Source organism: Centroberyx gerrardi, chromosome 8, assembly GCF_048128805.1.
Source record: "Centroberyx gerrardi isolate f3 chromosome 8, fCenGer3.hap1.cur.20231027, whole genome shotgun sequence".
Taxonomy (NCBI): domain Eukaryota; kingdom Metazoa; phylum Chordata; class Actinopteri; order Beryciformes; family Berycidae; genus Centroberyx; species Centroberyx gerrardi.
In genome coordinates, this window is record NC_136004.1 from 11,622,432 (window position 1) to 11,736,971 (window position 114,540).

At 42.1% G+C, this 114,540-nt stretch overlaps 8 protein-coding genes across 20 annotated transcripts; 3 read left to right on the forward strand and 5 right to left on the reverse strand.

The window, feature by feature from the left end:
* Window positions 1-626: 626 nt before the first annotated feature.
* On the reverse strand, window positions 627-10,924 carry kansl3 (KAT8 regulatory NSL complex subunit 3). 4 transcript variants are annotated; one of them, XM_078285235.1, is made up of 20 exons: window positions 10,752-10,924; window positions 10,037-10,311; window positions 9,629-9,799; window positions 9,361-9,451; window positions 8,124-8,309; window positions 7,856-7,987; window positions 7,612-7,728; window positions 7,416-7,514; window positions 6,714-6,785; window positions 6,490-6,564; window positions 6,189-6,346; window positions 5,981-6,044; window positions 5,573-5,761; window positions 4,716-4,872; window positions 4,250-4,327; window positions 3,701-3,880; window positions 2,950-3,037; window positions 2,593-2,720; window positions 2,065-2,171; window positions 627-1,595 (listed from the first exon to the last, which is right to left on the reverse strand). In XM_078285235.1, exons 2-20 carry the CDS (start codon window positions 10,252-10,254, stop codon window positions 1,359-1,361), a joined length of 2,547 nt encoding a protein of 848 aa, XP_078141361.1. In that variant the 5' UTR covers window positions 10,255-10,311; window positions 10,752-10,924; the 3' UTR covers window positions 627-1,358. The 4 variants fall into 4 exon arrangements, with proteins under 4 accessions (XP_078141361.1, XP_071779875.2, XP_071779884.1 ...); XM_071923774.2 differs by having other exon boundaries at window positions 10,037-10,341; XM_071923783.2 differs by lacking the exon at window positions 4,250-4,327 and having other exon boundaries at window positions 10,037-10,341.
* Window positions 10,925-10,988: 64 nt separating this feature from the next.
* LOC139931191 (beta-microseminoprotein) lies at window positions 10,989-12,665 on the forward strand. Its single transcript, XM_071924633.2, has 4 exons — window positions 10,989-11,081; window positions 12,080-12,161; window positions 12,328-12,433; window positions 12,536-12,665. Exons 1-4 carry the CDS (start codon window positions 10,989-10,991, stop codon window positions 12,663-12,665), a joined length of 411 nt encoding a protein of 136 aa, XP_071780734.2.
* A 6,942-nt stretch (window positions 12,666-19,607) lies between these two features.
* On the forward strand, window positions 19,608-39,082 carry antxr1a (ANTXR cell adhesion molecule 1a). Its single transcript, XM_071923867.2, has 18 exons — window positions 19,608-19,789; window positions 22,651-22,722; window positions 22,897-22,968; window positions 23,528-23,609; window positions 23,785-23,818; window positions 24,332-24,411; window positions 25,237-25,305; window positions 26,074-26,154; window positions 27,049-27,109; window positions 27,649-27,747; window positions 30,650-30,719; window positions 30,828-30,906; window positions 31,388-31,483; window positions 33,428-33,469; window positions 34,619-34,714; window positions 35,004-35,171; window positions 36,095-36,175; window positions 38,648-39,082. The coding sequence occupies exons 1-18, from the start codon at window positions 19,608-19,610 to the stop codon at window positions 39,080-39,082; spliced, it is 1,899 nt and encodes a 632-aa protein (XP_071779968.1).
* A 4,712-nt stretch (window positions 39,083-43,794) lies between these two features.
* On the reverse strand, window positions 43,795-61,442 carry gfpt1 (glutamine--fructose-6-phosphate transaminase 1). 2 transcript variants are annotated; one of them, XM_071923880.2, is made up of 19 exons: window positions 61,418-61,442; window positions 58,512-58,619; window positions 57,605-57,712; window positions 57,298-57,423; window positions 56,811-56,869; window positions 56,581-56,715; window positions 56,433-56,494; window positions 55,766-55,845; window positions 55,561-55,669; window positions 55,214-55,377; window positions 54,070-54,165; window positions 53,426-53,523; window positions 53,074-53,194; window positions 52,567-52,724; window positions 50,061-50,175; window positions 49,355-49,482; window positions 48,744-48,911; window positions 47,208-47,369; window positions 43,795-45,945 (listed from the first exon to the last, which is right to left on the reverse strand). In XM_071923880.2, exons 1-19 carry the CDS (start codon window positions 61,422-61,424, stop codon window positions 45,901-45,903), a joined length of 2,049 nt encoding a protein of 682 aa, XP_071779981.1. In that variant the 5' UTR covers window positions 61,425-61,442; the 3' UTR covers window positions 43,795-45,900. The 2 variants fall into 2 exon arrangements, with proteins under 2 accessions (XP_071779981.1, XP_078141228.1); XM_078285102.1 differs by having other exon boundaries at window positions 55,561-55,845.
* Window positions 61,443-62,183: 741 nt separating this feature from the next.
* Window positions 62,184-66,244, reverse strand: nfu1 (NFU1 iron-sulfur cluster scaffold homolog (S. cerevisiae)). The gene is made up of 8 exons (XM_071924354.2): window positions 66,160-66,244; window positions 64,609-64,709; window positions 64,373-64,508; window positions 63,504-63,570; window positions 63,282-63,399; window positions 63,121-63,184; window positions 62,807-62,981; window positions 62,184-62,603 (listed from the first exon to the last, which is right to left on the reverse strand). Exons 1-8 carry the CDS (start codon window positions 66,216-66,218, stop codon window positions 62,568-62,570), a joined length of 756 nt encoding a protein of 251 aa, XP_071780455.1. The 5' UTR covers window positions 66,219-66,244; the 3' UTR covers window positions 62,184-62,567.
* Window positions 66,245-66,335: 91 nt separating this feature from the next.
* Window positions 66,336-69,487, forward strand: LOC139930680 (splicing factor C9orf78 homolog). The gene is made up of 9 exons (XM_071923923.2): window positions 66,336-66,475; window positions 66,580-66,639; window positions 66,748-66,799; window positions 66,964-67,034; window positions 67,192-67,269; window positions 68,002-68,199; window positions 68,351-68,487; window positions 68,614-68,718; window positions 68,962-69,487. Exons 1-9 carry the CDS (start codon window positions 66,399-66,401, stop codon window positions 69,057-69,059), a joined length of 876 nt encoding a protein of 291 aa, XP_071780024.1. The 5' UTR covers window positions 66,336-66,398; the 3' UTR covers window positions 69,060-69,487.
* Window positions 69,488-69,594: 107 nt separating this feature from the next.
* Window positions 69,595-74,133, reverse strand: med22 (mediator complex subunit 22). 3 transcript variants are annotated; one of them, XM_071923944.2, is made up of 5 exons: window positions 74,039-74,133; window positions 73,662-73,818; window positions 73,298-73,378; window positions 72,779-72,987; window positions 69,595-70,785 (listed from the first exon to the last, which is right to left on the reverse strand). In XM_071923944.2, the coding sequence occupies exons 2-5, from the start codon at window positions 73,782-73,784 to the stop codon at window positions 70,599-70,601; spliced, it is 600 nt and encodes a 199-aa protein (XP_071780045.1). In that variant the 5' UTR covers window positions 73,785-73,818; window positions 74,039-74,133; the 3' UTR covers window positions 69,595-70,598. The 3 variants fall into 3 exon arrangements, with proteins under 3 accessions (XP_071780045.1, XP_071780039.1, XP_071780052.1); XM_071923938.2 differs by having other exon boundaries at window positions 69,595-70,791; XM_071923951.2 differs by lacking the exon at window positions 69,595-70,785 and having other exon boundaries at window positions 71,342-72,987.
* Window positions 74,134-74,984: 851 nt separating this feature from the next.
* On the reverse strand, window positions 74,985-101,377 carry aak1a (AP2 associated kinase 1a). Of its 7 annotated transcripts, none has more exons than XM_078285150.1 (19): window positions 101,040-101,377; window positions 95,753-95,871; window positions 94,871-94,979; window positions 93,600-93,742; window positions 93,267-93,388; window positions 93,092-93,173; window positions 92,816-92,948; window positions 92,569-92,672; window positions 92,015-92,094; window positions 91,765-91,928; window positions 90,590-90,786; window positions 89,526-89,750; window positions 88,703-88,890; window positions 88,181-88,374; window positions 88,016-88,084; window positions 87,508-87,603; window positions 85,372-85,476; window positions 85,021-85,125; window positions 74,985-77,861 (listed from the first exon to the last, which is right to left on the reverse strand). In XM_078285150.1, exons 1-19 carry the CDS (start codon window positions 101,110-101,112, stop codon window positions 77,002-77,004), a joined length of 3,168 nt encoding a protein of 1,055 aa, XP_078141276.1. In that variant the 5' UTR covers window positions 101,113-101,377; the 3' UTR covers window positions 74,985-77,001. The 7 variants fall into 7 exon arrangements, with proteins under 7 accessions (XP_078141276.1, XP_078141275.1, XP_078141273.1 ...); XM_078285149.1 differs by having other exon boundaries at window positions 88,016-88,081; window positions 100,456-101,377; XM_078285147.1 differs by having other exon boundaries at window positions 100,456-101,377.
* Window positions 101,378-114,540: the final 13,163 nt, after the last annotated feature.

A 114,540-nucleotide genomic window follows, 5' to 3' on the forward strand; every position in this document is an offset into this window, starting at 1 on the left:
AAAATCGCCTTTGGTTGTATGGATAACAATGTGGGCAGTGTGAAAACAGAGAACACAAAAGGCCCACGTTGCATGAATCAACAAGATAACTAGAAAACAACACGTGGCATCGCTAGTGATATCAATTACCACCCAAATGAAAAACTGCAAGTAAGACCTCTAAAAGGTCAGTGTGCCTTTTGATGCTTAAATGAGACACACCTTGGGATCAGGGGTCCGAGCCGGCGCCAAAGCCTCGCCAGCTTGGCTTAGTGATCCCACTCTACTCGGCTGTCCTCCTCGAAGGGTCACCGTTATAGAAGTGGGGGCTTTCTGCCCTAATGACAACACACAAACAAAACTGCTCAGGACTAACAGCTTAACACGCTGATCTATAGCCTTACCCCCAAAACACATTAAAATAGACTAATACTCATTAATTATTTGACTTGCGACAAATGGTGTCAAATATTTAAGAATGGAAGTCACCTTTTTCCTCACCAGGTTAGCAAATCAAACTGATAGCAGGGTGTTAGACAGACAATGGAAATAATGACTAGTAAAAGCAAATATTTGGAGGTTCAAGGGTGAAGGGGAGCAATACAACACCTGTTTCACACTCAAAAAAAGAGAAATGAAAACATGAGTTTGATTCCAGTCTTTATTGCAATGATAGGAACAGCTGGGGTAATACCATATGCTAATGTTATTGCTTTTCAACACATCTCCCTAAGGGGTCAGCGACTATTTGTATATAGATATTGTATGTGCTTGCTGCAGGTGATTTAATGAAAAGGTTTACAAAATGTTATTACATGAAGAGGCAAACAAAATGAACACAAACATAAAACGACAGCTCTATCAGGTTGACAGATCTGGCATATAAAAACTGTTTGGATTGGGCCATTGAAAAGGCTTTTTGTTAAATTTGGTCAATCTTGCCAACAATGGATTTGTCACTGATTTGTTTTCCTTTTGCCTGACTTAATTCACAATTCTTCTGTATCAAATGGTTTCATGCAATCACATTTTAGCATTTTTTAAACATTTGCATCCATTTCTACATGAACATTATGTGTCGAACAGTTGGGAACTTAAAATTTTGACTTAACATCAACTTAGACGTTTCCCATATGGCTCTTTCTGAACATGAACAATGGTACAAAACACGTCTTAGGCCGCTGATTTGCCCTCAGATGCTACATAGCTGCATATCTGAATTTCACAAAACCTTACAACAGCGAGGTTCCTCTGGGAAAACTATCTGCATACACGGCGACAGTGCTGTCCTCTACGGTCCTCTAGCGCGGCAATCCTCCCTGGCTACAGAGCTCCTGATCTAGTGTTTCCAAAATAAAGGATGAACGGACCCTGGCCATTCAACGCGGCCGGCGTGTTTTGGCAGTTCGAGACATACCAGCGCTCTGGTTGGTGATGTGCGCCAAGCCGGGCAAGCTGCTGGCAAGCTTTGCCAGCCCGCCGTTGGTGAGTAGCTGGTGGATGGCAGTGGTTTTAGCCACTCCTCCCGTGGAGACCAGAGGCACTGCCCGGAGCAGAGTGCTGCTGCTGGTACCGATGGAGCTCAGGACCTGACCCTGGGGCTTGCCACCAACCGCCTGAGGGTGGAGGAGTGGTAGGTGAGGTAATCAGTAAAAGGTCCTCATACATGTACACAACAAAAGAGTGTGACTGGAGAGCGGGTGTTCATCTCTATATACAGTATATTATGTGCATCTGTAAAGTTTACCGCTTATAAAATTAACAGCCAAAAATGAACATCTACACACACACACTGCACATTTTTCTGTTACATAAGTTACCTCCATTTGTAACTTGGTAGTGTGAATAGCTTACAATTCATATCTGCACATCTGGACACAATTCTGTATATATGTTTGTCCATCTACACCTGATAAGGTGAATAGCTAGAAATGTACATATCCGTTTCAACCTGGAAATCTGTCAATGAAGACGCCATTTATTTATTTATCCATCTATATCCTATTCTCTGCTGCTGCAATGACCCAATTTCTCCATAGGGACGATTAAAGTTTAATCTAATCTAATCTAATGGCCAGGAGGTACCTGGGTGCTGCCTGCGTTAGCTGTTGTGGAGGGCAGGCTAGGAGCTTTGGTGACGATCTCCTGAAGACTGAAGCTTAGGCCTTGTAGTAGACTGCTGGCGGAAGGTGCTACACACAAACACAAAGGCAATGAATCAGTGGAACTCAAATTTGGGCGCAGGCAATGCCAAAGGAATATTAACACAACAACTCCTGCTGTTAGAAACAAACTCCCACTCCCTGATTAGGTTGACATACACACACACACACACTCTCTGATTGACATGTCCAAAGGGTAAGGTTCGGGACAGTGACAGACAGCGATGGCGCAAGAGGCAATCAATGATGATGTTTGCTTGGATATGTTGTTCTCCTCACACAATGTTCTAATCGAGTGCTCAACATTGGGACACAAAATTGAATCTCCCCACTTTAATCTCACCCAACAAAGCGGTCAGAATTGCATTGTGCGTAGAGGCCACTGGGCTGAGATTAGCTGCACAGTTGAGAGTACAAACAGGCGTGCAAGGCAGGACATGACAAGAGATACCTTGGGCAGTAGCAGGAGCTTGCGCCTGGACTGGTGTGGAGGACCCTGACACCATGCAAGGCTGCACGCTGTTGAATGAGCTGGAGCCCGGGGACAGGGCACTAGACACCTCTGAGAGACTACCAGACCTGCAGTGACACACATAACCACCAGTCTACTCAGGAGCTACCCCACCAAGTGCTGTTTGGCCATCAATCAGCTCCCAACCACTGAGTCTACCACTCATCAATCCCTCTGCACCAGACACACTTTTGTCCAATTGGGTGGGGTTGGGGGGTAGCCACGGTTAGGGGGTTTAGAGCTCAATACTGTGTGTGTGTGTGTGTGTGCGGGCGGGAGTAGGGCGGTCTGGCTTACCGTTGGCCTGTAAGGAGTCCAGACAGTTCCTTGGCTCCAGCCACAGTCTGTCCCATTGTCACAGACAGGGGCTTCCCCGACGCTCCCACTATATGGAGAGAGGGGGAAATCAGGTGAGTCAGCTGTTAGCCACAAAGAAGAGAGACTCTTCTTTCTCTTCTTGGCTCTTTGAAAGTACAACTGAATTCCAGCTACTCTCACCAAGCATAATTGGGTAGTAACACAGTAATATTCGTTTTTCCAGAAACAAGTACTGTAACAAATTACTATTTCAATTTTAGTAATATTGGGTATTTGTTATTTTTCTTAGCGCTCCCTCTAAAAATCATAATGAAGGTGAACTGTCCAAAATCTATGACTATCCCCGTCCTACAATTTGTTTTTGTCATAATTAGTCATCTTCTTTCAGTTGATGCAGGTATTCCCTCTATGAGCTAGCCGAAATGAAAAAATAAAAGTCAGTTTCTCCAGGTGAACGTATGGCCACTACTACGATTCTTATCAAGCAACAAGATGACAAGAACATTGAATATCAACACTATTTGGTTATGCTGATCATTCATACCGAAAGGTAATCACCAATGTTCAGGATGTAACAGAAAAGTAATATAACGGGTATGTAACACATTACTGCTCTCAGGGAGTAATAAGTAATATTATTTTTGAAATCAGTAAAAAACTGAAGAGTAATAAATGTATATCTTTTTTGCAGCAAAGAGCCCAACATGGTTAACAAGATACAGGATTCTACCTTCGTGTGCAGCAGGGCTGATGGCGCCCCCTGTTGACTCGCCTTGGGCAACAATGGTGACCTTGATCTTGGCTCTCTTGGAGGCTTTGCTCGGCGTGGGGCTGGGCGTCTGCCTCCTCTTGCCATGGGGCCTCAGCTCGTCTCTGTCCAGGCCCTCCATCTGATCACTGGACACTGGCACTGCAACACACACAGACACAGCTATTTACTGCACTGCTGAGGCGAACAGAGCGTGGGGTGTCTGTATTTGCTTGTTTTATTCTTCTGTAACCCTGCCTTCAATTCATATCTGGCATTTTCACCGTTTATCTTATTGACTTAATGTCTGTATAGCACGGTGGTAACCCTTTGAAAAGTGCTGTACAAATAAAATGTACTATTCTTATTATGTAAGTGTACAGTTCAATGCACGAAAATGGGCGTTTGGTGAGAATCTGCACAGTAATGAAGTATATGACAACCATACTGTAGTAGGGCAATGGAAACAAGGAAAGGGGTGAAAGGAGAGCGAGAAAAGAGAAAGAGAAAGGAGAAGGGATAGATACTTACCAAAGACACAGGGAGGGGTGCCAGGAGGAAGATTTTTCCTCACAAGCATGTTTTGTTTCATAAAAGCAGCAAACTGAGCTGGAATGAATTGGAAACAAAGACGGAAAGGAAAGTCGTAGGTAGAGAAGAGACAGAGGATGAGAGGAAAGTATTTCAGTCACGTCCCATCTTGCCCCATCAGATGTCGTGATGTGATAATCTCACAACAAACATTTTATTTACAACCGTTTCACCCATTTCAGCCTGTTCTCAAATACCGCTGCCCTCAGCTCACCCAGCTTTTCGCAAAACCTCAGTAGCAGTTGGGGTGAATGACTCATTGTAACGGGCTTACACAAACAAGCGGGGCGAATGTGAGAGCCGTGTATGTGCAGGTACGAGGGATCACTGGGCACATGTAGGTGCACGTGAATGCTCACTGTGTGTTTTCAATGTATCCAGAGTCGTGTTGTCCAGGCAAACCAACCTTGAGCCTGCTTGTGTGTGAGCACTGTGCCGGAGCGCTGCATGTGTGTCTTGAGGAGCTGCGTGGCTGTGATCAGACTGGACTTCTGTGCTGGAGACAAGCCAGACGTCTTTGGTTTGGGACTTGAAGTTGGACTGCTGCAGACACTGGACAGATCCTGAGGACACAGAGAAGAGGAGGAACACCGGATGAGCGATGGCCAAAGAAGTTCTTGGCTTTTCATCTCCTTTTACTCAAAATGAGAAAGGAGTTGTTGCAATGCCATGATTTAAAGGGCTGCAAGGATTCGTCAATGTCATCAATTACGTAGACAATGTAAATGTTTTCTAATGATTTCTAATAATGCATCATTTGCTTTGAACATGGTAGTGGCAAGCCCAAACTTAAGTGTAGGTATTCGAATTCCTCACATCCACAGCGTACAAAGTATTAGAATACTGTGGTGGAAATCCAAAAATATGTTGCTTTGTTCACTGTGCAAAGACGCAACGGCACACCATATCAGAAACTCCCGTGCACAAACAGCTGAAAACAAAGAATCTCGATATGCCAGTCCACCACAGAAGTCAGCTCTTTGGCTATTAAAGCTATGTTATAATAGTTGGATATTACTGAAAAGTAATGAAAAAGGATGTAACAACAGCTGTAACGCAATATCCTGTGCTCCAGAAAGACAATATATGTCAAATAATCCGCAGATTATTCTGTAACAAAATAACCGTCAGCTGCAGCCATGATGGTTTATCTGAATGTTTAAATTAAAAAAAATAAACACTTCTACATGTAGCTCCACGAAAAAAGGCAAGATTTTAGTAATTTGAGCCGCTGCGTGTATATGGAAAGACCACGAGACTGACCTCTGACCCTGAGGGGGAGATGGGGACTCTAAGTGCAGGGGAGGAGGGCCGTCCTCTCTCCATGTCAAAGGGAAGCTCCCGTCGAGGCCTCTTCTTCTTCTCTGTGTCCAGGTCCCTCATCTCCCCTGAGCCATGGCCGTGGCCCTCTGCCCGTGTCAGGACCCCGGACAGGAAGTCAGCTATCTCATCCTGCAGACCAGCAAAGGAGGAGGAACAGAGCTTTTGTCATCAGCCTCATAGCTTATATATCTGATTTTTTCCCATTTCTAGTTATTTCCAGTTCATGCACCTTGGTTTAAAGACAAAGTTGCGACAGTTCTTCTTCTTGTACTTTTTAATATAACTAAAAAGGTGCTGAAAAGGACACAAAACACTAATTTGCCTGTACTGCTAGCTGCATGGACTAACCTGAATGCAGCGGTCGACCATGGTCTGTGTCAGTCCCTCTGCTTTCATCTTTGTTGAGTTGATTCTGTGGAGAGAGACCATTTATGGTGACATCAATATTATTTTTAGTTATTACTACTGCTACTAGTACTATTACTGAAGAATACAAAAGTTTTTATAAAAAATAATTTCTTCTTTCTTAAACCACTAATTACGACTTGTGACGGACCTGAGGTTGTCGTCAGCGCCTCCCACCACCACCATGCTGTTGTCCGCCCTCAGCTTCTCTCTGAACTCCTCCATGGCCTCCATGCCGCACTGCAGAGCATTATGGCCGACCACAAACAACACTGGGGTCTTCATGTCCAACAGCGGGTCATCCACATCCTGCCAACCAGTAACACATCAATCATCTGTTACAATCCACTGACCAGCGATCAAGCGTTGCTCCTCTTAAATTACTTTATAAAGTAGTATTAACATGAAAAAACAAAACACATGACATTGTCAGATGTTGCCTTATGACTTACCCCTCTTGGTCCGTTGACAGTTATAAGGGGGAATCCGAGACACACCACAGCAGTCAGATACTCCATAAGAGATACCTATGCAATTGAATAGGTTCAATCAATCAATGTAATGCTTTGCAAAAAAAGCACATTTTCATAATTCACGGGAGAGAATGAAAGTTTTAGCTTCACATTAGACCATTATGAGACAGTGTAATCAAAGAGAGGCAGTAGAGCAGCCTTACGTGACAAGCGATGAGAGCTCCAACATTCCAGCCAACCAGGATAATGGGTTTGTGGGGGAAGTGACTGTGAACCTGGTGTTTGAATGCATAACATAGTCAATACAGCTGCACTAACTTCACTTTCAAAATAAATATCTTAGAGATCTGTACATTTGGCCCCTATGTTTACCATTTTGCCGTCACGGACATGGTCACAGTCACAGAATCTGTGTTTAAAAATTGAGTTCAGACACAAACGTGGAGTGTCACAAAATTGTTAGGTTTGGGGAAAATTGTTGTTGAAATAGTATTGATTTTTTGATTAATTAATACCATGTACAGATGACGAAAAACATTTTAAGACAATATAAATCAGACCGCAGCTGTGTTTGTAGCACTCTGTGTTTGTATGCATGTCTGCCTACATGTGTCTTGTCAGAAAATCCATATGGGTTTGCTATGAGATGAAGTTAACATAGCAAAGCAACAGTCATAAACAAAACAAAGCAAACAAGAAAACAAACTACAAAGGCTAAGAAACTCAGAACAGACAGAGGTATGATATAGAGCAATACCAAATCAGTGTTCAAAGTTATCCTGGGCCTAACCTGAGAACAAGCGTGACCCACAGAGGTGAAAGGCCATGAATATTCATGAAAAACATCAGTATCACACTATAACTACAGCCACATAGGAATACAATAAAAAAAAAAAAAGTCCTACCTCCATGACCTTGGCCCTGACGGTACCCAACATGTGCTCCAGACACTGAGTGATGCCAACATTGGCTCCGCTGTTCACATGGGTGTTCACTGGGATGACCTGACAGAGGAACAGCTGTTATGGGCGCTTTTCTGAGAGGAATAAAAACCTGGATTCTTGGTAACACATGTGGATTTATTTGAGTGGGACTTCAAACCTTTCCTAAACAGGAGAGCTGAGATTGCCAGAATCTCATTCGCCGTGAGGTAGAGAGGGCAGGATTAGTCGGGCCTGATGGCGCAATCAGGATGAGCGGGGAGCCAGGAAGCTTGCTCTGAAACGTAAATGAAAACAGACAGGCATCTGGTCTTAACCACTACCTCATTATGAACCAAATAAACAGAGTGGAGAAAAAAAGAATTATTCTTTTAGAAAAGAGAGTGAATGGCTGAGAGTTGTACCGGTTTGTTGTGAGACAGAACTCCTACAGCTGGGTCCCAAGGACGTTTCAGTAACAGCGACAGGGCCTCTGCGCCGGGCGCTCCAGTCTTGGCTGATGACGTCAGCAGCATTCTGTCAATCAACGAGGGCAACTACCCAGACACAGACATAGGCAGTAATGAATCAAGACTACCCAGGCCTTGCTACTGGTGCACACTGCAAAGTACCTCTTCCCTGACAGGAAATGTGTACCAGTTCTCACTCTTCATTCAATTACAAACAAGGTACCTTGCTTTTGAGAGTCTGCAGCACATCCAGGTAAGCAGCCAGCATGGCAAGACTCAGGGATTCAATCATGGTGGTGTGTAACCACTGGGTCAGTTTGCTGTCCCAGTTCACACTGGCTAGTGCATGGCGCACCTTCCTAGCACACTTGTCCACAGCAATCCTGCGCAAGACTGGCTCATTGGAGGCCTGAGAGAGAAGATGACACAGGAGAGACAGGTAATTCAAAATTATTCACAGCCATGCCGTTATTTAGGCTATAAAACACCAAAATGACTAGGCCTTCACACTTCTGTATGGTTGATTCATCCTAGTGGCTCAGTCTTCAAGCACCACCACAGAATTATTGGCCACAATGAGCTGTCCTGTGTTGAATACATTTCCATTCATTTTGTTCACTAGGGCAATTAAGAATCAGTCCCCAGATGCAGTTGTATTGTGGAACTGATTCCAAATGACAAAATGTCCTACACCAATAATAACAACAAAAATCAATTCCCATCGACGCAGGAGTTTGAGTGACTACGCTCTTTGTCACAAACTGAAACAAAACATGCTTTAGTAGGCACAGCAGCCAAGATGATTTATCCCCCCCCTTCATTATGTACTGCAGCCTAGACATATTCCCCAGCCTTCTGATGCAATGTGTGCATAAACAACTGGAGTGAGAGATAGAAACCTGAATTGGCTCCACTAAAAACCTCTACAGAAAATGCCCCTGCTGAGGTTTCGTAGAGGTTTTGCAGTGAAAATGCAAACCATTTATTTGTGACCGAATAGGTCTGAACCCTGGCTGAAGTTATGCTGTCGCAGCACTTCATACTCGCATTCCTATTCTACTCTTATCCATCTTCACTATAACTGGGTGCTTCCTTAAAGGGACCTGAGAAATGGCCTGTCTGACCAAAGAAGAATGGTAAAAGTGGAGAGCAGTGTGTTGAACAGCTATTGAAGCAAAAACAGAAGTAATGAATTATGACCCATTGTCTATGTAATTAAATAGGGGGGAAAAAAGCAAAGACTGTGACAAAAAAATCAAGTCTCAGCATTGCAGGTGTTTCTCATTGTTTATGCTTTGAGCCGTGACTTGTGATTTCATACAGAATGCTGAACTGGTTCCACCTGGCTCTCCCAAGTGGGGTTGAAATACACACCAAATAACTGAAAACTCAAAACACCTGAGAGAGGTCATTGTCATGAAAAAAATAAGAAGAAGAAGGAGAAAAAGATCAAAACTTACATGTTCATTGGCCAGCCGGGCTAGTCTTTCAGCTTGCAGGGCTTTAAGCACTTTATTGAACAATTTGTTCTGAGCCACTGACCATCCAGTTCTGAAACAGAATAATGTGGATTACTGCAAAACTTGTCAACAGGGATAATCTATAAAGCATTAGGTGGCATGTCAAAAACAGTGTATTGTAACTGAGAAATACTTGAAGTTACAACATCTAAATGGATACAAATGTCAATGTCTCAGCTGTGGACTGCTGCTCCATGTGTTTAATTACTTGTTGATGTGTTCCTCCCAGTCATCGGGGGGTGGGGGGCTATCAGCAATAGTGCGAGCAAACAGGACGTGCCGCTCACACTCCTTCATCACACTAAGAGCTTTGTGGTTGTCATAGAGTGGAACAGGTGTGGGTGTGACCGTTTCCACATCAATTAAAGGATCAGACTCTCTGCAGACAAAGATGAAAATGATACAAGTCAGTTTGGGGCAAAACAACAGTTCAACAATCAAACTCATAACTGTGAGATTTATTTTAGGTTATTAGGTCTCAGAAATGTAGAGACATGCTGATGACAATTCTAAGCTGCAGTGTAATATCTGAGCTATTTTATGTCTAGCTTTATGTCAAGGACAAATTTCCCCTTGTGGACAATAAAGGTCATCTTATCGCATCTGTTTTACTCACGATGAGGCATCAGGTTGGCGGCGGGGGGTGACAAACAGCGTCCTTGTGGGCCGGGCACTGCTGGCATCCGGGTGGGCATTCCATGGCTTGGCGTAGCTGTGGTCTAGGAAGACCAAGTCCAGCTCTCGTTCATGAGCTGACAACTGAAATAGCAAGGATGTGCCCATCTTCCGTGCTGATGTCTGAAAGTCTTTATCCCCACCACGGTGCATCCTCATCTGGGGCCCCAAAGGGCCCTAGAAAGGGCCCAGCAACTTGTGAGGACTCAGACCGACCTGGAGGGAGAGGGTGCCAAATTTCATTATCTGAAACAAAAAACAACAGAATTTTCTACATTTGACTTCCAACAAGGAACTTCACATCCAAGATAATGTGACACAGCTACAAAGCAACATCTAATGTGATGTCGACCATAGTTAACATTGCAGACATCTGTGTCTGCAATGCTTTGTCACCAGTGTGCACGACCCACCCACTGCCATGTACTGGATATCGTTAGCTTTAACACCATTGTTTTACTTGTATCAAGGTTCGATAGCACCACTGAAACAAAAACAAAACAAAACAGGAAACCCGATGTGCGTAGTCTAAATGTTCAACCTTAATGTTAACTTAACGTTGGTTAAAGAGCTTGACGGCTCTGGGCTGGCCTAACAGGCTAGCTAACGTTAGCAAGCTTAAAGCTAGCTAACTCTCGCTGGTCACTGCTGCTCACCGTTTGGCTCTATTCTGCCATGCTCATCGTGATGTTAACGGGTTTAAAATCTTCTTTAGAGCCAACGAATACAAAAGGAGGAAGTATTTCCCTTTAGCCACTGAGGCTTATATAATACACAGAAATTTAATGCGCGTAAAGGCTCACTTCCTTTGTTATGTGACTGGTTGCCATGTTTTTGCTCCACATCCCCCTTTTCTAACAACTAAAACGGGTTGCAAAGCCGACGTCAAGAAGATGCATTTCAACCAACCTGGCAACTCACAGTGTGGCGCGTCAGGAGGTAAATTATGCAAAACCTGGACTGGATTCCAGCAGACCCTGGACCAGGTATTTTCCTCGTCTCACAAAAATACAGTATGTCAGTCACATTAACACATTTTGGTATTCCCATCCGTGAGGGCATTGCTATTTTTAATATATTTAAATGCTCTAATCTCAAGTATATTCTCCAAAAGTCTAAAATCAAATCTAAAATGTTTTGTTTGTTTGTTTGTTTTTTATAACAGCTTTGTTTTCTAATACACTTAGAAAATCAAGAAAGTGTAAATTGATAATATATTCAGCCTTTGGATGACTCATCTGATTGTTTCTATTAAGACAAAATGCATTTCCCCCTTAAATTTCTGGAAGTTACAGGCTGCAGCTGGTGTGATCACCAGTAGACAGGAGGGACCAGCCCCCTCCCCCTTATTTAATTCCAAAGGTCCCAGTAGATTCACTGGTTGAAAGAGAATCCCCCATCGAAAATACAGTCCCTTTACTTTATACTTACCTGACCACCATTCAAATCTTGTCTGACAGCCACCATGGTGAGTTTTTATTCTCATTACTTAAATAAATTGAAATTACAATTGTTTCTAGCTGTTTAACTGTGAGGTTTTGGGCAAGCTAACTGTTGAGTGCTAAAGTTTTGTATTGTATAAACAAAATAATGGAATTGGAAATTGAAGAGTTTTGTTGACAAAATGAGATATTTTCCATTACAACAAGATTAATTACACAAAATGAAAACAAATTCTGACACTTTTTAAAGGATAGCACAACCTAAGGCCATGTATGTCAAAATTATAACATTTTATAGACTGGCTCCTCTATATTGTAGAGATATTTGTTCTCACAGTGTCATTGGTCTAAATAAGCTACATTCACAGAGTGTATCGCATACACAGTATAATTTGAATCTTCCAATAGCATGTCCAAGGAGACATTGTTTCAGAATATCAAAAGATGATAAATGTGTCTAAATGTATAATGTATATGGATTCAATATATTCAGAGATCAAATGATAAACCTATGACTTTTTTTTTCCCTTTTTCCTGTGAAGAAATACTTGGCTCTAGCTTTATTATGTGCTCTGCCTTCAGTGTTACATGCTGCCTGTTTCGTGAAACCAGATATGATACCAGGTAAAAGCAAGCAAGCAAACAAACAAACAAACAAACAAATAAATAAACAAACAAATAAATAAATAAACACTACCAACACGAGCACACCTCATTACAAAAATATCGAAAACTCTACAAAGACATAACACCATACAGACATCAATCATCATCTACTTTCTACCCATAGGTATGACCCACTGCCAGGATGATGTAGATAAGACATGGCATCCTGTAGGAGCATCATGGAGGAACAGTGCATGTATGGACTGTGATTGCGGCGGATGCTGCCAAGCGTAAGTACACAGTTCACAGCTTTTCAATAATTCATGGGAAGAAAATCCATTCTCCTCTCTCGTGCATCGTAACATTTTCTAATGTTAACTGTGTGATTGCAGGTATTCTACTCCCACAGGATTTCCTGATGACTGTGTGTCAGTGTTTGACTCAAAAGCATGTGAATACAAAGTGCACAAGAAGAATGATCCCTCCATATCATGCCACATTTTTAGTGCAGTGGGGAAGTGATGTGCATGTTCTGTCATAAGTCTGAAATATTTTCTGGTATGGTACTGAAAAAAATTAATTAATAAACAAAAAAAAACCATTACAAAATTCTTCATTCATTCATTTTTCACTTGTTTGTTATAACTCACAAATCTATGAGCAGGAATAGAGAAAAAACACACTATAAATGTAACAATAAGCTGCACCATAATAGTATTAGTTGGAGAATGCCAACTTGTGATTACTTGTGTAAATAATAGAACCAGGCATCACTGAAATGTTAAATTGAAATAAAAACTTTTGACATAAAGGTATTTTCACTCTTTAATTTAAACATGAAATAAGTAGATAATTTCCAACCATATTTTGCTGAATGCTCAATTTCCTTAAAGTCCATTACATGTCCTCTGTGTCCTCTGTGTGGTTTCATGAGACCAAAGGTGGTAGAATTTTCTCAACACATAGAAGACCATGTAATCCTTCAATTTAAGTTAAAGCATGTAAATCGCCAAAGAGTTAGATGGTTTTCACTGGACAGTGATGATATCTACATGCTGTTGTTGGCAAGTAAATTGGACTAACCATTTTACTGCCAATAAAAAGATAATCTAACATTACCTTTTCTCTTTTTTTTTGTTTTTTCTACATGTGCCAGTTCTGCAAACACAATGTGGATGCAATTTCCTGAAAGTCCATTACATGTCCTCTGTGTTCTGTTTGTTTATTGGCCCATTTTTACAGTCAACAAATGTTTACTCTTGCCACTGACTGTAAGTGCCTCCTGCAGATATAATTCATGGACAGGGGTGGATTACTGCATCAGCCAATAGGACTCTTCCTGTGACATGAAAGTTTTGGGGGCTCTGTAGGGATCCCAATGATGAGGTGAGCCCCAAGGGACCAATAATCTGAAGAACTAAAGACATATAGCTCAAGAATTCACGTATAATGCAAGAGTTTGATCTGACGTAGCTCTTTTTTATCCTGTGTAATATCTCATCTTGACCATGACATTGTGCTCAGTATAATGTAGTGCTTGGTTTGTAAAGAAAGAAAGAATGTAAATATCTCTCCCATGGAAAATTGGCCTTTTTTTTAATGTTTTTTACTTTTCATTATCCAGTGAAAGTCGGCTGAGCATGCTTGCTCTTTTCCAGCGACGTCCTGCTTCACATTCATACAGCTACACACATTCACTTTTGCAAAGAGACTTAGAGTTAGACATCCGGTGATAGATTGCTCTGAGGATCTGTCTGGAATTCATGTGTTTATAATAAACAAAAAGAAGCTAGAGTGCAAAGTTGTATTCTGGTTGTATAGAACCCCTTTTGTTAAGAGTATATATTTATACATGTACATGTACATGTATATGTATGTATATGTATGTATGTAAAACTACACCATCTTTCCTTAATGAGTGTTGCTGAGTTGGACCCAAATGCATGTGAATACAGAGTGTTCAAGCAGTATGAGTCCAAAATTGATTGAAACCTGGGGATGTTTCAAACTACTACCAAATCAAGATAACACTATTTGAGTGTTATCTTTATTGGAGAGAGGAGAGTAGAGATGGAAACAGAAAGGTGGGCAGATGGAGTATGACTCATGGCCTAGATGTAACTTCACAGAATCATTCTTTTGATCAGTTGAGGTCACTTCAGTTTAGATGAGAAGGGACCTTGTCGTTGTTGTTGTTTTTTTTTATTAATAGCTTTGAGTTCTAATATGGTTAACAAATCAAATAAGTGCAAACTGATAATATATTCAGCCTTTAGACGGGTTAGTGACTCATCTGATTGTTTCTATTAAGACAAAATGCATTGTCCTAAATTTCTGGAAGTTACAGGCTGCAGCTGGTGTGATCACCAGTAGACAGGAGGGACCAGCCCCCTCCCCCTTATTTAATTCCAAAGGTCCCAGAATCCCCCATCGAAAATACAGTCCCTTTATTTTATCTTCTTACCTGACCACCATTCAAATCTTGCCTGACAGCCACCATGGTGAGTTTTTATTATCATTACTTAAATAAACTGAGATTACAGCTGTTTGTAGCTGTTTAACAGTGAGGTTTTGGGCAAGCTAACTGTTGAGTGTTAAAGTTATGTACTTTATAAACAAAATTATGGAATTGGAGATTGAAGAGTTTTGTTGCAAAATGTGCTATTTTCCATTACAACATGATTAATTACACAAAATGAAATCAAATTCTGAAACTTTTTAAAGGATAGCATAACTTAAGGCCATGGTTGTCAAAATGATAACATTTTACAGACTGGCTCCTCTATATTTTAGAGATATTAAATATAATCTTGAACTTTTTTTTGTTCTCACAGTGTCATTGGTAAGCAGAGCAGTATAGACTGAATCTTCCAATAGAGTGTCCAATACAGTGTATGGTCTATTTGTCATTGCTTATTAACTACATCATTGTTGCTGTGCGTATCTTCTGATTAGTGCTTTTTTTTAAGGAAACATTGTTTCAGAATATCAAAGGAATATACATGTGTCTAAATGTATAATGTATATGGATTCAATATTCAGAGATCAAATGATAAACCTATGACGTTTTTTTCCCCTTTTCCCTGTGAAGAAATACTTGGCTCTAGCTTTATTATGTGTTCTGCCTTCAGTGTTACATGCTAGCTGCTACTACAAAGCCATGAAACCAGGTAAAAGCAAACAAACAAAGAAACAAAGAAATATAAAAATAAATACTACTGACACAACCACACATTACAAAAATATCGAAAACTCTACAAAGACATAATATCATACAGACATGCATTTGTCATCTATTTTCTAGAAGACTTCTAGACTGATTTATTTCATGTTTCAAATAAAAAATATAGATGGACAAAAACGTTGTATTTCTTATTTGAAACGTGTAAAAATGTATTTTTTTGAGAGTGCGGATTTCCCTTCTTTGGTTCTTGAATTAAGCCTGAACTGAATTGAAAGCCTTATTTTATGCACCAGAGAAGCCTTATTTTATGTCCATTTTCTTACCCAGCATATGGACTTTCTAAGTCATTATCTACTTTCTACCCATAGGTATGACCCACTGCCAGGATGATGTAGATAAGACATGGCATCCTGTAGGAGCATCATGGAGGAACAGTGCATGTATGAACTGTGAATGCGGTGGATGCTGCCAAGCGTAAGTACACAGTTCACAGCTTTTCAATAATTTATGCCAAGGAAATCCATTCTCCTCTCTTGTGCATCGTAATATTTTCTAATGTTAACTGTGTGATTGCAGGTATTCTACTCCCAGAGTATTTCCTGATGACTGTGTGTCAGTGTTTGACTCAAAAGCATGTGAATACAAAGTGCACAAGAGGAATGATCCCTCCATATCATGCCCAATTTTTGGTGGAGTAGGGAAGTGATGTGCATGTTCTGTCATAAGTCTGAAATATTTTCTGGTATGGTACTGAATAAAACGAATAAATAAGCAAAATAAATAAATATATATAAAAAAACATTCTTCATTCATTCATTATTCACTTGTTTCTTGCATAACTCCAGAAATGTATGCACAAATGTTTGTTTGTTTTTTATAACAGCTTTGTTTTCTAATACACTTAGAAAATCAAGTAAGTGTAAATTGATAATATATTCAGCCTTTGGATGACTCATCTGATTGTTTCTATTAGGACAAAATGCATTTCCCCCTTAAATTTCTGGAAGTTACAGGCTGCAGCTGGTGTGATCACCAGTAGACAGGAGGGACCAGCCCCCTCCCCCTTATTTAATTCCAAAGGTCCCAGTAGATTCACTGGTTGAAAGAGAATCCCCCATCGAAAATACAGTCCCTTTACTTTATACTTACCTGACCACCATTCAAATCTTGTCTGACAGCCACCATGGTGAGTTTTTAATCTCATTACTTAAATAAATTGAAATTACAATTGTTTCTAGCTGTTTAACTGTGAGGTTTTGGGCAAGCTAACTGTTGAGTGCTAAAGTTTTGTATTGTATAAACAAAATAATGGAATTGGAAATTGAAGAGTTTTGTTGACAAAATGAGATATTTTCCATTACAACAAGATTAATTACACAAAATGAAAACAAATTCTGACACTTTTTAAAGGATAGCACAACCTAAGGCCATGTATGTCAAAATTATAACATTTTATAGACTGGCTCCTCTATATTGTAGAGATATTTGTTCTCACAGTGTCATTGGTCTAAATAAGCTACATTCACAGAGTGTATCGCATACACAGTATAATTTGAATCTTCCAATAGCATGTCCAAGGAGACATTGTTTCAGAATATCAAAAGATGATAAATGTGTCTAAATGTATAATGTATATGGATTCAATATATTCAGAGATCAAATGATAAACCTATGACTTTTTTTTTCCCTTTTTCCTGTGAAGAAATACTTGGCTCTAGCTTTATTATGTGCTCTGCCTTCAGTGTTACATGCTGCCTGTTTCGTGAAACCAGATATGATACCAGGTAAAAGCAAGCAAGCAAACAAACAAACAAACAAATAAATAAATAAATAAATAAATAAATAAATAAATAAACACTACCAACACAAGCACACCTCATTACAAAAATATCGAAAACTCTACAAAGACATAACACCATACAGACATCAATCATCATCTACTTTCTACCCATAGGTATGACCCACTGCCAGGATGATGTAGATAAGACATGGCATCCTGTAGGAGCATCATGGAGGAACAGTGCATGTATGGACTGTGATTGCGGCGGATGCTGCCAAGCGTAAGTACACAGTTCACAGCTTTTCAATGATTCATGGGAAGAAAATCCATTCTCCTCTCTTGTGCATCGTAACATTTTCTAATGTTAACTGTGTGATTGCAGGTATTCTACTCCCACAGGATTTCCTGATGACTGTGTGTCAGTGTTTGACTCAAAAGCATGTGAATACAAAGTGCACAAGAAGAATGATCCCTCCATATCATGCCACATTTTTAGTGCAGTGGGGAAGTGATGTGCATGTTCTGTCATAAGTCTGAAATATTTTCTGGTGTGGTACTGAATAAAACGAATAAATAAGCAAAATAAATAAATATATATAAAAAAAACATTCTTCATTCATTCATTATTCACTTGTTTCTTGCATAACTCCAGAAATGTATGTGCAGGAATAGAAAACACACACTATAAATGTAACAACGAGCTGCACCATAATAGTATTAGTTGAAGAATGTTGACTTGTGATTACTTGTGTTTGCAAAATAATAGACCCAGGCATCACTGATAGATAATTGTTAAATTAAGATTCAAAACTTTTGACATTAAGGTATTTTCACTCTTTAATTTACACATGAAATAAGTAGATAATTTCCAACCATATTTTGCTGATTTGCTATTTAGTCTACACTAATGTCCACCTGATGTAGAGTTCGTACAATATCTACATGTTGGCAAGTAAATTGGACCAACTATTTTACTGCCAATAAAAACATAATCAAGCATAACATTTTTTTTCTTTTTTTTTCTTTTTTGTACATATGTGCCAGTTCTACAAACACAATGTGGATGCAATTTCCTGAAAGTCCATTACATGTCCTCTGTGTTCTGTTTGTTTATTGGCCCATTTTTACAGTCAACAAATGTTTGCTCTTGCCACTGACTAAGTGCTTCCTGCAGATATAATTCATGGACAGGGGCAGATTACTGCATCAGCCAATAGGACTCTTCCTGTGACTTGAAAGTTTGGGGGGCTCTGTAGGGATCCCAATGATGAGGTGAGCCCCAAGGGACCAATAATCTGAAGAACTAAAGACATATAGCCATAGGTGTCAGTTACACTGGGGACGCTGCATGGGGACATGTCCCCACCACTTTTTGAAATGGCCGATTTTGTCCCCATCACAAAGTCGGCTGAGCGTGCTTGCTCTTTTCCAGCGACGTCCTGCTTCACATTCATACAGTTACACACATTCACACTGGGAGCTTCCCAGTACAACCACAGTCTTCTCCTGTTGGCCAATGAGCAGCTCTGCTGGAACAGATGGGGGCTCAGTGCCTTGCTCAAGGACAACTCAACAGCAGTTGTTGCTGGTTCAGGGAATAAAACCGACAACCATGAGTCCGCTTCTCTAACCTCTAGGCTACTGTTTCCCCCAAATTGTGCACAAACCTTTCCTGTAAACTTGGAAACATTATCTTCAAGTAGGTTTTCAGGGCATGTTTGTCTAATTTCTATAATCAAAGTGTAATTTAGAGTTTATGGCATCGAAATGGTGCAAAATGTAATTGTTATACAATAGGCTGTCCATTACACTTAGATTGTTTAGACAATGAGATAAATACAGAAGGCCCAGTCTGTCTATCTCTCTCTTTCTTTCTCTCTCACACATTCACAGTCAAGTATATTTAGGATGGTCTTGTGGTTTAAAACCAGTCATCAACCACATATCACCACTAGGTGGCAGCACAATCCAAGAGATTCCATTATTTCCACCATAAAGGGATTCAGGTTTCCACTGCATTGTCTTCATCACCCTCTTCTCTTCTCCAGAGAGAGGCAGAGAGAGAGAGAGAGAGAGAGAGAGAGAGAGAGAGAGAGAGAGAGAGGGAGAGAGAGGGAGAGAGAGAGACTTTTGCAAAGAGACAGAGTTAGACATCCAGTGCTCGAAGGATCTGTCTGGAATACTCAACTCTGTTTCATGATCTTATAATAAACAAAGAGAAGTGTGAGGTTGTGGAGCTCTTCACATCTTTGTGCATGCTGTCTCTGATCCAGTGATGAGAGTCTCCTAAGACAGATCGGATCCACAGCATTCATGCATTCTCTTCCCCCTCCACTTCAGCCTCAGAGTTACACTCACTGCACTCCTATGGATTACTGCTCCTTTCAATGCTGAAGAAGCCTGTGGAGGATTGAAGGAACAATCTGCACCGAGGATTATTTTTGGCTACTTTTTAATCTTGTTTTTCACTGAAGGTGGTTGCATTTACCATCTCATCCGAATGAGATTTTCTCAACCTGGAATAATGCCTTTGTGCTGGAGCAGAGGGTCCTGGTTCCCAGTGGTGTTTGGAGCTGTGCTGGTGGTTCTTACTGCTGGAAATGCTGGACCGAACCAAGACAGGAGGCAGGCTGGGGCATCTTCATGCTTTGGAGGCTTTGATCTCTATTTTGTTTTGGACAAGTGAGTCGGTCACTCTCCTCTACCTGACACACTTAGCGGGCAAGGATGAATAGAATGCTTTTTGTTAATAAGTGAAAATTGTACATAATCAAGTTAGGGCTATGAGGAAGATCAGTTCATATGACAGGTAGAATTATATATACTTTTCTTCTGCATTTGTGTTGTCTCTGTGTTGCATTTCTCTCCAATGACTGAGCTTGACTTAAACATTGCACACATCGGTCTCTCCTGTTGAAACCCAAACAAACTGCATATTCATTTCATACTCAATGCATGAACATGGAAGTGATGCTAGCATTTTGCAATGGCCAGTTGCTGCTTATTTTGCATTTTTATCTATCAGTGTAAATGATGGAAGGCTTGCAAAGGTCATCATGATGTCATCATCGTTTTTGTTATCATTAACGCCCCCTGGTGTCATGTCATGTTGGAATAGTATCTTAGTTGAGATGAAAGAAGAGCCAGAGAATAATAAACTGCCTTTCACTCACTTATATGTGCATATCATTCAGTAGAACAGCCTTGTTTTGGCTCAGCATTATTTAAAAGGCAGGTGTGTTTTCTCAGGGGGAGGGAATGGATTGATGATGAGATGCTTTGATAGGCCTACAGAACTACAGAAGTGGAATATTAGGTATTCCCTCATTCTCCAGTCAACTGCAGGCTGTGCGGTCTAAGCACTGTAGTTGAATGTTATGTTTCGTCCTCATTAACATAATATATGCCATGTGGGGGAACCTTTTCTATCCGAAAATGCTTGACAGAAAGCCCATGAGTGCATACATTTTCTGCATGGGTGGCCTTAGTGGGAATTGAACCCTTAACCCTGTGTAACCCAGTGTTAGTTCCAGGATGAATAGGACCTCTACCCTTTGTTGGTGTCATGCTCTACAAATTTAGCTAAACAGGATGTGAGTGATGTCATCGGTGACGTTTTTTTCTCCCAGTTGATGCTCTCACCTGCAGTCAGGCCTCAGAAAGTGAGGTGGCAACAGACTTTGAAAAAGGGTCAGTGACACAAATGATAGAATCAGTAACATTACCCTCTTTAAAACGTATTCCAACAGCTATGTTTACCTGCTCTGTCTTCTGGAGCTTCATAAAAACACCCAAGAATAAATTAGTGTAACATGTGGGGAAAGATCTACGTAGGTAAATACATGCATGGTTCCTTTGGCGTTGACATTATTACTAACCCAGGCTGTTGTCTTTGGACTGAATCAGAGCAATTACCTTAAGACATTTGTGTTTCGCAAACCTGGCTCGAAACTAGTTTTTTTTCCCCACAAGCCAAAGTCTTTGCCAACTGGGTCGACAAATTTGTCATCCAACTGATTATTTTTGTAATGTGGAAGATGAGACTGGAGCGTTTTGCTCTGAGTCTGACATTTACATCTCCCTCTCCGTTCACCCCGCTGTTTCGAAAGTCTCTTACTCACAAGAGATGGTGATGGATTTTCCAGTTGTCCTACATGTGAATGCCAACTCCAACTTCGCTGAGGGGAAGTTAAGCAATTGTGCGTAATAGAGAGTAATTGTTACCGGGAGCTCTGTTTTACAGGCAGAGAATCACACTAAATGTGTGACCTGACAGCATTTCTTGTTGGGCATCAATCTATTTCACAGGGTTGTTTTGCATTTGCTGTTCCTCTGCTTTTGCTTTTGCTGTCTTTTTTCCGGTCAGGATCTCTTAGTTGGACCTGTTTTAGCGGTGATGTCCTCTACCTGCCCTAACTGTCCTCTTGCAAGATTTAACTGTCCTCCTGCAATATCTGCCTGGTCCCTCCTCTCTTCTCTCTGCTCCGTGTCTGCACAACCCTTTCTCCATTAGGTCCAGATGTTCCAACGTTTCAGCCTATTGGCTGGGCTGTTTGTGCTGGGACTTGTGTCATGGTAACAATGGAAAAAGAGGTGTTTTGAGAAATGTTGACGGGAGGCGGGAGGGGGGTTTGTGAAATCAGAATAGAAATGAAAGATATGTTGATAAGAATCCACAGTGATACATACTAGACAAACTGCACTTGGAAAGCATGGAAAGCATGCAAACTATTTCAAAAGATATTCATTATTGACCTACAACGGGTTGCATACAACTGTATATAGTCATCTTCAAGCCAATAGACAGTTGATAAATGCTTTCCTATAGATAACTATGCTGCCCAGTTTCTCCCCTACTAAATCTTTAATCCTTAAACACTGAGGGAACAAGATTCCTGGAGCCATTAGTGAGGTTATAGTTCAAAGATTAAAATCAAATAAGTGAGGAGGTGGCTGATGTACAATCCAATAAAAACTCCATGTAATGATGTGAAAAGCAACACCGCAGTTTTCAGTTTGTTAGCTGACTGTAATTGGGGAGAGAGTGCAAGACACTTGACATCCAGACTGACCTAATTGTGAACACAGAGTTGCTGGAGCGTGAAGGCATAACGAGGGTTAATTTATCTGACTCTAACTCTGACAATAACACTGAGATAATTGCGGGTGCATTATAAAGACATTAACAGTAATCTGAGAAGTATGACATCATTGCTACTCCTCAGCATACGACTGCTGCGCTGTCCAAAGTGTTTCATCATACAGAACTATTCTGCAGGCTCTTCCTGTTCTCCTGACTTGAGGATATAGGAGTGTAAGAGATAAGGTGCGGTATGGGCAATGGATTATGGGTAATGGACATCTATGATACGATCCTAGTTACCTTGCTGTAGTCACTGGATGCACCCACCTCCTTTGAAACTTCACTCTCAATTAAACAGCACTCAGTTCATTAATGCTACTAGTACACAGAAAATGTCATAAAGCCTAGCTGCTGGCACCTGCAGTGGTTCAGAAAAAAAATTCATTTCTCTTTTTTCTAGATCTGGGAGTGTGCAGAATCACTGGACCGAAATCTACCACTTTGTTGAACATCTGGCTCACAAATTCATAAGGTAACAAAATAAGTTGCCCTTTTCAGTCCTGTCACATGACAAATGAAAGAAACCTATCCACAAAAATGAAACACAAACACTACCACGTCATCTAGATTTGCTGTGGTAAAATATGTAACAAAGAAATGATTACTGATAAAAAGGAGCGTATTTTTTCTCTTGTCCTCATCCCAGTCCACAGTTGCGGATGTCCTTCATCGTCTTCTCCACTGAGGGGAGGATTTTAATGACGCTGACGGAGGACAGGTGGGTGGAGATTCCTTCAAAACTGCTTTAAAGCCTTGCATCTCCATTATCCAGCTGTCTTGAAGACAGATGTCTGCCAATGAAGTGAAATAAGATTGGACACAGGTCACACATAGTTAGGATCTCTCCAAATCCATTATTAAAAAGAAGAGAGTCAAGACTGATACTTTCCCACACTGTGATCTGTCCATACTGCCGTCAGTCTGGACAACAACGTCCTCATGTGGTTTTCGACACATTGTGGGCTTTCAGAGCTTCCAGGCAGCCACAAACTGTTTTCACGGTTTATAGCGTTCCTGCTATCTTATTAAACAAAGGGCTTATTTCCTCTCTATCTGCGTGACAGTGTCCCGAGCCAATACTCACCAATATTGTTTCAATTCTTTCATCTGTTACACATGGTCAGTATTTTCTGGAAATGCCGGCCTTGCGTAATAGATCATTCTGTTCGCACGCCTTACAGCGTCTGTTTTTAGTCAAAGGTAAGTTTATGAATGTTTCTTTCTAATTAGACACATCAACAATGTAGAATACCTTGTCTTCTGTATTGTCTGCTTAGGGAGCGCATTCGCAAAGGTCTGGAGGAGCTCCAGAGGGTGCTTCCCGGGGGAGACACCTTCATGCATGAGGGCATCCAGAGGGTGAGCTGCCTGTTGGTCCAACTCTAAGCTGGCATCTACTGTATCTCTGCTCTGGCTCGAGAATAAACATCCCACGCTCCAGAGCCAAAATGGCTGTTGAATCAGACCAGGGAGGAGTTTCTTCATTCACTGCACACTAGTAGATAGTTTCAATCCATCTTCTCTTCTTTTACAGGCCAGTGAGCAGATATACTATGGAAACAATGAAGGTGTGTAGTTCATTGATTTTTTTTTCTTCCCATTGCTGAAGGTCCACTGTAGTATTTTTTTACACACCTTTATAGACTGATCTTTACATTGTTATGACATAAATTGGTAGTATACATCATAGTAAGTAGTATTAAATGTATTAAAAGTTAGGGGATTTAGGAGTTAGGGGAGGATAGGGAAAAAAAATCAAAAAATTTGTGGCAGTTTGGATTTGCTGCTTGACCTGGAACTACCTTTTTGACAGCTCAGTATGTGTGTGTTTATTTCCCAGTGGGAGGCCCAGCACATTCTTCAGTGATATAGCTCATTTGCTTTCTTACCTTTTGCAAGTCGGATAGCATTAAAACATATAGTTATAGTGGATTGAGGATTGTCAGTGAAAACATTGATATTGCATCATATAATTACAATACAGCAATAGTGTTAATAATGTTGTGTGGTTAATTACTTTGTTATTACACAGGATGAGAGCAAAACTGCAGCATGTATGATCAAATTCTCTCTGTCTGCAGGTTACCGCACTGCCAGTGTTATCATAGCTCTCACAGATGGAGAGCTGCATGAGGATCTTTTCTACTATGCTGAGAGAGAGGTGAGAGACGGCTGGTGAGGGAGGGGGGGGGGGGGAGAGAGAGAGAGAGAGAGAGAGAGAGAGAGAGTGGGAGAGGTGAGAAGGAGACAGAGAGACAGAGAGAGTGATGGAGGTTAAATGGGTCACACAAATTGTAACCAGGTGAAATATGTGACTGTGCACGTGACGGCCCAGATCAAACACTGCCACCCTATACATCACCACTTTGATCCGCTCTCTTTAGTGGGGTAAAGGGGGGTCAGAGGGTCTACCAGATTTACACATCCCATCTGCCCCGTGAATGAATCAGGCCCGGTCGTTCTCCACACATCTGCAACGGGAACCCAAAGATTTATTCCCTTAAAGCATTCAGGGAGCGCAGGTGCGGGCGTGCGAAGCTCAGGCTGTTTAATCAGCTTCGGGTTTGCCCTCAGACACATGTGGACAGCGAGGACAGCAGGTCAGATATTGATGAAGTGAGGCTGACATCTCCAGTAGCTTGAAAAGTTATCCCTCGTGGCAACTGTGTGAGGTTAAGTTGTCATTTATTGTCAACACCAGCATCAATTTTCATAGGGGCGATTACCGGGAAATACAAAATTTGGCTTGTGTGTTTTGTTTGGCATTGAAGCACATTTCTGACAATTTAATAGTGACGTGACACTGAAAAGTATTATTCAACAACAATGTGGTGTTGCCCAATGTCTTCCAAAACCCTGTTAGAGCCAGACAAACACAAGCCTATTTAACTGTGTTTTGGTTGATGTTGTGAAATGCAGAGGTGTAATTGAACCCAGGTGTTGAGCGTCTTCCTGTTTTTGCTGTGAATCTGTGAATACCTGACAGGCCAACCGCTCCCGAAGCCTGGGTGCCTCAGTTTACTGCGTGGGGGTGAAGGACTTCAATGAGACACAGGTGTGTTTTTCACCACGCTTTAGCCTGTTCCTTGATTTCACATGACGCCTGCACTTCAGGGAATGACATGGAGGAGAGCACATAGTGAGATTGTAAATTCATAGCTTTGTAAGTCAAATCTTTATTGTGAAAATGGTGAAATATCCCATACCAGTGTTTTTAAGTTGTGTCACAAAGTGCTTTATATTACTTAAAGGGACAGTTCACCCCAAAATGGGAAATTCTGCCATTATCTACTCACCTCCATGTCAGTTGAAACACTATTGAAGTTTGTATGATCACCAAACACACAGCAAGTTTGCCCCCACAGTTCCATCTCAGTCTTCTCCCGTACAGCTGAAGTGAATGGGATTATTTAGAGTTCCAAAAAGGGCATAAAATGTCCATCAAATTTCTCTTAACAATTTGTGCAGTGTTATCCAAGTGTTTTGTAGCCAAAGAATTGCAAAGTGAGTCCAAAAGGCTTATTTACCTCATTGTGTAGCGTTGTTCTAGGTAGATTAAATGCTAACTTTTTCTTTTTTCTTGTGTAGTATGGAAACCAAAACAAGGACATGGGCTAATGCTGTTTACAACCTTTCTTCGTACCAACCAGCTGAAATAAATTTCTGCTTTAAATATACTGCCAGTTTACCTCACTTTATGTCCGGTGGTCATTTGAACTTCAATGGGGTTTTGACTGACATGGGGTTGAGCAGATAGTGACTGAATTTTCATTTTGGGGTGAACTGTTCCTATAACTTGTGATTTTACTGTTGTCTTCTTCAGCTGGCAAAGATTGCGGATAGTAAGGACCATGTCTTCCCTGTAAACGATGGATTTGAGGCTTTGCAAGGGGTCATCGATTCGGTAAGCATTTCAGTTCTGCTCACACACACACTTTCAAACAGCATTCACGTTAAATCTAGTGCGAACCGGCCACAATGAGGATTGCTAAATAGTTGAAAGGTAACATGCCTAGGAGGTCCAAAGGAAATCATTGTGCATATGTGGAATTCATATAATCTCTCCCATCACGGTAACTTCTTCCTCAATCCATCAACACACTGATCAAATAGCGCACAGGAAACAAGACAAAATAGGTTGAGAGGACGATAAACTATTCCATCCATCGAGTCTCGCCAGGGACAGAATTCCAGGAAAACCTGCTGTGACTGTGACTTCCCTGTGTTTGATCTGTGCTGCTGAAGTCTAGCCAAACAAGATCAAAGTGTGTGTACTGTATCTCTTAAGGCCCACCTCAATGGTATTGACTTATATTTTTGTATCCGCTGGATTGAGGAATGAAAAACAGTTTGTCGCGGAGGGGCCGTTGTCGCGTGGAGACGAGGTTTGTTGAGCAGTGTTAAAGGTCAGGCAGCTGACTGTCATCTGGAGCAGATTAACAACACGCTGAAAACCCTTGGCTCTGTCCCAAGTGAGCAGGGCCGAGGGTCATAAATCAGTCCCTTCTTTAGGGTTACAGTGCATAGTTTCCTGGAGAGTGGGAGTTATAGACACACATGCAGAACACAAATGAGGGCAAATAGCAACTTACAGCCCAGATGACAAAATATAGAACACAGTAGCCAAAGGTTAATTAAAAAGCACATAAAAGTCATAATTGTAGCTGAAACTGGCCATTCAGGTAAGAGGAGTATAGAGTGTAACGTCAACAAGGTTACATACCACCATCTGTAAGAGACAGAGAATCATTACCTATAGAAAATTAAACCCATGATCCCTTTCTCCTCACCTCTTCAGATCCTGAAGAAGTCCTGTATTGAGATCCTGGCAGCAGAGCCCTCCAGTATCTGTGCAGGAGGTAAGGAAGGGGATATTTACCTCTAGACTTTCCCATTCATCTTCCTTAGGCCTCTCTGTTCTAAATGAGACATCTTAAGCCAAATTCATTATAGCTAGTACAGACACAAGCTGTCTTGTCGGGGCCAGAGTAAATAATGTCCACACACAGTAGCAACAACTTAATTTGCCCTGAATGACCTCACACCAACATCAGCTACAGCAATTTTGGACACAAATCATTTCCCTTTTTTTCCAATGCATAATGCTAGTCAGTCAGAATACATTGTTTTACACAAGACACAACTTTCCTCATTGTAAAAGCAAGTGTTAGCATGACATGTTTTGGGGTTTGTGGTATTGGCTCCAGAGGAGGCTCAGCATTATACCCATATGTCTACAACTCAACGTCTTTTAACCACAAAATCTTTCTGTCACTGAAGGAATTTGAACTCAGTGACCACTGTGGCAAGGCAATAGTGAATGTCAAATTGAACTGCGAAGCAGGCTCCACTGTAAATTAATTTTGTTGACTGCTGTGTCTCTCCTCTCCTCACCCAGAGTCCTTCCAGGTAGTGGTGAGAGGAAATGGATTCCTCCATGCCCGGAATGTGGATAAGGTCCTGTGCAGCTTCCGGATCAACGACACCCTTACTAAGAGTGAGTGCAACACCAAATAAGTGATGATAAATAGATGCTCACAGCAGCGCCGAAGCATTTATGTTCCTGATTCACTACATCTATGTGTGTATACCTAGTATTACCCAAGTACACGTTGACGCAAATCAAAAGCTGATCACTGAGGTCAGCTAGGACAAAAACAGCAGGAAACAGATGAGTGAGGTGGAGATTGTAAAATTCTGTTTAATTACATTTGAACCTTCCAAAAGTCAAGCACCAAGTCAGCAGCGCAGTTGGAGTTCTCTATGATCAAATAAGTAGTGATGCCATTGTTGCTGTTACTGGTATCACGGCTTTTTGTTTTAAAGGGCAGGTTTTGTAGTTTTACAGCCTGGAAAGGGGCCAGAGACAAGAGATAAAGGGCAAACAGTGCCACACACAAGGCAGAGAGGGGAAAAGGCCTCGAGGGCACAGCTAACTTCCCCATGGTCTTTACAAGTGGCCTACTGTAATGGTTGTTAAACCCACTTCCTACCATGCACGCTGCAATAGCTGCAGGAGGTGCTGGTATAATTACAAAGCAAGAGATTAACCAGCAATGAGGCACAAACAAAAAGTCTGCTCCTCTGAGGCAGAAGGGGTGAATGGGATTTTTTGACCACAGGTGTTTTTGCCCAAAGCAGCTGATGGAACGTCAGTACAGTTAGTGCAACCTCAGCTCTCTATCAATCAAATGGAGTTATTAAAAAAATCCATCACACATTGAATAAAGGATGACTATTTCTCTTCCATATACTTTGATATATGAATATGTTGCTTGACCATCATGAACTTCTTTCCCTGGCAAATGTCCTGCAATCAACTCTCATCCAGATTGTACAGAAGATAATTCAATCTAAGCAATTTGATTAGCTGAATAAGCGTTCCAACATGTTGCATGATGATTAAACATCTTTCTTGCTTTTTTTTTTTCTTGCTTTGTTTCTTTTTTTTAGATTATTGTCATGCATATATGTTGAAGAAAACCTCCAGACAGTATATATGCGTTTCCAACTCCAGCTTTGGTGATGCAGATGGCATTCAGCAGAGGCACCTTGTTCTTGTAATCAAATTACTGTCACACAGTAAATAATGTCCTCTCAGTTGTTATTGCTATGCCAATCAAATGGTTAACAGTGCCTCAGAATTTTAATTGTTTCTGTGTGAGACAACATCCAACTTCCAGCAGACAAACAGAGGACATGGAACCAATTTCGGTAAAATGATCTCCTTATGTCAATACCATTATTCTTGTACGCTCCTCCTTCAGATACATTCACTTCTGCAGAATGCTTACGCTCCATCCTCTGGAAGTTGTTTACTTCACATCAGGAGCAAACTGTAAATGAAAACAATTAGGTCACCGTTAGAAAATAAAATGTGACCTCCGTCTATAAGGTCAACCTTTTCACTTACCTGCTCTACACTGCATCTTTCCTTGCTCTCCCTGACTCTCTGTATTCCACCTCCACTCCACCCCTTTGCATACTCTGCAAATATGGTGAAATGGTGAAAAGGAAAGCAGCAATGTGTAACTACATGTGTTGAGCAGCTGAATAGATGTTTGAGTCTATGTCTCCAGGAAAAGTAGCAGCAAATAGAGTCAGGCGCTCCGGGATTTGGCAGAGGGAGATGTCCTGAGCAATAGATTCTGTTGGTGACAGATGTTGCAGCTATAGCGCAGTGACCAACACTGAGCTACGTGTATAATGGGTAACAAGACATTAATTACTGGATCAGTTGTCTTTTGAAATACTTCTGATTCTAAGTTACATTACTTCTTCAAGTCAAACCAGCTGCTGTTTTCCTAGAATCAATATTGACCTTGTGGACAGTCCGTCCCATTGGACAGTGTCTCAGAGATCGTTGATCTGGTGTTATCTTCAGCAGTAAATCCATAGGACTGATTGAGTATGCTTGAACCTTGGGCGCTTGTCTGCACCTCACAGTAAAATATGACCTCTCTCTGCGCTCGGGGAGTAAACAGTCCAATAAAACAATGTGACATGGAGCGGGGGCGTCTGCCAGCATCTTCATCCCCAGGGGATTAAACAGTGGAAACCTGATGACTGTAGCGAACGAGGCCCGTCAGCTCTTTACTGGACCTCTCTGTAGTTAGCCCTTCATCGCCCCGTAGAAGGCCCTCAACCCTTTTCGTCCTCCTTTTATAGTGCAAGGCCATGTAGAGTGCAAGGTGGGTGCGGAGATGAACCCTGAGTGGGATATCTGGCCCAGTTTATACTGGCGCTGAGTTGTTTTTGGCAATATCGATCCCCTCCCCTCCATCCTGCATGGTGTTTCTAGAGGGGAGCAGCCGCGGCCCATGCGGCTCTTGTGTTGATTTCCTCAGTTCTGGGGTATGCTCTCCCTCCGCCAGGATAAACAGACAGGCTTGGGCGACGACGCTCGTTGGATCTGTTTTCCTAAAAGCCAGCTGGACACGGAGAGAACCTAGATTTGCCTCAAAAACAAAAGCTATGGTCAAAAGGCTTCTGCTGGTGTTTTTGAGACAGATGTAGACAGTAGACAACAAAGCGCTTGTTCTGAAGAGATTCAGTGAATGTCTGTCTTCAGCCAGCGTGTTAATCGAGTTACAGACAAAGATATGATGACATCATTAAACTACTTTCAGTGGTCTCTGCTCTCACATTGTACTTATCATCTAATTAAGTGAGGTCATCTGAAGGTAATCAGTCAATGAACTAATCTCAACCAGGGCTAAACGATGACATAATCTGAGAGGTGTTTTGGGTCGTGACCTCTTGGTATCTGAATGTTTAAAGCTCCTGGTTGGGGAGCTTGCTATGTCAGTGGATACTAGTGAGTGTTGCTGCATGACAAGACTGGAATGTTTGGCTGATGTTTTAGCCATTTTGTGACCCTTTTCCCTCTTCTTCTCTAGTGGTGAAGCCTTTGGTTGTGGAAGATACATATCTTCTCTGCCCTGCACCAATACTTCAAGATGAGGGAATGTAAGTCCCATTCAGAATAAATGTGGGGTTTCACATAACCCCATCGACTCTGTTTTTCTGAGGAACTGCGTAAGTGGCACCTGAGCCATTTTTCTCTGTCTTTTCCAGGGCGGCCAACCTCTATGTCAGTATGAACGAAGGTCTCAGTTTCATCTCCAGCTCAGTCACCATTACCACTGTGGGCTGTGTGAGTACAATACGCCAGCATTTAACTTCAGCTTTATCGTCATTCCACCTTACGCAGTCAAATGGAAAACTATGTCTTTGGGTCACGGTGCATTCCAACAGTAACAAAACAGACACAAACAATACCAAACAAAACACTGCAACCAAACCAAACAGTGCAATGCAATGTTAAGAAGTTGCACAAGCAACTCATGCAAAGTAATTCAAATTTTGCAGCATTAGCAGAATTACAGCACTGGGGTATTAATCAACTGGGATTACACAGTGTGTGGGAGTACAGATGAATGCATGAAGAGACTGGAGCTTAGATTTCAACTATAACAGTAATGTCTCAATTTCACAGGCATGGTTTAATTCTGCATCATCCTTTTATGAGAATACTTCAAAACTGACTTTTCAAGCTATCTGGTGTACATCCATTAGGTGTTCTGTATATTCAGACAGTGTGTTCAGGCTTGTTGACATGCCTGTCTTTGTCACAGTCTGATGGGACCATCCTGGCCATAGCCCTGCTCATCCTGATGCTGCTGCTGGTGTTAGCGCTCCTCTGGTGGTTCTGGCCTCTCTGTTGCACTGTGGTGAGTTCCCTAAAACACCGCCACAATAATAAACACATGCATGCACACTGGTTCACAGTATAAGTCAGGTGGAGGAGGGTTTCAAAGGCCAAAGCGAAAACTCTTGGAATGCAGCGATAGTGCACACAGACAGTAAGATAGGGTGAAATGTCTTTTCCAGGTCTGTTTTGTCTGGCTAACGCCCCCGTAGGGCATCTTGTTAACCCAAACAACATTCCCATGGTGAGAAGGTTAGGGTCTGGGAGTCCGTGTGGGATGAAGGTCCGTGGTCCTGTTGGCTCCCTGCAGATGAATTTAGGCCACAACCAGGAGAGGTCAAGGCCACCTGGTAAAGCTGTGTTTAAGTAATTATGCTGCTGTTGAAATAATTTGCGTTTCTGGAGGTCACAGCTGCTGACCTCTGAGGCCCTACAGGTCTCACCTCTCAATACTCCCTCAGTTTATTCACTGGAAGCCCTACTTTCTATGAACTGGTAATAGTAAGTTTATTGTTCCATCAGTGATGTGATTGGCTAATTTGCATTTGGGCACTTTGCAGCTATTGGTGTGGAAAAAAAACCTCACATTGTGAGTGTTTTGGGTTGATATCTCTGTTACTATGAGACTAGTAGAAGCAAGATAACTCATCAGATATAAACATTTTCATGAAGAGTATTTTGATTGTATGATGATGATCATCTGCTGTTCTGGATTCAATACAAAGAGGAAATGTGAATGGAAAAACATGTTATCTGTGCCATATTTCAGATAACGGTCAAGCTTGCAGCATCACAATTTCCCTGAAAGCTCTTCTGTTACCAGCCCCTCTCTGTCAAAATCTGCATTTCTCGATTCAAATGACGAGTGTAGTGTCTCTTCAAAATCCATTCCAACGTTTCCAACACTGGAAACAGGAGTTGAGAATTGCCAGAGAAAGATGTCAACTTTTACAACATGGCTGTCCTTCTCTTTACTTTTTTTGTGTTCTTGTCAGTTACTTCCAGTGGAAGTCCATGCCCGGCTCTGTTTAGGAAAGTGATGCTAGGTTACCACGGGAAACCACTTGGGCTTCCAGGAACTGGAGAAGCACGGAGGAAAATCAGAAATAAGAATCACAATCACTTAATTTGCCAAACGCATTTAATGTGGAGGAAATTGTCTTCACCATGGTGCAGGAGCATACTGACAACTCATGTAGGGACATAAGTACTGTACATACTGGCACACATGGAAAAGGGACAGCAGGGGTGCAAGGGGATAGTGCAGGACATATAATAGACATATGTACTATATATATACCGTACATATTACTCTACATACAGTATATACAAAAAAGCATGTGCAATCAACCATGCAGTGTGGCAGCAGTAGGTGCACTGGAACAATATACTATGATACAGTAGGGCTGAGCAGCATGGAAATACATACAAATACATGCAATACGTTGTGAGCCTTGTAGAGCATGGACATACCTCCTGGTGTAGTGGCTGGTGTAGTGTAGAACAACTTATACAGACATTTTAAGTAAAGCAAATTTGTACAAACATCACTAAATAGGTTAAAAAATAGTATAAATAGTGTAAATTGGTGTCATCAACAGCAACATAATTCTATACAGAACTTCAGTGCAAACTAGAATACAGTATTCGTGCGCCTGTTACTCTTCCCTTCTCCTCCTAATCAACAACCTCAGGCTGAAAAATCTGGACGGCAGATTTCTAGGTCAGTGCATTGCTCTTGTGAGAAGTAGGGAAAAAAAATTGAGAGGAAAAAAAACAATTCCTCAGCCATGTGTTGTTGTGTAACCATGTTGTTGCACACAACGGACATATTACTATGACATGAAGATTAGAAAAAAATCCATGTGGATGCATGTTTTTGTGACTTCTGGTGTCTTCTGATATGTCACAACACCCCCCCACACCCCCCTCCACTCACGCAAACTCTCTTTTTTCTTTTTTCCAGATCATCCATGAGCCTCCACCACCAGTTGTGGAGGAGAGTTCGGTAAGAGACCCACTTTCAATCCTCTCTAGTTGCTCTTTTTCTTCTAACACAAACATTTTAACATTATGTAAGCTTCAAATAGCTGTCATCTATTGAAATACTGGGATGCTTTGGAGAAAAAGCCATCAAATAAGGCTTTAATGGCGGTGTGTCAGTGCAGTGATTGTCCAGTTTCCTTAACATTTAACTCAATGACCGTTTGGAAAACATTCTACTGTGGCGTCATTCACTCACACTCCCTGGCATAAAACTCTGCTTTTACTCATTCACTAATTCATCAGATGTGTTGTGAGTCAACGCCCTTTCAGACCAATAATGAAATCCTGATTTTATCCATTCTTTCCCTCCAGTTTTAAAGAGGACGATTCTATGTGTTCAAGGTTTTAATTATTGTTTTTAGAGACACGTGTTTTTAAATCACCTCTTTTGGCACACTTTGGGCCTCCCTGGATTATAACCTGTAATTAAATTGAGTAATAAAAATATTTTTCATTGACTTCATCACAACAAACCAATATTACTGAAACACTTTCTCACTGCCCGAAAACACTCGGAGGCAATTATTCTGAATTCTTTTCAGGACAAATGCTTTTTTCCAACTGCTATAGCAAACAATGCAATAACAGCAAGTGAACGTGTCACTATGGGACAGAGCAGGGTGCATTGGGGGATGCTGATTCACCTGTTAGGCAGAATCAAATTGGGAATCCACTTGTGTCTGTCTTTCAGTTGTCTTTGCAGCTTCTTCTGCAGGAAACCCTGGTGGATTAGATTAGTCAGACAGAGCTGAAACATCAGAAGATTGGCCAGTGGGCTTTGTAATTTCCTCTGATCTGACAACCATCGCAGAGGGGACAGTGTGTCTGTGTGTCTGTGTGTGTGTGTGTGTGTGTAGGGTGTGTGTGTAGGATGGGGGGTGGGGGGGAGAGGTGATATACTGGGTACTTTCCAGGTGTGTATGTGTGTGAACGCTGCAACAAATACTCCCCTTGTTGTACTTTGCTATAAATGACAATGTGCTCGTTGTCTACATGTGTAAGGGTTAACCCAACTGTTTTACGGTGCTTGCAGTAGAGCTTATTTAACAAGTCAAATTACATTTTTTAAACTATCACATGATAAAACATACTCCCTCTCACTCCCCCACAGGATGATGAAGACTTTGAAGCCCCTAAGAAGAAGTGGCCCACCGTAGACGCCTCCTACTACGGAGGGAGAGGAGTTGGTGGGATCAAAAGAATGGAGGTGAGATCTGCTAAAGCTCTACATGTGAAGCTCTCATCAAGCAATGCACAGGATCTGATGTTACTGTCCCTTGTGCCAATTAACAAGGGTGAGCGCCTGCATGGAAACCTGGCTTAGACGTTAGAGGAAAGAGTGATTGGTGAAAGTGGGTTCAGGCTGCACTGCTCCGCATGTCACCCACTAATTCTCCGTCTCACTGATTCTATGCTCCCACTCTTCTCCATGCTCGGCTGCGATGTCAATACTGTTTCATTGAAGGTAGCACCTGTCACTGGTTGTTGATTGTCAGGTCCGCTGGGGTGAGAAGGGCTCCACTGAAGAGGGAGCAAAGCTGGAGAAGGCCAAAAATGCCAAAGTGAAGATGCCTGAGCAGGAGTTTGAGGACCCTCCCACGCGGGTTCTCAACAACGGCATGCGCAAACCCCCAGGCCCGCGCAAGTGGTACTCACCCATCAAGGTACGGCCACAGCCAGCGACGAGGAAGCTGTCTGGGGGAAATGTTTGGATAGACCCCTAAAGATGGTCTGCACATTCACTTTCAAGTGGAATTACTGACAACAACTAAAAAAGGCAGTCATATAGAGTTAAAGACTAGCAACTGTTCATGATAAAAACAATAGCTGATGGATTTGTGGGACATTTGTTCAAGTGTCTATTTTCTTACAAGGAGTATATGAATATTTATAGCTCAGCTTACATTTAATTTATAAAGCATTCATAATTTTTCAATAGTTCTGCAAGGACTTGTGTAAAAGAAAGCCTTTGTACCGTATAAAGCACAAGATCTGTTACAAATTAGTGAACATTAAGTTGGCTGTGGATATGTAAGTAATAGCATTATTAAAATGTCACAGTGAGGACAGCGTGAGATGTGTTAAGGTAATAGCACCTAGGTGACTATTGGCACCCGGTCCCTCCTCCGCGGGCCAGAGGCGGGTTAAAGGAGTCGTTCTAAAGTCTTCCCAGTCAGCAGGGGATTGCTAATAGAAAGCAGACTCCTGCTGGACTGACCTCCAGGGAGCAGAGTTGCAGAGCCAGCACTTTTGTGAGGAAAAACAGCTTTATTTTCTGCCCTTATCCTCAAAGTATTTGCTGGGTTTGAAACTATGAAGAGTTCACAGTGAACTAACACCATTTCAGAAATTGGTCATTTGGCTGCAGTTGGATTTGGGCGGACGAGGTGGAGCTATGGAAGAGCTGGAGGTCTTGAATGGGACAGAGATCACCTGACTGGGGCTCAAAAACACACAAAAAATACCGTAGTTTTCCTAGGTTTTTCTTAATGGAATTCAGTTTAGAGAACAAGTGGTTTGTCCTTTGAAGGAATGAAAGGTTCTGTAGTGTTTTCGCAGACTTATTTGTTCTTCTCTGTTTCTGCAGAGCAAGCTGGATGCATTGTGGGTACTTTTAAGAAAAGGCTACGACCGTGTCTCCGTAATGAGGCCACATCCAGGTGACAAGGTAAGAGCTACTCAAAAACTACACAAGCAAAGGCATTCAATGGGCATCTTAACTTGGCCCACATTTCACTCGGTGATGTAAACACTTGGCTTTACCTTAGGATTTGGCAAGGGAGGAGATTATTTAGCAACCAAAAATGTTGTGAAAACGGAGCAGCTGTGAGCAATAAAGTGTGAATAGAAAGAGAGGCTCATGGGAAAACTTGTGGTGAGTTGGCATCCAGACCGCAGCGTCTGGCTACAATACATCGCAATGTAACGAAGTCTGGTGAAGTCATTAAAAAAACGGCAAATGTAACTCCCCCAAAAGGCCAGCTGTACTGGGGGGCAGAGACAACAGTCCACTGACCTCCACTGCTGGCTGCTCACATGAAGTCAGACTGGGGGATTTGGGAGTGTTGAAAAATGAGTCTGAGGGAATTCTGTATAAAATACTCCCTCACCCACAAGAGGCTCTGTAAAAATCAATCTTTTGCAGCACAAGAAATCTTTAACTGGGTTGAGCAGACAGCAGGCATTTCCACCAAAGTTATAAATTATTGTCTGTCAACGTTTGCAAGTTCACCCCAATGTCTTGCCAATGGTTCTTAAAAAGTCTTTGTCAGTATTTTGAAAGCATTATGGTTAATTTACTGCATACAGCTACAGTGGATTATTGAGTAATGTGAGTATCATGTTAAGTCAGCTCCAAGGTGAATGTACATATAACCTCTCCTATTAACCCTAATGAGCCTTTTCATGCAGTCTGGGGATCAAGTGCTCTCTGCTAGCTATTCACAAAGGCATATGATGTGACACACAGCTGTGTAGGTTGAGGAAAGGTAGGACGAAGCAATACTCACAAAGTCAAACAGTGGTACCAACTTTGGAATACCTTTCAGAGGGTTAAACCCTTTGCTTTTCGTGCCATGAATGAGTGCTTTCTTTACAGTAGAGTAAGTGACCAGCTAACACACCACTCCATAATTAACATAACATGAGGAGTAGGAGTGAGTCCTCCTCACTATAAAGCTCTTCATTAGTACACAGGAAGAAAGCGCTGCTGCAGTATCCTTGATGATTTGCAGTAAACAAGCCTGTTCTGGTTGCAATTAGGAATCTCTAGTCAAAGCAGTGCTTTTATAACTTCCCCTAAATGAATGCAGCGGTGGGAGGGAGTGGGGCGGTCCATCCCATTGCCCTTTACCCGCTGCCTTGAGAGCGAACCAAGTCAGGGTCCTGTCCGGTGCCATGTTGCCTCTGAAGACTAGTTTTGTTTTAATTGTTAGTATACATAAAGGAATCCAACACAAAGCACAGTACAAAAGCTCTTACATCAACATCAGACATCTTCGAAACATTTGCTCATCGCTTCTTTGTTTCTGCACTCAACTTTTCTTGTGTACTGATGCATTCTGAGGTTAGCTCTGTATACTTAGAGTCCAAGGCACGTTAAGAAGTCCATGACACTCAACATCCTTCAGGCGCTAAGGGAATAAAAGAATTGGTTTCTGTTTCCAACTCTGCCGTATGACATGCATCATTTTGTATGGTTTTGGTTTTCTCAGAGGGCCACATTGCCCCATGGGTGAAAGTGAAGCGCAGACCTGCCCTGTCATCCCCTATCAGTCCGCTCCAGCTCCCTTATCCCCACAGCCCGGCGGCTCCAGGGGTGTAGCTTGTTTCTGGAATATGATATAGCCTCTGAGCATGACCTCACTTTGGTTTGGAGGAGAGCAGAATGGTGGCAGGTTTACTTATTCAGCTAAATAGAGCATACACACAATATTACTCATAACTAAAGCCATGATTGAAAATCATATGTGGAGGTTTGTTAAAATGATCCAGTCGTACTGTACAGGGCAATATGGAAGTCTGGACAATAGGCAATGCTTCTATAACTGATAGTCACAGGAACATCTGGTGTAACCATCAGTCTGCACGGTTTGTAACAGAAAGCAGCAAGAGACATTTTTATACCTTTAGACTAATTCAGCTGTCAAAGCAATAAAGTCATGTGTGTTTTGTCAATGCATTAATATTTTGAAAAGCAATGATATACAGCAGAATCTCATTTTTCCAAGCACCAGACTTCTGAACTAATCTGTTTAACTAAATGGGCATAATGAACCACAAATGCAGCCATACAAAATCATATTACATTCATTGCATGCAATCATTGGAATATGAATGTCAAGTCAGATGGCATTTCAGAAAGTGTGTGAAAGCATCTTTCGTGTATTGCATCAGCTTTGGTCTGAGATTTCAATTCAATTTAATTCATTCCTGATGGGATTGGATAAACAATGTTCTACTGTATCATCAGTATCACTGCTGCTAACAGGCCTCTCATGACTTGGTGCCAAGCTGTCAGAATGATCTCAGTCTAAACACACTGTGTGATAATCAAGTGAAACAGAAAACGTCTTGATTGTTGCTCAGTATGTCATTTCTTTGCACTTCCTCTAAAGCCTGCTTCCCTGTTGAATTTCAGGGCAGATGCATGAACTTCACCCGCATCAAGTCGAATCCTCCGCCCCGCTACCCGCACTACAACCACCAGCCATCTCCCATCTACACCCCTCCTCCCAGCAGCAGCCCCCCTCCCCCGCAGGGCCTCCTCCCGCCGGTCCCCAACGGCCCCCCCTCCCCCCCCTCTCCCTCCTTCTCCTCCACCCTGCCGCCGCTGCCCCCCACGCCCCCTCCCACCTCCAGCACTCCGTCCCCGCCCGGCACCCCTCCGCCCTACACCCCGCCTCCCAACCGGGCTCTCCCTCCGACCACCCTGCACATACCGGCTCCTCCGGCGTTCCCGCCCACCCCGCCGCCCTCCGCCTCCCCGACCGGCTCCCTGCCCCCTCCCCCGCAGGGACCTCCCCCGGGACGAGCCCCGCCCCCGGCCCGCCCGCCGCCGCGCCCCGGCCTGTAGAGCTCCGGCAGCCAACGGGAGAGAGTCGCACCGGATTGAAAAGGCAACACAGAGTCCCACCGTCCTTGATTTTACCTGCAGGCAAGGATGTGTGAGTGGCTCGTGCCACGGTCAGCGGGCTGTGGCCTTTCTGCTTTGGAGTGGTGAGATGAGGACTTGTTTTCAGCTATTTGTCTACAGTGACTTTTGTACACATCTAGCCCAACAGTGCAATTGTTCTAAAGCTTGAAGTTCATAGACATTCCCCGATGGATAGCTCGTACACATGAGGCCAGGCGTGCTCAAAAACATTTGCCTTGCCGTGGTCCTCAGAGCTGCTTCAGGCCCCACTGTCCCAGAAGAATGGATGAAGCCCTGATGAAATCCTGACCAAACAGAGGCACTGATGCCTCTGTTCAGATATGAGCATCGGCCATCAAGAGAGTAAAGTTGTGTCTATTTGAAAAAATGTAAATGTATCAAAATGATCATACTGCCAAAATGTTCTGTTCTGTCTTCCCTGAGCAGAAAGAAGATGCATAGTGCATATGTTCCACATACAGTAGAAGCAGGATGCTTTAGAGGCATCTGAAAATCCCTATTATTGTATTCCTGAACATCGAGCAATTGCATGTAATGGTGTTTGAGTCAGTATTTTTGTTTATTTTATAGCATTTCTACATTTTTTAATACCATATGGATACATAGTGTACTTGTTCTTTTATCGCCTTCTTACCGCCGAGTATTAGCCCACGTTTGTCGAGTCTTTCGAGGTTAGAAAAAGACTCACTGCCAATAAACACATGTACAGTAAGTGTATTGAAACATGCAGCATAGCTGAAGTAACAATGTGCGTTCCATGCAGCATTGAACTAGGTGTTGCTAATGTAAGTCAATTACCCTATCTTTTGTGCACATTAGAGTACAGAGTCTTACCCAATTACATACAAAATTGACAGTATTACAAAAACTAACCAGACACTGATGACTGAAATCATTGCTATAATTGCAAATGTTCAGTCTATCAAGATGTGGACCAAAAGATTTCATAATCAGGGAAAAAACTTTGCACAATGGCATGCTCATCCACCCATGGCCTTCAGCAGAGTTTTATGTAACTCATTTTTAGAGTGTGTGTTATGTGCGTGTGTGTGTGTGTGTGTGCGTGCGTGTGTGTCTATGTGAGAGAGAGCGAGAGAGAGAGAGAGAGAAAGAGAGAGAGAGAGAGAGAGAGAGAGAGAGACTCAGCCATCACTAGTTAATTATATTGACAGCGTGTGAACAAATCACGAGCAGCAGCACATCCATATTGTCCAGATAAAGCCCCGCAGTACCCAGCGGCTGCAGCAGGCTGACCTGTATCCTCCAGATGAGGCCTAATGTAGTCCAGACTACATCGAGCCATGGAGGAGAGGTTGGAACCCCACTTGTGGAAAGTTGGCCTCCTGCTCTGCCAGTTTCATCAAGTACACATAGACAAAGATGTCTGGTTTTGTGCACAAGATGCTTTCGATTCCTCAGAGCTTGGAACATGCGAGGACAATGATAAAAGCATACTGTTTCATGACGCACATAAAAGTTCAATGTAGATAATGTGAGGTCAATATGAAGCTGTTGTTTGATGCTGAAGGAGGAGTATGCAATGCAGATTGTCTTTAGAAATCAGACAAGGTCTTCATTAAATATTGGGAGAATTGAAAAGGCAGTGCGTACCTTTCCATGCGCACAGTATGTAGACGTCGTTTTGAAATCTGTTTAATTCAAGATGAAAGTAAACAATTTAAGTGTATGAAATTGATGGGAGCCTTTGTCTTTCTGTATCTTTTCTTCGAAGACAATTACTGACCTGTGAACCATTCACCATTTTGATTTACCTCCTGAAGCTTCTGGTGACAAGGTGAAAACAGCCACTGAGCCACAGTTTGTTCTCTAACCAATCAGAAGAAGCCTGTAAAGACATTAATGGGCTCACCTCGTATTTCCTAAGGTCGCTCTTTATCCTTAAATCCTCTCCTGGAGCTCCTGGGTCTCCAAACCTTAAATATAAAAGATTCCTCTCATATGCCGTTATATAATCCTACATTTTCCACGGCTCACTTATGGGTAATATATCCTGATGCAACTCTCATAATGAATGCGTTGTTCTTTTGTTTAGCAGTAAGTGAGACAACTGATATTATCATTGGGTTCATCGGGTTCGCCCAGTCATATCTATTGCAACGCACTGGAGAGAGACTGGTTGCAAAAAGCCCAGTGAACCTCAGTCACTCCCCGAGACGGAAAAAAGAAAAGAATAGGCACAGCATGGCTAACAGCATCCAGATGTTCATATGTTGAATTATGTCACATGCACGAATGGAGTGAGCTATCTTGGAAAATATTAGACACCATCTAATCCTCAGGAAATGTGGACAGGCTGCAGGAAATGCGTGCTGGTGTTAAACGTTCATGACATAATTGTGATTTGGGGATAGCGGACGGGCCGGAGCGGACCAGCGCACTAACGAGCTATAGCTTCTGAAGTGTGAAAAGACAAAAAAGTGATTGGCAGTGAAGTGATTTTTGCATTGTTTTTTGTCACGGATTGATAAGGTGCAGAATACTTCACACATGCTTTTGCAAATGGGACATTTTAAAGCTGGGCTGTTCTGAGTGGTCTTTCCTGTGTCAGCCAAACACAATGCAAGAAATGTCTTGGCATTGGCTGCCTCCTTTCTTCCTTCCACTTCATCCAAACCATTACAGCATGGGTGCATGGCTAACGTCAACATCCAAACTCAATGCACAGTTCACTAACCACAATTCACTAACCAGCCCACATAATCATTGTATCACCAAATACCAATATTATGCAGGCTTCTCATACGTGATAAATCTCTGGTCAGAATGTGTCTATTATCAATTTAAAACCTAACAAATCCCCATCAGGGACGAATCCTAGACCTCAATTAGTGACTGACAGTTAACTGGAAAGACATTTCTTATGCTTTTTGTCAGAGCAAAGCGAGGCCAGCTAAATGAATCAATATTCACTGGTGTCTCACCCACATTCAGATGTTTTAAAATCACTTCATTTGTTTGATTACACTCGGTCGTGCTCTGAGATCTTTTTGTATTAAAATAGAGCTGTATATATTAATCTGCCGTCTAAAAATGTTTTTGGATCCTGCAACTTACTACAAAAGCTCGCTGCTACTGATAGTCAGAGACCTTTTTAACTCTTCATTCCAAATGCTCTTACTTTTCAGTATGGGATAATCAAACAAGCCTTACCAAGACATGGTTTCCATTAAGCAGCCCACTCAAGTAACTTAATCTAAACAAAGTGACATGTAGTATACACTTTGCATATTTTGCTTGCGTAAGGCACTTGGCTTGGTTCTATTTACTTGTTTAGTAGCTACTTACACTCTAATAGCCTTAAGCTCATCCCCAAACATTTCTTTGTTCTCCACCAGAATGGAGGCATTACCACCTAAACCTTCTTACAAGCTAAAGAAAACCCTGAAAGATTCACTTCAAAATAGGTCATGATTCAGCTGACTCAGCCCTAGTGGCAGAACAACATCAAACAATGCAAATGCACCAGGTGGCAACACCTGCTGATAGTTATTCAATCACTTTCAGCCACCATAAAACTGCTGTGATGGTTTGTTCATGTTGGTGAGGGACCTGGGCGCAGCACAAAGGACTTGAGCTGAAATACTTCAGATGATGAAATCTTTCTGACAGTGAAAAAGATTAAAACTACCCACAATGCTGTCTGTGATTGGAGAATGGAGACTCTCTCTGCTAAAAGCCATGGTTGTCTTTCATGATTACACCACAGCTGCACTTGAGGCCGTTGTCGTAATCAGTCAGTGCAATGAAAGTGTTCTGAAAACTGCACTTGTTTTTACCAACAGTTTAGCCCTTTTCCTTGCAGCCATGCTGAAATTCAATGCATTCTTCAGGCTGACACTGCTAGGTATTCTCTCGTGTGGAGAGTTGAGACAACATGGCTGCTCAGACTTCAGAGGCGGCTGCCCCTCCACCTGGCCTTCATCCCAAACTCTCAAAAGCAATAGCTGCTCGCCTCTGTGGTTTCGAGGCGTCCGATCTGTGGAGTGGTTCAAGTCAAGCTGTTCAGTGTTATGTGCCGTGCCGGCACTCTACCGGTGTTCCCTGTCTGTTTGCACGGCCATCTTGGCCCTCGTTCAACTGGCACCGTCTGCCCTGTCTGCACTGTGTGGCTATGTCAGACCCACTGTCTCCGTTATTCTGACTTTATGTGGATGCATCGGCCCGATGCTGTCTACCATGTGGACCGTCACTGGCTACTCTACACAGGTGGTGGCCATCATCTGGGACCTGTCATCTCTCCACAGCAGCCCCTGAAGATGTTTCCTGCACCTCAACCCTTTTTGACTGTGCCTGTAATATGACTGACAGTAACCAAAAATCATGCTTTTAGAGAAATGACTTAAGAAAATCTTTTAATTTCTATGGACTTTCCAGATCTGTCTATGATGGGATTTTTACTGTCTGCTTTATTTTAATAAAATTATTGTGAAATATTTCCTGGCTAATCTGTAATGAAGCACAATATTTGGCTATACACCCACCACTGGCTAATCATTGCCAATATTTCAGGTTGCGTGGGCTGTTTCGGACCAGGACTGGCATGTACCTGCAGCGGACCTTGTCCTGTATCACTGCACCTTCTCTGACCAAACAAGCTCAGACACTTAAAAGAGAAGTACTTGACACTTTATTGCATCAGTTCCACTAATAAATAGTGCCCCACTCCCTCCGTAACTCAATAGTTTCCAACAGATGTTGCTGGGATTTAGTGCAGTTCCCTTGTCAATGCTTCCAGTCAAGAAACCAATTGAAAACCTGCTCATTTACTTGGGTTACTAAAGTACCTGTAACAACATTGTCCAGTTTTCCAACCAATCCTTTCGCTGGCTCAGAAAAAGCTTAATATTGAAAATTAAATGCAAAGGCTATGAATAGACAGTGTGTTCCTAAATCGAAGTTAAGGCTCAATTACAAAAGCAAGATAAATGTCTCAAACTAAAATATGAAAAGGAATAGAAAAAAAAAATAGAAACACAAGCAGCCTTTATCTCATCAGTACGCAGCTACATGTATATAACATCACTCTTTCCTTGGCTTATAAGACAAAAGACATTTGGGAGAGCACATATAGCTGACATCTGAATTTCTATCTAAAACATCTACAGTATGACACACTGCTGCATAACTGCATACACCCCCTTGGGCCTTGGTGCTGGCCGCTTCAAACCACATAATCTAACAGCATTGATACACGTTTGGCTAAAAAACTATGCAGGATGAATGTAAAAATGTTTTGGTTTCAAACTGCCAAAGCCATTGCAAAGTATAGCGATTTTTGGTTTGACAGGACATTTTAAATGACAGTCACATTCACATTTCAAATCAAAGAGTAACTTCAATAATATAAAACTTCTTTTATAATGGAAGAAAATGAAAAAAAGGTAACAAAGAGAGAAATAATAGCAACAAATGGTCCCGATATTGCAATCACAGTAGTCAGGGTGGCAGGGTGTGGGTTGGCAACATGGTGCAACTTCTACTCAGGTGAGTGCCTTCATTTCATTTAAATTGCTTCCATTTGTAGTTCTACTGTAAACTGGAGACCACAAATCAGCAACAAGGTCTCTCTCTTCAGCAGCGAGGCAACTTAGGTCAGCAAAGAATCAGACAGAATTGTACACACCCAGAGATTTGCACTCAGACTGATGTACAGAAAAGAATAAAAGCAGGAGCGGCGTTGTAAATGTTGTAGGTATTATCTACAGTATATGAAATGGAGAAAAATCCTTCCCTATTCTGGCTTGCTTAGCCACTTAACAGAGCTTAATTACGCAACTAACTAGGCCTACTCTAGTTAACCTATCCTGTGTGTCAGTATACTGGGTCTGTACAGATAGGCTTTTGTAATCTACCCAAGAAGACAATAGCATTTTACACAGTAGTGTATTCATGAGCTTTACAATAATCTAGCTATAGATCATCCAGCTGCAATACCCTAGTCACTGAAGATGCTGTTCCTACAGTAATGGTGTGTACTTAGAAGCAAGTCCAACAGAAAAGCAGACTCAAACCTGGCAGACAAACTATTTTTTACAGCACTGCAATTATGGAGAAGCAGAGTGACCTATGGCTTGGAATGATTTAAGACTGTCTTTTACTTCAAAGTGGAGTAAAGACACTTCAAATGATTAGCTGCCAAAGAAAAGTGATCCCAACACGCTACAAATCATTGCACTAAAGAAAAAACGAACCAGTAACTTCGGCAAGGTCTTTTTTAAACATGGACCTTCACACACACACACACACACACACACACACACACCTCTAACTCCTCCGTCAGCCATCAGCTCCAAACTTCCCAACATGGTCAAAATAATCAGCACAAATAAACATGTAGGATTTACTCACAAGCTTTTAGCATGGCTGTGGATGATCCTTAGTCTGTCAGTTTCTACGGGTTCAGGGACCCAGAGAGAGAGCAATGAAAGCGTTTATTATCGGTACCAGCCCAAACCTTGCCACCACTGACAAAACAACTTCTCGAACAATGATATGACAATGATGCAAAAGGTTTCTGAGAAAAGAGACCGTGAGATACAGATAATAGGTGACAGTGAGATAAATAACGTTTGAGTAAAAGATTGCATTAAAAAGAGCCATGACACGGGACACATAAAACAAGAAACTGTCTTCTCTGGTATCTGTGTACAGCGCCGTCTGTACGTGTTTTTGAATGCGTGTCCACGAGGCTTTTCTTAGGTGATGAATGGTGCGGTTCACTCCACTGTCACAGACTTGGCCAGGTTTCTTGGGCAGTCCACCTGCATTAAAATAGAAGGGATCATTTGCAAGACAAGCAACAGTCATGCAGATGGACAACACGCATTACAAGGCTTCTGCTGATGACAAAGCGCTACTGTCAAACTCTTAACAAAATCTTTACAAAAGCCCATTTTATTGTGTGAGCCAGTGACATGGCAGCTTGACAGGACTGCTTTTACACTCCCCAAAACCTGGGCCAAAACAGTTCTTATCGCATGCACTTCATAGATACTTAGAGATACTTAAGAAGGCGGGTGGGCGTGCGTTTGAAATGTGTGCACATAAATGTTTGCCTCTCCGTCAATATAGCAGCACGATGCGGCACGGTCGCCAGTCCTGTGTGGGCCGTCCTGTCTGGAAGTCTCTCCGAACCACTTTACAAGTAGCATCAACACTGGCTATGTTTACATGCAGAGTAACCCGGCTATCGGCCATACTCTGGTTAAGGTCTTAATCAGGTTAAGCTGTTTGCATTGACTTTTGATACAAAGCCAGCAAAAAAGTATGAAAAGGTATAACTGCCAGCTACCTCCTCTCTCTTTGCCTGTAGGTTACTTCTAATACAGGGGAATGTAGTGATGATCCCAATAATAATAGTAATAGTAAGTACTGCTTGCCTCCGTGCTTTTTGTTGTTATCAAAATGTACCAATAACATGAGAGCGCGAGTTTGCGCACATGGCGAAACCCCACAGTGAAAGGACTAAGATGTTTACATGTCATAGTAACCCGTTTAACATTGGAGTAAGCCAGGCGTCTTAACCGTGTTTCCCATAATTGGAGTTTGAGCTTAAGTGGGTTATTCTAACAGTCAGAGTCACGGTGTTTACATGTATCGGCCCAAAATCGGGTTACTTGAGTAACCGGGCATGTAAACACTCTCTGTGCATGTAAACATAGCCACTGTTGTTCATCTGGCCCATGGTTCCTATTGCCTTCGTCTATAGAGCAGCTCAGGGGTACGGTGCCAGATAAGCAGTGACACTGGGGCTGCACAATTCATTGTATATACTCATATATTGTGATTTTAGTTTCCACAGTTAATAAATTGTAGAATATTGGCATATTCGCAACATTGAAATTGAAATTTAGAATGCCCACTGTGGTTGAAAAGTCAAGATGCTGACATAAGATGCAAAACTGTGCAGCAAAATATCTGTTTGTCGAGTCAAGAGACAAATAATTCTGATCACAGTAACTGGCAAAACAGTCTGGATCTTCATTTTATCGGTAACGGTGGAGCCGGAGGTGGCAGTACTCACGTCGAAGCCTCGGAGGACGGCCAAGTGGAAGGACAGCAGCTGCAGAGGGATGACGCTCAGGATGCCCTGGAGACAGTCCACGCAGTGAGGCACTTTGATGGTGCGGCTCGAGTTCTTGATGGTCTCGTAATCGTCTTTGTCGCAGATGACGATGGGGCGGCCCTGTGAATCGAACAAACGGTTTTAGATTTCCAGCGCGGCATCTGTCGCCTCGCTCCTAAACCTGGATCTGGGTCTTAATAAAGCTGAATCTGATACTTTTGAGCTCTCTCCTGAAAAATACCTGCTTTTTTTTTTTTTTCTCCCAAAATTTGGCTTTCACACCTCCAAAGTCCACATCTGCTGCAGATTACTAACAGCAATGATGTCACGCAGAAACAACTCCTCCCTTGTATTTACTGAGATGAATGGATCAGAGGTGTGGCATGGATATCAGAGGACTGTGAAAACAAAACTAATCTGAAAACTGTACTTCGTCACCCAATGTTCAGGGTTTGAAGTGTCTTATTTAAAATGGAAATATCACATATGAACTTAAATTACTTAACATTATGCCTATACCCTGGGACAGTTTAGTCTGTTTAGTGAATCTGGTCTCCCATAGCCAGAAACAATAAAGAGCTTTGTACAGCCCTATAGAGAATGAATTGGGAAACAAGTAAAAGATGACAGTGAAAAAAGCGCAGATGTTATGGTTCACATTGATAGCACTACAAAAGCATACAACTCATTTGGATGTTCAAAATTCAGACAAATGAATTGACAAAGTCACTCTTCAATTCATTGTCAAAGGAAGAGCTACAAGCTGTACATTGGTGCGGCATCACAGATCAGTTCTTGAGTTGTGACAGAGTTTGTTCCCTAAGGCCTAAATATGAATCGTGAATAGTGCTATGAAGAAGTGTTTCATAGCAGCTCAGGCAGTGAATTAATTAATCTGGAGGGTCCATCACTTAGGTTTACATGGTTACCATGACAACAGCATCAGCTATGAAGTGAAACATGACATCGTAACAACCAGATGGAAAGCGCTGGGACAAATAACACATTTCAGGGAAGCGGCGACACATAGGAGACGCAGCACCAGCTAATGGAAAAGCGAGGAAAAAGTGGATAGCCAAGTCCATCCCAATCAAAGATGCACTGTAGGAATGTTTGAGGTCACCAAGTAATTTTGGTGAAACAAATACAACCATCATAATAACATGGCTGATGACACTATATAGTTTCAATTTGTAGCAATTAGGGTGTAAACACAAACATTCCCCTTTAATATTTCCCAAAAAATGTCAGCATGTGTTAAAATAGCCAACAGCTGATCAATGCTTACATCGTCTTACTCGTATTGTGGCTACAACTGTTAGCTCATAGTACATCTTCTAATCAGATAGGTGTTATTATTGTATTTTCTATTTATAGCCAATTCTTTGCTGCTGCAATGACCTAATTTCTCCTCTGTTTTATGGCGACAGCAAGCCGTTTCAATCCGACGTGGGTTTACGGAGGTTATTTGGGAGGTGTGTGTGTAGCTCGTACCTGGCGGGCCACGACTTGCTGCAGGGCGTTCTGACACTTGATGTAGGTGTGGTCTCTCATGATGATCATGATGACTGGCATGAGCTTGTCTATCAGGGCCAGCGGACCGTGCTTCAGCTCCCCGGCCAGGATGCCTTCTGAGTGCATGTACGTGATCTCCTTGATTTTCTACACGGAGGGATGGGGGGTATCACAGGTTAAGAAAATCAACACCCATTTAAGGGGACTTTATTGATGTACATTTGGTATACAGCACTGATCCAAAAAGGAAAACTATTTGTCTACTTTTAAGGTCAAAAGGTCATGACTAGGGCTTATATCTCAAAACAACAAAAATTATACGCATGAATGCCATTAAATGATAAGGCAGGAAGGGCAGGAATTTGTTCAAAAACTCAATTATTTGGTATTATTTTTCTATAACCCTCCAGAAACACTTGGCTTATCACTAACATAAGGGTTATAAATACAAAACATGTGGCCAAATAGTTTCAAATTCCACTGATTGATATCTATAATAATAATACGAGAGACGTTTTCAGTGTTCAGATCCAAAGAGAAATGAATAACTTCAGGAAGCTGGGACAGAGAGGAAGGGTTGACTGGCTCACCAGCGCTCCTTCCAGGCAGGTAGCATAGTGGTAGCCTCTGCCCATGATCAGCACACTCTTCTGCTGGTACAGCTCTGCTGCCAACTTCTGGATCTCATCATCCAAACTGAGAACCTCCTTAATCAGGTCTGACAGAGAGACACAACAGAGAAAGAGGTTATGATTGAGCACTACTTAAAAGTTGATATGAGGACTATTTTAGCAACAAAGGCTTAAAATATTGCAATTCGATTAGTCTTCTGAAGTTACTTCTTCAAATCAAACATCACTGACAGATACTGTCAGCATACTGCTGTTGACAAATGCTGAAGCTGGACTGGATAGGAATATAATGTGGGGCAGGGAGGAGGCCTGAACAGAGTCGCCAGACATTCCTCATTAGTTTGCCATTGGGGACACCCCATCATATGCTTTAGATCCAGAGGAGCATGCCAGGGCCCAGAGCCAACAGCTAGTTCTCCCTCTCTCTGCTCTCTTTCTCTCTGTGATCCCTCTCTCATCACAGATCAGCTTCTTCTTCCAAGCAGATTGTTTGAACAAACAACAGAGCTGAAACAGGCTCTGGGGGCCAGCAAATAAGACCTTAGCTGCATTTTCTCTTTTGTCTAAGAGGCGGTTTTCCATCCCTATACATTCTAATCTCACATGTGATCAGGATTTCCCTGGCGGGACCAGAATGCTCGTCTGTATGCGAGGCTTGATTTACCTGGCAGCACTCTCAGGCCCTGGATGATCTCACGTCGTCGTGGCTGCATGGAAATCCTGTCGTCACACATCAACAGCGCAAACATGATCAGGGCCACAAACTGACTGGTGTAGGCCTGCGGAGCAGCAAAACAAACACAGAGAATATGTGGTTACTGATGTTTACATAGATAAGCATGGAGAGGTGGAGCTAAGCAGGACTAACATGCTAGCGAGGTACACACTCGCTCACCGTTTAGATCAATGGTGAACCAAATCTAAACATCTTTACGTATTTTTATGCATGACTTTTACACATTCGGCTGCCTCCACTGTCAGCTAATTTGTAAAGCCAAATACATCTCAGTCACCTGATTATATACTAAAGGCATGATCATTTTCCTATCTTGGGAAAAAGATAGCAAAACTAAAAAGCAACAACCAGATCCCAACTTCAGCTTGCCTTTCAGTAGAGTTTGAGGAGCCTGAGCCTCTTGTCTGCCTGTTTTGATAGTGAACTTTGTCTCCAGCTAATAATGTGCACCAGATGAGAAGTGGAAGGAGAGGTGGGTGTAAGTATACGCCAGGCAGCATTAGACTGCATGGAGTTGAGCTCAGCCTAGTATTCATCCTGGGAAAATTGGTGAACGCGCATCCCATCAAGTCAGAAAGGCCATTCTCTGATAATTCTGGAAATGTCACCGCTCACAACATCAACACATCTGAGACTCGATGCCTGCCGTCATCATCGCCCGCTCTCTCTCTCTGTCCCTTCACTCTTCATCTCGGAGCACGTTTGGAGGCCTTCCATGCCCATTTGGGAGATTTACTCAGTGTTCAAGAGAAGCCAAGTCATTTCACGGGACCCTCTGGACTCAGAAATGCCAGTATCTTGGGCCAGGGAAATGGCTGTAAAGCCTTTACACAGTTATTTTCCCTGACAACACACTAACCACAGCCCCTCAGAACTCTGACAGTCTATGCCGCAACTCAGTTGTGGCAACATATTTAATCCACATAGTAAACTGTGGTGCTTTTCTGTGTTCATCTCGCCATCTATATAGTGCCCAATGAAGTGTGTTTCATGCAGAACATGGCAACTGTTACGCTAATGATGACACCCTTAAACAAGGTTGAAACACAAACAACCTCCTCTCAAACAGAAACAGTTGCGCACTAGAAAATAAGACTCATAACCCTGTAAATTCCCCTTGGATACTGTCACATAGTTCACTAAGGCCGTCTTCCATTTGCTGTCAATGGACCAGCAGCAGGATTTGCCTTTTGATGGCATCAAAGTGTTTTGCCTCTGGCTTGGGGAGACTTATTCCATGTTTATAAATCTTGAGTATGATCATAGGAACAGGGAAGGAGTTCAATTTTCTCTTCCAATTAATAAAAAAAAAGCTATAATTAGCCTAAAATAAAGTTAATAGAAGCAAATGGAGTGATTTGGAGTCATTTAGCAACTGGGTGTGATGCATTCCCTCCTGTGATTTGATGAGCTGGGCTGTGCAGCACTTGGTTGCGCTGGGTGTGGGTGTGTGGCCCAGCCAGCCAAGCAGTAAATGATGGCGTCTCCGAGGCGTGCTCTGGTCTCCAGGCTCTCTGCTCTGGGGCTTTGGAGCAGCACAAGACCGGCTGAGCCAAGCCCAAGGGCTGGGCCAGGGAGGGACCTGCTCCATTCCCTCTCCGCTCACTAGCTGGGACTCGGGCTCTGCTGCTTTTCTCCTCTTCACTCTCCTCCCGAGTCCCGTCTGGCAAACCCTTTTAGCTTCGAGTGGGGGGGATAGAGGGAGAAAACCATGGATCCCGACTTTACATGGCTAGAGATGAGAATATCAGGCTTCTTCAACTCCCCATGGGACCAGTGTGGAGGAATATGGCCGCTTCCAAGGCGGCGGGGCCAGTCACACAATGAAGTTTTCACTGGGATTTCATTCAGTGTCAGTGGGGTTAAGTGCGTTTATGAGATGATGCAAGAATATGCTGTCCAGTTCCTTTAGATTCAATATTGACATAAAAATACATGCCAGTGTTTGATATTGGTGTGAATTTATGTTACAATAGCTATAACTGAGCAGTTACACAGACCGATGCAAAAATTTCCCCTGGACAGTCAAGTTTGTGGCAGCAACTTGAAAATGAGACAGCTGCATTCATTTCCAATACCACTAATGGGATTTGAGCAACTGAGACACTAAAGAGTGGGACAGAAGAAAATTCCCCTGCCCCAGCCCTTCAGCCTGGCTCCTGACAGAGGACAAATATTCCCTTCTGAATAGAGATATTTCCCAGATATTCCAACCTGCTGGAGTATCCCCCCCCCCCCCCTCCCCACCATAGAAACTGTTCAGGACAGAGGATGGTGAGGGAAAAGTGTATCGTTTCAGCCGCTGAGGGCGTATGAGACTGGTGTGTGCAGAATGGTAAAGACATTAGGATGTGTAAAGTCTATAAGCCATCAGAGCTAAAGTCATGAAAGCTGACTGAGTGAGGTAACCGGAGCTGCGGTGCTCGCGGCTCACCTTGGTGCTGGCCACTCCGATCTCCGGCCCGGCGTTGATGTGCACCCCGCAGTCGGTCTCCCTGGAGATGGAGCTGCCCACTGTGTTGGTGACGCCCACGGTCAAAGCCCCTCGCTCCTTACAGTAGCGCAGGGCCATGAGGCTGTCTGCCGTCTCCCCTAGAGGACGGTGAAATGATGATGCTGATTTATTAGTCTGTTAGGAAATCATACGGGGATCAGATTTGAAACAGCGGAACACAAAACATATGGCACACCACAGAAATAGCACAAACAACATTGGGAAAAAAAAATACAAATTTACAAGGCTACAATGCAGTAGATTAGGCACAGAGTTTACTCATTCAACACTGAACTGGATAGCAAACACTCAATAGCTAAAGGAGGCTCAAACAAAGCAGGCAAAATGACTCAGGAAGAATCCGAGTGGCAGTTCTTTGGGATGGAAAGTGAGGGACAAATAGGGAATGTGCAGTAGATCAAGTCCAGACGGCAGCGCTCTCCCCACCTGACTGGCTGATAAAGAAGCAGACGTCGTCTCGGAAGACGGGCGTGTTCCTGTCCAGGAAGTCGCTGGCCAGCTCCACCATGACAGGCAGCTCGGTTAGCTCCTCCAGGACCTGGCGGGTCTGGGGAAGGAACGCAGCGCTGCTCAGCATCATGGTATGAAACAAGCCAGTCTAGCCGGGAGCAGAGAACGTGCCAGCACACAAGCCTCGCACCTGTGTCCACATACAGCCATGACATTTCCTACTGGTTTTTCTACACTGCTGATGGAATCAATGTGGATGGTGAAAGAGACATGTTTCCATGATGGTCTGATTAAAAAAAAAAAGAAAGAAAAAATAATGGTTACTCACCGCAACCCCGGCATGGTAGCTGGTGCCGCAAGCAATAAGGATGAGACGTCGACACCTCTGGATCTCTTTGATGTGGTCCTTCAGTCCACCCAGTGTCACTGAATAGCAAACAGAACAGTCAATCCATCATCCTCCTCAACCACGTTCCACCTCATTAAAAAGGGACACAAAGAACCGATGACTGTGCTGAGAAAGAATGTTTTAACACAACAGGTCATTTTTGCACATTTTGTGTTTCCAGAATTATATATTATTATTATTGAAGCTAATAGAGAAAGGCATTTATGCTGATTTCAGCCTTTGTGTTAAAGGTAAGATCAATATCCCATATGCAGTGATATGCTGGCAGTAGAAATTCAGCGAGTTAATAATTCACTCTTGCGTGTTTATTCTTTGAGACATGCTGAACTGAACTGTGGGTGGTTGAGCATATTTTTGAGCAAAATGCATGAAGGAAAAGACAAGCCGAATAAAAGAGACCTGTTGGCATTGTAAGAGGCTATTAAGACTCTTGGCAATTCTAGTGTTATGAATGTGTAAAATGTGAAGGTGGAAAATGGGACAGGGTGGAAAATGGTGTAGTTACAAGCTGTGCTATTCCATTAATGCCCCACTGTGAAAACTGAACAGACCACCTCTCTAACCTGTGTTGTTGTCAAAGTTGACTCTTCCTCTCATGGTGTTGACCACAGACTCTGGCTGCTCAAAGATCTCCTTCTGCATGAAGGAGCTGTAGTTGCCTGTGGAGGCAGGATCAGAAATCAGGGCACATCCCCAAAACCATTAAAAAGGTAAATGCCTCTTAAGAACACAGTGATGGAGTTTTTATAAAGTGCGAGCCCACATGAGGCCGTCTGAAAAGGGTATTGTTGACACACATTAAGCTCCTGAAAATGCAAACCACAAACTCCTGCAAGAGCAAAGACGTGACAATCTAGTGATAATCCAGCTTTTTGGAAATGTAGGGAGTTAAAAAGATAAATGCAGTCTTTCTGCAACTAGCTTTTTTTTTTTTTTTTAAAATTCAGCCCCACTGCATAACTCATCTCCTAAATTAAGGAAAACAAACATGAGGCATCGGGAAGATAGTGTTTTTCCACCAATAACCAATTGTGACAGTGAAATATGCGAGTGTTTTTCAGCCTGCCTCTGACAGCAATTTGGGTCATGCGAATTAGGTTATTCAGCAGAATGGCTCCAGAAGTTGAGACCGAGGAGAGAGGCTGTGTAATGACAGGACCACAAAGGAATGTCTCCAGTCCAGCCAACATCAGTTTACCTCTGCCCTCTGCTGGATCGCCGCGGAAGGGGCAGAGGAGGAGCAGGAAATACAAAATTCAGTTTGGGTTAAGTTTGTTTTAACAACACTGGTACAGAGGGTGGGGGGGGCGGGGGTGGGGTTAAAGTCAAGAGTCCTGCAGCTGGGACCAGGCCGCCTCCCTTTGAACATGGCATCTTCCCTGGGGGTGTGAGTGATCCAGGCAGGGGTCGTAACTACATGGCTGTGAACAGGCCTCAAGGCTGGAGGTCGAGAACCACCTCAGCAATATAACAAAAGCAGTCTTCATCGACATCTGCACAATAATAACAGGGTTCGGGACAAAATTATAGGGCAGGGTACCGATGAGCTGTTCACACATATGGCCGAAGGTAATTATCTAAAGTGGGGAGAAAATATGAACACCCCTGTGTGTGGGATACACCTGACAGGAGAGTCAAACTGGTTGACAGAGCAGCTGCTCACGGCAAACAGCGGGGTTCAATCCCAGAGTTCGACCCTCCGCTCACCCTTCATGATCTGCTGCAGCTCCATCTGCAGGGTCTGGATGGCGCGGGCGGGGTGGTCTCCGACCGTGCGCTTTATCCTGTGGATGGACAGCCGCCCCTCCGTCACGGCGGCCACGTCGTCGTCCTCCAGGAAGATCACCCGGTTGGTGTGCTCGATCACTGCGCTGCAAGCCACATCAAAGAGTTCATTTACACTCCACAAGGCTGAGCTGCTTTAAGAGGCAGCGTAGGATAAGATAAGATGATGAAGATAATGATCCCCCCCGTGGGGAAATTGGGTAACATGTCTTTGGGCTAATGAGTGAACTGTGAAAAGGTGGTTGGAGAGTATAAATGTAGACGCTGACCTGGCATCAGAGGCAAAGTAGTACTCCACTGCTTTCTCATCCACAGGGAACAGGCAGGTGTCCTGGTCCATCCTGGGCAGGGTAGTGCAGCTTTTCTTGTCTTTACCAGCTGGGGGGGGGGGGACAAAGATAAACTGGGGCTCAGTAACACTGATACAATAAAATCTGGAGAAATTAGAGAGTAAAAACACAGATTCAAACTTACAGGAGCGGTAGAGGATAGGAATATGATCTGTGGACAGCTTGTGATCACTCTTCACTCCAATCAGCAGAGGACCTCCCCTCCTGGATTAAAACACCAGAGGAAATAGACTTTATGTTACATCATGTCTTGATTGATGATTCTGCAATATTGAAATCATTACACGCAGCAGGGTATCTGCAGGTTTCTTATTGCATACCGAGTAGTTTGATGAAGCGCGCCTATATTGCCCTGAATGCAATGAAGCGTTTGGTTTTTTTTATCTGCAGGTTTCAGAAAACCAATACTCAATTTAAAAACCAAATAAAAAAACAACAACGCTGGCAAAACAAGCCTATTTCTGAATGAACATAGCCGATGAAAGTGCTGAAACTAGAAACTGGTAGTGTAAGAAAAAGGACACCAGGAAATCTGTTGTTAAGGGACATGAAGTCCAATTGTGTTTAGTAAAGCAGATACAGTGGGGAAAGAAAACAACAAAAACAACATGTTTTGCATGTATTGCATACACTGTTCTGTAGGTAGACATGCAGCACAAAGATGTCATAGCATGGTGAAAAAATAGGACTTTTTCAGATTTTTTAAAGAACCGACAGATACCCTGATCCACATTTGGAAGAAACGACAGCTTTAGTTTTTGTTTAGTTTTAATGGAGCAGTGGAAGTGTACCTGGTGCCAACTGCCTCCCCGGGGTAATGGACGCTTTTGAAGACCAGGGCAAAAGCTCCCTCCTGGCAGATGGAAGCACAAACACATCAGAGAGGCTTTTATCTGCCAACCACTTCACAAAGAGCGCTGTGCATGAGAAGGCCCTTACCAGCTGCTGGGTCACCCTCTCCACCAGAGTGGCGAAGCTGATGTCGTCGCTCTCCCGGTTGTCGTACATGTACTTCACCAGCTTGGCGATGGTCTCTGTATCCGTCTCTGACTCAAACTCATAGCCTTTGCTCTCCTGCGGAAACGGAGCGAGACAGTAAGTGCTGACTATGTGTCATATCTAAGGTTGATTAAAAAAAAAACAACTTCCAAATGAATATAACTGCTCACCAGGAATTTCCTCAGGTCTTTGTAGTTGGTGATAATTCCATTGTGAATGACAATGAACTCTGCAAAGCATAAAGATCACAATATACCTTAATATATCACCAGCTTTTTCTTGTTTTAGCTACGTAATTGTAATTTCTACGCCCTGAAACAGCTCAGTCTATATTAGCGGACATTCACCACTGTCTCCTAAAGCCAGTATTTCTCTTGCAAACTAATTTGTGATTCACACTGACCCTACAGCTCTACAGAGAATGAACTAGAAAAGACAGAAAGAGAGGCTGTGACAGTAGCAAGGGTCATCTTCTAGGGATTAGGAAACATTTTATAATTGGGAAATGGCTGCTACAATGAATAAAATATCAGAGCTGATTTGGATGCAAAGATCTGAACAAATACAATATGATTCCATAAAGTCAGTCTCAGATTAACATGTAAAATCAAGTGTAGAGTATTACTGAAAGTGATTTTTATCATCAACACAACTGACCGTTGTTCTTGTCAGACCTCTGTGGGTGGCTGTTTACTGGGCTGGGTGCACCATGGGTGGCCCAGCGGGTGTGAGCAATGCCGAGGTGAACGTCGAATTCCACATCCAGGTCAATATCCTGCTGTTCTGTTGGTTGCACACAAACACAAGACAGACGATAATCAGATTCTTGATTGTATCTCAGTATACAGATGAAATTCAGGGCTTCATTGCCCAACGTTTGATTCTTGTCATTTGGTTTAAATCGCTTCATCTCAGAGATTATCAGATGTTGTCAGACGGAACTCAAATCTTAAAGGATGCTTACTGTTGATCTCCTCATCCAGGGCCTTCACTTTTCCACGCTGCTTGATCAGCTGGATGAACTTGGCATTTGATTCCCATTCCTTGCCGTTCCCGCCATCAATTCCCACACCTAATAAAAAGCACAAAATTAAGAATTGCAAGAAATTTCTAAAACGTCTTCAAAGTGATTCATATTATAGTATTGGACAATCAACAGGTTCAAACAGTATTTTCCAATTCCAAACACTCATGCCACTACTGTCCTGCATATGCATTGTATACAGTGTGAACCTAAAAATCCTCAACCACGGTGGCAGTCACACCACTTTGCATCTGCATATATATAAATCTATCACTTGTTTCTTGGTCAATGTGCATCTTATGTGAAAACAGAGCTCCAACATTAAATGGTGCTACAATAGCCTGCTGACCTGAATGAAACGCAAATGGAGCCAACTTAAGTCAGTAAACGTGCTGCACCGCAAAATGATAATAATGGTTAGTTCAATAATTCATAGGGACAGTGCAAAGAAGTCTCGCTTTTTATTCCTTACAGACTATATCCATAAAACAGTGTGACTGATAAAGAAGATTATTAGCCTGGTTAATAGGCTGTTACAATAAATGTAAGTATATAAGGGCTTGAAGGGAACAGTTCCACGCTTAATTACAATCATATTTAGTAACGGAAAATGAATACGGTACAGTGTCAGTCATTTTGCATTCTAAAAACACCTAAATCAAAGAAGAAAGGGGACAGCAATTAGATTGAAAACAGAGTATAAGGGGGACACAAACTTCAAGGCCTTATCAGATTAACTGCCATGCAGGCCTGCAGTCAGACAGTGAGAGAGAGTGAGGGAAAAGGAGCTGATAAACATGCCAGTGGGGAGTGTGTTGTTGATATGAGGCTTTTCTGTCTCCCTCACCGGCAGAGTCGTAGCCCCGGTACTCCAGACGCCGCAGGCCTTTGAGCAGGATCTCAAGGATCTCACGGCGAGTCCTTGGCACGTGGTAATTCAGATAGGCAAAGATTCCTAGGGAGAGGAAGACAGAGGTAATCTGTTTAAGTCAAGATTCTAGGTCAGGGGTTCCCAAACTAGGGATGGGAGGATATAAGATTTTATCTTTTATCGCGATAAAAACACTCAAGATAATTTTATCTTGGTGAATTTCCATTATCGGGATAATCGTGAATATCCTCACATGAGCGTGAATATCCTCACGAGTGACTTGAAAAAGCTGTCTAGCTCACTAACGTACAGTCCTATTGATTTCCTGATTTATTTTGAATTGCCATTTGCCACAAGGGGGAGCTTGCATCTTTCCAGTCAATCGTCACCATGGCTGAAGGCTCGGCTTGCCCATTGTATCCCCCACAAAAAATTATTCTTCATTTACTGTACATTTACAACACATAACTAATTGAACCATGTGAATGCTTGGATATCAGGTTGATAGGTAGATTATTTTTATTAATGGATTTTTATTGCTCATTTTTCCGTGGACCCCCTGGAATTGCCTCAAGGACCCCACTTTTGGAGCCACTGCTCTAGGTCTAGTGAGGCAATATTATAGGATTTAAGTACCACCCAACCTGACAATGTACAACAATAGGAACAAATAAGAAAAAATGATGACAGCAATAAAGACGTCACTGTGCCTGACTGCTGGAATCAAGCCACATTATTCACTGATGTCAACCACTACTATTTAGGATACCACAAAACGTCAAAGAAAAAGGACAATGGGCACAGCAGGAGAAACCAGTCTGACAGGGGGAGTGACCCCTCTGGGGGAAAACAGATTTGATTCTCGGTTATGGCAGTAAGACTTGACTGGAAACAATGGAGTATATCTATGGACTAGGCCTTTCGCAAGCTGACATCTCTGACTGAGGGAATGGATGTTATCTGACCAACCAGAACCTGTAAAGCAGGTGGAAAGGGAAGCAGCCTTCACACAATGACAAATCTCAAACATGATGTTCTGGTTTTGGTCTTGTGTAAGAAACTCACACAACAACTATGACTACATAGCAATATAGCATAGTGATTATCTTGCGAGATCTCAAGAGCTGCTTCATTTTAACGTGTACAATAAATAAACCACCCAAAGCATCATCTTCACCTTAAACAATCTTTTTTTCCCCTTCATGTGATGTGATCTGGCCAATGATCTACCTAACATATAACAAATATATTCACTTTTCAGATTTCTGAAGAGCTTTGCGACTATCTAAACCTATTGTATCACAAGTGTATCTACTGCACTTTAGTGTTTACAAACATTAAAATATATAAACCGTTTCAAGCTTGTAAATACACTAAGAATGCATCTTTAGCTGTCACATACTGCTAGGCCTCATCTTTGTATAAAGAGCTGTGTAAATCAATTTGAGATTGATTAATGTATCCAATCTCATCAAATGGGCTTTTTGTTTACATTTGGATTACTCAATGTGTCTTTAAACTTTATCCTACAATCAAACAGCAGCCACGTTGACCAATCAAATGATTACACAATGTTTAGAGCTTGTAGACTACAGTCCAACAATAACAGGCCAACATAAATCGAAGCTCACAGCATCACATCAATGACAAAATCCAACAATAAGTAGTAGTTCTTTGGTATGTGCAACTTGTCCAATCCTATCTTTATCCAGTGAACAACGACCTAGTGATATGAGGGTCACCTTATTTGGTCATTGCTTTGAAAGGGGAGCCATCAAATGCAGCCTTATAACATAGCTAAGAGCTGACGGACAGATGCTAATTCAGAGGCAGAATACCCTGAATGCTACATGGTTCAACAGAGGATCCATTCAGAATAGGTGTAGGGCTGGAGGGCTGGAGGGCTGGAGGACGGCAGCAGAGGGCGAATCGCCAAAGGAAAGTGGGCGCAGAAACAAGGCTCACCTTTGTTTATGAAGGGAGTGAGACGGTAGGAAAAATAAAGTTAACCTGTGCAGAAGGCCCACCATGCCAACCCCCGCTAAATGACATCTTACTGTAGCTGCTGCTGTAAGGAGAACAGCAGCTATTTCGGTGTCCCAAGAGTTTAGTGTGTCTGGTCTAGGTTACTCAGAGATTGGAGTGACACTGATGGGAGACAGGGAAGCCGCTATCAGTTAAGACTGTGTGAGAGAGTGAGGGTTACCAGCAAAGCGTCTCAATCATTTCCCACAACTGATAGTGTTCAAACAAATGATTTTCCGGGTTGTTTCTCTACACATAAAATGATGCGCACATTGTGACAGTGTGAGTGCTACATCCATCCAGTGGACACTCCTGTCCACTTTTCTATATTTCAGCTCGGAAAGCAGGAGGAAGTCGCCAGATATCTGATTCTGAACAAATAGTGACTGTATTAACCGGTAATCCATCACTTATATCAACAACCCGCAGAGACAAGGGTCTGCTGGAAAGTTATAAGATCATCCGGAGATGGGCGTAACGTGAATACAAGCAGCTAGCTGGCGTTAGCAGGAAGCAGCTCGTCATTGACGGCTTTCCGACATCAACTTAGCGTTAGACAGACCCAATAACAAATCGCATAGATAGCAGGCACAGTGAAACGATACACATATTTACTGTTTTTGCTTAACAGCATCAGCAACACTAGATACAGCTCGCTAACTCGGGTTAGCCACCCCTAGCTAATTTCAAATGACTTGAGCTGAGTCTGGGGGATGAAACGTAATGTAATGATGCGATACATCGTACCAGTATTTACAATTCAATTTCAATGAGCTGGGGAGCGAGCTATAACCCGCCCCTTGACTAACATTTAGTAAAATGCTATGAATGCAGATTATATTCAATGCAATACTCACCACACATGTCTACACTTTGGTTGCCAGTTACGTTACTGCTGCTTAGTTCCGCATCTGGGAACTCCTGTCACTTAAGCTCCGCCTCCTTACAATTTCATTGAATCAGAGCCAGGGGTCTACTTCAACGCGCTCGTGCGATTGGTTCATTGGCTTTGTCAATCAAGTTGCACCTACCGACGCAGACTCTTCTGACGTGGCATCAGCAGGATGCAGATCCGTGGGCAGGCGCCACCGAGGCATCTAGGCGAATCTGGCGCACCAACACACCGGCATATCTTCTTGTGACCTAAAATAAACACCACTTCACAATAGGAGGCGTATGCTCACTGCCAACTTTAAGTGTTGCCACTAAATAATGTTCTGTGGAAAATGGGATTGCTGGAAATATTTACAACAGTATGGTTAAAGAGTCTTATAATCAAAGATAGCCTACCTTCTGGTTCAAAAGTTTAACAGAATTTAATTTTGGCATAGTATAGAGAAGCTAAAAACCTCACTGCTGCTTACTATACACAAACGTTGCAATTTCAATGTCATTTACTATTGAAAAATCTTATAATCAATGGAAATCTATGAACTCCTTTAGTTAGAGGTCAATACTGGATCATTTGCAAATGGAAGAGTCTCTACTTGTACTGCAACAGTGTTTCTAGCTTGTAAAAAGGATCCAGAGACACAATTCTATAAAGTTAAGCATTCTCACCAATAGTAATCTCATTGACTGTGTGTGTATGTATGTGAAACAGAGGCACCCAGGTCAATCACATAATTCAATAAACTTTATTTACATACATATTTGTATTTAATACAATGCATTCTTGAATACTGTTGTATCTAGCGACTGAATCAGAAAGGTGTAATAATGTGAAATAAATACAATTTATTAGGGTTCTTCAGCCATCAGTAACATAATCTTGTAAGCCGTCATCTCCTGGGCTGTGGTCTCTCTGTGTCCTGAAATACTGTCAGTGTACTGACAACCGCCATCGAGGCCAATGAGAACTTCTCTGGATGAATAAGACCGTCCTCTCACCACAGCTACACGGTAGACCAGCCTCAAAGATGCTCGTTAATAAAACTATGGGATGGAGCCGAGGGAGGTGGCGGTGGGGGAGAGAGGAATGTGCGTAGGGTCTGATTTCTGTTAGATTCAAGCTTGAGCAACCCCCTCCTCCTCATCCTTCACCTGGGAAAGAAAAACAAAAAACATAGTCAGGATCCCAACGCATTTCCCATTTTAAAGTTCCATACTTTTTCCAGAAAGTTACCCTGTATACCGAATACGAAATGTTCATCAACAAACTGCCTATGAAATGTACACCACTGTAGCTACATACAGTACAGATATACAGCTACATCTACAGTACATCTTCTGGTAGAGGGACGAACCTGCTCCACCGACTCGACTTCTGGGACGTAGAACTGCAACATGTTTTGAATTCCGTTCTTCAATGTAATGATGGAGCTGGGGCAGCTGGTGCAGGAGCCCTGCAGCTTCAGTTTGACGATGCCGTCCTCAAAACCCCGATACACAATGTCACCTCCATCCTCCTGCACTGTTGGCCTGGGAGAGAAAAACATCAGGACAAAGGACAAAGAGAGGCTAACAGTGAACAAGCGCTGATATTTAAGTGTGTCTTTACAAGCAGAACAGTGAATAATGTAGAACTGTGTACAATCCATGCATCAGCAACAGCAGCTACCTGATTCGGGTGTCCAGGAGCTCTTTGATCATAGCAACCACTTCGTCGTCGTCATCTGACGGTGCTGCAAAGACACAAGACTCCTTGCGTTCACAGACAGCCTGCCCTCATTCTATTTATAGACATATTTTTTTTCTCGCATGGCTGGCCGTGTCCCTTACCTGTATCTGCACTAGGTACGCTCTCCTCATTCACAACAGGGAGTCCGGTGGTGAAGAAATCCATGATGGCAGCAAACACGTCAGGTTTGATTACTTTCCATTCCATATTTGCATCAGACTAAATGGGGAGAAAGAAAAGGAGCTGTTCTAACCACGTGACGTTACAGTGTGCCGCAGTGTGTGGTTCATACAGACTGGTTGATCAGACAGGCTGATAATTACCCTTGTTACGGTGATGAAGTCGGGGCCCAGGAAGACACTCTTAACACCGTCGATTCGAAATAGCTGTCTGAAGGAAAAACAGAACATGGGAAGAGCTTCAAAATTTCAAAATTTTACGTGTTAAAAAATATGAGGCTGTACAAACAACACCAGTAATGGACATTACTCTATGCTCAGAAAAAAAAAATATATATATTATATATCTATACATGTTATTCATGTGTAATATATACATAGAATATACTTAACTTAAGTTTAATAATATAATGTATGTACTTTACTAAAATGTAATTGTAATTGGTCAAATTCCACTTGCGTGCTTTTAATATGATTGCTTCATATATAACATGTAGATTGAGACCACAAGGCTTGCATACATAAAGTTATACTTTTTTTTCTATTATACTAATAGACATATTTCAGTTCAGAACTGTTAACAGAACAATGATTTGAAGCTCAGTTGGATGTAAAAGTTCAGATAAGCGCCCACAAAGTCATTATCCTATTGAATGTCACTTAAAGAGTCCAGCAACAGTGTGATGGTTGGTCTTGACGTCTTGATTCTCTAGTTTCAAACTTTAAGAGAAAGATGATCTTTCACACAATTACTGGTTGGACTGTCCTAGTACATAGATATGCAAAAATATGCACTCAGCTCAAAAACTTTAAGGACACTGGGTGCAGACTCAAGGACATCCTCAGGAACAAACAGAAAAAGTTTCACTACTGTTTCTGTGTATTAAAAGCACCGAAAGTTGTTTTGTGAGTGCGCACATTGCTTTTGTTCCTAAGCTACAAGTACAACATGTGAATTATTAAACTGCAGGGTATTCTCCTTTAGGTCACCTTGTATTTGACAAGTTATGTACCTGGCTAGAGGCGAGGTGTACGCATCACGAGGCCCAGCAAAATCCATTGTTCCTGTTTCAAGAACGGTGCGACCAGGCAGAAACTTTAAGCTGTTTGGATTGGGTGTGTCCTGGGTCTGAATGAACATGGTCCTTGCTGGAAGGAGACATAACACAGCAAAGGGCATGTAACATTAGTCATAATATTGTGTTTCCTCTACGCAAGAGAGCTGCAATCGTGCTGCAGGAATACCAACCTGGAACAACACAAAGGGGCGTCTGTGGCCATCTGCCTGTGACTCCTGTGTTATGTGAAAGCCAGTGCAATCCGGCACTCTGGTATCCATAGCCAACAGCTCTAAGACAGCACACAGATAGATTTAAAAGGTTGAGTCCTGGGAAACCACCCCCTCACTTCATTTACATGTTCATGCTGCTGCATCTGTGAGCATTCAAGCCCTGTCCATGCAAGCCCTGTTCATTTCCTTACTCCCACTTAAAGATGTGGCAATGACTGCTTCAAGATCTGGTGAATCTGTTGTGTAAAACTAATCTGCTAAAGGCCGTTTGAGTACAATATGAATGCAATACATAATTTGTAGCAGAAGCAGCACATTTTGCACAGGGTAGTAGGCAAACTAGCCCTAGCATGACTGATATTACATACAGCAGATTCCACAATCAACATTTGCCTTGTTGTTCTTGGCTAGGAACTTGCACATTCACATGCTGTGCTTTTCATTTAGACACTTATTTGCCTGCAGTACATTTGCTAAAACTGAAGATTATGCTCATTCAGACTAAAAGTGACTAATCCCAAATGAAGCATTAAGATTAGTTGCTCCTTTTAAAATTTGCCTATCAATGTATCCAGATACACAGTTGACAGTTTGCTGTGTACAAAATGATGAATGCACCTAGAAATAATGTTGGTCAGTACAAGGCTTAAGAGATGCAGTAAAAGGCCTATATTTAATTTTTTATTAGTAACTTTTGGCAAAATGTTTGCTTATAATTTCCAGTTTTAACAGTGTACTGCTAGGAGATGGAAGTCTACTGGCATAGTTGTGGAAGCACTCGGTCAAAATAGTAGCTAAATCACTATAAATTTACATACTTACAAAGTGCTTAACTTAGCTACTTTCAAACAGTATTTTGTGTGCATCCTAGAAGTGAGAGACCAAAATTGGTTGTTTGTCCTATTTTTACATAGTTTTACTTTGCTTGGCCATCCTTAAACTACTTGTAATAGTTCGTATCAGTTAAGCTTTCAGGAGATTCGCAGGCTAAAAACTGAACGACTGTGTTCACTAATATCATTTTTTTTTAGAAAGTAAAAGCTGGTGTAAACACTCACAAGTGTAGCCCTATACGTGTCAGGTTTTTGTCAACACTCGAGCGTTTTGATAGTTATTTTTTACCTTTAAATCTTGCGTGCTGACATTACTGCGACATTACTGCACACACACACACGGTAGGAAGCCAAGAGGATGACACTTCGGCACAAACAAGGTTTTAATGTATATGGATATTAAACTAACATTACATGAAATAGCGGTCATGAGCGATCCATGACCATGTGAATAACGCTAGAAAACACAGAGAAAAACACTGTATCATAGCACGCTGCTCTCTGAGATAACTAATCTGCGTCACTCTGTCTTGATTGAGCTAACGTGTTACCGTTACTTAACGTTAGCAAGGCTGTAGATGATTAAGAAAGCACTACATCGAGACGAAAAAGGCAAAACGTCAAAGAGGACATCACTATGTAACAATGTGGTGTTACGCCTAGAGGGAAAACTTACGGACGCGAAAGTCTTGCTGAAATGCTCAACAACCTCCACACCTGTCTGTAAGTCGCCATGTTTGTTATGGTTACCTAAAAGGAACGGAAGTCGTCAGGTTCCATTTGCGGAAGTGATGCAATATTATTGTACGTCAGTTAGAGTTGTCCTCCGATGTATACAGCTGGCAAACTGGCTGCTCAGCCAGCCTACTGTTATCTAATAATTTGATAATTTTGCAGTCAGAAATAAGCTGCAAAATGCCGTCTGGCAAGAACTTTAGGAAGAGAAGGGACTCGTCAGATTTAGAGGAGGATGAGATAACTGAAGAAGTAAGGTAACTGAAACTACTATCTATTAACTGTGCCGTGCAGCATCAATGTTGCATGAGATAACGTTTGCTATTTATAAACCGGCTTTGTTTATTTCTTCTTCACTTAGATCAAAACTAGATGAGGCGAAAGAGCTTCAGAGTTTGCGCAAACGACAGAATGGGGTCAGGTAGAGGAGGGCTTTCCTCAAATTATGCATTTATTTCACAAGGTAGCTTAAAAATGATAAAGAAACATTTGAAGATGTGAATTAATGTTCATGTTTTCTTCTGTTTAGTGTGACCGCCTTGCTGGTAGGGGAGAAACTGCCGCCGGGGGCTGAGATTGATGTAAGAGGCATATTATTAATTCTAAATATTTTTATTTACTTGGATAATGGCATAGTTAAGTAAATGGTTGATATTCCAATGTTGCACACTTTTGATAATTGGCTAGCATCGGTTAACTGTTTGCTAGCTACATCTATTACAGTTACATTACACATTTGTTACAGGATGATCCCTTTAAACTGAAGACAGGAGGGGTAGTAGACATGAAGAAAGTCAAAGATAGGAACAGGGACATGTGAGTCCTGTAACCTGTAACTGCTTCAATGATTTTGGTTTAGTGGCCTTAACAGATTGTATCTTTGATGTGTGCATTATGTCATTATAAGTTAGGAAATACGTGTCATTTCAGTTGAGGCTGTATTGACCACATGACCTGTGTGTTCCACATGCAGGACAGAAGAGGAAACGGACCTCAACCTGGGCACCTCTTTCTCAGCGGAAACTAACAGAAGAGATGAGGACGCAGACATGTATGCATGCCATGTTCACTCACCACATTCACACACACACACACACTCTTTGGTTTGGATTCAGCATTACTATTCAGATAAGGCAAAAGAAACACAGGGAAAGAGATCCATAGTCAGACTTTGCTTAGGCAGGTTAAGTGTTTTGGGATGATGTTTTAAAGGTTTCTTGCACATGTTCAGTGATTCTCTCGAGTTTTCAGTTTCATGTACTCCAATCACTGGAACATTTGTTTTATAGCAGTAAACCTACATTTTAAACACAGTGAAATTCAGTGTATTCTTTCTCTCAAGTGTGGAGGATTAACATATTTGGTCAATAATTTATTTTGTTTGAAAGATTAGTGGAATGCATGTTCGGAAATCATAATGGAAATAGTTTTTCAATGATAGTTACCAGTTAACCAAGTGCCAGGTTGATTCGTATCCATAGGTTACATTAGGCAGCTTGATTTCAACTATTGTTGCACAGATAAGTAGCTTTGTGTTTTCCTTCATAATACTAGTGAGTCCATGATTACACTTATTCAATTCTCTCTGACAAAAACAGATATTGCACATCTAAAAGTATGTAAGCTGCAGCATCTTAATCCTGAACATTCACGGCACACTTCAATTTGGAGAACTCACACACAGCTGCTGAAGAAGTGCTTATTATGAACGTTTCAATACCTAAATCTTTTTTTTATATAACTCTAAATTAAACTCTGATCCTTTCTCTCTCCTTCCTCACAGGGTGAAGTACATCGAGACGGAGCTGAAAAAGAAGAAGGGGATGGTGGAGGCCGAGGAGCAGAAAATCAAGGTGAAGAACGCAGAGGATCTCCTGTATGAGCTGCCCGAGAACATCCGAGTCAACTCTGCCAAGAAGACAGAGGAGATGTTGTCCAATCAGATGCTGAGTGGGATCCCTGAGGTCGATCTCGGTATCGAGTACGTGTACCAGAGTCTCAAAGTGATCCTGTAGATTTGGCTTATTTTAAGAACCCCCAAGATGTTTTTTTTAATTCTACATTTTGACACAGTACAGCCAACAGAAAGGACTTGACTGTCACTCCCGTTGTTTCTTTAATTTCCTTTCCAGTGCAAAGATAAAGAACATTATCCAGACGGAGGACGCGAAAGCCAAGCTACTGGCGGAGCAGAGGAACAAGAAAAAAGACCACGGCACGTCATTTGTACCCACTAACATTGCTGTCAACTACGTCCAGCACAACCGCTGTGAGTTCTGCCAATCTGATTTGCTTACAGTTCACGAAAATGTGTGAAGCCATGTTGTGGTTTTATACATGTATATACTGTATATCACCTCAGGGACTGGCTAACAGTGGAAATCTCTTCTCCCAGTCTACCACGAGGATGTGAACGCACCGCAGAGGCACCACAGACACAGAGAGGAGCCCAAGGCGAGGCCACTGCGTGTGGGTGACACAGAGAAACCAGGTCCAGAGGGTGAGTTGAGTCACACAGTGTTGTCTATAGGCAGCACAGCCCCACTATAATATAATCAGTCTATGCACACTGAAGCAGAGGAGCAACAACTAGCATATAATGGTACATATGTTTGAATGAGCTGTGCTATCTGACACTTTTAGAGCGGATTTTATACAAACTACCGGTGCAATTACAGAAATGGAAAATACTTGTTATCCTAAAGTGTTAATCTGACTTCTACCTTTTCCTGTTTACCCACAGCATCGTCGCCACCCAACTACCGCAAACGTCCAAACAACGAAAAGGCCACAGACGACTACCACTATGAGAAGTTCAAGAAGATGAATCGCCGCTACTGAGGAGCTGGATGTAATTTAGAGGACATTACTCAACCTGATGCTCACCTGCCCTTTGATTAAAGCCTGTAGGTTTTGTAAATACATAGTTCATTTTTATTTATTCATATTTATTTTATCATGTCTCTCACTGTTGAAATGACTGGTGTACTGTATATATGTGTCTTTGTTTACTGGTAGTGTGTTACATTAAAAGGGGATCCCACTTTATTTAGAATTCATGATTTTCCTATGGTTTAGGATCCGATGCATATTTTGAACATTAATGGCCTTCTCTCAAAGCCAGAAATCAGACAACTAAGACTAAAATCTGTGAATTCATCAAGATATAACATGTTCACAAATAATGTGACTGTCGTAGACAATAGAAATAACATAAGAAACATTCAATTGAGTGGTATTCCTCTTTAATGGCAGGTACTGTGAACTGTGAAAAGTTGAGTTTTGCATTTCACTCTATTGTTAACTCCTGATTGTGAGTTGTTGACTAGAGTTCCAGAAAAAATATGGTATTTCATTAAAGATGTAAAACCCATTGATGTTATAATTGTACTTTAATTTGACTAATGCTTAATGGAGTAAAAAAAGAAAAAGAAAAAACATTACAAAAGCAAAGTTTTACAAATGAAATCCAAGATCATACACTCATGCAATTCTAAATTCACGCCTGTCATAACACTATGAAAAAAGATGTACAAGCCTATGCAAAGACAGGCCAACAGTTTTGAAAATTGATTTATCTTTGTGGCTTCAGAAAAAAACAGTCATGATTGGATGTTTAAATTTTACTGCTGTATATATGAGGCAGTATTTGCAAATTTTGAAATTCATCTTGAAGAAAGTGAAGGGAATGTAACTTTTGATTAATACATTTTACATTCTGCTGATTTGAAAGAATTATTCAGTTAGTAATTGTACGGTACAGATTTCCCATGGTGCTCTTCTCCTGTGATGCCTGTGTAAGCAAAGGAAATCCTCTGTGCCAAAGTTTAAGTTCCAGTCCAGTTCTATTTGATTCCAAGTCCGCAACACAAAGCAGTACTGGACTTGCATGGACACACACTAACAGCATTACTATTAGGGATGGGACGATGTATTGAAATTCAATATATCGCAATACAAAAACATGGCAATAAGTATCGTGGGGAAGAAAAAATGAATCGCTATATTCTATTCTGCTGTAGTAATCACTAATGAGACGGTTTGCCCATCACAATTTCACAAGCTCTCCATCCAAATTATATTATTTGCACTTTGTAATGACGTTTGTAAATTGTGTTTACATTCTAGCAAGATAATGCCATCGCTAGAAAGATTTCTGGCTCAGAAATAAACATAATTCTGCTCAGTCAGACTTTGTTGCCATTGAACTTTTATTTATTGCATCGTATCGAATCGTGAACTCCACATCGCTTATCGAGTTGTATCGCGAGATAAGCATATCGACCCATCCCTAATTACTAACACTGATCTATACAAACCACTAAAATACAAACTGTGCAGAGGTGTTCTGTGTGCCAAACTGTCCGACTTTCTGCAGCTTCATGGCTTCTCTATAGAGGCGGTGCCGTGTCCGTTGAGGTGGTGCTGGGGGTTTGTCTCCTGTGAGGGAGGTCCGTCCACGTCCTCTCTGTCCCCGTGGGCAGAGCCGCTGCCGGTGCCTGGGGAGGCCCAGCTGTCTCTCCGCCGGTAGGCCTCGCACAAGGGCAGGTCAGTGCTGTCCCACTGACTGTAGCTTTCCAGAACAGAAACCAATAGGAGGCATAGAATCAGCGCAGCACAGAAAGAGAGGAGCAGACAAAGAGCGCCAAGTCAGAATAAGCACATTCATACACGTACAGAAGATTCATACACGTACAGAAGAGTGCATAAAGGCACACGTACGATAGGAGGACGCACAAGCATGAAGGTTATGCAAAAGCACTGGAAACAACAGCCAGTATGAAGGAGAAGCTTAGCTCTTCTGCTACTGTCCTATAGACGCCTGCAAGCTTTATATCTGGAAAAGAAACGGGACAACCTTGAACACAACCAGTGGAGGAACACCTGAAATGCCTGCTGGGACTGCTGTATCACTCTGCAATGGCTGTTTATTAACTACATAACACAGAGGCTTGACTATAAATTGTTTTTAACTTCAGCAAAAAAGTGTGATTAGTTGCTGATGGAGGAGAAAGAAGAGCGAGGGCAGCGAGGAAGAACAGAGCCCCACACCTGGCATGCTCAAAGCAGGATCGAGACACTTCTCAGTGCTTCCTTACAGAAAAACAAATTAGACAAACTACTACGATGTTTTGTTTCTACTTTATTTCTTAGTTGTTGTGGGTCTATGAAAATAGCTGACACAGACGGGTACAAATGTGCGCAGCAGCGCCACCGCCTGCACAGTTACAGCTTCGCTCACGAGGGTTAAGGACGGAATCTAGAAAAGTTAAACCCCTAATTGAGTTTACAGGAAATTTCCACTTGTGTAACTACTAGTAGCTTCAGATTTGACCTCAAATAAATAACAGGAAACAGTCAGGTGTGATTATACAGTCTACCCCAAACATGCTTCCACAACTCACACTCAAAATTTACCTTACTGGGTATCACCGTTACATTTATGATTTAAATAGAAATATATAAATAATCTTAAAATGAATATAACATTTATAAAATAATATTTTTTATATAGTTTTGGTTCTTTCAATGTATATTTTTTTCCAGAAGGTATTTTATTCCCTTTCCCTAAGCCCAAAGCCTTGTGTCACAAGTGCCATGAATTATTAACATCCATCTATCGATGCATCCGTGGATAAAACTGACAATGATATCTAAGCAAATTAAGTTTTTTGATTTCATGCATATTCATGCACTCTGGTCATCACTTCAATTTAAAAATATTTTTGAGGGACTAAGGAAGACCTCATGACTTCCACTTTAAAGAGGAATACCACCAACAACTCATGTCTCTCCTATGGCAGACAGTATTCCAGTCGATATTTGTTAACATATCTCTCCCAAGCTAGAGACCACAGAGCCACTTGTGATGTATTCAAGATTTAGAGCTGCTGCACTGACAATAAATGGGATGCTGATTTTAGTTAATATGTTTGTTTGCATGCAAATTAACTTTTTTAATATCATTGTCATTCTGGTTTCCTGACTATGCCAAGATTTTAATTTGAGCAGTATTGTACATTAGCGGGACAATAGATGACGGGATCAGATCAACTCTACACCTTGTGTTTGAGTATGTGGGACAGTAGTGAATGCTCACAAATAAACACTAAACTATCCTAATGTACACACTTAAATGCTGACAAGTGGTATCCCCCTTTAATGCTGAAGTCTAACATTGGACTTCCTGTCTACCACGGACAAATTATGACACACACCATGGAGCAGAAACAAAATCAAGGCACTTAACTCATCAATTACAATATAAAGTCATTGGTGGGAATGTACGAGATGAGCGAGATGAGCTTCATCATGTCTTGCGCGACACCAGCAGGCATCAATGGACATCAGTGTGTGTTGATGAATGGTGGATGGTACAGTGTAGAAATACAAATGAAGGTGAGATAACCACGACACTAGAGCTTCTGGGCGGAGATGGGGGCAGAATTGAACCCTTCATAAGGCTTAGAGGTGAATGGTAAAGGCAAGAGGGCACGCGGTGCTCGGCACGGGACTATGGAGGGGCAGCGGGATGGGGGCAAGTATGAGCCTACTTGTACCTGGAGGAGTAATATTCTTCCTCTAGCTCGTACAGGTCGATGGCGATCTCGTCGCGGAGAGAGGTGAGCTTCTTGTCGCACTCCTCCTGCAGCGAGCGGAGATGCTGGTTCTGGAGGCTGATGGCGTCGTTTACGGAGGGGAAGTCGTTCAGGATCAGGAACTGCTTCAGGTCCGACACCAGCTTCATCAGGGACTCACCGGCACGCACCTGACACAGCAACACGGGTCAGAGGAAACAAGTGTAGAAATGAAAAGCGCGGTTATGATTTTTCTGTGCCTTTTTTTTCTGGACTGGAGAAAGCTCTTTCCAAAGTAACAGTTTCACAAAAAAACTTCTCACAGTCAAGAAACTGTCAATTACAAGGTTGTAGTGCATTCCAAATTAGCTCAGACAAAAATGTATAAAAAGTGAAAGCACACACCGAGCTTTATCTCCTGCTTCTCCCTCTCTACTTTTCCACTGAGTATTCTGCATGGCTTTGCCCTCTGAAGCACTCTGTTGCCACTCAAATACTTACGATGTTGGCTGCTCTGACGTGCATCTCATAGTGGTCTTGCTCCCCTTGGGTGGCTCGAGAAACCTGCGTCTCATCTTCTATCTGGAGAAAATAAATATTACAATGTTGTTGTCACTCTTCCACAGGGAGGGCAAAGAGAAGAGAGAGAGAGACAAGAGAAGGGAGGTTGATGCTGATATCATGAGAAAGCATAGAGGCTGTCATTTTTTCCTGACTGCCCTGCTTTCCATCTCGAGTGTGTGTGAGTGGAGAGGGACAGAGGGAAAGATAGAAACTAGCCAAATCACCCACAACCCTATGCCATCTACCATCCGGGAGACGGGATGGGGGTATATAGAGAGGGGGGAAGAGAGGGGTCCAGTACCTTGGCTGTTTTGATGATTTCTGTGAAGTTGTCCAGGATGGACCTGATATCATCCTTCAGTCTCTTGTTGTAGTTCTGGAGGAGAGTCTCTTTGCTTTGGGGGAGCACTCTCTGGGTAGCCATCGTGCTCAGGAAAAGGCAACGCAGCTCACGTTACCTAGCAACATTGACATAAACCCATTCAGGCCATGAGTTTACCATCAAAACAGTGCGGAGAGAAAGCAACAAATAGCACCTAGCATGAACGGGCACTCAGTGTTTCATAACAGAAACGGATGAGACAATGGCGCATAGCTAACATTAATGCTAGCTAACTCTAGCAACATTTACAGCAGCAGTGCACAAGTAAGTTTCCACAATAACACAAAATCACTTACCTCCTACTGCATAGTTTGTAAACAGTAACGTTACTTTCACGAAAACGAGCACCAATGTTAATCCAGACGGAGGGAAAAAAAACAGGACTTCTGGTCAGAATTTCAAAATAAAAGCCTTATAGACGAGCAACCCCAGTAACGTTTTTTGAGTACCAATGTAAAAACAAAGAGTATATTTAAGCAGGAATATGTAACTAGTAAATGAAACCACAATTGTTGTTGTCTTTTTCCCGAACAAAATGTAATTTTCACAGCTATGACTTTAAGACATATAAAAAAAGAAAGACTGCAAACAGGAGATCAGTCATTTCCGCTGTCCGACTCCTTTTAGGAGCCGTGTCTTTTGTGTCTATTTTTTGAATTCTTATCCTATTTTAATCAATGCAGTGATATTTAATATGTTTCTACTGTTACTGTCTTACTCACAATGACTGTAATTTTACACATTTGTTTTGTTCAGCTAAAAATGAGCTGTGTCTTTTGTAGAGATCAGTTCAAGCAAATCTTTCAATATTAGATGACTTATCAAATTCCTTTAAGTAGTGTGCAAAATGCGCAGAGCAGGGCAGGTCAGACTTTGGTGACAAAGGCCAGAAGGAGGAGTCGTTATGATCTTGTACAGTAGCCTACATGGTTTCTATTAATTCAAAATAACTCCCAAGCCTACTGGCCCTCTAGTGGTGCCTGAATCACATTAAATCATTCACAACTAACCTAATGACCAAGGAGATAAATTATGCCCAGCCACCAGCCAAGTGCTGTTCAGTCTTGGTTGTGTGTGGTACGTTTGTCTACTTTACCAGATACTTTGATATGCTAACAACCCGCCTCTGTTCAATTCTACAAAGCAATTTGGCTGGTAAAATATTTAAAGTCTCAGTTGAGTTGTGGAATCCACCAGTCAGTCAGTCACAGTGATGCTGAATAACTGCAAAAACGGCAAAAATTTGTTTTACATTCATTTAATATTTTTTATAACATACAACATGGTTTTCAAAGGCAAGCTTTGCAGCATGACTCAAGTATTTCGATATGAGTGCCTTCAGTTTCAGCATCTGAAGCTGTTGAATCCTCCATAAGTTTCCTATTCAACACTGCGGTCGAAATACATTTTGTATAAACCTCATACAGCTGTGTTATCATCAAAACACATTCTTGAGAGAATCCTGACTGTGTCAGTGACTTCAACCTTCATTTGTACAGGTTGGATGAGAAAAGTGAACATTTATAAAAGATTGTACACTTCAAGAAGAAAAAAATATTGATGATTTAAACAGAGGAATACATGAATTACACTTTGGGTTGAAGTAAATGTTGGTTCCCCTTTCTTAAATGTGCCAAGGAGGGAACTAACAAGTGCCTTATGATTTTACAAAGCACAAGGCAATACAATATTTTCCATATGGCTATGGAAACAAAGATAATTCAAAAGGAATGCCATGAACCAATCACCATTCAAGGACTCACTTACTAGAGAATACCACAATTACAATCCCTGACTGGAACTGTTATGTTAAGCACAAGTGCTGTAGATAGTCATGTGACTGAAGGAAAGCATTAAGTTACTAAAGGGCTTAACTATGCATGTATTTTCACTTTAGGTGCTTATCAGAGTTAATCACAGTTAGTACACATTCAGATTTTACAGAGATGTCCATAATAAAGGTAGACGAGGAGTTGAATGAAAAAAGGTCCTGGTGCATGTGCATATTGTAGACAGCAAAAGGAAGTTGTACATAATTGTACACCAGTATTTGGTGCTGATTGCAAGTGCTATAAAATGGTGGAGTAAATGCAGCAGTTAGGAGGGTAACAAAAGAGACAAAAGTGATGGTATAGGCTGCTTGCCGTGGGAGTAGGGGAGTAAGAGTGTAAGGTGTAACAAATAACATACTGCAGAGCAGAGAGAACAAAGAAAAGTGAGGACTACATGTATATAACAGAGGAAGTATTATACTGTATTCTGCATGACTAGCATTTACGTATATAACTTGCATGTTACATGGAATAAACATTGATATCCCATGTTCATGGACAGGACAGTGACCACAAACATAACAATACACATGACAAAAAGGCAAACATTTTGGATTGAAACAAAAAAGTAACATTTTTAATCATCATACATGGTTCTTTGAAATGTCTATGCATCGCTATCCAGCATCTGATTAATATATCAAACTATTAGAAATGACAGTACTACTGAGCGTTATGCTGTTTTTACCCTCCCCGCAAAGAGCTGCAAGGGTGCAAAACAATTGGTGGTCTTGGAGAACATAGGCTAAGTAAGGCAGTTTACACATTTCTTGTTTAATGTAATTACAGGTGAATTCCTCTGAACCACATTGAGACAAAAATCTCACAACGGTATTGACAAAAGACCAGGGGCAATATCACTATAGATGCTCTCTGTTCCTTTCAAGCTTTTGTGAAGTTGAGATCCTGTGACCTAAGCTGAGTACTTCTGACAACTAATACATCTGAGGAATGGGAGTCTTGTGAATGTGAATGTGGCGATGTCAGGCCAGATAATAGTTTCACAGTAAAGCTCAAATGACCAGGAAACAAAACTGCCAAAGCTGCAGATAATTTATTCAGTCCCTCACTGAGCAATATTTTAGAGCGGACAAGAAAACTGTAACTGAGGTAGGCAAGAAAACAAACAAATACTTGACCACCTCCTGTGTGTGCGTACCAAAGGATGCATGACAATTCTTAAGATATTAAAGGACGTGACAAGAAAAATAAAAGGCAACTGGGACTGATGTCAACTTCCTTACTCTACTGCAGCATTCACGTGTAATGATGACCTTGTACTACCAAAACTAATTTGAGCCAGTTAAGAATGAGATCCATGCAGGCCTGCAGTCCAGCCGCAGCGCTGGTGACAGCATGCAGTGTGCCTGTTATAGTTTGCATAATTTAGTGCCGCCGCTACTTACTGCCCTGATCTGTGCGCGCCTTCAGGGCTTTTCTTGAGGGGCCTTGAGGTGAAAGGGTGCAGAGACGAAGGGATCTACAGCTCTCACTTCTGAGGTCCATGAATGGAGAGGTCCAACAGGGACCGATCCCACGGCAGCTTGCCTGCCCACATTAGACACTACTCTATGGGCGGCTACAGGCTGCTGGGGCAGAGGTCCCTCAAAGTGTCGGGAATATTTGGCCAGAGCTTGCGGGCGGAACGGTTGCGGGGCGACCTGCCCCAAGACACCTTGTTCAGGGGTTACAGCGTGAGCTACAATTGGATGGGTGTATGAGGTCTTGGGCTGAGGGGACATGCTGGTGACTCCCGTGGCCTCCTTTCGTTTTCCAAAGGGAGCCTGCAGGAACACATCCAGCTGCTGTTCAGCTGCAATGGGGGCACGTGGAAATGGAGCGTTGGCAAAAACGTCGGCTGCGTCCTCTTGTGTGATCCGAAACGGCGCTTTGGAGAAGACATCCGGAACGACCGCTGTCCCCCTCGCTGACTCGGGTACCTGCTGGGAATGATTTGGAGTAGGTTGCTGGAAGGTAGGAGATGGTTGTGTCGGTAATGTGCTGGAGTGCGGTGGCGGTTGGAGGGGTAACTGAGGTCCTGGCTCTTCTTCATCCTCGGAGTCCAGCAGTAGAGGTCTGGAGCCGCTGCAGTCATGGGCCACCGCATCGCTCTCATCGGCTCCCCCGTCCTGCTGGTCTTCCTCCTGGGCTTCTTTCTCCTCCATTTCCTCCTCATCTTCGTCGCTGGAGTGAACACAGCCCTCATCTGCTCGAGAATCTCCTTCTGGAGGTTCAGTCTCTTGCCCCTCACCAAGCACAGTGTAGCCATTACTCTCCCCTTTCAGTTCTGCAGAAGAGAGCAGAGACACAAGAATACGTTTCAGAAATGAACAAAAACTAAATCGTCTGGCAGTTAACATCCAAATATTGTCACTAACGAGAAACTTCACCCTACTTGAATCATAAACATCTGAGGTCCAGCTGCCCGTTTAACTACCAGAGCATCAAACCCCAATCACAAACACATATGACCGATGGAACGTCTTTAACATCTGTAACCACTAAGGAATCAATAAGAATGGCCCAGCAGTGAGGAGCCAGCACAGGACAACAAACACAATACAGACATGTTCTACTCTGTACATAACAAGTTACACAGCACAGACAGGACTAGCCAGCTCTACTGCTACAACATGAAATAACCTTGTTTCCACAAATTGATTTCAGAACTGCAAAATCCTCTAAGCTTCACTCAACCATTACTCAAAAATAATGTCTTGTGTACTTTTGAGTCAAAAGAATCAACAGTGGCAGCAGTTTTGGTTTTGATTGGAATAGATTCTGCTGATGTACAAGGAGCTCAGAGGGAGTGAGAAGGTCTGTGGAAACAAGGAGCAAAAGCTTTCACTGGAGTCACAGCAGAAGTAGAGTTATGGACAGACAGGCGGACACAGAGGAGCAGAGACAGTCTTACCTCAGCAGTGTTGACAGCAGCTGTTAACTGGCAGCTCTTGGGAAGATGTTAGTTGCAGCCATTAAAAGAAAATACCAGTGTTTTTCACTTCTTGGGTCATTTCCTTCACCACACTATCATCTATTTTAAATCATCCGCAGCCCATTTCCCATTTTATGGGCTTTTCTATGTTATTTGAGCCGGGGTTCCTTTAATTGAAAGATTACTTACAGATTAGTGCCAACTACCAAAATAACAACAGCAGCACTGCTCATGTAAATGTGTAGAATACAAGTTTACAGGTATCAATTTAACACAGTCTATATTGGTGCTGCTTCACAAGCAGAAGCACTATTTATTCAGGAACTCAATGCCAGTTTCCAAAAGATGTTGCCTAAGAAGGATGACAAGGAGGTCTGTCAAAGGGATATTTGATGGAGTTTCAAACAGAATGGGATCATATGGGCAGTGGAAGGTAATGCAGTTTTAAATGACATGTCTCAGCATTGAAGAAGAAGTTGGGGAATGAGAGACGTAGGGGTAGAAGTAGAGGAATGAGAGGAGAAAACAAGAGGAACGAAAACCTCAAAAACACTGGTATTTTCCTTTAAATCTCAGGGCAGAGCTCAGTCAGCCAGAGGAAAGGACAGCTGAGCAAGTTCTGAGTAAAAGGGGTGATACACTTGGAAACTTTTGGGGCAATGTAAATGTGCAACACTTTCAGCAACAGACAACAAACTGAGGCACATAATCATACATCTATTCCAATTTTTACTGTCTACAAGATGTTCCTATTTAATTAAAGAACTAATGCTCAAGCACCTCACTGGGAACTGGTTCTCATCAGAGCTGCCCAAAAAGTTGACTTCTGTATCACTGCCTTAAAAAAAGGTGTAGGTCTTTGCTATCCCCTCTTTTACTTTCCTGCATGGAAACATATGCAAGTGTCTGATGATGTTGTACTTTCTAAGACGTGTAAACGTTTTTGGCACCCATATAATGATAAAGTTTTAAAAGCACTGAAATCTGTGCTGAAAACGGCTTAGCGGCTGCCATGAGGTCAGATTAGATGAACTGCAATCTAACTAATCTGGTTCCCCAGGGGAAGAGTAACCTACCAGCTAAAAAAAAAGATTTTGAAATAGAGGTTCCAAACAATCAACAAAGATAGCAGGCACATTCTCGTTTCAGTGTAAAAATATAATGTGACCCAAAGACCCAAAGAGACTGAAGTTACATTCACATTTATGAGTTTTATTCAATGTCCCTCTTTGTTTTGTTTTTTTTAAACTATTTTTCTCAATTCATAAAAATAGAAGTACACACTGGATAATAATTCTGCTTTGACATATGGACATTTGCTTCCAAATCATGTCAAACAGTTTGATATAACCAAAGTAATTATACCTGTCACCGTTTTAACCCAACCAACACAATAGGTACATTGGTTTCACACAGCAACACAAGTAAGACTCTACGGGCAAGGCTAGAACTCTACAGGATACAGCACTGTGGTGTCTAATAATAATGTTAAGCATTATTGTAGAATTGCATAGGTTAGCCACAAAAAAAAAATGCAAATGACATAACTGTACAACATTATTTGGAGAGAAAACAAACAAAAAAAAGCATAGTTTTATTGACCACGCAATTCTTATAGTATGGTCAATGTCTGTGACTAACCTTCACAATATGTGGCATTGGGGGGGAGGGGGGGAACAGATCAATTACTCATGTCACAAAAGAAAAACTTTAACTTAAAGCATATACTAATAGTGGCATCTCAGTGGAAATGTATTGTGTTATGATTTGTGCATTACATTTCCAAAATAAGGAAACAAGAGTTTTGCATTGACTGAATGTATTACGGGGAAACAGACAGCTCTGCTTCTGTTTGAATTTCAGTGTACTAACCGATATTCAGCATCTGAGGTGATATGGAGTTTAAAAGGAGACTTATGCCTGTGCAATGGACTTTCCCCTGGCTGGAGGCAAGCCAAAAGAAGAGGTAACACTTAGTGGGACTTCTACATTAAAGATGTAGTCCAACTAGCTGGCATTTCAGCCAATTCTAGCAATTGAGGATCATATGTAACGCTGATCCTCAAAGGAAAAGATGTCCATGTAATGTAGATTGTAAGAGTCACACAAGCCTCTACTTCTGATCAGCAGCCGATTGAGAGAGAACACTTAAGGAGGAGAAAGGGGCTACAGAGATATCAGGAAGTAAATTCCTTCATGAGCTCTGTTTTGCCGTCTCGTAGATGAGGAGGAAATCTATTCCTGTCATGCAACTTAAAACCAAATCACCAGCATTATGAAAAGAACTGGGATGGAGTGCTTAAAATACTTCCCCAGTGAGGTAAGTCACAAGCACAGAGTTGCACCTACAGATGAGGATAGCGAAAACAAAAGGACTAGCTCAATCCTAGACATGAATGGAGAGATAAGACAAAAGGACTTTGGACAAAAGAGAGGGACAACATCTTTGCACTCTTAAATACAGCTTCATAAAGAATACACAGAAATATTTTTTCTCTATAATATGTACTTATGAACTTTATATATTTCATATTGGTACTCACTCCAAACATTCGTTCTAAAGCACTATCAATAGTCACATTTATTCATACCATGATAGATGAAATGCCTTTAAATATTGAACACTTTAAAATCTACTTTTACCAGTGCTGACAAGGGGAAAATGAGGGAATTCAAACAGCGGTTTTATGTACAAAGGAGTTGTTCGGAATATCTTTTCAGAATGAAATGAATGTTACATTGGCCAAGCGACATCAAGGTGTGTGGTATGAATGGATTGGCTAGATAAGACAGAGGGGATGTGAATGGGAGAGGGAGACCATGTGCCGCGGGCACACAAGAAAAAGACATTATCACGTGAAGCTTGTCTGATAATACCTACACAAAACTACTGGACGAAACCTACACTGTACATCCTTCTCTCTGTAGTAGTACACTGCTAAAAATCTGCTCATCTTCACTGACCACTGACCCTGAGACCGGACCAACACATGGCATCGCTGGTACAACTTGAAACACAGAATAATGAAATATTTCCTTACTTTGGCATTGTTACAAGTCAAATAATTTCACTCCCTTTTATTTCTGCTGTGTCAATCTTGACAATGGGTCAAAGATAAAGATATGATGGTAAACCCATTCCCCTACACAAAAAGAGGCAATTTCAGCCCTATATAAAATGTAAATATACCATTGGTAGTCTTACCATGTGTTGTAGATAATGCTGAGGGTGATGATGTGCTGCCATGACCAAGGCAATGCAGCCAAATTAATCAATAAAATTCACATTGGCTTCACCAATTTTCATGATTTCAAGAGTTCATCACAACTGATAGATTCAGAGGGCAAATAATCACCTGCTCAATAGTCAGAATGAGGTCACAACCAACAGTTACGCTGAAATTGCATCTCTTACTGTATGTACAAAGTCAGCCTGAATAAATACCTGTTACACACATGGTTACTGATCTATCTGGGAGAAGCTACACAGATTTGACTGCCTTAAATGGCGCAGAACGCATGCGCACTGAGATCGCATCCCAACAAAACATTTGAAAAAAGCAGCCAAATTCCCCTGGGGGCTAGCATGGCAGTAAACCACAACAGTTTAAGAAAACTGACAAGATTGCCCAAGAATTACATTTTGTCATCATTGGTCAATCTTAGTTTACAGCCAAATTGGTTCAATCGGTGCCAACAGCTCTGAATGGTTCACTCAGGGTTCGTCTTTGCTTGGTCAATAGTTTTGCTACCTATAAGCCTACATTATATATGTTCAAAGCTTTCATAGGAAAGTGCATCAAATTATCCAGGAGGTCTAAAGCATTTCACTGCTCACTCTTTAGTCAGACCCCTGACACAAATGAGCGTGCCTGAAGGTGGCTTGTTTAAATAAAGCTTCAACCCTGAACAAGTGTACAAACACGGTGAACACAATGTAGCTGTGATCAAGCAAGGTAACGTGCATACAATGGAGGTTGATCACCATGGCAGTGCACTCAATGTGGGATGTTAATGGTAGTATGAGGAAAGCATGAGGAAGACCATGGTGTAGCCAGGACAGAAGCAGACGATGTGCTGAGGGGTTAATGTCAGATTGTTACCAGCATGGGAATGTCAACGGCCAGCAGAGATATTTGAAACCAGCTTTTCAGGCAAGTAGAGATGGAGTTCAGGCCGAGGAGGCACATAAAGAGAAATGTTCCACTGAACCAAGCTATGGTGGCTCCTCAGTTTCACTTTGTAAGGTGCTACATTAAGTGCCTCTGCTTCCCCCATCTCTATCCCCCTCCCCCCCGCCCCTTGTTACGATTGCACACTGCCCCTTCGACCTCTCCCAACCCCCTAGAGGTCGATGAGCTGATCCACCAGCAGAAGGGAGCGGGCCAAGTTGGGGATGCTGGACTCTGAACTGCCACTGTTGCTGCGCGAGTGACCACCTGAAATGTGCCAGAGAGAAAGAGACAGGGAGAGAGATGGACATGGAAAAGCCAAGGGAGGGTAAGAGTGTGAAAGACAAGCAAAAGAATAAGTAATATTAACACAGACGGTATGGAGAAAGAAAGGGCAAGGAGTTGATGAAGATGAGGGGAAAATGATGGTAGAGCAGAGAGATGTGCATGAGGAACAGGGGTAGGAAGAGAAAGAGAGACAGGCAGAGAGTGAGCTGGGGTAATCTTTATACAGCTGCATCATTATAGGGAGAGAGTAAGGGAATGTCATTCTAACATGCTACCTTTGGGAGGAGACTTCTATCGTTTTCAATCCTGCCCTGACTTGGAAGCATGAGATAATCTACAAAGAGCCAAACACCTGCAGAGTGGAGAATCCCTGGCAGTATGACACTAGAAACAAAGGAGAGAAAGCTCACTAATGTGAGAGCTTGATGGGATGAAAAGCCTTAATGTGACAAGCACACCCATACAAGATTTCTCACATCAACGGTCACAGAATGAGCTATGGTGTCAGGGCTTTTGAATGAGGGCCTGCGTCATTCATCTTTGATCAGCAGTTGTGTGAGCGGAGGAGAGTGTCTCGGAGTCTGGGCTTTAGCAGGTGTGAGTGCTCAGCTCTGGGTTCTGCTAACCTTACCTTGATTCGAGTTTTTGGAGATAAGCACAGGGATGGGGTCAAACTCGTCCTCAGTGCCCTTCTCCCCACCCGACATGAGGAAAGCAGAGTCTGCGGTGAAGGAAGAGGAAGTGAAGGAATGATGGATGGGGAAGGTTAACGCAGCCAAAGAGAGCAAAAAGAAAGGAGGATGCAAGTAGATTAAAAATAGATGTAGCCAGGGCAGTCACAGCATTTAAAGCCATGCATTTTATGTGGCTTTTGGCTCTTCTACAAATGAGTCAAGGGTCTGTTGAAGGTCTCAATACATGTGTCCAATGTCCATATAACATATTATATAGAAATATTTGTCCTCTGTGTCTGATCAGGCTCTCCGTGGTTTGGGAGGATCTGTGGTCTGCGATGGTTTGATTGGTCAAAACACCCAGCAGACATAAGGCTAGCTGTGGGGTGTTGCAGAGAGACAGTCTTACCAGAAGCTGTCTGACCAGGGGGCAGCGATACAGAGGCCAGCTCTTCCAGACAGGAGCCAGAGCCGGAGCCAGGAGGAGCAGAGGAGCAGGAGGAGGAGGGGAGAGCAGAGACAGACTGGGTTCCAGGAGTAGAAGGATGAGATAACAGATCGCAGCCCAGCAGAGAGTCCTCCCCAGCCAGAGGGTCTGAGTCAGGATGAAGCAAAGCCAGACGGACCAGGGGTCAGGAAGACAGGAAAGTAAAAAGAAGGCGCAGAAGAGAATGCATTTAGTTAGTTAGGCAGTTCACTGTTTTACCTCTGCTCACATAGGATCATCATCATAAAAAATGTATTGGTGAAAATGCCATTTTCTGTTAGTTCCCTCTGATGGAGCAGTTTCCCACAACAACAATATACTGTACCCACAGCATACAAGGTCAGAGCCAGGGGCAGCAGCTACGCTCTACTGCTCAGCAGTAGCTGTGGGTCCCCAGCCTACATTTTTGCCACAGGCAATGTCGATCATTACAGAAGCATGCAGATTGTGGGTGTATTTTGAGCAAGATCAGCATTGCTAATGAACAGTTTGTTCAATGTTTTCCTGTTTCACCCTCAAGAAAACCTCTGGCTCATGGTCCACAGCAATTGCACCAGACCCTAAGGCAATCGTTCAGTGCAGCTGCCTGCCATATTGAAGAGTGACAGGCCGGATAATTTGTGCCAAAGCCTTGTTGCCAGGACAGCTTGGTCTGGTATGATGGTGAGGGTTAATGATAAATGATGTTGTGCTTTCCACACCAAAAAATAACAACGTAATTGCAGTTGTAAAGCTTGTGGAAAACCGTCAAAACGGCAGTGATGGGTATCAACAAATGACATGGGGACCATGAGCTCAACTGGCTACAAGTTATTTTTTCTTTTCCATGGTCAAATGCTGCAAGGACGTATGTTGTTAATATTTCCCATTCTCTGGTGCGGAATGCTAACCTGGCATGCTGGTGGAGATGAGCTCTGGTTGGGCTGATGGATGTCGCTGGGCCTGGGGGGCTTCCAAACCAGGAATCAGGGAATCCACACACACCTCTGCGTTCGCTACACAGAAACAAGAGGAGGAAAGGATGGTAAGATAAAGAAATTATAAAAGGACACATTAAACAGGGGTTAAAGAGATGTGGGCCTTCCAGGCTCCTTTCTCCAGTAGGTCTTTCTGACTTCATGACCACAACAGTCATCACTCATAGGTAGAGAGAGGAAGAGGAGAAGGAAGGGAAGGAAGAAGACGCATGCAGAGGAAACGGGTAATTGTAGGGCAAAGCAGGGGACAAGAAGAGCCTGTACCATTGGTGGAGCTCTCTGCAGAGCTGCTGAAGGGGTCAGACAGGGGTAAGAGGTCAGGGAGCAGCAATGAAGTCTCTGGGGACTTCAATCCCTCAATCAGCTTCTCTGTGAGCGAGCCAGAGAGAGAGATGGAAGGAGGTAATGGATAGATGGCAAGAGAGAGAAACAAAATGAGGGAAGATTTTGCATTGACGAGTGGGAAGAGAGCAGAGAAGGAAAAGAGAGATATGAAAATCAGGCAGTGGGAGAAAATATTCCATCTCATCAAAATAAATGAGACTACCTTTGTGTTAGTAATAGGTCAGATGTAATAGATATCTAGTACCCTAAATGGCCTACATTTTTAAACAGGACGTAATATGGTTAGGAAACACAAAACCAGGATGTGATGTAACAACAAAGACCACCTTTTTGAACATTGACTTTCCATTCACAAATGACTCTTGAGAATCAGATGACTTGCAAGGTTAATAAAGCCATAACATTGTAATAAAATCAGTGTGGCATGAGTGTAGAAAGTTGGTTTATTAAATTCTGCCAACCACAGTCATACACTCCAAGATCAATTAGTGCAATGAAATCCCATGCTTTCAACGGACAAAACTCTGCTGACCTTTACCAGCAATGTTACCATGCCAAACCAAAATAAACTGAGATTGGAAAAACATTCCACTTGAAGAGTGTGAAAAACTCACAAACTGCAATAGCAAATCATTAGTTTAAGACAAACAAGCATTGACAATGAGTGTGCTTTTTCACAACAGACATACACTGCTCCACTGCACTGTCCCTTCCACATGCCACCCCTCTCAACTATTCATTTTTGGACCAGTGTTGACAGATGAGCAGAGGACATCCCTGTTAAGTCGGCTTTGCTCTGTGTGCCAGAAGCTTCATCACAGGCAAAGCATGAGGGTTGTTTTTAAGATATGCACCTCTCAAACAATCCCAAAACCTAGCTATTAGGCCATATTATTACTAATCAGGTTAAGTGGAAACCAGGTCCATGCATGTTATATGCTTCTCTCTGCAGCTCATACTTACAGGCGACTGCTATGGGGCAAAATATGGGAGAGATCTGATGCTGGGAATGTGTGGGCTCAGAAAATGGCACAGCAGATGTGACCTTTTGCCCCCTTCACTACAGGAAAGAGGTCAACACTGATGAAAAGCTGTTATAAATCCTAAAAGACAAAGAGCTAATTCCTCCTGTAAACTCAATGGAGAATGCATGGAATATTCAAAATGCAGTTTCACTGAACTGTATTTTCAAATATATAAATTCTTCTTTGAATTCCAATAGCGTCTTCCTTATCCCAATTGCGGCTTTGTGTCAATCTCCTGTCGACACAAAAACCTCCTGCTGCACATGAGCACGCTGAACAACTGTGCTGAAAACACTCAAAGCTCTCTCTGCCCCATCAGCAAAAGTCTGAATGTGTTTGCTTGTGCGTGGCCTATTTGAGTGAGTGAAACAGAGAGAGAGAGAGAGAGAGGCAGCTTAGGGAGGACAGAGAAGATTAACCACACCCTGATTATGTAACAGCCTCAACATTTTATCCTCAGAGTTCAGTCCCTATTCAGTAAATACACAGACAAGCGACGACTCCCCGGGTTAAAGAGCTAAGAAGCTCGCACTTGTGAAAGGGATAAAGGCTAAACTGAGGAAAGCATAAAAGGCCGGGTCAGCATTTAATTAGCAAACAACAGAGAGTGGCAACCTGGGCTGAAGATCTGATGCTAAACTTTACCCTTGTTCTAAGTGGCCCTTATAAGCAGGTACCTCCAGCAGTATGGCAATCCAATTAACAAAGGAGTATTTATCCTTGACGTTACCAGGCAACAGCGAAAGCACAGATCTGCAAATGAGATGCAATATAGCTGTAGCTACGGTGTCTATTCATGAAAACTGACAAGGAACCACTGTGAGGCTGTCTGCTATGTCAACAAGATACAAATGTGTAAAGATCAAAACCATAAAACTAGCCATCACAAATTAACCTCTGTTAAGGAAACTACCTATATAAATAAAGAAAGTGGCTCATAAGTCCTAAGAATATATTTGTTCAAGAGCTCAACATGTTAGTGGACCAAAGGCATGGTTCATATTGTTTCATGTGGAGACAAGAAAATTACCTGGGGTGTCAGAGAGGGAGAGGGCATTAAAAGGGTCCGGGACACTCAACAAGGCTGAACCTGCATCCAAACCCAGGATGTCAGTAGATCTTTCAGCTTAACATTGCACAGAGAATGAAAACAGGGAGAGAGGGAGAGAACAGAAGAAGGAACGTGAGAATGTGAAGAACAGAGGAAGAGAGAAGGTGGGACTACAGGAGACAGAGAGGACATAGGCTAAGGTATAACAACTCCAACAACTCATTAGAAGACACACAATACAGCACAGTGACTGGATTTCCCTGTCTGAAATAATTAAAGTGGCTCAGAGATTATTCAGAGAAATGTCCACTTGACAACTGTTACATCATCAAAGAGGAATGGAAGCTATGCATAGCAGAGGAAACCAAAAGCTGAATGTATATGTATAAAGCCTCCAGGGAAATATGTAGAGATAGTAGACAGTTGTTATACTGAGCAAAGAGACAGAAAACCAGCGAGGAAAAGATAATAATAATGACAGCCCTACCTGGGAAAGCATGGAGCCCTGGAATGAGATTTTCACTGGAGCCTGTGGCCTTCTCTCCTGGTTTAGCTGCTGTGCACAAAGAAAGCAAAGTAGTAAGTAGTTTTAGATCACAGGTTCATCTACCAATGCTGCAGGTACACCTATGCATTGGACTGGTGGTCTTACTTTCTGCTAGCTTTGCAAAGTCTTTGTTGAGTAGCTCCTCTGCTGTAAGCTTGGAGAAGTTGTCATCCCCAAAGGGGTTCCAGCTGGGCTGGGTGTTGGTGCCAGGAGGGGCTGATGGGCCACCACCCTCACCTGGCTGGTACACACTCTGCTGGGAGGAGCAGGGGGAGCCCGAAGGGGTGGTGCTGGCTGATCTACAGTACGCAGAGGCATAAACATACACAAGGTTAGGAGAGCACAACAGAATTTGATCATGGGTGTCATCATGCCTCAGTTAATTTTATGGATACTGGCCTACTGATGTATGCAAATAAGAGTGGATGAATAGTCCACAGAGTTATTTGTGGACTGAATGGAGGGATTCTTCCTGTGCTGGATTCTCTGGGCTATAAAAGGGTCATTTATTCTCCTTTGGGGTTCTCTGTCGTATGAATGGACTGTCTATTGCCCCGCTGAGCTCACTTAGTGCCATGAATGGACAGTTGATCCCTCAGATCATTGAGAGGAGTTAATTCCGCTCACTTGGACTTGTTGAGGCTAGCCTCGGCTGCAGCCGCCTGGAGTAGCTGGGTGGACTTGCTGACTGGGACCCCAAATACGGCACTGTGAGTGACATCGCTCAGGATGCGCCTGTGGCCACCCTTGGAGGCCATCTTCGGGGAGGAGGGGGGTGTCAGAGAGCCGACTTTATGGATTGCTCTGCTAGCAGTCTGTAGGAGGAGGGAAAAGACACAGAACGAAGATGAGGGACCATGCCCTTGATGCCAACAGAGAAGGTATCTGTTCACTGCATACAAAGATCCCAAGAAATCAGAGAAAAACCCAAATCAAAACAAAAAAAACCAAGATGATGTTTCTCAAGATGATGGCTTAACAATTCCTCCAAAACCACAAGGTTATGAAAACAGAATGAGAAAAAAGTAATGAACAAGGGAAGAATAGATCCCAGTAGAAAGAGATCAGGCAGAAACAGAAAAACCCAATGATTCAAGAGTTCAACAAACCATTAAGCCTAGGCTTTCTCAAAATATATAGTATTGTCAACCAAGTATGAAATAATAATTTTGATTAGTTGAAAGAAATGGCGCAAAGAAGTAGATGATTTTGTCATCAAGGCAGCAATGATCTGGTCTTTCTAATCCTTGGACAGTAAATCCCCACAGGAAGCATAATTATATGAGAGTTCACAATCCTGAATTTAATATATTCTGTGAGAGATCAATACCACTTTCCCAGTGCAAAAGAAGAGAAAAACGTAAAAATCTGGATGCGATTCATTAGAGAGGAGCCGGTAAGCAACCCTGATCCAAAGAGCAGCAGACGGCAGCGTGCGTAGGGAGGTTACCGTGGCCTCTGGGTCAGCTGCAGGGCCAACGGCTGCAGACTCCGGGATGGGAGTCAGATGGGGAGCTGCAGGTTCATGGATGGGGGCTATGAACACTGCAGGGCTGGCTGGCTGCTGCTGCAGGTTAACAACTGGAGGAACAGGCTTAGCTTTGGACTGCAGTAGGGCAGATGCCTGAGAAGCTGAATGCTGCTGCTGCTGGTGGAGGCTCTGTACCAGCTGATGCTACACAGGAATACCACACAGCCAATGATGAGGAAGGCCAAGTTGCCATTAATAGTTTGGCCCAGTTTATCATGATTTATTGCTCTTTGACAAGCACAGCAGTCTTTTATGGAATTATTTTTAGGGCTTATTTTCTACCTTATTTGACGGGAGAGAGAGAGATAGAGAGAGAGAGAGATAGAGATAGAGAGACAGAGAGAGAGAAAGAAAGACAGAGAGAGAGAGAGAGAAAGAAAGAGAGAGACGGAGAGAGAAAGAAAGAAGAGGGAGGGAGGGCGAGAAAAGATGACGCGACATAGGTCAACAGCTGCTCACAAACCCAATGTTATGAATACATAGTCTGCTGAGATCCAGAGCACCACAAATGCACAGGTCTGGTCTAGTATTCTAACTATGCCGACTGTAGCAGCAAGTTTGAGCAGACAGGATTTGAAATGAGACCAGAAACAAGCTTATGCAAAAACAATAACAGAGGGAATGATCAAGGGTGGAATAAACTGTCACTGTTAATTCATGGATTAATGGATAATGAAATTACATTCAAGAAGATATTTAAATTAAATATGAGTAGTTAATTAAAGACCAACACTGAAAACCTCAAACAAAAATCCTAGAAATTTAATTTTACAGTCTGAGCCCCAAGGTAAACCTCAGATGTCACAGTCAAAAATGTATGAAGTGCGCAGTTTGTAGACAGGGAAATGGGTTTTAAAAAAAAAAAAACACAGACACAGACACAGACACAGACACACACACACACACACACAGACAGACAATACTGCGAAATAACAATTTCATTATTTCTCAGACAAAATCCCATGTTCTGCCAGGCTGCCCACCTGCTGGTTGGTCTGTTGTTGTGGGCTAAAGAAGGCTGGGGCTTGTTGCTGTTTCATGAAGAGCTGCTGATGCTGGGGTGTGGCCTGTGGCTGCACGTTGGCGGTCTGAGCTGGCTGGGGTGCAGCCTGTGCAGCGGGAGCCTGCTGAGCAGGTTGGACAGCAGCAGCAGCCGGAGGTGGGACACCGATCCCAACACCTGGCAGGGAGCAAAGAGGATGAATGGCTGCCTTCTTGGGTTAAAATTGATAGCACAAAAGAGAAGCCAACAGAACTATCATTTATCACATCAAATCTGTAAAATGTTTTCCACTATGCCACCACATTTCTGATAACTTGATCAAAAGCTTAGCATTCACCAACAATACCAAGGATTCTTTCAACAGACAGTAGCTATGGTTCCATCAAACTGTCAATTTACACAAACTCTTGAAATGTTGCAAAACATAAAATGCGAATCACGCGTGCTTCCATCAGCTTAGTTGAAACAAATATATTAAAAAACACATCCACAAGAAAAATGGAAAGAGTCTTTCAAGAATTGATTAGTATTGGGCAAGCTGATAATTTTCTTTTGTGTTAGCTAATGTTTTGCCATATTTCCTGCTTTAATCCACAGACAAAAACAAAGAACTGCACTCTGCAATATTCTAATGTACCAACTAATAGCCATACAAGCACAATGGACTCCTTATACATGGGAGCGACAGTGGGTATGACATTTCTGGGAGGTCGTGGTGACGAAATTTAATCAAATTTCACTGTTCCTTTAACCCATTTTAATTTGATACATTATAAATAAAAAAAATATTTGGATGGAAACCCAGCTAGTGAGTGAGTCAGAAGAAAATTGTAAAAAAAAAAAAGTATGGCACTGTAATTAACAGTAAAATCGTCCTCCATGTCTTTTTACAAGTAGGCCACAGACTGGATGGTCCTGCGAGACTGTGGGTGTCAAAGGCTCATTAAAAGACAATTAAAAGCGTTGGGCTAACTGAACCACTGGGATTACAAGGCCTTGCTATTTCAGCCAAATGCTTGAGCTCAGTACAAGGTGTCTGTTCCTAGGAGTATACTGTTACCAGGAGTCACCACATACTCAGGCTTCTATCACCACTTAGTGAGGCACTAATGGTTTTAGCCTTGAAACACAGACTTAGCACAGAGCAGCCCTTACCCATAGCCTGGGATGCTCCTGCAGCCACATTAGGCCTCTTGCGTGGGGTAAGAGCTGGCTGGATGGGCAGAATGCCTGATATAGGCTGGGGCTGGGCCTGGCCAGCCTTGGGCCGCTGCCGAGGTGCAATCGAGGTTTCCGTGGTGGGAACGGGGTCAGTGAGTCTGACGGAGGGAAAGGAGAGTAGAGGCCAAGTCATATTACAGATTGTTATTGATAACGGTACTCAAATGCTTTGCTCGTCACTCACCTGGCTTTGGTTTGACTCTTTTTGGCCACAGCTTCACTGGCTCTGATAGGCTCGGGAAGTTTTGCAGGAATGGGCGAATTCTAAGACGGTAAGAAGTTGCAATTTTCAGATGAGAAGGCATAATCAAACCAGAGTTTAACTTTTTAAAACTTATATCAGTGAGGTAGTAAGAAATATTTTAAGCATCATAGCTGCAGCTTCCACGGATGCACCTTTAATGCCCACTTTAATGCTGCTTTGTGGGCGAGGTGGGAAATGTGCTGAATCAGAAGACTGAGTGCTGATGTAGCTATGTCAATACATTAGAAAGGGCCCTGGGGGAATGGAAGGCAGCCAACTGGCAAAGCCAGAAAGTTTAGCTTCTATCCAATGTCATTTTGTTCTAGACTGTTGTTTCTTTGCAAAACAATGAGATGCAATTAAAGACGCTTTATGTGAGGTACTTTACAAGGCTTCACTGTGCTAATAAAAAGTACATATTTAACACCAGCCCTACAGTATATTCTCTTTATGTACTCCTGTCAATCCTGTCGCCATAGACAACGGTGACTTACATGTACATTTTGGACCGGACATTCTCGTCGAACCAGCTTAAAGGCAAAGTAGGATACTTGGTAGATATCTGGTCTCTTGTCTGGGTCAGGTTCCAGCATGTATCCTGAGAAAACAACATGGACAGGGTTGTTTAGAAGCAGACACACACAAAAAAAAAAAATCACATTCAAGCCCAACTGCACACACACACCATACACATGCACAAAGTAGGACAGTGAGTATATTCTGGGGAACAAGGTTACTCACTGATGAGGCAGTGCATGTCCTGGGAGTAGCGGGAGTTGTCTGGGATAGTGAAGCTGCCATCACAGATAGCCACTTGGCTCTCCCCAAAGGGCAACGTGAAGTAGCACAGCTTATAGAGCAGACAACCCATGGCCTGCACACACAAGAAGAGAACATAAACACACATAAAATAGCCTCGACTCCAGCAAGTCAGTGCTTACTAATACACGTCATTATCATGGTGACATAATATGATCCTATAATCATCATAACATGATGATTAACAGTCCATCTCACCCAAATGTCCGCCTTAGTCGTGATGACCATGCCACCATAGAGGTTGACCATCTCTGGAGCACGGTATGACAGAGTAGTGTACCTGTACAATTAATGGTAGACATAAATGAGTTTCTAAATTTTAGTTAAAGAAAAGAATATGAGTTTCAGTCTCAATGTTGTCAGGAACCCTCACTTTTTGATTTCCTCCTCCACCACCGGCACCCCCTCTGTCTGAGGGTTTTGGAAGCGGTTGGTGGCACTCCCGAAGTCACAGAGCACGTAGTGTCCCCGGTCGTGCAGAAGAATATTCTCTACCTACATGGAGAAGAGATGAGGAGACTGATCAGGGCTGGTAGAGCAAGAGCTGAACAAGAACGTCACAATACATTTCCATCAGATAATTAGCGTGGCCCACAATCTGATGGCTGATTGTGCACCACGCTAATTATCTGCCATGACTTATAGATGGATCATAACGGATTAGTAGTTAGTACATGCATATTTGGACATGTATTGGGAGACGTGCCTTGAGATCTCGATGGATGATTGGAGTCTTGCACTGGTGGAGGCGGGCTACAGCCTCGCACGTGTCACAGAAGATCTGCAACACCTCGGCCTCGGTGAAGCCCGTCTGTAGCCGCTGGTTCATTAGGTTAACTACCTGTCCGCCTACAGAAAACACAAAAGGTCAACTGAGAGTCCACAAAGGTCAGCTGACATTCAAGGACAAAGGTTAACTGAGAGTCCATGACTAATGACTACTGCTATGCCTCTATGAAAGGCATGATATTTAAAAAGGAAAGTAGTTTTGTTCACTTTTTGGCTCATTTTGCACCTCTGTTTTACATATTCATAAGTCATTTCCCATTGCGTGACTTTAGATTACAGCCTGCTTCCTCTCTCACTTTTTGTTTGTATTTTGAAAATGGCTGATGCGCACAGCAGTTCTGAGGACGATGAGCCTTCAAAACAAAGACTAAAAGTACACCAAACTGTGGCTACACTTAAAGGAAAATCACAGTAATGTAACATGCACGCTATGCAAGATCAACCTGACTTTCTACAGTAGAATAACAAGCATGCTTGAGCATCTGAGAAGGAAACATCCCTGTGCGGAAGAAGGCAGAGCTGTTGTGTTAATGTAAACTCTTACATCAGCACAATGTTAGCATTGGTGCTAATAGCATGAGATAACTTTAGATGCAATATTTATATTATGAAATGTTAAGAAATCATCATTAATGTTTACGCAAAAGACTATTGTTGTGAACAGTGCTATCTTAAGTTAATGTTGGCTAAAGTGCAGCAGCAGTAACAATACTTTCTATGACCTGGCGTGATGATGATGTTACGATGACGCGGTTTAGGTTTCTTCTTGATCTGATTGATTAATCAAGAATAATCCTCAGATTAAAAGATTATCAAAATAATCGTTGTTGAAGCCCTGGTTATAACAACCACAACTGTGTTCAGCTGATACCTAAAAGGTGCCAAATAAAATTCACAAGTATCAATTCCATTGCCACCTCTATCCTTCCTGCAGTGCACTTTGATTCAAATCCTGCTTGACTGGGAACTTGTTTATTAACGTTATTTCCTGGTAGGAACAATGAAGCTATTTCTACAAGTAACACCACTCAGTTTTGCATTGACTGAATTATGAGTTCAGTTGACTAGGATGGCTGTCAGCTGGATATCTGATAGAGCTTCAAACTGAGCAGGATCCAGTGAATAAGAGAATGTAATGGAACTCTGAATTCAATAGAGACAGGAAGGGATAGAGGAGCGTAGATATACCTCGGCAGAAGTCCATTAAGATTAGGACTTCCCACACATCGCCAGCTCCAACTGAAGTTATGCTGGAGTCCAGGAAACCGACTATGTTTCTGTGGCCCACCAAGTCCCTCTGTGTAAACAAACACATAGAGTTGGGTTAACATAGCACACAATGGGAGATGCGGCTTTCTTTAGATTTTGGTTTTTACAATCCTAAAACATTTGGCTAAGTAAATGAATAAATACATCCATGTGTGTTACTATTCAGTCTATTTTTATCTGTAGAGAGCTGCTGAGTCAGTGCCAAAGGGCTGGGAGTAATAATGATAACCATCCTGTAATAGTCTTGCCCCCCCAGGGTGTGGCTCCAGGAACTGGTTGGCTTCCCTTACAGTAAAGGTCTTAAGTTAGGAAATGGATGGGTGAGAGAGTTCACAAGTGCAAAGGTGCCAACTCAACATTTTCAGCAGAATTCACCATGTTTAAGAGTGAATGAGTCACTACCAACCCTTGAGCTCCTTCTTCCTTCCTGGTATCGTCCCCAGTCACCTGGTATTGTTAACCTACTTAAAATACCTAGGAGTTCCAGGTGTGTGGGGTTTGTCACACTGGGATGACACAGTTTAGAAAATCAAAGCAAGTATTTGAATGTCAATTCAGTATACTTCTCTGTGACCAATAATTGTCCTGATGCAGTAAATCCCACCCACCTGGTACTCCAAGCAGGTCAAAACTAATGCTAAGAATTGTCTGCAAATACTTTTTGATCCATGTCTGATTGTCACCATCTCTCTCAACAATAAGACAATCCACTCTCTCCTACAACACCAACTCCAAGTAGTGGCAAACATAATTGTGGATTTGCCTACAGCACTTCACTTGGAGTCAGATGCCTGTACTCACCATAATCTGAATCTCCAGTTTGCAGATCTGCAGATCGTGTTCATTGTTAACGTACATCCTCTTGAGTGCACAACGCAACCCCTGGTGAGTCCGCACCAAGAAAACAATGGCAAAACCTCCTGCAAGACAGAGAAAGACAGACAGAGAGAAGGAGAAAAGAGAATGAACACGCATTTTATTTCAGAAGTCAAATAGCAATTGAATACATAACCAGAACTACAATCTCATAGAAAGTGGTTCCATTGTACTTCTGGAGTCTCACCTAAGGCTGAAACTTACTGCATGCCATGCTGCACATGGTGTTTTTTTGTATGTAAAGTGATATAGTATACCGTCTATGTCCCCTTGCACTACTGTCCCTATTGCACTCCGTCCCTGTACCATGTTGTGTGCTAGTATGCTCAATGTTTTATGGTACTGCAGCAATGTGACCAAGACAAATTCCTGTACATTTATTATATATGGCAAATAAGGTAATTCTGATTTCTGCAAATGAACAGCAACATGAGATGACATTAGTCTATGATCTGTTCTGAAAGACTCTTCAAGCCAAAAGTCCCTCAGCTGCACTTTGAGCCTGGCAATTCAGAGACTGATTCTAAATCCTGGCAGCTCACAAGGCTGATAGATATAAGAATGGTTTTGCGGAGGCCTATTCCAATCTGACCATTACTGCATCAAAACAAAACGCAGCTCTCAGTCAAACAAACATATACATATACATTCCCAGTCAAACACAAACTCATCGCCTGGCAAGAATGGTGTTGCGGTAGGGGAAGGAATGCTACAGTGGAATGTGTGCTGAGTGAAAGGCTGGTTGACACACCAGCAAGAGGAGCTCGAAATAGCACCATGTGAGTCAGCAGTTGTGCTGAGGGGAAGGATGCAAGAAGTGAAGAAACTGACACAGGACACAGAAAGTGTGATTGAACTCATCATCCCACCTTTGGTCACACAGTGTTGGCACACAAGGGAGCCCAAACGATGGCTGTCTCCATCCATGGTAACTCATATCCATGACAACACCCAGTATACACTGGTTCTTTTCTAAATTCTTAACAACCACACAAATTAATGAAATAGCTATTTTTGAACAATGCAATAGCATTTATACCTAAGGCTCATGTCTCAGTACAGTACAGTGCAAACTGTACTGTACAAATGCTGGATTTGAAAAGACAAATTGTTTTGGTTCCACTGCATTGAACTGTGGGCCTGTTGCGTGTGGACAGTCTGCTTCATAATCCACACTATACCGATGTGCATCAAAACTAGTCAAAGGACTACTCTACTGTCTTCACCGACTTTTAGATATGGACTAGCCCCAGCTTTCACTTATCTCATAGGACTGACATCAAGTTGGTTCTCTCTCTAGATTTGAAGTCCGCAGCATGTAGCACTTTAACAACATACATTAGCACATGCCAACTTTTACAGTAAAAGAGGTCTGAATTCTGTTTTAGTCCCTCTCCAGGCGCCGCTACCAGCCCTCCTGTTCACTGTTTATCTCTCTCTCTCCCTCTCTGTCCTCCCATCAGCTTGTGTTAATGCCAAGCACTGGGCTGAGTCATCCAGCTGGCATCACTAAGCCAAGGACAGTTCCACGTGACCGGTCTGTTTGAGGTTTGGTTAGGACTGCCTTGAGCTACTTAAGTGTGAGCTGTGCAATGAAAGAAATGAATGGAGCACAAAGGGCGGATGGGAGTCAGCATTTTGAATAGGCCTTAATGGCACGGTAAATACAGCAGGCTCGGACTACCTTGAAATCATACCGGTTTCAGGGTTGTCACCAGTATGTGACTAGGTGGTGCTGGGCCACCATTGATGATATCACATTATACTTTTACTGAAGTCATCAGTGGTAGATTAGGCCTAACTGATTGAAAATTTCACAATGAGGTGAAAAAAGAAATCACACACTGTGCTGCGCCAATGGTACACAGTATGAGAAGAACACTTTTTGCTGCAGTAATAAGAGTGTTACGACATGAACAGTGATGTGCTTGAGAAGTGTGGCTCAATTAGGACAATATCAAATAGACCAAGGTTATATCTTAAATCAGAATACACAGTAGTAGGAAGAAGCACACTTCATGAGCACATGAGGAGTAGGCCTCGTGTGGATGTGTGTCTGTGCGTGTGTGTGTGTGTGGTCCCCTCAGAGCTCACACTGCTGAGTCCCTGCTGTTTCACACTGTCTAATCTGAGTTGCATGTAAGAAATTAGAAGGATTAGCTGCCTTCTTAAGCAACATCCAGCAGTGGTCTGCATTCTCACCAGACAGAATGGCCAAACAACAGTAAGTATAGCTACAAATAGCCACTGTCCCTTGACGTAACTGACTGTCAGGATTATACCACTCGAGCTCATGCACACAGACTCAAGCAAATGCACACAAAAATACACCTTCAGGCGTTGTTACAAGAAGTGCAGTGATTGGTTCAATGTTGGGTCACAATTTGTCATCAGTAAAATGGAACTTACGTAATCACCATATAGGCCATGGCCTTCTATAAATGTCCACAGGCTACTACATTGTTTACAAACATGCTCACTGCAAGACTACACCATGCTGCACTGACAGCAAGAGATACTACTGCCATCGTCTCATCTACTGTAGACAAATTAACATGGGATATCCAGTGTTAGCTTATGCAAGTTTGTGCATAGAAAATGGGATGCTTTTCTTTTTTCTTTTTTTTTTTTACAAATAAGGTAATTGTTTTTTCCAAACACACTCACTGGAGCTCTGTCTTGCATAGTCTAACAGCAGCAACTGGGGAGACATCCTCCCTTACAATGCCACCCATACAGCTCCAGAGAGGGCTAATGTTACCAGCAGTAATTCTATATGGCCAGAAGAAAACCCATCTTGTTGATAGTGAGGAAAGAAAGCTGTGTCACTGAAAATCCTCATAGACTAAGGGCTGAGAACAAATCACAAACACCTAACCTAGGCCCAACCATCTCAATTAATGACTACAAAAAATAAAAAGACATGATTCCAAAGCATTTACCTCTATGCCATTAGCTATGAGAGACTATGTCCCTCTGACCGCTGTTTGCCTGTGTATTGTGAAAACTCTGTTTAGGACAGCTAAAGGCCACAGAGATCAACAATGACAACATACAGCAGACGTGAAAACAAACACAATTTCCGAATGGAATAGCCGCCCGGCAGATAGCAACAAATAGCCTAGACTGCAACCAAAACCATCTGAATAAATAGGCCTAGCCACACTGGAGTGAGTCAGTATCGCAAGCAGGAGGTCCGCCGCCAGGGCAAGAAAATATGATCTGTATAAAAACATTCCAACTACCATTTTATGTGAGATGTGTAATTTGGGGGAAAGATTAACCCGGTGCTACAAAGTCTAGGCTAACAATTATCAATCTCTCAAATGATGCTTCTCTCAAGCTAATGTCTGCATCAAGGCCTAACGGTTTCCAGAACTGATAAGGAAAACACAAATTAAGTGCTACCCTCTCAGCTTCAGGTGATGGAGGCCCAAAATGAAAAAAATCCACTTTTATCATGGAATCTGTTTGCAAGGTAGGAGGGGAGAGTGGATGAATACCCATTCATAAAGGCATGGTGTGGCCCAACAGATGGTGCCCATCCATACTACTGATGAATTAATCACTCTTTGTCCATCCATTATTTAGTAACAGGCGCTCTTAACTGATAGAGCATGGCAGACACTCATGGCAGAGACAGACGACCAGTGGGTAACCTCTTACCCTTATTAACAACAGTGTTTGGAACACTGGCAATGTTGTGGTAAAATGTTCAGTAGGAATGTTCACAAAGACTAACTTTAAAGCTAATGTCTCAATCATAATATTAATCTCAAACATGTTTTTCACTTGAACCACATCACCATTTTGGATCTAGACAGGCAGATAATCAAAATGCATGATTGGCCAGTAAGATCAGTACAGAAAAGTGAGGGCCCCAACCTAATATGAATGCTCCATCTTGTCACGAGGTCATCTTTTTTACAAGTATGTTGCTCCAGATCCTAATGACCTTTTCCCCTAGCTAACAAATGCATTAGAAGAAGCAAAGGCTTATCCAAACTTATGAAATGTAGGGTACATTTGTGATTTGTTACTCCCTCTGTAAATATCAAGACAGATGACTCAGCATGGTGTTGGTTCCTTACAACACAGCAGGCAATCCAGTTATACCATGCTCCTCCCAGCCTTGAGGTATGGAGTGCAATAATGTAATGAGATGGCAACCTGAACAAACTGTTGTAATCTGACTACATGGTGATTCACTGAATGATACATCCACACTTGAATTTTCAGCTTTTAAGAGAGTCTGATTGGGACTAGGCTAGCTTGCATGCCAATGAAGAAGACAAACTGCAATAACAGAGAGATGCAGACAACTTGTCTACAGCAATCCGAGGTGGTCACAAGTGCCTCAAGTAACTACAACAGCTGCTACAGCCTTGTCCTATAAATCTTGACCACTGACCAAGTCAAGACCTTTCTCATCAAGGAAGGAAAATCAAGGTAGCATCATTATGTTAGTGTTGTAGCTGGGCTAGGCCATAGCCCCTCCAAGAATAGGCCCGTCGTTTACTGTTCTGTTCGTCTTCATAGCCATGTGGGCCACTTTGAGATGTTTGCTCGTACATCTAGTTAAAACTGGTTGTGTGAAATGTGCATAATTCACACGAGATATAGTTCACCTTCAGCGACAATTTCCTCGACGGTCACTTGATAACGTCCAATGGAAAAGACCCGTCCAATGAAGCTGCCACCGCCGCCAGAACCACCGCCTCCTCCACCGGCTCCAGAACCAGGCCCAGAACTCACAAGTTCCCGACGTGAATCAAAAAATTTCTTCATTTCTCCGATGTTTTCCAAAGCACAGTCAATGCCCAATTTATTAGTCTTGTAACAACGACAAGTCCTGGATGTAGCTAGTTGCTGTTGGTTGTGGTGCTGGTGTCAGCAGGCTGCGATGCTAACGCTTTAGCAGTTACTAAATAATTGAATGAACGCTACTAGCTAGCTTCCAGCTAAATGCTAGTTAGCTGGACCTCAAAATATTCCAAACACTGCTGACCAATGTTACTTAACTCATGGTTTTCGTAACGGACAGCAGGCTGAGTCAAATAATGTTGATATTTGATCAGAATAAGATAATGTCCATGCGGAAGTCACCGCTTTCCACACTCAACCGACAGGAGCCAGCCTGTGAGGTGAGGCTGGGAAACCCTAGTTAGCCTTTAGCTTAGCTAGCTAGCTAGCTAGCTAACCAGCTACGTACGGTGACAGCTGTCAGTTGATGATAGACTGGCAGCCAGGCAGGTCCTTAGTGTCCCATGTAGCTTATTACACATCTCCACTGCTTTCTTCCACACGGAATGGTATTTAGTCCATCGGCTCTTCTACTTGTTTGTAAGAAGCTAATTATGTTGAATCTCCAGTCCTTTTGACACGTCCTGCAAAGCTGTAACAAGGCTGGTCCGCTAATGATGCGGCTACAAAGAGAGTAGATAGCGAGAAGAGTCCTCTATGAGAAGCTTCACTTCGGAGCTCCGTCCTGCTGGATTTCAATTGATTTGATTGGTCAAATGGACTACGACTTCCTGTCAGTCTTACTGTAGTCCCTGTCTTTGTCGCAATCAGCTCAGTGTCAGTGTGACACTACTGTGTTGTTCTCCAAGTTAGAGAGCTTCGGATCAGAAAATTAACGCCCCCTTTGAGAGACAGACATACCTTGGCAGCTCATTCATTCATTCATTTCATTGAGGAGGACATCCAGCGCTGAAGAGCTACTGTCTTAAATGGTGATTTTTTTTTATTTTATTAAATCCTTTTTCATCCTCACTTCAAGAGCAAAGCTGCCTTTTAACTTTTGTTAATGTTTGCATTTTGACAAATTCACAAGCTTGAATTGAAGAGATCAAACTAAACAAACGAAATGGCCATTCAGTCTGAATATCAGACTACATCAATCCATCATGTCAAGCAAAATCAAGAACAGGTTTTTTTCCAGATTCAGATTTCAGAAAAATATAATATAGTATAGGCTGATATAATATAATATAATATAATATAATATAATATAATATAATATATAATAATTAGTAGAAATAGTATTATAGTACAGTTATATATTAGTAGTTGTAGTAGTAGTATCATTGTTCTTGTGAACTGCTCCTCGTTCAAGAATAAGTATGAGATATACAACATATTCACAAACTCAGTCAAACCACAGAGATAAAACTGCTTTATCCTGTTTTATCTCTATGGGTCAAACCATAACAATTTAGAATTTAGAATACATGACTTTGTTCATCAATTCTCTTTGTTTTAATTTACAGAATTGAACCACTACTCCATGCTGGTGACAAAAGAGCAGTTTTCACACTTGAGCAGGAGGTAGAAATGTGTCATGGTGATGGCAAACAATGCCATGAGACTTCGAGAGCTGTAGATTGCTGCTGTGCAAGATGATGGCATCTTCCAGAGCATCACCTCTGTGAGCCTCTCCACTCCGACAGTGTGCAGAGGAGTCATATCACACTGAGGCACATTTACAGGGTTCCTTTTGACAGGAACAGTGACAGAATGAAGGAGCTGAAGTACCACTATTTACAGGTAAGACCTGATCAGTGTACACTATGTCTTGTATTTCAGTATTGCATTGTGTAAATACCTACTTCCAGAATATATAAAATCTGTGTACTTTACTGTACTTGTGTGAGTAGCGTGTTTTTCTGAGCTACTTTGTATTTGTATATTTGCATGGAGTGATGGAGCTGGAGGCAAATGAAACCCTGCACATTTTGTATATGTGGATTCAACTGAACCAAAGTCAGAAGACTTTGCACAAACATCATTGGTCATCGAGACACAAGAGATGTGCCGGGCCAACGTGGGTGTAGAAAATGATGCACTTTCCCAAACACCCATCATTGGGCCTTCTCGCCTCCTTGGAGGAACTTTACAGCAATCTCGTTCCTGATAATGAGAGGGGGTTGGCGAGGGCCGACTTACCAAATGATATGGTAGTTTGGGACAATGTCAGCTTTCACCACTCTGCTCCTGTAAGGGAGTGATTTGCTACCCACTGACGAATTTCAATGGAGTTCTTCCCGCTGTATTCCCCTTCCTCAATCCAATTTTCTTCTCAGCATGGAGGTGGAAGGTTTATGATCATCCGCCTCACAACTAGATGTCTTTCCCACATCTTGCGAGGACGTGACAGCAGATGCATGCAGGGGAGAGCGGAGGCTGGCAAGATGGGTTTTTCCTTCATTCTATTGCAAGGGACAAAATTATTTGTGATGTGGATGAAATGTTGTGGTCAAACAGAGAGGAGAGACTGGGTGGCCAATGAGATGCCGGAGCAAAGTTTCTTTTGAGTATTTTCTTTAGTGTGGATCATCTGCCTTTGACATACTGTATTCACTTATATAGCAACATTGTTATACCCAATGTACCTTTGTTTTGCTTTATAAGCTTGCATTTGTTTCATATTCTCCTGAAAGTATTGGGAAACCTGTGAAGAAACATTTTTGTTGAATTTTTTTTTTGCTGATTGCAGTGAGTAGATGTTACTATGGCCAGGCAGGAAAACTTTTTAGCTAGTGGCCACAGTGGCTGGTGAACTCATGTTTACCAGCCATTTTCACTATATATTTTATAGCCAAATATTATTTTAGAATAGATTAGAACCCTCTGAAGGTGGTGGCTAGAGTAGATAAATAAATCAGTCAATCTACTATCTTTTCCAATGTTTTTTCTCTGTGTTCTCTGTTCCTACCCTGTCCTCTGTCCTAAGACCAGCTGACGAAGTGCCCTTTCAATTCATTCAAATTCTCTCTCGGGACACTGTGAAAAGAGGTGATCATCTTCATCAAATGAGGTTAATGCATTCTCTGTGTCTGACTACAAACTATCTTTTATCCTCCCTTTCCTTTCCTTTCCTTTCCTTTCCTTTCCTTTCCTTTCCTTTCCTTTCCTTTCCTTTCCACCTTTCCTTTCCTTTCCTACTACACCAGGAGGCTGTGTCTGATATAATTTCCTAATAATTATGGATTTTATAAGGTAGGAAGAGGTTAAATTCTTCTCTCTCTTTCCTTCACTCAGACTGACTCATATTGTTGTCTGTGATCACTGCAGACTAAATGAGTTAGGGATATTACATTTTAACTGCAACCTCACTGGAATGCGATATACAACTTTATTTCCACACAAGGTCGCAAATCACTGTTGACCTCAATTGACATTATCACACAAAAACACAGCATAAACACTGAAATACATAAAGGCAGAAGGAATCGAGGCTTTCGTCAAGATGGAAAACTTTCCCATCACCTTCTTGTTTAAATCATTATAAACTCAGGTCTCTTTTCCCAGTTTGTTACAGGTCTCTTCATGTCATCTATAATAGGTTTCTTAATTTTCTCGCCTGGTTTAGCACTCTGGCCCGCTGACTCTGTTTGTCTCCCAGTTAGGAGGGGAAACCAAAGAACATGTCTTGGACGATATAGTGAGAAGTTAGGAAGAAAAGTCTGCCAATACTCTAACTTTCCAGGAATACTTTGCTTTTATTTATTAGACAAAGCCTTTCACAATTTCTGAGTAAGTTACAATTGAATCTGATGTCTATTGGCTACATCTGTATGCTAATGTGAGTTTCTCCTCCAGGGGTCACTGTTTCATCACTAAACCACTGTCCTCATGAGCCGCGCTTGTGTCTTATTTTGCAGAACCCTTTGAAGCTTGATCCAAGGGCAATACTGCCCAGCTTCAATACCTTTTTAGACCAGGGAGGTGTACCTGCAGGGGGTCTCATGTGTAGAGGTTGTGCCATATTTGACATATGAGTTATATTGCTCTTAATGGATCTGTTGATCTCACACAAATTATTTATCAAGATTGACAGACAGGTTAAATTCCACAGGAACTACTTTCCTCATTGATTCCCAGTTTCCTTATTGCTGCCCATAGTGATTGCAATACTCGTGATTGATCAGGCAGCAAGCACTTGTAAAGCTTTACTGTTCTAATCCAGACTAAATGGTTTACATACTTATTGCATTATGAAACAGTTAAAGAAACATGGCTGTTGATGGACATTTTAGGCAAAGATAACGCTCTCATTCCTCTCTTTGATGATGTATATGCTGGATTATTTATATAAAGAGCGCAGGACATTTATTCTACCACAGCTAATGCCTCGGAATCTGTGTATCCACACTTTCAAGCATGATGTAACTCGCGCTGATAAAATAATTGAGCCATTAAGCTATTTGAGCTGCGACATTGTTAGTGTTCTGCTGATAAATGACAAAGTTCTAGTGGCATTCTTTCCACTGTGTTTACTATATGCTAGATCTCTGTTGACCCAAAAGTAAGAGGTAAACATACTTTGTTCTCATTTTGTGTGGTCCCCCTGAGAACCAAAACAATTGGTTTCAGGATTTGGACAGTGTGAAAAAGCAGGGTCAAAGAAGCAGACATAGACAGTCAGATCCTTCACTTTGAAAAAACACTCTCTATTTTCTTATATGAACATTTTTATTATTTGTTATTATATTGATAAACCTCTGACATCAAAAAGATCCAAAGTACCCCAATAGCAGATTTTTCTTGTGTATGATTCCTTAAATGATTCAACACACAATAATGTTTTCTTGATACCCAGAGATCATACTGACACAGCAATAGTATTCATGTGTTTGCTTTGCCTTATTCCATTACTGTAATTTAAAAATAACTGAAACAAAAACATAAGGATTAATTTTACGCCTTTTACCTCAAGTTCACCTCATTGCCTCCAGAAACCTCCCTGATGAAATTAATTAAAAGATAGAGAAATTATTCAATGCTATTATACCTTGTGAACAAATATTGGAAAGTTTGGTTGAAATGGATATTTAAGCTCCTGCATACTAAAAAAGGAAACCACCAGTGACATAGCCTGACCTTTGTGTTTCCTAGATGCTGCATTAGGTAGCAGCTCTCATCAAGATGACCTTTTTTACACTGAAAGAAATGACCTTTCATTATCTCACTTTTGTTGTTCGGGTAATGTCATATATTGTCTATTGTCTAACTTTCCAACTGTAACAACTGGGTGTCACAGCTAATTGTTATGATGTATTTACTGTAGGATGGGGACGTAATTAAAACCCAATGGCTCAGGCAATACATACCGTACATATATTACCCCTGATTTACATATTTTCACCATTGTTTATAACTGTAACATTGCATTACACATGAAAAATGTGTCTGAATGAAGGTGCAGACAATAGTCATGTGTCCATTCCCAGATAATCAAAGACATTTCACAGACACTCCAACCAGCATCAAAGTTTTGATTAGATACTGCATCAAGCTTGCTGAAAATAGACTGCAGCAAAGCAGTCAAGTAGAGATGTACTGTATATTTTCCCAGTCAAAGCAGCTGGACCAGTCCTTGATGGTAGTTTATTTTTAAAAAGCAAATCTCACACCATCACTAGAAGGTGGACTGTCAGATTCCTTCCTATCCTGTGGTTTGTTTTGGCGCTCGCTAATATTATAGAGCAACTGATTATTAGACTTCTGGAGTGAGGGGGAGACAGAGTGTGCCCGCTCTGGAGAGCTGGAGTGCCCTCTCCCTCTGCAGTAGCACATCTGGATCTCATCCCCCTGTAAGGCGAAGCCAATCAGCACATACCTGAGCAAACACTCTTGACTTTCTTGGGATTCAGCAGCGGAGAGGTTCAAGCCTTAATTATCACAGCCATTTGTCAGAAGCCTAATGATTTCCACAGGTACGGTCCACACTCTGGCATTCCAGAGCAAATAGAAAGATTCTGCACTCTGGAAGTGGACCAGGCACATTTTGATAGAAATTTGGCTATCTGAAGCACGCAGACACTGTGCAGTAAAGTGTGTTCTGAGTATCAAAGGGAACATTTCAAAGGGATAAGAAGATCACTTGCTTGATACTGTAGCCTGTCCCAGGACATGACTCATATCACAGACTTGTTTTTTGAGCACCCTCACACCCTCTATCCTCCATCACACCCACACATTTGCCCCAACTACCTATCGATAACGCAAGGGAAGGGGAGGCTGGAGTATTTATTCATGGTAGGGTCCGTCTCCACATCCTCCAGCATCGTGGATCACAGCCAGCATGTGGATGCGGATGCCCTTACCTGTGTGTTTGCATCCTTCTGACTGAGATTTCTGCCACCTTTCCTCCTCTGTGGATTTTCCGCTCTTTTTCCACCCTTGTTGCGCTGAACACATTTTAGAGAAGAGAAAACATGGAAAGCAACAGAGCAGAAAATTGAATGCAGATTTCTTTTTTGCATTCTACGATTGGCCATGATGCGTAAGCTTCCCGTAATGCCTCATCGCCACCATCGCCAGCCAACACAAGCTCATTCCTCTCTCATTCCCCTCGCTGTTCGAGTGCTAATTCCAAAGAAATGATAAATTAGAACACTTCGGATTTGTGACCAATTTTCAACCGATTTTCTTCGCAAGTATATTTTGGCCCTGATGCAAAGTGACAACAAGGTGCAAAAAATATAGAGTATAAATATGACATCAAGCATATGTTGTGCAATGAGAAAGAACTGACCTGTTCTCCACCACACAATTATGAGCTCTTAATAATTATGGATATGGTTTCAGATGAAAGTCTAACTTTTGCATGGATGAGTGCACAAAAATATTTTATATCAAAACCATTTAATATCCCAGCATGTTTTGAGTAGCATTAACATAACTCCTGAAAAATGCCCTCTAGGACCCTCTAAGGATGATCTACAACAGGCTGACAATAAGTAAAGATAGCAACAGGTTGCACACACTCCATAACCAATACTGTCTGCTACCATAGATCTGGACACTGTAGAGATGCTCCCTCTTAGCTTCCTGTGCCATGGAAGAGTCTGCAGGTTTTCATTCCAGCCAAACACCAGGAGATTTCAGTGATTGGTACAACTTCAACCAGAGAGGAGGAACTGATCAGTGAAATCAGCTGCTGTAGTGTTTGGTTGGAAGGAAAACCTGCAGACTCTTCCATGGCAGAGGACTGGACACCACTGGCTGAGAGGAAACATTGATCACACTTAAGAGAAACTTAGAGTCTCCAATCCATATGTGTACTACTGAGTGTGTGTGTGTGTGAGAGTATAAAAGACATTCACCATCCCTGTGGCTCAGTATCAAATGTCCCTGTAATGTTTGTGGCAGCGGGACGTGCTGCTTGTCACAGGACCACGGTGACAGAGAGCTATTCTGTCAGCCACAGACAATGCAGCAGCAGCTTTTGGATTAGTCTGCTGATTGCAGTGGCAGGTGTACTGAGCAGGGGCGGACGGTGCTGACGGCCTCGGTGACAAACAGCAGACATCCCCGGGACACTATCTGATGGAACTTGTGGCCCGGCAGGTGCTGCAACAATATGTCATTTTTTTAACTTACGATCAAAGCCTTGGCCTTTTGGATGTTCTCCCTTTTGGGTGTTCATGTGGATTAAGCAGATAATAAATGACAATTGCTTTATTACCACAGAAACAAATGCCATGATTTTTATATTAACAGTCAAAAGTTTGGACATACGCATTTTTCTTTATTTTTACTATTTTTCACATTTTAGAATAATAGTAAAGACATCAAAACCATGAAATAACACAAATGGAATTATGCAGTGATCAAAAAATCAAAACTATCTTATATTTAGATTATTTTATATATAAATATTTTAGAAGTAGCCACCCTTTGCCTTGATGGAAAAGCAAAGGCTTTGGAAAGAAATTCATACATAGGCATCATTTTCACTATTTATATTTGTCTAAACAAATTTCAAGCATTTAAGCATAAGCCTTTAGATCAAAATGGCTTTAAGATAATGAAAAACATTTGACTGGTAGTGTAGAATCTGTACATTGATAATATAATAATTACACAGCAGTTATTGTCTTGGCTTATCACACATAACATTTCATCTGTCTTTAGGACAGCGTGAAAAGGGTTCACGCCACTAAATGTGTAAGGGTCTCCTCTCCTCATTAGCATCTCTTATCAGCCCACCCAGCCAACACTAATCAGCACAGATCAGTCACGGCAGGAAGAGTGAGGGAAGAAGGGAAGAGGGGAAGGGTAAACTTCCTGTGGAATGTGCCTCTTAAAGGGTGGGGTGCTTCTCACAGACGGAAGAGGGGAGCGTTTTACCCTATAGCATTATAAATGACAATATGCAAAGTCAGAATACTATCCTGTGTCTGTAAAGGAAGAGACAATTATTTAACATCATGGCTTCTTCAGGACTGAGAAAATAATCTTGTGATTTCTAAGTCTTACATCGATTTTGAACCAGAATATAGCCAACTCTTTTGAAACACTGACAAAGAGTCACCAGTGGACAGCTGAATCTTTTTATTTAAATTTATCATGCATATAAAACAGCTGATGAAAGTAATCAGGTCATCACTGGACAGGATTTACAGGACAATCCAGATTCACCTGTAACTTTCCACATCAGTCCATCTCCCCTCCACACAATCACAGCTGGCTACCTACTGGAGCTGCAGATTGGTATCAATCCTGGCTCAAACTGCGAAGCCCTTTTTAGTCTTTGTTAGGTCGCAATCACAAATCCAGATAACAAATATTTTCTACTCTGAGTCAACATCGTGAGGGTTCAAATCTTTGTCCCATTTGAACGCAGCCCCATTAGAAAATGTCCAAATTTGGCGATAGCCACGAGGCTGATGGAGGTGTGCACCTGATTCTGAGTGTCCTGGAATAAGAACGGGGACATTCCTCAATCTGATTTCTTATTTCGTCTTGGTAGAACACTCAATTTTTCAGCATGCATACCTCCACATGTTTTCACTGACACTCAACCTTTACGTAACTGGCCCGGGCACGAAGTCACCATCTGTGTTCTGGCTTTTTAGTGTCTCTCATTAATGATTACAGCAAAGTTACCTCCTCAAAATTGCCACCATGGACCTATTGTACAAACTGAAAAACATGAGCCTGACCTGACCTAAGTCCACCACAATAGGTTTCATAAAGATCAACAACAGTGAAAGATTTGGTAAAATACTGGTAAAACCAGCATCATCGCTTTGCAACCTCAAACAAGATTTCAGAAGAAATCCAAAGTAGAAAACAACCGACCGACGTGCGTGCATCTCTGACTTGTTTGTAACTGGTTCGGTTTACGTTTGAAATATAATTTGATCGAGGATAATCGCTCAGCATTGATTTTTCTTCTTTGTTTTGTTGTTTGATGTCAGATCAGAGGGGATGATTTGACAAAACACAGAGAAACTTCTGACTATCTGTGTGATAATAGATCTTCTCAAAGCTGCCTGAGATGACCCAGAGATCACGGTCCCTCTGGGATCAGGGTCAGCGCAAAGGCCTTTTCAATGTGTATTAATGCACACGCCTGTCAATCTCTGCATTCATAAGGAATTTACTGCAGTGAAGCTATTGAACGTGGCTTCATGACATACTCATTAATATTGGGTGTACAGTATGTGTGTGTATGTGTGTGTGTGTGTGTAGTACTGTTAGGAATTTGAAATGCAAAATGTCATATGCCACATATAAAAAAACAAATTACTGTCGGTTGTGAATGGTTCCGCACTGGTTATGACTTCATTGCTTTTGGGAGTAAAATTAGCACTTTGACAATTCTTTTAGCTATGGTTTGAATTTTCCTGATTAAATTTCCTTGTTTTTGCTCTCAAGCCCCGACGGTGCAGAGCATCTGAGTTTAAATCAGACAAGCAATTCTAAGAATTCCTTACAGAGGATGCCAGTAAATATTTTTTTTTTATGATGATGACAGAAAACAGAAAAGTCCCACAGCAATGGCAAATAGCTCGGGAGGTGCCTTTGATAGCTTAATGCTCAGATGGAATTGTTTTGGAGAGGAAAGTTCCCACTGCATTTAGACGCCATATAGACGAGAATAAAGCTGCTTGTTCCCCAGTGACTGATACAGATACCCCGACTACTTTCATCCAACCTCCTGGCACAACACACTGCATTCATCGAATGTACCCCAGCCCCTGGTGGACTGTAATACTGCACTAATGAGTGGGCAGTGGAGACCTTGGACCTGACCTGAGGCTCCCTCTGGGCTACTGAGCAGTAGTTACAACAGTAATTTGGACATGATGGCCTGACACCGCCACATGGATGGCTTCATTTCTTCCATATGTGACATGCCTGGTTTGGGAAATGAGATGTCACACAGGAGTCGTCTCTGTAGATTGTTAACTGCAAGAGTGGAAGATATTCTGCAAACTGTTTAAGTTTCTACCAGCATAAATCGCAGCCCAAAAGTAACAGCAGATTTTGGCAGAGATACAAACTAAAATGTTCGTATCATGAGAACTTCTGTAGAGATAATTAAAAATCAGAACCAACTCTCCTAAAAGACTCCTTTTGGAATTCAGTGAAAAATTTTATAGGAGTGGTTCCATGACAAAAGTAAACCAATTTATATCTATTATATTTTTGAAGCAGTGCTTTAAGATGCCACTGGACAGTCCATTAGGACTGTAGAGTCCTGTAATATGATTTTGAGTTACATAACTTTTCAATCCAAAAAAGACTGTGAAAATCCTGTAGGACATCGTTCTGAAGTGTCCAGTAGGATCCTTAAATGAAAACTGTAAGTGAAATTTGACATTTCTGTAAGTTACATTTTTAAGGACTGACTGTATGAAAGATTCTAATCGGCCTCTGTAGTTTTTGTAGCCCTTTGTGTAGCATTTCCTTATAGGAATAGAAAGCCATGAATCTATATCTGCCTAAGTCATCTATTGACCTTACATTTACAGAAGGGGTTCAGTCTCATGTAAATCCAAATTTCTGGATTGTATACCAGCAAAACTGGTATAGGTTGATGCAAAGTTTGATTGCAAAAATTTTACTGATCAGCCATGGCAGCCATTTTTCTTCCCTCCATTACCTGGAAATGGGTTTTCCTCCAGATCTGCTGAACTGACCGTGGCTGCAGTGTTCAGGGCACCAAAATGAACATAATAATATTGGTGCTTTAATGCAAATCTGACCGATTTATGTAAATTGCACCTGGACTAGCACAGAGCCTGAATATTTTTCAGCTGCTGCTAAAGCTTGTGAAGGTCGTGGGATGGCATGCAACTTTCATCAATGAACCTTGACTGCGTACGTGCGGACCGGAGGCTCAGCCAGCGCCTGCATTCACGCTTGGCTGCGGGGGAATACGTCGACAAACATGAGACAAATAACCAGTCACTGTAAAATGAGATGGGTGGTGTGAATTGAACCAGGCATTAAGGGGGTTGTCATACGCATCAGCAATGTTCCTCCTGCCTGACATCTCATTCACAGCTCCAAAATAACACACAGGCTTCTGGCAGCCAGAGAACTCCGGGGTGAAATAACAGCAGGAGGATAATGCTTTCTCCCTCTGATTCTGCTTCACCTTTTCATACCCAGATCATTAGTGATCAAAAAACCCCTTTTTATCTCACCGCACTCTATGGTGGCAGAATTGAAATATAACATTTACATGATTTAGCTTTCATTTTTAGAGAATGGTTAATTATCTAAAATAACACTGCTTCCAATAGCAATTCGAAAACTATTTTTTCAATGACTTCAAGAAAGGTTTTCATTATTCATTATTCCGTAACTAAATTATGAAATTGAATAAAATCTCTGTGATAACCTCTGTGTGGTGTGATTTGCTTTATTTTCTTTGTTCTTTTTTTGTTCTTGAAAATGCACTTTTCACTTTGATTCCTTTGTGGCTTTCAACTTTTCTTTTGTTTTCCTTGATCCCAAGAAAAGTTCACCACAGTGAGTTTTAAGTGTTTTTGAATCTTGAATACATATATGCGTTTGATCTGATGGATATGAATTAATATTAGACTGAAATTCAAAGTTGGGCCACATGCTGGCTATAAACCTTTCTTCATTTTGCAACTGAAAGGCAGCAGATAAACTATGAAGCATTCAATACCTTTAATTTCATTACTACTTCATTTATCAGAAACATTGTCTATCTTACCTAAAAAATGTTTATCAGTCCTTGGATTATGCTACAGTCACAGGCTAATTCAATTTCCCACTTTATAGAGGAACTGATTCACTGCAATGAAAATTATTCTTCCAAAGGACCTATGTAACATACTTCAGCCAACTAATTGTTTGAACTTACAATCTGTTGTTTTGATATTATGAGAGCTGCATTAGCTAAGAACACCTTATAAACCATTCTACTACTCAACAACTCCTCAACAAGTTATAGATCAACCTGAGATTACATGATGTCGTGTTAGAATAGATTCATAAAATTGGCTTGTGATGAATAAGAAACTAGTTTTCATACAGTTGTAATTTCTTGCCCAGTTGGCTGTAGCAGATTATAATCCACTTGATTTGGAAATGATTGTTATGACGACCAAGAATGAATGTGGAAAAAAAGCCATTTGCAATGTTATATTACAACAGACATGGCTAATGATGTAAACAATGTATTATTACAAAAAATATGAATATATTAAGCATGGGGTGGCATGGTGGCTCCACATCCTTTTTTTTTCCAGTTTCCTCTGGGTGGTCCAGTTTCCTCCCACAGTCCAAAGACATTCAGGTCAGGTGGACTGGAGACTCTAAATTGCCCTAGGTGTGAATACATCCCCATCACTCTGAATAGGAATAAATGGGTATGAAAAATCAATGACATTTGAATTTTACAATACTGTAGCTCATTTTTACACCCTGCAAAACCTTCTCACTACAAAACATTACACATGCATCCACTCACTGATCCAACTGATTTCTCACACTCCATCCTTTCCTTTTGTGTGTCAAACATTTGTTAAATAAATTATTGATTGTGCTCTCTCAGTCGGTGTTTGCCTCCCTTTGGTACCACCTGTTGAGCGAGGGTTGTAACAATATTAATAAGAACGAAGTTTCATGAATGAAAAATGTAATGTTTATGGAGTTTGCTCACTGCATCCACAGTAATTGACAAAAATATGTAATACCTGTTAGTCATTCAATCATGGAATTACGTTAAATAATTTGCATGGGATACTGTACTGTACTTGTGTTGATTATGTCATTCACTGAACACGTTGCTGTACGTCATGCTAAAAACAGTATGTTCATACATTTATTCATTCAAGCTATTCACACTGCTCTCAATGAAGATTATTTCTGGATCTTTGGATCTTGAACCCTATGTCTTAAATCCCATCGGAGAGAGACACATTAAGTGTCCATTAACAAAGATTTTTTTTCCTCACCCACTTTAGAGGATACACTCACTTACAAAAAAAAAAAATCACACTTGGCTAGACCGTAATGCCTCATCATGGTGTCAAAGTTGGCTGTTGAATCAGACTCAATGCTGTTATATTCCTCAGAGGAAACACAGGAGAGGTGGCGACTTGTCTGGAGGTTTGCAGAGCCACTGATTGATCGCTTACTAAAACAAGCAATTGGCTGTGTCCAAAAGGCTTTTGTTATTGTGGATATTACTGAGGAAGCTATTATCTCAACCTTTGGCTCCATTGTGAACCTGAGTCTCAGAGCCAGTGTTTGTCTCCGTGTTTTTGAGGCCATTTTCGTCACTGAGCTCTTTATTTCCAGGGGAGAGAGATAAGGTTGATCCGGAGGAAATATAGAAGAGTAGTCACTGGCTTTGGCAGAGAGAGGTGAGAAATGACTGGAGGGATTTTATTTGTGTCTCTACCCAATTCAATAAATCTTTGACTCAAACT

Excerpts from the sequence above, each read along its gene's own strand:
- kansl3 (XM_078285235.1), bottom strand. The coding sequence starts at position 10,254 with ATGAGGATGCACCGTGGTGGGGATAAAGACTTTCAGACATCAGCACGG. Across the intron at positions 9,452-9,628 it reads TGGGAGGAACACATCAACAA|AACTGGATGGTCAGTGGCTC; the intron begins GTAATTAAACAC and ends ATTCTGTTTCAG. Across the intron at positions 6,045-6,188 it reads GGCGCTGACGACAACCTCAG|AATCAACTCAACAAAGATGA; the intron begins GTCCGTCACAAG and ends CTCTCTCCACAG.
- LOC139931191 (XM_071924633.2), top strand. The coding sequence starts at position 10,989 with ATGCATTTCAACCAACCTGGCAACTCACAGTGTGGCGCGTCAGGAGGT. Across the intron at positions 11,082-12,079 it reads TCCAGCAGACCCTGGACCAG|AAATACTTGGCTCTAGCTTT; the intron begins GTATTTTCCTCG and ends TTTCCTGTGAAG. Across the intron at positions 12,162-12,327 it reads GAAACCAGATATGATACCAG|GTATGACCCACTGCCAGGAT; the intron begins GTAAAAGCAAGC and ends TTCTACCCATAG.
- antxr1a (XM_071923867.2), top strand. The coding sequence starts at position 19,608 with ATGAGATTTTCTCAACCTGGAATAATGCCTTTGTGCTGGAGCAGAGGG. Across the intron at positions 30,720-30,827 it reads ATACTTCAAGATGAGGGAAT|GGCGGCCAACCTCTATGTCA; the intron begins GTAAGTCCCATT and ends TGTCTTTTCCAG. Across the intron at positions 30,907-31,387 it reads CCATTACCACTGTGGGCTGT|TCTGATGGGACCATCCTGGC; the intron begins GTGAGTACAATA and ends TCTTTGTCACAG.
- gfpt1 (XM_078285102.1), bottom strand. Across the intron at positions 57,424-57,604 it reads CCTGGATGAGGAGATCAACA|AACAGCAGGATATTGACCTG; the intron begins GTAAGCATCCTT and ends TGCAACCAACAG. Across the intron at positions 49,483-50,060 it reads GGGCCTGAGAGTGCTGCCAG|ACCTGATTAAGGAGGTTCTC; the intron begins GTAAATCAAGCC and ends TCTCTCTGTCAG.
- nfu1 (XM_071924354.2), bottom strand. The coding sequence starts at position 66,218 with ATGGCGACTTACAGACAGGTGTGGAGGTTGTTGAGCATTTCAGCAAGA. Across the intron at positions 62,982-63,120 it reads CTCCTGGACACCCGAATCAG|GCCAACAGTGCAGGAGGATG; the intron begins GTAGCTGCTGTT and ends TTTCTCTCCCAG. Across the intron at positions 62,604-62,806 it reads AAGTCGAGTCGGTGGAGCAG|GTGAAGGATGAGGAGGAGGG; the intron begins GTTCGTCCCTCT and ends TTTCTTTCCCAG.
- LOC139930680 (XM_071923923.2), top strand. The coding sequence starts at position 66,399 with ATGCCGTCTGGCAAGAACTTTAGGAAGAGAAGGGACTCGTCAGATTTA. Across the intron at positions 66,800-66,963 it reads CGCCGGGGGCTGAGATTGAT|GATGATCCCTTTAAACTGAA; the intron begins GTAAGAGGCATA and ends CATTTGTTACAG. Across the intron at positions 68,719-68,961 it reads AGAGAAACCAGGTCCAGAGG|CATCGTCGCCACCCAACTAC; the intron begins GTGAGTTGAGTC and ends GTTTACCCACAG.
- med22 (XM_071923938.2), bottom strand. The coding sequence starts at position 73,784 with ATGGCTACCCAGAGAGTGCTCCCCCAAAGCAAAGAGACTCTCCTCCAG. Across the intron at positions 73,379-73,661 it reads AAATCATCAAAACAGCCAAG|ATAGAAGATGAGACGCAGGT; the intron begins GTACTGGACCCC and ends TATTTTCTCCAG. Across the intron at positions 72,988-73,297 it reads ACGTCAGAGCAGCCAACATC|GTGCGTGCCGGTGAGTCCCT; the intron begins GTAAGTATTTGA and ends TTGCTGTGTCAG.
- aak1a (XM_078285147.1), bottom strand. The coding sequence starts at position 100,615 with ATGAAGAAATTTTTTGATTCACGTCGGGAACTTGTGAGTTCTGGGCCT. Across the intron at positions 95,872-100,455 it reads CGAGGAAATTGTCGCTGAAG|GAGGTTTTGCCATTGTTTTC; the intron begins GTGAACTATATC and ends TCTGTCTTGCAG. Across the intron at positions 91,929-92,014 it reads AAGAGTCAAACCAAAGCCAG|ACTCACTGACCCCGTTCCCA; the intron begins GTGAGTGACGAG and ends TCCCTCCGTCAG.